Consider the following 131,856-nt stretch of genomic DNA (forward strand, 5'->3'; position numbering starts at 1 on the left):
GAAATTTTCTTTTATTTGTTAAGTAGATAAAATGTAATAATCGTTGGAGTACTATCAAATTTTGCTTTTAAAAAACATGTCTGCATATTAATCTTAATACACAACAAAAATAAATCATCAAAAATTACTAGATAACAAAAGATTTTTGCATACAAAAAAGGTCATGAAGTAAATTGTATTAAAAAACCAAGGGTTAAAAAGGAGCACCCTGTCTGACACAAGCAGTAAAGCAGTAAAATAATGTTTAATCGAACGTTTTGATGTACCTTTTGTAGCATTTGCCTCTATTTTTCAGTACTTTCGGTACTATGTATGTTGTCCAAACTTTGGGGTGTATGCATTTAACATAATAAAATCTTGGCATATCCAGTAATTCACAAAATAAATTTGTTTCATGAAATGTTTATGAATATCCATAGATTATTTCTAACCGGAAATTTTGATAGTATTCCATTAATAACTTTGTGGTATTAGACTTTAAATGAAAAGTTAAAAACAATGATTTTCACAAAGAAGACATCAAATTAGGCTGAAATTTAATTTTAGTGTCACGGAGCGTGATGATTCAAACCTTAAACAAAAGGCATGAATTTGTTTCACAAATTGAAAATAAAAATGTGTTCTATAATAATTAGTGGTAAAAACATTAGCTTCTTATGCAGTTTGATGGGAAATAATGAAATCACCAAAAAAGAATATATACATTGAGGAATGGAAATTAATTCCTCCCACATAATCGGGGATATTATGATTTTGACAAAAATATGTTTCCGTGGGCCGATTTAGCCCTCCTATGCACCACCTCCTTTACTTTGTTATAGTGTTAGTCAGTATCAGATTGTTATGCATGACATGTAAGAGTGATTTATTTATAGGAAGAATGGAATGTATTTGTTATAGTATAAATGGAAGAAACGTTTGTAATGAGGATCATATCTGTAGTAGTAGTATAGAGGAAAAAAGTGTGAAAGAATTGTAATAAGTATTAAAGGATATCAGAGTGTGTGAGAAGACATTTTCACTAGTATCCATGACATAGGTAACGGTATCCATGACACAGTTAACGGTATCCATGGCATAGGTAACGGTATCCATGACATAGGTAACGGTATCCATGGCATAGGTAACGGTATCCATGGCATAGGTAACGGTATCCCTGTCATAGGTAACGGTATCCATGGCATAGGTAACGGTATCCATGGCATAGGTAACGGTATCCATGACATAGGCAACGGTATCCATGGCATAGGTAACGGTATCCATGGCATTGGTGACGGTATCCATGTCTTTGGTTACGGTATCCATGACTTTAGTAACGGTATCCATGGCATAGGTAACGGTATCTATGCCTTTGGTAACGGTATCCATGGCATAGGTAACGGTATCCATGGCATAGGTAACGGTATCCATGGCATCGGTAACGGTATCCATGCCTTTGGTAACGGTATCCATGGCATAGGTAACGGTATCCATGGCATAGGTAACAGTATCAATGACAGGAAACGGTATCCCTGACTTTGGTAACGGTCCATGGCTTTGGTAACGGTATCAATGGCAGGCAAAGTTACCCATGGCATAAGTGCCATATCAAACACAATCAATAAATTTTTCATTTTAATAAAACGTGTTTTGTTTTCTTTCTTTACCCGTTTTAGAATCTACTATTTGGTCCTTGCTGAACTGGCGACCGGATATCTGATGTTGTATACACGAGTCGGGGACAGTATATTGTACCTGTGACCAGACATCTGATGTTGTATACACGAGTCGGGGACAGTATATTGTACCTGTGACCAGACATCTGATGTTGTATACACGAGTCGGGGACAGTATATTGTACCTGTGACCAGACATCTGATGTTGTATACACGAGTCAGGGACAGTATATTGTACCTACGACACATCAACAATACCAAATAATATGTCAGACCTAACATAACATTGTTTAAAAGTCTGATAGACTTGATTGATCACTTAAGGATTGAATCTTGATTTGGTCGATTTCATGGGGTCATGAATTGAGTTGCTCTTGAGACAAATTTAATGAACTGCGAAGCAGTTCATGTTGAATTTGTCTCAAGAGCAACTCAATTCATGACCCCATGATATCGACCAAATTAAGATTCAATCCTTATATTTCAATTGGTTTTTTTTTTCGAATAAAAAAAGTCGGTCTAGATATTAATGTCTCGAAGCTTGTGCAAGTCCAAATGGGGAAAAGCCCGAGGAGTTCCGGATTGTGCATGTCGAGTCGGGCGAGTAAAATAGTCCGTCATTTGAGGATTAAAAAACAGCATTATTTTGTCAAAATAGAAGTATTTAGCACATCTGGTCTTTCATAAAAAAGTCGGTCTAGATATTAATGTCTCGAAGCTTGTGCAAGTCCAAATGGGGAAAAGCCCGAGGAGTTCCGGATTGTGCATGTCGAGTCGGGCGAGTAAAATAGTCCGTCATTTGAGGATTAAAAAACAGCATTATTTTGTCAAAATAGAAGTATTTAGCACATCTGGTCTTTCATAAAATACAAGAATACATTATGAATTTGTGAAAAAAAAAGTGAAATCGTTCCGCGGAAGGATTTTGTCTAGGTATTCATACGCACTTATCAGTGTTAATCTGGTCAAATTCATGGGCAAATGAAACAGATTAAGTTTGGTAGTTTCATTGAGTCCAACTTGAGTAGAAATTAAAATATTAGAAATTAAAACTTGTAACTTTACAAAACCGGTAATTATAACCCAATAGAAGTTTTCAGACATTTATTATGTATGTACATCATGTTTAATCATAAATGAAAGTATCATGTGACTCATATGATATATAGAGGTTACACAACGAGTGGTTGTTGGATATATATGGTATTTATTTCAAACCAGTAAGTTGTTTCTTAAAAGTTACAAAAGACACGAGCTTTAGCTCGTGTCTTTTGCAACTTTTAAAAAATAACTTACGAATGTGAGATAAATTCCATATCCAACAAGAGATCCCAGAGGGATCTTGGCGCCCACCATTGAATGATCTTCATAGGTTCCATGTCAGATTGATCTTTTCTCTACTTTTCCCTTCATTTTACTAATCTGTGCAAATTGAGACATCCCTCCAGTACTTTTCAAACAAGGGAATCCTAGCTATATAAGAAATTTGAGATTTAACGATAATGGCTGTTTGTTTGCCAGGTTGTTTTCAGGACAGACTGGTCCAAAAATGCAATACAAGGGACCAAGGGGAACCTACTTATGAAATTTGAGAAAGATCCATTCAGTACTTTGAGAAATAGAGATAACAAACTTCAATTGTCAAAATCCAAGATGGCGGTCTGTCGGCCATATTGTTTTCCAATTGATCTCAAAATGCAATAAGCATAACGAGGCACCAAGGGGAACCTCCATATGAAATTTGAGAAAGATCCCTTCAGTACTTTCTCAGAAATAGTGATAACAAACTTCAATTGTTAAAATCCAAGATGGCTGCCTGTCGGCCATGTTGTTTTCAGATTGGTCTCAAAATGCAATATGCATAACTAGGCACCAAGGGAAACTTACATATGAAATTTGAGAAAGATCCCTTAAATACTTTCTCAGAAATAGTGATAACAAACTTCAATTGTCAAAATCCAAGATGGCTGCCTGTCGGCCATGTTGTTTTCAGATTGGTCTCAAAATGCAATATGCATAACTAGGCACCAAGGGAAACTTACATATGAAATTTGAGAAAGATCCCTTAAATACTTTCTCAGAAATAGCGATAACAAACTTCAATTGTCAAAATCCAAGATGGCTTCCTGTCGGCCATGTTGTTTTCCGATCAGTCTCAAAAAGCAATATGCATAACTAGGCACCAAGGGAAACCTACATATGAAATTTCAGAAAGATCCATTCAGTACATTCTCAGAAATAGCGATAACAAACTTCAATTGTCAAAATCCAAGATGGCCGCCTGTCGGCCATGTTGTTTTCGGATTGGTCTCAAAAAGCAATATGCATAACTAGGCACCAAGGAAAACCTACATCTGCAATTTCAGAAAGATCCATTCAGTACTTTCTCAGAAATAGTGATAACAAACTTCAATTGTCAAAATCCAAGATGGCTGCCTGTCGGCCATGTTGTTTTCCGATTGGTCTCAAATCGCAATATGCATAACTAGGCACCAAGGGGAACCTACATGTGAAATTTGAGAAAGATCCCTTCAGTACTTTCTCAGAAATAGCGATAACAAACTTCAATTGTCAAAATCCAAGATGGCTGCCTGTCGGCCATGTTGTTTTCGGATTAGTCTCAAAACGCAATATGCATAACTAGGCACCAAGGGGAACCTTCATATGAAATTTCAGAAAGATTCCTTCAGTACTTTCTCAGAAATAGCGATAACAAACTTCAATTGTCAAAATCCAAGATGGCTGCCTGTCGGCCATGTTGTTTTCCGATTGGTCTCAAATCGCAATATGCATAACTAGGCACCAAGGGGAACCTACATGTGAAATTTGAGAAAGATCCCTTCAGTACTTTCTCAGAAATAGCGATAACAAACTTCAATTGTCAAAATCCAAGATGGCTGCCTGTCGGCCATGTTGTTTTCGGATTAGTCTCAAAACGCAATATGCATAACTAGGCACCAAGGGGAACCTTCATATGAAATTTCAGAAAGATTCCTTCAGTACTTTCTCAGAAATAGCGATAACAAACTTCAATTGTCAAAATCCAAGATGGCTTCCTGTCGGCCATCTTGTTTTCCGATTGGTCTCAAAACGCAATATGCATAACTAGGCACCAAGGGGAACCTTCATATGAAATTTGAGAAAGATCCCTTCAGCACTTTCTCAGAAATAGCGATAACAAACTTCAATTGTCAAAATCCAAGATGGCTGCCTGTCGGCCATGTTGTTTTCCGATTGGTCTCAAAATGCAATATGCATAACTAGGCACCAAGGGGAACCTACATCTGAAATTCAGAAAGATCCATTCAGTACTTTCTGAGAAATAGCGATAACAAGAATTGTTTACGGACGGACGGACGGAGGGACGGACGGACGACGGACCACGGACGCAGGGCGATTTGAATAGCCCACCATCTGATGATGATGGGGTCATGAATTGAGTTGCTCTTGAGACAAATTTAATGAACTGCGAAGCAGTTCATGTTGAATTTGTCTCAAGAGCAACTCAATTCATGATCCCATGAAATCGACCAAATCAAGATTCAATCCTTATATTTCAATTGTTTTTTTTTTTAATAAAAAAAGTCGGTGTAGATATTAATGTCTCGAAGCTTGTGCAAGTCCAAATGGGGAAAAGCCCGAGGAGTTCCGGATTGTGCATGTCGAGTCGGTCGAGTAAAATAGTCCGCCATTTTAGGATTAAAAAACAGCATTATTTTGTCAAAATAGAAGTATTTAGCACATCTGGTCTTTCATAAAATACAAGAATACATTATGAATTTGATAATTTTAATAAGTATTCCATGTTTATAATAACAACATATAGAAAAAGTGAAATCGTTCCGCGGATGGGTATTCATAAGTACTTATCAGTGTTAATCTGGTCAAATTCATGAGCAAATGAAACAGATTAAGTTTGGTAGTTTCATTGAGTCCAACTTGAGTAGAAATTGAAATATTAGAAATTAAAACTTGTAACTTTACAAAACCGGTAATTATAACCCAATAGAAGTTTTCAGACATTTATTACTGTATAAATGTACATCAGGTTTAATCATAAATGAAAGTATCACGTGACTCATATGATATATAGAGGTTATACAACAGTGGTTGTTGGATATATATGGTATTTATTTCAAACGAGTAAGTTATTTCTTAAAAGTTACAAAAGACACGAGCTTTAGCGAGCGTCTTTTGCAACTTTTAAAAAAATAACTTAGGAATGTTAAATAAACTCCATATCCAAAAATCATGAGTCGTGTGACCTGTTTCCACCACAATAACATCGGCTTGAATCAAAGGGAAACATGGCCAAGCCTAATTTCGCGTATGCAAATAAGGTGTACAGGTGACGGCCGGGACCTGGTGATGTGACGTCATTTGATTATTGATGACGTCAATAACAATTTCAGCTCAGGTCAAAGTTAGAATTCTTGACCAATCAAAAGACCGGAAGGTCATATACCACTAGTCGGCACATTTATACCAAGGCTTGAGAGTCGAATAACACAGCGTATTGTGGTAGAAACATGTATTCTGTATTTTGTCAAGAACATAAAAATGTTTTAATGGTATCACAGTGTCCTTTGTTAAAATCACAACTACACTACCAGATATATAGTAATAACAACAATCAGTAAAATAACAAATTTATCAGAGAATTATTTATTTAGAGATTCAATACTGAGGAAAATGTAATAAAACATGAATGGGATAATATTTCACAAATGATAAAAAATTAATTAAAATCGCATTTGATATCCTTTCATCAAAATCATCAAAACTAAAATGAAACCGAAATAAAATGTTTCTCATTACCTTACGTAAGAAAACCAGTCCTAAACAAGTATCTTTATAAAATCTGTTGATTTTTTGTTTCTGGTAACAAATTTTAAAACCTTAAATGGGATAAGATAGGGAAATTTTCCCAAATGATTGATAAAACATCATATAAGCAAATATAATAATGCATCTTAATCAATGGTATAAGACGAAAACAAAATTCAATAATGAAGCATTCATTGAATGTGGTAAAAAATGGTTACCTCCCCCTTAACAAAATTGTATAACCACTGTATATTACCATAAACACGTTGTATGGAGTAGTAACTGTAAAAAGCATCACTGATCATGTCTACATGTTGATACTTACATAGTAAGTTCAACGTGAATAATCACATCCATTAGATTATCTTAGTCGTATCGTTTTTGTCAGAGATATCTGGAATATCCGTATACGTAACTCACAGCTGGAAACAGTACACTATTAATTTGGCTATTTCCTTACGCATAATTAAATAGTACTAAAATTTCCCCAAATATCATTCTTGAAACATACACACAGGAACAATTCATAGACTTTATGGTTGACCTGTATATCCCTGTATCGGCTAATATTTAATTAAGTCATTACTGTTACACCTGAACAACTAAAATTTACAAATTACAGGTAGTAACGTGATTTGGCAGGCAGTGGCTATTGGATCAACTAACATGTTTCGTGTCTATCACAAAAAAAAATAAAATTATATTCAATTCCACAATATATACAGCTACATTTTAATGTTGTATATATATGTATAGTTTGTCTATATATATATCAAGCTTTTATCAGTAATACATCAACTATATACAGCTACATTAATATATAGTTTGTCTATATATCGAGCTTTTATCAGTAATACATCAACTATATACAGCTACATTAATATATAGTTTGTCTATATATCTAGCTTTTATCAGTAAAACATCAACTATATACAGCTACATTAATATATAGTTTGTCTATATATGTAGCTTTTATCAGTGATATATCAACAATATAAGCTACATTAATATTTTATCAATGATATATCAACTAATTTGAATCCTTAACGTTATGTAGTACAATCATCACACTAATTCTTCAATGATTTGTTTTGTAAGTGACATATTTTTGCCTAGAAATTATGGCTTATATATGGCACTCAAGAGACAGTTTTGAAAGTGTTTTGTTGTACACCAAGGTCACTTTCCAGTACCCCATTTCTAGACACATAACTTTTCAGAAATGTTTCTCTGTACACACATATCTATAAGGTCATTTTTCAGAACTGCATTTCCACATACACACAAGGTCACTTTCTATTTCTAGATAAGCAACAAACACCAGGTACATTTTTAGAATGGAATTCCTAGACACATAAGGTCACTTTCCAGAACTCTGTTAGCCAGAGTGCAGACAGGGTTGTTTTCCAAAACTGCATTTCCCAGTACACACCAGGTCACTTTCTAGAACTGTGTTTCCAAGTAGACACCAGGTCACTTTCAAGAGCTGCGTTTACCAGTAGACACCAGGTCACTTTCAAGAGCTGTGTTTACCAGTAGACACCAGGTCACTTTCAAGAGCTGCGTTTACCAGTAGACACCAGGTCACTTTCAAGAGCTGTGTTTACCAGTAGACACCAGGTCACTTTCAAGAGCTGCGTTTACCAGTAGACACCAGGTCACTTTCCAGAACTGTGTTTCCGAGAAGACACCAGGTCACTTTCAAGAGCTGCGTTTACCAGTAGACACCAAGTCACTTTCCAGAACTGCGTTTACCAGTAGACACCAGGTCACTTTCCAGAACTGCGTTTACCAGTAGACACCAGGTCACTTTCAAGAGCTGCGTTTACCAGTAGACACCAGGTCACTTTCCAGAACAGCGTTTACCAGAAGACACCAGGTCACTTTCCAGAACTGCATTTCCCAGTACACACCAGATCACTTTCTAGAACTGCGTTTACCAGTAGACACCAGGTCACTTTCCAGAACTGTGTTTCCGAGTAGACACCAGGTCACTTTCAAGAGCTGCGTTTACCAGTAGACACCAAGTCACTTTCCAGAACTGCGTTTACCAGTAGACACCAGGTCACTTTCAAGAGCTGCGTTTACCAGTAGACACCAAGTCACTTTCCAGAACTGCGTTTACCAGTAGACACCAGGTCACTTTCCAGAACTGCGTTTACCAGTAGACACCAGGTCACTTTCCAGAACTGTGTTTACCAGTAGACACCAGGTCATTTTCAAGAGCTGCGTTTACCAGTAGACACCAGGTCACTTTCCAGAACTGTGTTTCCGAGTAGACACCAGGTCACTTTCCAGAACAGCGTTTACCAGTAGACACCAGGTCACTTTCCAGAACTACGTTTACCAGTAGACACCAGGTCACTTTCCAGAACAGCGTTTCCAGATGCACACAAGATTATTGTCTGTACCACACACCATGTAGTCTGTACTGTGGTTCACAGCTATGGAGTTTATAACAACCCCCTATAAAACAAATTATAATGAGTTAACAAAAATTATGATCACCTGCAATTCTATTTTTTTTGTATGAATTGAGGATTTTTTCTAAGATATACAAAAGGAAATCCTTTGAAAACCATTCCATGTTCCCTGCCCTCATTTCATTGGCTGTTTTACTAAATAGCGTCACACAATCATCACTATCAATTATGTTCATGGCCAAGCCCAAATATACCCACTATACATTTACTTAAATATTATGGATATTCATTTTCAATGATACCACAGGAATTGACAAATGATGGTTACTGTTCCATGACATAAATGAACATGACCTGGATTTGAGGGTGGGGTGGTTACCTAGCGTAACATTTGAGGGTGGGGTGGTTACCTAGCGTAACATTTGGAGAGTTTCTGTTACAAGATCAATGGGGGTCAGAGCTTCACTTATAACTTCATAATGACTTCATTAATTCAAGGTAACTTACACCTTTTTAGTAAATGGTATAAGTTCTGACAGTCAGGTATAACCAGAACTGTGTTGGGTAAGACCACTGACTAAAGTCTGTCGTAGATGACAGTTGTACAACTTTTTGTTTAATATTTTAGTAAGAACTTTACCTTGTCAGTAAGTAGGTCTGTCATGCTGTCTTTGTGTCTGCCAAGTGTGACTTCTGGCCAGGCCAACACCTAAATATCAAGTATAACATGTTAAATAGATCAAAAACTGAAGTTTTGTTTTTTTTTCATAAAATAATATTCAAAGAAATAACAAATATTTATAACAACATGATTTACCCTCGACTGCTGCAGTATTGTGTCACAAGATTTTATCTTTCGTTCCACAAGTTGATCCAGGCTATACAAGTGAATGGAACCTTGGTCATCTCCTGCAGCAACCAGGCCTGAAACAAGGGTACATACTTACTACATAGGACACATATACTATAACTCAAATATACCACTACATCACATGACACATATATATCTGTAACTCAAATATACCACTACATCACATGACACATATACTGTAACTCAAATATACCACTACATCACATGACACATTTACTGTAACTCAAATATACCACTACATCACATGACACATATACTGTAACCCAAATATAGCTCTACATCACATGACACATATACTGTAACTCAAATATACCTCTACATCACATGACACATTTACTGTAACTCAAATATACCACTACATCACATGACACATATACTGTAACCCAAATATACCACTACATCACATGACACATATACACAACCTCTACATCACATGACACATATACTGTAACTCAAATATACCTCTACACCACATGACACATATACTGTAACTCAAATATACCACTACATCACATGACACATATACTGTAACTCAAATATACCACTACATCACATGACACATATACTGTAACTCAAATATACCACTACATCACATGACACATATACTGTAACTCAAATATACCACTACATCACATGACACATATACTGTAACTCAAATATACCACTACATCACATGACACATATACTGTAACTCAAATATAACACTACATCACATGACACATATACTGTAACTCAAATATACCACTACATCACATGACACATATACTGTAACTCAAATATAACACTACATCACATGACACATATACTGTAACTCAAATATACCACTACATCACATGACACATATACTGTAACTCAAATATAACACTACATCACATGACACATATACTGTAACTCAAATATACCTCTACACCACATGACACATATACTGTAACTCAAATATAACACTACATCACATGACACATTTACTGTAACTCAAATATACCTCTACATCACATGACACATATACTGTAACCCAAATAGACCACTACATCACATGACACATATACTGTAACTCAAATATACCACTACATCACATGACACATATACTGTAACTCAAATATACCACTACATAACATGACACATATACTGTAACTAAAATATACCTCTACATCACATGACATATTTACTGTAACTCAAATAGACCACTACATCACATGACACATATACTGTAACCCAAATATAGCTCTACATCACATGACACATATACTGTAACTCAAATATACTTCTACATCACATGACACATATACTGTAACTCAAATAGACCACTACATCACATGACACATATACTGTCACTCAAATATAACACTACATCACATGACACATATACTGTAACTCAAATATACCTCTACATCACATGACACATATACTGTAACTCAAATATACCACTACATCACATGACACATATACTGTAACTCAAATATACCACTACATCACATGACACATATACTGTAACTCAAATATACCACTACATCACATGACACATATACTGTAACTCAAATATACCACTACATAACATGACACATATACTGTAACTAAAATATACCTCTACATCACATGACACATTTACTGTAACTCAAATAGACCACTACATCACATGACACATATACTGTAACTCAAATAGACCACTACATCACATGACACATATACTGTCACTCAAATATAACACTACATCACATGACACATATACTGTAACTCAAATATACCTCTACATCACATGACACATATACTGTAACTCAACACATTTACTGTAACTCAAATATACCACAACATCACATGACACATATACTGTAACTCAAATATACCTCTACATCACATGACACATTTACTGTAACTCAAATATACCTCTACATCACATGACACATTTACTGTAACTCAAATATACCACTACATCACATGACACATATACTGTAACTCAAATATACCACTACATCACATAACAAATATACTGTAACTCAAATATACCACTACATCACATGACACATATACTGTAACTCAAATATACCACTACATAACATGACACATATACTGTAACTAAAATATACCTCTACATCACATGACATATTTACTGTAACTCAAATAGACCACTACATCACATGACACATATACTGTAACTCAAATATACCTCTACATCACATGACACATTTACTGTAACTCAAATATACCTCTACATCACATGACACATTTACTGTAACTCAAATATACCACTACATCACATGACACAAATTAACTCAAATATACCACTACATCACATGACACATTTACTGTAACTCAAATATACCACTACATCACATGACACAAATTAACTCAAATATACCACTACATCACATGACACATATACTGTAACTCAAATATAGCTCTACATCACATGACACATTTACTGTAACTCAAATATACCACTACATCACATGACACATTTACTGTAACCCAAATATACCACTACATCACATGACACATATACTGTAACCCAAATATACCTCTACATCACATGACACATATACTGTAACCCAAATATACCTCTACATCACATGACACATATACTGTAACTCAAATATACCTCTACATCACATGACACATAAACTGTAACTCAAATATACCACTACATCACATGACACATATACTGTAACTCAAATATACCACTACATCACATGACACATATACTGTAACTCAAATATACCTCTACACCATAGGACACATTTACCTGTACACCATAGGACACATTTACCTCTACACCATAGGACACATTTACCTGTACATCATAGGACACATTTACCTCTACACCATAGGACACATTTACATCTACACCATAGGACACATTTACCTGTACATCATAGGACACATTTACCTGTACATCATAGGACACATTTACCTCTACACCATAGGACACATTTACATCTACATCATAGGACACATTTACATCTACACCATAGGACACATTTACCTGTACATCATAGGACACATTTACCTCTACACCATAGGACACATTTACCTGTACATCATAGGACACATTTACATCTACACCATAGGACACATTTACCTGTACATCATAGGACACATTTACCTGTACATCATAGGACACATTTACCTCTACACCATAGGACACATTTACCTGTACATCATAGGACACATTTACCTGTACATCATAGGACACATTTACCTCTACACCATAGGACACATTTACCTCTACACCATAGGACACATTTACATCTACACCATAGGACACATTTACCTCTACACCATAGGACACATTTACATCTACATCATAGGAGACATATATACCTCTATATCCCACCAAGTCAGTACAATGTTTTTATATTTTGAGGCGAGATCTCCTTGTAGTAGTTGGTGACTGCCTCACTGAACAACATACAGGAGGCCTGTTGAATGCCATCCAGAGACTTAGGACTAAGTGTCTTGCTTAAGCACACAACCACGACAGCACAGACCGGCCCGTTTCTCAAGACAGGAAGGGAATGTCAAACCTGAGATTACATGGCTGACCATCTTACTGACCAAGTGATTGCCGACCCTAAAGTACAATGACCAATCTCAAGTGATCAGTATTAACATGAAGCCTTCTACCTGGGGATTTCAGTTTCAATGACTTAGATCTCTTACCCTCAGCCACCCGTTGTTCATTTATAAAAGCTGTAACAGACTTTTAGTGTTTGAATTCTTGGTAATGCTTTCAAATATTGCCTCGAGAAAAAGTCAACGAAGCTCATTGGGATCTATGAAGTATCACATACTGACATGAGAGATTTGTTGTGGAATATCACATCAGGTTTTGCACTGCGTATCTGTTCCGAATTTCCTGATGTAACTGTATAACATGACTTTGAAGTAAAACACAACAAAATGTGTATGCATTGATAGTTACCTTGAGAAGCAGCCAGGTAGATGTAGTCTACTGTGGTACGAATGTAATTAAGCAGTGCTATCGGAGTGACTTTGACACTACGTGTCCGTCTGCCCTGCCATTTCTTGGGAATACAGGACCGGAGGTCAAACATGGTCAAGCTGCTGTTACCCACACATTTAGTCACTGTTGGAGAAATAGACATAAAGTTCAATGTTAAGAAAATCACAGTTCCCCCAATCCCTCATCCATATAATAAATCTGTCCAGGTGTTCACTATCCCCAATCCCTCATCCATATAATAAATCTGTCCAGGAGTTCACTATCCCCAATCCCTCATCTATAAAATAAATCTGTCCAGGAGTTCACTATCCCCAATCCCTCATCTATATAATAAATCTGTCCAGGTGTTCACTATCCCCAATCCCTCATCTATATAATAAATCTGTCAAGGTGTTCACTATCCCCAATCCCTCATCTATAAAATAAATCTGTCCAGGAGTTCACTATCCCCAAGCCCTCATCTATATAATAAATCTGTCCAGGTGTTCACTATCCCCAATCCCTCATCCATAAAATAAAGCTGTCCAGGAGTTCACTATCCCCAATCCCTTATCCATAAAATAAAGCTGTCCAGGAGTTCACTATCCCCAATCCCTTATCTATAAAATAAATCTGTCCAGGTGTTCACTATCCCCAATCCCTCATCCATAAAATAAAGCTGTCCAGGAGTTCACTATCCCCAATCCCTTATCCATAAAATAAATCTGTCCAGGTGTTCACTATCCCCAATCCCTCATCTATATAATAAATCTGTCCAGGAGTTCACTATCCCCAATCCCTCATCCATAAAATAAATCTGTCCAGAGGCCCAGTTCCCCCAACCATCCATGAAATAAATATGTCTAGTGGTTCATGACATATCTTGTACACCAGCTTTTCATGAACGGATACACTCATGGCCACACAATCAAGTGATTTATAAGTCTATATAGCATATACCCACATTAAATAAGCTGTGGTTGGGGGGCATAATTATATATTGCCTAGGAAAAGGGAAAAAAATATTTATTACTGAAATAAATGGTAGACAAATGATATAAATGAGAATCGTAACAGTCAGAAATATGTAGGGGAAGTAACTCAAATGTAACTTCTCTATTAATGGAAATGCTGACAATTTGTTTACAGAATATGTCTTTTGATATCAATTCAAAAGCTATGGTGATATTCCTTTAAATATTTCTAATGAATTGGATTGATATTGAGAAAGAAATTGACCAAATGTTTTCAAAACACATGGTAAACAACATTGCACAATATCAGTTCTGTCTATTAAAATGGATGCAAAGAAGTTAATTATGACCAACATACCAACATAGTTGTCAGAGAGCAGGACCAGACCGTCAAAAATGTCGCCGCCCTTACTGTCATCACTGGAGGTATCACTGTTATCATCAGTTATTGGCAAACACAGCTCCAGATCAGGTTCCCTGAGGAAACAGAAACAAAGATTTAATACTATTTCTAATCAATGTCTATTACATAGTATTTTAACAAGAGACTTTTTATATCTTTGGCATCAGAAAAAACTTGAAGGGACCCCCTCTCTGAAAATAAAGGGGGAAAGATTTAAATGTATTTTAGCATGATAAACTTACTTGCTGAGATTGTTCATATCCTTCAGCTTCCACAGGTAGCAGGTACTCTCACATCCGGCCAACAGACTGTTATTGCTGAGACTGATGGCAAGGTTTAAAGGGTCTGTTCCTGGAGTTACCAGGCATTTCAGCTTCCTACACAAAACCATAAGTTATATTAGGCCATTTTCCTACAGCAACATTACCACAGATTTGTTTTTTTACTTTTGACATTTTTATTCGGATTTTCCACAAAAAGTAATTACATGATACAGAAAGAAACAAAGACAACTTTCACACACACTTGCATACACAGACTGTACATATGTATATATATATATATATAACTTGAATACAGAGTATGTAGCTTAGCTATAACTAATAGGTGAATAATACATGAGATAAAAAACTTTCATAGAAGGCAGCATATCGTATAAAATAATATGACAGAAGTGATGGCAAAATGCATGAATCAATTCTTTCTGTCTATTGATCAAAAAGATTACGAAAAAGCCTCCATTAACATTACCACAGATTTAGTACCCCTGGAACTAATTACAGTTTATATCAGTTATATCAGGGTGTTTTCCTACATTACCACAGATTTTGTACCCCTGGAACTAATTACAGTTTATATCAGTTATATCAGGGTGTTTTCCTACATTACCACAGATTTAGTACCCCTGGAACTATTACAGTTTTACATCAGTTATATCAGGGTGTTTTCCTACATTACCACAGATTTAGTACCCCTGGAACTAATTACAGTTTATATCAGTTATATCAGGGTGTTTTCCTACATTACCACAGATTTTGTACCCCTGGAACTATTACAGTTTTACATCAGTTATATCAGGGTGTTTTCCTACATTACCACAGGTTTTGTACCCCTGGAACTATTACAGTTTTACATCAGTTATATCAGGGTGTTTTCCTACATTACCACAGATTTAGTACCCCTGGAACTAATTACAGTTTATATCAGTTATATCAGGGTGTTTTCCTACATTACCACAGATTTTGTACCCCTGGAACTATTACAGTTTTACATCAGTTATATCAGGGTGTTTTCCTACATTACCACAGGTTTTGTACCCCTGGAACTATTACAGTTTTACATCAGTTATATCAGGGTGTTTTCCTACATTACCACAGGTTTTGTACCCCTGGAACTATTACAGTTTTACATCAGTTATATCAGGGTGTTTTCCTACATTACCACAGATTTAGTACCCCTGGAACTAATTACAGTTTATATCAGTTATATCAGGGTGTTTTCCTACATTACCACAGGTTTTGTACCCCTGGAACTATTACAGTTTTACATCAGTTATATCAGGGTGTTTTCCTACATTACCACAGATTTAGTACCCCTGGAACTAATTACAGTTTATATCAGTTATATCAGGGTGTTTTCCTACATTACCACAGATTTTGTACCCCTGGAACTATTACAGTTTTACATCAGTTATATCAGGGTGTTTTCCTACATTACCACAGGTTTTGTACCCCTGGAACTATTACAGTTTTACATCAGTTATATCTCGGTGTTTTCCTACATAACCACAGGTTTTGTACCCCTGGAACTATTACAGTTTTACATCAGTTATATCAGGGTGTTTTACTACATTACCACAGGTTTTGTACCCCTGGAACTATTACAGTTTTACATCAGTTATATCAGGGTGTTTTCCTACATTACCACAGGTTTTGTACCCCTGGAACTAATTACAGTTTATATCAGTTATATCAGGGTGTTTTCCTACATCACCACAGATTTAGTACCCCTGGAACTAATTACAGTTTATATCAGTTATATCAGGGTGTTTTCCTACATCACCACAGATTTAGTACCCCTGGAACTAATTACAGTTTTACATCAGTTATATCAGGGTGTTTTCCTACATTACCACATATTTAGTACCCCTGGAACTATTACAGTTTTACATCAGTTATATCAGGGTGTTTTCCTACATTACCACAGGTTTTGTACCCCTGGAACTATTACAGTTATATCAGGGTGTTTTCCTACATTACCACAGGTTTTGTACCCCTGGAACTATTACAGTTTTACATCAGTTATATCAGGGTGTTTTCCTACATTACCAGATTTATAATCCCTAGGACTAGATATCATAGTTTAATGTTGGATGTTGATTGGATAATAACAGTTGTATCTGTTGTATATTTAACATTTGAAATAAGATATTATTGCCATCAACAACTTATATTACTTTGTTCCCAGCACAATCACATAATTTATTAATTGAAAAGAGAAGAAATAAACTAGAGAACCCAGAGAAATGCTTTTACAGCCAACGTTTTATAAGCCATGGAGATGTTTGAAATGCTTTTACAGCCAATGTTTTGTAAGCCATGGAGATGTTTGAAATGCTTTCAAGACGGTCTTACTATTTATTCTGTTGGTAGCATCCAGTGGAATCAGGTGTGACAAGATGTACACGTTATGCTAAGACTATAAGAAAGGGTTTCAAAGTCATAATTGATCTGTAACTGTAAGCTGATACTTTGAAAATAACAACAAAATAACATTTATACAAAGGAGGTGAATTAATATCTTATAACTCCTTGTAATGGTACCAAACTTATATTTTGTTTTATTCCTATTTTAGAGGGTTTTATAGGAAAACGTTTCTCTCTTACCATCTATATCAATCATAAGATGTTAAAACACCAATGTGCCTCACCTGTTTTTAGAAACAAAAATAACAAAAATTTCATTGGTTTAATAAATTCGGTGGTTGAATACCCCCTGGATACTGACCTGAAGTTAGTGGAGTAGTCCGACAAGTCTGGTATCCCGATGTCCCACATAATGATTCTGTTGTCCTTACCACCACCTGGTGATAGTCACAAGGGACACATTTAGAGTACATTGTCAGTGCATAGATTAAATCAATTACAAAATATTATCTAACTTTAAACTTAAGTGTCTTGTGCCATAATAATCAGGTGGTTTGTTTGAGATTATTTTCTGAGAAAACTCTGGACTCCATCCTCTCTACGTATACTGGTCTAATTATACAGACTCCATTTTCTCTACGTATACTGGTCTAATTATACAGACTCCATCCTCTCTACGTATACTGGTCTAATTATACAGACTCCATCCTCTCTACGTATACTGGTCTAATTTTACAGACTCCATCCTCTCTACGTATACTGGTCTAATTATACAAAGCGATCTATGAAGTTATTATATAACCTTGACCTTTACAGTACAGTATAACTTTTTTTTTTGTAATATGATATTTCATTTCTTCAACAAAATACACATCTCAATAACATTCCCCCTTTTCATATATGGATCATCTTACAACCAAACATCAATTTAGGTCAACTATGTAGAAGGGACTGAAATAAAGCCTTAATGCGTTATGACTTGACCACATTGTCTTAATAATCACATGATTTATTCTGAGATGATGAGGTTCATTAAGAACATAGAAGTCACATTTTGTCTGATCTGTTCTATACAGAAGAGGATGTTTCACTGGGGTATAGTAACAGATGTTTTACTGGGGTATAGTAACAGACTTACTGAAAAGGACAGTTGAGTAGGTCGGATGGAACGCGAGACAGCTGATGTAGCGACGGTGACCCTCCAGTGTAGCGTACACAACAAGTTGTGATGGGTGGATTAACTTGACGTCACATGCATCCCCAGCCACAGCAAGAATGTTGGTAGTCTCTGAAGAGTTGTCTTCATCAACTGGGATTGTGGTCCAAGCCAAGGTGTAGAATGACTATGAGAGATATAAGATGAGGGCTGTTATTCTATAATGACTTATACTATCATGAACATGATATTCTGAAAATTGGAAAGGGTAAATACTATGAAATGAAAGAAACATTTTCTATAGCTGTAACAAACAGTTCTCGATCTCTGTTTAGGATGAACATCTCTTTATGAACATGTCTTTACAATGATATAACATAATACAGTTCATGCTCTGTTTGTGTTTAGGACGACTATGTATGATATTACATAATACAGTTCATGCTCTGTGTGTGTTTAGGATGACTACGTATGATATTACATAATACAGCTCATGCTCTGTTTGTGTTTAGGACAACTATGTATATTACATAATACAGCTCAAGTTCTGTTTGTGTTTAGGACTATGTATGATATTACATAATACAGCTCAAGTTCTGTGTGTGTTTAGGAAGACTACGTATGATATTACATAATACAGTTCAAGTTCTGTGTGTGTTTAGGACAACTATGTATATTACATAATACAGTTCAAGTTCTGTGTGTGTTTAGGACGACTATGTATGATATTACATAATACAGTTCAAGTTCTGTTTGTGTTTAGGACTATGTATGATATTACATAATACAGTTCATGCTGTTTGTGTTTAGGACGACTATGTATGATATTACATAATACAGCTCAAGTTCTGTTTCTCACCTCTTTCTTGTCTGTATCCTTAAATCTCCTCATGACCTTGCCAGTTTTACAGTCAACCAAGCACACAATCTTCCCACCAACAGTAGCTACTATATTAGTGTGCTCACCTACAACACATACAAAAGTGGCTATATTCTGTTCTCGGTCTTTATTCATAAAGTGATATTTCAACACTCATTTTTCATTAGGCAGAATATCAAAGTGGACAGTTTAGGGAAATGCTGTGAAAATGAAGCTTTGCTCAGCCTCTAGAGGTTTATGAAGCTGATCAAGTCAGAAATCCAAAAATCTTTTACCCAGGTTAATGTATAGAGATGACAGATTTACCAAAAAGGGTAAGCTAGAAGCAGTTCTCACACATCAGAATGTTGGCAAAAATAAATACATAAAATACCAATCTTTTTTATGGAAAAGTTCAAATTTTTAAAAATATTATGAAATATATAACCAGAAATGAAAGCAAAGTTATTTTTCCAAAGCACGTTCTGTTGTCACAACATGAACTAACCTGGACTGTTAGGTTTAGGTTCAAACGCACATCTCCACACCTTGGTGTTATCGTCTGACGGCCCATCCTCGTCAGAATGGCAGCGCACAAAGAATGTTGGATCGTAGTCTGACACGGGTGGCTGTAATTAGACAGGTAGTTATAAGTAATAGTTGTGACTATTCAATTTTAAAAAAATCAACTTAGAAACAGAATACAGAACAATCACAGTACAAATAGTCTAAACAACCAATCAATAAACAGATGACCAAACAACCAATCGCCCTTACAGACTGTATACAGAACAGCCAATCTCCTCATAGACTGTATAGAGAACAGCCAATCACCTTATAGACAGTATAAAGAACAGCCCATCATCTTATAGACCATATATAGAACAGCCAATCACCTTATAGGCAGTATACAGAACATCCAATCACCTTAGAGACTGTATACAGAACAGCCAATCACCTTAGAGACCGTATAAAGAACAGCCAATCACCTTATAGACTGTATAATAACAGCCAATCACCTTATAGACTGTATACAGAACAGCCAATCACCTTAGAGACTGTATACATAAGTTAACAGCCAATCACCTTAGAGACTGTATACATAAGTTAACAGTCAATCATCACCTTATAGACAGTTTAAAGAACAGTCAATCACCTTATAGACTGTATACAGAACAGCCAATCACCTTATAGACCATATACAGAACAGCCAATCACCTTATAAACAGTAAACAGAACAGCCAATCACTTTATAGACTGTATAAATAACAGCCAATCACCTTAAAGATTGACTGTATACAGAACAGCCAATCACCTTATAGACCATATACAAAACAGCCAATCACCTTTTAGACAGTATAAAGAATAGCCGATTACCTTACAGACAGAAACAGAACACCTTACCACTTCACAAATGGTTTTAAGAACAGCCAACAGCTTAGAAAGTACTGTATACCTGGTAATTTTCGCCTCCGTTTAATTTTCGCCATTTTTGCCCTTTGATGATAGGGCGAATTTAAGATGACGGCGAAAATTTCAAGCTCAATTGCAGGATTTACAAGTTATCGTACATAGGCTAATTGTAGTCTGATCCAAAACATACCCTCGTACGTTTCAAGTTTGTTTTATCCTATACAATTACAAGCAACACTTGTTATATATTTACACTAGATTTATAAAATAATTTATTGTTTTATTCCAATCTATGCATGTGAATTAAAATCTAGATCTAAATCTAGGCCTAGTAAATTTACAATATCACGTGGAGTTAAATCGAGAATATGGGCATATGAGAATATAAGACAGCGTACTAGGTTTAATATATTTGATTTTTAAAAAAGCTATAAATACTAAGTAACTTTAAAAATCCAATCATTTTTTAAATGATGCACACAAAATAGCATCAAATTCTTGCCATTGTGAAAATTGATTTTATGAGTTCACCGTCGCTTGCGGCTTCCATCGATGACAAATGAACAAAAGAAAACACTTTAGACTTCTAAATTAGTCACGGCACGGTGAACTTACCACTCATCGTGTTTGCTTAAAATCGACCATGTATACCTGATACTATTTGAATCAATATAGGCTAAAAGTAAATCTGAACACAGGTAAACGTTGTATATATATCACACCTGATTACATTTCACACCTCAGCGGGATATGCAAAGAAACGAAAATGGGGGAACTCGATAAATTCCGAGTGTTCCGAGTGCAATTGTATTGAGAATTCCGAACGGGGTTTTCCGATTTTGAGCAAGGAAAAGACATTTCTTAAAGGTAGTTTAGGGCGAAATTAAAACGGGGCGAATATCTTTTATAAATACCAGGTATACAGTATACAGAACAGCTTATTGCCTTATAGACAATTTACAAACAGCTCATCACAATCTGTATCAGTATTTTGGTGTTTTTTGATAACATAATTGAATGTACTGATAAAAACAACTACATATAGTACCTACCAGTTGATCTTTATGCGAGTCCTTGAGGGATGTGTATTTAGGAGAGGACAGCTGACCACTCACAGTTCGGTAACATTTGGCCTTCGGTTTACATTCTGATCCTGGCGAAGAAGATCGTCTACGTTTCTTGCCACGATTTGCTGTACCTGGTGATTTCGGACTAAACTTTGGTGATGACATTTGTCCAGTTTCTGTTCTATAAGATTTGGAGTTTGGTTTCGATGCAGACCCTGGGCTGGAGTCCCTTCGTCGTTTCTTGCCCTTTCCCTCTGCTTTAGGTGTCTTCTCTGGAGTTTTTGAGTTAGGTGTTGTTGGCACTCCATTGCTAGGTGTCGGTGGTTTGCATGTGGGTGTGTCAATGAGTCGTTTGTTGGGTACAGGGGTGCGCGAACTGTGACGGACAGGTGTGGTCTCAGGAGATTGAATTTCATTGAGACGAGCACTGCGGGGTGTCCCTGGTAAGGAATGTGTTGATTTGTAGATAGACAGGTTCTTTGCAGACTCTACCATTTCCTTGGCTAACTTTTCCAGCTGGAAGCCACAACATTTGATTGTTTAAATCATTTTTTCACTTAATAAAAGCAATTGCAAAATCATCTCAAAGATAATATACAATTCTACAATTACAGTATTTTCTAATAACAAACTTGTGAGACTATATCCAAGTTCTTGCAAATAAAAGGAGATATTGTGCATAAATGAGATGTAAATCTAGATTTGCCCAACCACATAACAATGTATTATTGAATTCTCACTCTATATGTCTTGACAAAGAGTTGAGTAATATTATCTGAACTGATAAAACTAAGGATGCAGAAGATCTTTTAAATAAAGTCATTAAGGTCTTTTGTTACAATTTCTTACCATATACTTTTCAAATCTGGAATCTGCATTTTTGAGGAGATTATCTTTTCTCAGGGTAACAAGGAACTTGTCAATCACCTGGTCAACCTCATCATCAGGGATACCAGTGGCGTATGGGGCAGCAAATAAAACCTCCCACTTGGCCTTCACCTGTAATTTCAAGGACAGTAGTGTATTTTATTAGCCTAAAATGTCAACCTTGGTCCACCTCCTAAGTCAAGGTCAGGATCAGTTCTCTATTTCATTAGCCAGAAATGTTAACCTTACTTCACCTATAAAGTCAAGGTCAGCAGTGTATTTTAGCTGATATTGGAGATGATTGTTTGTTGTGTATAACAATACCTGTGATACACAGTGCATGTAAATGTATTATTTAAGGGGGTATGCTATACCTGTGATACAGAGTGCATGTAAATGTATCATTTAAGGGGGTATGCTATACCTGTGATACAGAGTGCATGTAAATGTATCATTTAAGGGGGTATGCTATACCTGTGATACAGAGTGCATGTAAATGTATTATTTAAGGGGGTATGCTATACCTGTGATACAGAGTGCATGTAAATGTATTATTTAAGGGGGTATGCTATATTAATTTGTCTTTAATGAATGGAACCTTTACTGATCAGGTTTCAAAGTCAAGAATTGAGGTGTCCTAGACCAAACAGATTCTTCCAACCTATATTATTAGTAAATTTGATGTTTTGTTACTTCCTGTTTTATCAACACTGATACAAAGTATTTCATGAATAAGAAAATGAAGATTTTACCCATCTATAAGTATTTCGGCTATCACATACATGCCAAATGGAAGTGACAATGCTTGATATATTTTTATCTATTTAATAATCACCCGGTTTCAATTTGTACAGTCAAACAAGGGGTTAACAAGAGATCCCAGAGGGATCTTGGCGCCCACCATTGAACGATCTTTATAGGTTCCATGTCAGATTGATCTTTTCTCTATTTTTCCCTTCCTTTTACTAATCTGTAAATTGAACTGTCAAAATCCAAGATGGCTGCCTGTCGGCCATGTTGTTTTCAAATTGGTCTCAAAATGCAATATGCATAACTAGGCACCAAGGGGAACCTACATATGAAATTTGAGAAAGATCCCTTCAGTACTTTCTCAGAAATAGCGATAACAAACTTCAATTGTCAAAATCCAAGATGGCTGCCTGTCGGCCATGTTGTTTTCCGATTGGTCTCATAATGCAATATGCATAACTAGGCACCAAGGGGAACCTACATAAGAAATTTGAGAAAGATCCCTTCAGTACTTTCTCAGAAATAGCGATAACAAACTTCAATTGTCAAAATCCAAGATGGCTGCCTGTCGGCCATGTTGTTTTCCGATTGGTCTCATAATGCAATATGCATAACTAAGCACCAAGGGGAACCTACATATGAAATTTGAGAAAGATCCCTTCAGTGCTTTCTGAGAAATAGCGATAATAAACTTCAATTGTCAAAATCCAAGATGGCTGCCTGTCGGCCATGTTGTTTTCCAATTGGTCTCAAAATACAATATGCATAACTAGGCACCAAGGGGAACCTACATATGAAATTTGAGAAAAATCCCTTCAGTACTTTCTGAGGATTAGCGATAACAAGAATTGTTTACGGACGGATGGACGGAGTGACGGACCACGGACGCAGGGCGATTTGAATAGCCCACCATCTGATGATGGTGGGCTAAAAATGAAGAACTTACCTGTATCTCAAACTTGCTGCGAATCTGTCTGACAACCTGGAGAAGGGAGCTTACTCTCTGGTCATCAATCTGGATCAGATTAGAGTTCTCATATATGGCCATCAGACGGTCAGATTTCTACAAGAAACAAAATGTAAATGTGAGACAAGCTGAGATGTCTGCTTCCACCACAACGGAGTTCAATCATAACAAAAAATATTGGCAGAAGTTATTTTCATTCCTTTCTCTCTCTCTCATTTTTAAGAAGTTTTGTTTTTGAAAAATGACACTTCACCATTACGGAACAAAGTGACAAATCTGTTGTCAGGGTTTGTGTGGGATAATGGAGGACACAGTGAGATATCTGTTGTCAGGGTTTGTGTGGGATAATGGAGGACACAGTGAGATATCTGTTGTCAGGGTTTGTGTTGGGTAATGGAGGACACAGTGAGATATCTGTTGTCAGGGTTTGTGTGGGATAATGGAGGACACAGTGAGATATCTGTTGTCAGGGTTTGTGTGGGATAATGGAGGACACAGTGAGATATCTGTTGTCAGGGTTTGTGTTGGGTAATGGAGGACACAGTGAGATATCTGTTGTCGGGGTTTGTGTGGGAATATTTCTAAATGATTATTTACCCCTAGATCATTGTTGCCGGCGATGTACAGAGAGGACAGATTGGGAAAGTTCTCTCCAAAAGATACAGAGCTTATTTCGTTGTCCGAGATATCCAGTGTGGTCAGTTTAGGAAGCCTGATGTTGTCAGGAATACTGCTAATGTTGTTGTTCGACAGGTCAAGGGTTGTCAAGGCCACCAGCTGGTTCATGACATTGGGATCCAACATGGTGAGATTCTTATCTGAAAGACTGAAAATACAGGCAGAGGATATCAGTTTAAATGCCTGGTGACAATACATTTAAATATGACAAACTAACAGGGAACAGACTTCATCCATAATATTTACACATGCTGCATTTAAACATGGCAGACTTACAAAGACAGATATCATATGTAAGTAACATTCTGAAATTTTCATTTTACTTCAGCATACTATATAATACATTGTTTACTTCAAACAAAAATATTCTGCAAATATTGTGAATATATATTCTCTAGGGGCAGATAACTGTCCAACATCACACACATTCATACTTCAAAATCACAATCTGTACTTACTTTAGACTTAATCTTAGACACTGACAGTCAATCAAGTTACAATCTGTACTTACTTTAGAGTTTTAATCTTAAGACATTGACAGTCACTCAAGTCAGAACCTGTACTTACTTTAGACTTTCAATCTTAGACATAGGCAGTCCATCCCCAGCCTTTCTTATCAAAGCTTCTGAAGGCATCACATTTGCCATGGTGACCTGTTTGGAGAACAACATTATGCTAAAATACAATATGTCCTATCATGTGTGATTAGGTTAATATGAGCCTCTAAGCAGAAAGTCTGAATTATTCTAATGCATTATATCCAAACATTTTTTTTAAGAGACTGACGTCAAATGACCTTCGTTTTTGACTCCCAATTCTGAAAAGATAGATATAAGATGAATTCAGTTAGAAACTTAATGAAATTTGGTTTGGCTGCCAAAGGGAAATTCCAAAGTGGAGCCTATGCAACTCAAAATATCTATTGATGATTCTTTCTCTGTGATGTTTATGACTCAAGTCAAAAATGTCAGATATTACATAAAATACAATAACACATAACTATGTTCTCATTGTATAATGGTGTACCAGCTATATCAGATCATATCTCCATGGTTTGGGGGTACCAAGTGTTTTATATTACATGATACCTAGTAGACTATTAACATGTTTTTATGATGTAAGTTTTACCTGGGGCTAAACCTGACAGTTTTCTACTCAATCAATAACCCAAAGTAAACATACATCAGAGAAAATAGAAAACAAGGAAAGTGTGAGCCATGTAAAATTGTTTGTTTGATGTGTCCATTGTTCTATTATCTGGGGCACACTTACAACATTATCATTGATCTTATCACTACATTCTCTACTTAGAAATTAAATGTGACCAGAATGACCTTGTGAAATACAGATCTAGTGTTTATATTCTGTGATGCACAAGAAAGAGGTTTATTGAAAATGAAATTATTTGTACAGTTGCCATTACACTGTAGTTGGTCCCCATTAAATTTATTTGTATAACTGACATTACACTGTAGTTGGTCCCCAGTGAATTTATTAGTTGTATAACTGACATTACACTGTAGTTGGTCCCCAGTGAATTTATTAGTTGTATAACTGACATTACACTGTAGTTGGTCCCCATTGAATTTGAATTTGTATAGCTGATATTACACTGGAGTTGGCCCCATGAATTTGTTATTTGTATAGATGACATACATTACACTGTAGTTGGCCCCCATTGAATTTGTTATTTGTATAACTGACATTACACTGGAGTTGGCCCCAGTGAATTTGTTATTTGTATAGATGACATTACACTGTAGTTGGTCCCCAATGAATTTGTTATTTGTATAACTGACATTACACTGGAGTTGGCCCCAGTGAATTTGTTATTTGTATAGATGAAATTAAATATTCCTCGTCAGATCTAAATTTGCAATAATTATATATTACAAAATGAAAATTAATCTTCTTTTTGGCTGCACCTGACAACATCATGGTTTATTTACTCTTGCCAGTTCTACAAAAATAATTCATCTGTTCTACACATTGTACAGATCTCACTTAAAGTACATGGACTTAAAATGTGCATATAAATATCGGACGATAATTTAAAAAATAAATGGACAGTGGTCAGGGTTAGAATAGCCCTACCACAGACTAGATATTGATAGTCTCCATGTAAAATTTACACTCAGTCATGACCCTGTCTAGGTTTGGTCGAAATCACTTACCTCTGTACATGTATGTACAGTATATCAGATCAAATGAAAATATTTATGTATACAAAGAAACCAGCATATTTGATGAATGATCTTAATAGGCCCTACACTTTAAATTTAAAACTGAAGTCTATAGATAACATTACATTTTATGTTTCAGTTAAAATCTTTATGCAGATTACCTAGCTATAGGAAAAATAAGAGATGATATAAAATATCGCTAAGGTAAGTTGTTTTTTTTAATTAAGACTTAAGTATTCAGGGAAATGTAACATAATTTTATAAGTCCATCAGGAAAAAATCCATTTCCAAACTGTACAGTGATGAAATATTAGTTTGACATCAAAATATATTACTGCACACTTATTTATTTGAGGCTTTAAATTAACCTGAATATATTATTATTGTTTCTTGAATAGAATTTTAAAGGTTGACAATAACATATCTATATTTCAGTTACATAAAATAAATTCCTATGTATAAAACCATCTCTGTTGTTAAAGATTAAGATACACAAACATCAAACTAACAGATATTTGCCACATAATTTCCTTCTTTCCCCTACATTTTGTTTTAAATTTTATTAGTTATTAAAGCATCCCCCCCCCTGGTTACATATGTGTTAAATAAAAAACAATACAAAACAATTGTAGAGGTAAATACTTAATAGTAACTTTTATGTATCATAATTTAAACAAAAATGAAAACCTAATGTATCTACTTACAGCTTTCTGTGACTTGTCACCTGGATCTCCTGCTGTACTAATGACCGACTCCTGTACTGTCACCCAGAACTTCGTTAGGTATATATGGAGCTACAAAATGACACTTCTGTTAGGTATACACATGTACAATCAACTGTTGGTCAGTACAAAATGACCTTTGTGGCAGCAGGGCTAGAATCACAAGCTAAACATCAAAGGTAAAAAACAGGTCAAGCCTGACTGCCCATGATCATTCACCTGTGGCAAAATGGCAAACTGCAATATCAGGCTTTAGGGGACAAGTAAAGTGCCCTGGGGGGACAGGGTACCCTGTGTTGGTTTTACACCTGAGACAAAGATCATAACAACAACATGTTTGACTAAGTAAACTTACAAGCCCTGAAAAGTGAGAAATTGCTTTTATCTCAAAATCTAACATCCAATCTATTTGTTTTCAATTTATCAAAGCCAAACAAACATCATTTATAAATGTCATAGGGAATAAATCCAGAGTCGTTAATTCATTTTAAGATTATTTTGTCAAGAAAAAAAATGCATGAATAAGTATTATATTATTTATCAAATACACAAGTATTTTGATTTATTTTCACCTTCAGTAGTTTTCATCTTTAAGGTAAAAAAAATCCCACAATTTCTAAAACTGAAATATTGTGCATTACAGATAACTTAACTGGCAAAAGTTCTATAAAAAAAGGAAAAAAAGATACTTTTCAATGCAATTAATTGATATTTTTTGTTGCAGTTGTATGTAACTTAATTAGTTTGAACCTATCTATTAAGTAATTCAAATAATAAATCATACAAGTTCAAGTTCTTTATTACCTCGAGTCAAACGACTCATCGTTTTAAAACAGCATATACATACATGTACAAAACATATACAACATGAATACACACTCGGCATTCAATCCTCAGTAGACAACATATCTACATATCATCTCAAGTAATTTCTCTTTTCTTCATTGCTAGATATATATTTCCCTAGGTTTGCTATTTCTCTTTTATTGCCCGTTGTTAGTAGTTGTACTAGCTTAATTACACTCGCATTCCTCGATAATATGGTTTTATAAGAGATGTGCGCAATGGGTCGAAACGTGAGCATTTATTATAATTAATTATAAGAATAAAATGGAATTCGTCTTCTATATCTTCTAGGTCACACAAGATGCATAATCTATTTCTGCGATCAATATTTTGATATCTACATATATGTACCTGTTTCTAAATTAAGTTTATGAGATGACAGTTTAATTATGGTGATCTCCACCAAATACTGATTATCAACGGCTTTCTTTAGATAGCTTTGTAAACAAACATTTCAGAATTTATTTTTTATTGGAAATTTTAAAGTTAACCATATAACATATATATAAACAGGAAAAAGTCTGATCTTATTCAGCTTTTACATCCTTAAGCCTGATACTTATATTACAGCAGCAGTTAAGTTAGTATCTAAATATGGATAACTATATAGTGTACTGTATGGTATATGATTTTCCAGACAGAAATTACATGTAGCCAGGTATTTTTTTTTATAATTCTTTTATTTTTAGAACATTTTCACATATTAAAACAATATACATGGATGACAGAAATAAAAACGAGACAAAGAAAAAAAAAGAAAAAAAACAACAACACATACACACACTCTTACACATACATGTTGTGATGATGATCATCATCATCATATCATCATCATGCATCATATTTCATCATCATGCATCATATACATCATCATCAGCATATGTCATCATCACACATCATCATGCATTGTATACATCGTCATGCATCACACATCATCGTACACATCATCATCATCAACATCAACACGCATCATCATTATAACGCATCACCATATATCATCATCATATATCATCATCATGCATCACCATATATCATCATCATCTTCATCATCTTTATCATCACCATGCAACATATATCATCATCATCATCTACACCATACAACATATATCATCATCATCATCATGCATCATCATTTGCAATATATATCATCATCATGCATCATACATTATCATCATCATACATCATATATCATCATCATGCATCACTATCATCATCATGCATCACTATCATCATCATGCATCACTATCATCATCATGCATCATTATCATCATATATTATCATTATCATCATTATCAAGCAGCATCATCATTATAGTCGAACACACATGTCATCATAATCTTAATCATTATCACGCATCATCATTATCATTGCATGTATATATCATCATCATCATTTATCATCATCATCGCGCATCATTATCATTATATATCAACATCATCATGCATCACTATCATCATCTTCATGCATCATAATCATCATATATCATCATTATAGTCAAACACACACTGTCATCATAATCTTAATCATCATCATGCAATGTCATGCATCATCATCATCACATCATCCTTATCAGTATATATTATCATCATGCATCATATATTATCATCATGCATCATTATCATCATATGCATCATCATCATCCTTCTCATTAACATGCGTCTTCTACTACACATTCACACCCATTCTTGCACACATATAGCAGACTCATTTCACAACAAACACACACACAGATACAAAAACATATCCTCACACACAAGGACAAACACATGAACAAAACAAATTACACATATAATCATTACACATCCTATCAAAGAGAGAGAGAGAGAGAGAGAGAGAGAGAGAGATTGTTGGGATGATACAGGATAAAACTTCTAAGTTAATGTATATGAAAAATATTATATCGGCAGAAACTGTGACAATCATTTCATAATATTACAATAAACACTGATACAAGAAAAACTAGAGATTGGATATTTTTTCCCATTTTTTCCACTCTTTCTCGAATTTTTCCCGTACCCTTTCACCCTGACTGTAGGCAATATATTTTTGCAAGTTATAGTAATCTTTTATAGTGCTGATAAGACTATTGATATTGAGGGACTTGTGGAGGCATCTCATACTGTATATATATTGTTTGATAAGAAGAAGTATTTCGTTGTCAGCTTTGTAGGAAATAGAGTTTGGAGATAACAATCCAAAAATAAAGGATTGTTTATTAAAAGCAAATGGAATGAGTAAAGCATCAAGTAAGATTGTGAAACCAACAAGTAAGGTTTGTACTTCTTGGCATTCCCACAAAGCATGTATTATTGTTTCCGTTTCTGCGTTGCATAAAATACAGCGAGGAGTAATGGCAAGACGCGCCTTGAAAAGGAAAGAGTTTGTTGTTAAAATGTGGTGGTTAATCCTATACTGGATCCATTGTAGTTTGGTATTTTTAGTGACAACGAAAGGAGTTTTGTATATTTGAGCCCAAGTTGCATCATTCAGTTCAAACTCTTTATTCCACTTAACTTTCCCAGTAGGTATAATATTATTTTGTATTAAAATGTTATAGAAATCTCTGGATCCTTTTCTTTTCCTCAAAAATACTTCTATGTTCAAAGGTACCAAAGGATATTGAAGCTTTGATTTAGGAATTTCAACTGAGGATAAAAATTGTTTTACTGCTGATAAGATACTATGGTAATGAAGAAAATTAGTAGTACCCGGGGTAATATTGTATGTCTGAAGAAACTCATGAAAAGTGTAGAAATCCCCCAAACTATGATCTTTTATTAAGTCATTAACTGTAAGAACATTTTTCTCAAAAAGAGATTTAGTAAACACTGACTTCCTTCCAATAGTTATATTCCTGTTAAACCAAATGGGTGATTTCAGAATGGAATCTTCTCTAAAAGTATATTTTTCATTCATAAATATTAGCCTATTCCAAGCTTTAAAAACATCAATCCAGAACTTATTTTTCATTTTTTTCTGACAAATCTGTACATAATCTTCACCACAATTGGCTAGCACATCTATGTTTATAAAGCTTTTAAGAATGACCTGCCATTTGGCTGTGGTCTGATAAAGTCTTCGTATCCAACATAATTTTAAAGAATCTACATATGCTTTCAAATTAATCATTTTCAGGCCACCACTTAAAAAATTTTGAACAACTACTTCTCTTTTGATTTTGTCTGTTTTGCTATTCCACAAAAATTCAAATAGAATGGTGTTGAGTTTCATAAGAAAGGATTCATCTGGATTAGGTAGAGAGATAAATAGATGGTTAAGTTGTGATATCAGAAGTGATTTAATAATGTGTATTCGTCCAATAGGTGTTAAGGATCTCCTTTTCCAAATTTGTAATAAAGTTTTCAATTTTGTCAATTTTTTATCAAAATTCATTTTCGGCATCTCATGCAAATTAACGTGAAACTCAATACCTAAAAGTGTAAATCTCTGTCTACCCCACTGTAAGTTTAGCTCTGGGAGATAAGTGTCCTCAGAAAATTTCTTATTTCCAATCCAAATTACCTGTGTTTTAGAAATATTCATTTTCAAGCCAGACATGCGTGCAAAAGAATTTAATACAGAGATAGATTCTTTAAGTGATTTCTCAGTGCCGTCTAAAGCCAACGAAGAATCGTCGGCATACTGTGAGAGTAGGATGGGACATTTGTCTATTTCAATACCTTTTATGTTCTTGTTATTTCTTAATTTCAGAGCTAAAATTTCAGCACACATGATAAAAATGTACGGTGCGACCGGGTCCCCCTGTCGGCAGCCTCTTTGTACCTCGAAGAAGGATGAAAAATTCCCCCCTTGATTAATTGTTGCACTGACATTAGTGTGAAATACCTTAATCCATTTTATTATACCTGCTCCAAAACCAAAAAAATGAAAAACCTTCTCAACAAAACCCCAAGAAACTGAGTCGAAAGCCTTCTCAAAATCAATCATCAAAAGCATCCCCGAAATATTATTTTCTTCAGAGTATTGCATCAAGTCATACACTAACCTTGTATTTTCTCCAATAAAACGCCCCGCTAAAAACCCTGTTTGATCGTTATCTATAATTTTGTCTAATACAGTTTTAAGTCTACGTGTTATAGTACCAGAAGCTATTTTATATATTACAGTTAGCAAAGTAATTGGTCTCCAATTTTTTATGAAATGTCTTGATTTATCACCCTTAGGTATGCAAGTGATGATCCCACGTCTTTGAGAAATAGAAAGTTCACCGTCTTTGAAACCAGCGTTTATAGATCTGACAATAAAATTACCTAGATATTTCCAAAAGCATTTAAAGAATTCAACTGTGAACCCATCTATACCAGGACTTTTGTTATTTTTCATATTCTTTAGTGTAATCCCTGCTTCCTCTAAAGTTATCAAACCATCTAATTTTTCTGATTCTTGTCTATCAAGTTTGTGTACATCAAAATCATTAAATATTTCAAATAAATCAACATCATCTATATCCCTATCAGAACTGTAAAGATTTGCATAAAAGTTGTAAACCTCATGTAAAATTTCCTCTTGCTTACAAATAAACCTACCATCATCTAATTGTAGTTTTGGTATTATCTTAGACGTGAAGTTTCTGTTTTCTAAATTAAAGAAATAGTTTGTTGGCTTTTCACCTTCCTCAATCCATTTAGCTCTAGATCTTATTAAGCTCCCTTTAATTTTCTGGTGTCTAATCTTTTCTAAATCTTTCTTTTTGGATTCTAGCTGAACTATATTTACATCATCTTGCTTCTCAAGTGTCTGTATATCTTTTTTAAGGTTATCTTCTTTTAAGTTTTTCTGTTTTTTTAAATAGGAAGAGTATGAGATTGTTTTACCCCTTATATGTGCAAGCAAGGTTTCAAGAAAAGAAGGGTCACTACAAGAAAATTGGAGCTCCTTATCAGATATGTTAGATATATCATCAACGTTATATACTGGAAGACAGAAAATTTTCTTATATTCTATTACACATTCTTTGACTAAGTTATGATAATTGACATCCTGTAAGAGACTATTATTAAATTTCCAAAAACCTCTCCCTGCTTTAAATTCTGTAAGTTTTATAGTTATTGAAGGAAATGAATGGTCTGACCTATAACCAGGTTCAATGTTTGATTTTGCAATACTAGAAAGAAAACTTTCAGAAATGAGAAAGAAATCAAGACGTGCCTGTTTTAGCGGATTACTTTTTCTCCAAGTGTATCTTTTTAAATTTTCATGATGTTCCCTAAAAATATCAATAAGTGTAAAGTTTTCCATAATTTCTAACACTTTCCCTCTGGCCTTAGGATTATTAACATGCCTATAGCTATTGTCATAATCTATTTCAGGGTCAATAACTAAATTAAAGTCGCCACAAATAATTACAAACTTATTACCAAAATCCTCGACAATTTCAGAAACAGTATTGTAAAATTCTGGATTGTCTTCATTAGGACCATACAAGTTAATGAGAGTGATTTTATGAGTATCTATTTGAATTTCAATGGCTAAAAAATTACCGCCGGGCTTTCCATCCTTCCTCTCTCTAAGTACCTTAAATTCAAAATTGTTCCTAAATAGAATTGCTACACCTCTGGAATTGGATCTGAATGAATTGAAATAACATTGAAAGCCCCACTCATTTCTGATAACATTCTCATTTTCTTCAGTAAAATGTGTATCTTGTAAACATATAATATTAGTTTTCAATTCCCTGAAATATGAAAAAAGGTCTCTACGTTTAGATATATCCCCTAAACCACGACAGTTTGCCGATATAACTGAGATGCCGTTATCTACGTCAGAACCTTAGCATAACTGATCCAAATGTAAACATACAGGTACCATCCCAAGGAGATAAAGAAAAGGCAAAGAGAATAGATAGATAAAAAGAAGAAAATAACGTTAAAAGACATAAATAAGGTCAAAATGCTAAAGAACACTGTTAACCGATAATGTAGCCAGGTATGTCTAATTTAATTATTAACTAGTGGGCCACCTGAAGAAAATTACTTTTATATGTATGAACTGCTTTGATCAGTTTGGTAAATCAGTTATATTAGCCATTAATATATAATAATAATAAAGGGTAATTTCATAATTTAACTCTGTCACTGGAGTGGAAAACTGTCAATTGAAGGTTTTATCCCCGATAAAGGCTCACATCTCACTTTCTTGTAATTTAGAATGTGTACATATTTCATATTCAAATAATAAACATTACAAACACTCCAACCTAGAGTTACATTACATTAATATGTGAACAAAGCAGTTTTGTCAATTTTCAACTGTACCCAAATCACACGCGTTTGAAATTCTAACAATAATTGTTTATCATATAGGAATAAAATAAGGGTATGCCGCTAGCAATACTCTCTCTTCCTTCAAAGAGTAGTTAAACACGTTCGCCGGCCTCCATAATTCACAACAACTATGCATCCTCTAAATCTTTTAAATTGTACATGTTGACTTTTTTATACACAAGAACTCCCCCCCCCCCCCCCCCCCCAAAAAAAAGTGTTAAGCCTTTTCTGCACATGCGCCCAGAAGGGATGTTACACAGTCAGTTTTCTAAGAGTCTATTCCCTAAACTGAAGTAGAAGAAGTGTGCCCCAATCACATAATAAACGCCTAACGGGGTTGGCACCGGGGTACCCTAAATTACGACGAGAGGATTTTGTTGCTGTCTTTTGGCCAAGTTAAGATTGACGTGTGTTTAAAATGGAGGACGGACGTTTGTTTTATCATCGTCAATTATTAGTGGGCTTGATGTCCACTATTACGGCCTTTCAACAGTCTTTATAATTACCTTGTTTACCTTTCAGCCTTTTCCCGCGAAATTACCATGCTGTCGGATGTTTTGTATGGTATTGTAAATTAAAAACAGGATGCCATTCCGTATTTTTTAAGGATTTAAATTATTAATACAACAAGAGTATCTTACTAAATCCATTGGAGTATTATCCGCGTATCAACATAAATGAAAAAATAAAATCAGTTAAAACAAAAAATGAAAGACATTTGACGTATTTTTTTATGATGGAAAGATTTTACGGATATGATCCGACTTGATTTTTATTTTATTCTAACCGGAAGTTGCATGCAATATTAACAACATGGAGATCTGTGGATGTAAAGGAATACGTACATGTGTTATTTGTGAAGGAAAGGGAAAGCTGCCAGTAGGATCCGGACAGAAGGTTAAGAAATAATCATAATTGATAATTTTCCTACCTACTGAACTATCTACAGTTATCAAATTTGAGTGTAGATTGTTGTGTACCTCACCGTAGTACCTGGCTCTAGCTGTCTAGGTCTAGATATTACCACAGACAACCTGTCACAGGCGTCCGGCGGTCTGCATCTTTTAAGTATTTTGATAAAATCAGCGAGAAATACCTATTTTGACGAATGTCATTATCCACATATTAGATTGGACTCGCCCAGTTGGCCGTGTATCATTTTGGGACGAATCGCTATATATTATAGAAACAACTCAACTTTAATATCAGTAAACCATGTATTAGTACTTTAACAGGAGAGGAGAAAATGTTGTGGTCAGACCGGGGTTCGAACCCGGGACCTCCGAACACTAGCCGGATGCTCTACCAATTGAGCTACCTGGTCACCGATTATTGACCCAGTCCAGTCCCGCTACACACCCCCTCCTTTTTTCCAAGTCTTCGCCCTCGAAGCACACGAAACCCTTATACCACCACTGTGGGTATTTTAGTTGGGCGCCAATTTTGTAACAGGAGAGGAGAAAATGTAGCGGCCAGACCGGGGTTGGAACCCGGGACCTCCGAACACTAGCCGGATGCTCTAGATCTACCAATTGAGCTACCTGGTCACCGATTATCGACCCAGTCCAGTCCCGCTACAGTACAATGTGATCAGCAAGGGGCAATGGGATAAGACATGAGCTTTAATGAAACAGAATGTCAAAGACACATCCACTCATCACAATGATCAAGCTGCCTAAACAAAGGCGGACAATTTACCAAGAAAGCTCTTTAGATGACTTAACGTACCAATATTATGCACATTACAGCTTGTCATCACACAATTACACATGTTACAAAACCATTACCTTAAAGAATACAAGAAACCTCGACAACATTGATTGATATTGTAACAAGACATTTCAATCCACACACGCGCTAACAATGAAACAGGTACCAGAACCGATTGTCCAGGTACCGGTGTGACGGCTAAATATAGATCACCCCACCTAGAGCGCGGCACACACATGTACATGACACTAAATAAAGCCACTCAATATCTCGTTCACTCAAAGTAAAATGTATCTATACAGACATACACATGCTAATAATTACATGTACATGTAATACAAACATAACTAAAAGTGAACTATGTGACACTATGTATTATTTCCGGCTGATTTTATCAATATAAGACTAGAAAAATCCCTGTGTTTCAATATGCTTTCACTACATTTTTCTCTATAGTTTTTGGGTGGCAGATATTGCCTGATAACCTGAATCTGATAGCTGACTTCAGGAAATCCAATAACATTAACAGTTGACTTCCTTTAGATTTCTGTTTATGTTTGAATATTGAACATTAGAAACGCAAATCAAATACAAAGATAACATTTTATATATGTGTGTGTGTAAATAAACAATAATTAAAGTTTATACAGATGCTATTTATTTTATCATAAGGAGAATATGTTAAACCCCATGGCAGTCAGTTTAGAATGTTGTTTAATATTTGTAGGATGTATGTACTTACTATTGTGAATACTGTGGAAAGGCATGGCCAGGCAACAGATCACCATGGAAACACCATCCTGATCATCATGGCAACCCCATAGATTTCCCTGGAATTAAAATCATCCAGAATTTTGTCTCGGAAGAAGAGGAAAGAAACATATGCAAGGATATATACAGTGTACCTTTTGCCGTGTCGCAGTCAGGGAGAAGGAAACAGGTTTGTATGACTTTTAAAGAAAAGGTGTTTGCATTGCAAGTTGCTATATTTAAAATCACTTGGAGACTATAAGGATTCCAAACAAGGACAAACTTAACACTTCTTTGACTCTTTTTAAAAGTCACCTATGATATAGTACAGAACTGTGTAATAAAAATTCAAATAAGACCATCAGTTTTTTGTCTGGGAGGAAAATCATTTGCCCTCTGAACAACATATGCTGGCACTACTACATTACTACTTGGTAGCATTGATACTGAATTATTAAAGTCACTTATCATTTTTAACTCTTAATCAATGAAAACTAGTAAAATTATGTCGGCAAATACTAATAGTCTTTTAAAGAGGCTTACCCGCAGACGGACCGGTAAACGGCACATCTCCGATCACTAAATAAACTTCAGTACACGTTTCTATGTGACAAAATTAGAGGCTTTCCGACTTTATTTCTTGAAAACAATAACAGAATATGTATTTAAAAGACGTTTTAAAACTCAACCTGAGAGGGAAATGTATGGAATATTACGGCGAATCTTCTTTGTAAATCGCCGCTGCCTATGAAGTTATTACTGTGTGGCACTGTGCACGTGCTTGTTTCTTTGATGTGTCAATCAAATTAGACTCCACTTTATAGCGGGGACTTATTGCGGGTTGCGATTAAATAAATAATATTAAAAATGAGGTTTTAATATCACTTTTCAGCGTTTTATAAGAAACAAACACGTGCACAGTGCCACACAGTGATAACTTCAAAGGCAGCGGCGATTTACAAAGAAGATTTGCCGTTATATTCAATATATTTTCCTCTCAGGTTGAGTTTTAAAACGTCTTTTAAATACATATTCTGTAATTGTTTTCAAGAAATAAAGTCAGAAAGCCTCTAATTTTGTCACATAGAAACGTGTACTGAAGTTTATTTAGTGATCGGAGATGTGCCGTTTACCGGTCAGTCTGCGGGTAAGCCTCTTTAAATATTTCTCTATGTATTTTTAATAAAATGTATAAACAGATCATATTTTTGTTTTCTTTTGTTTAGGATTATGGTCCAAAAGTAAATTTCAAGAAGAAGAAGTTAAAATGTGATGTTTTTACTGGACTACCAAACTTCAGTGAACCTCTCTACCGTCGGATGAAAGAGGTGACCCAACTAGCAGATTTTACACCTGTAGAACTTTGCAACCTAGAGTACTCCCCCCTTAGAGGCTCTGCCATTGATCCACACTTTGATGATTTCTGGTTGTGGGGTGAGAGACTAGTGACCTTGAATTTGTTGTCGGACACTTATCTATACTTTGTTAAGGATGATGAGGATGTAGAGGTCAAAGTTCCACTCTATCAGAGGTCATTGATTGTGGTATATGGACCAGCGAGAAACATCTGGAAGCATGGCATTCACAGGGAGGATATCACTGCTGATCGAATCGCAATTACACTAAGAGAGTTGTCTGACGAGTTTCAAACAGATGATACATTAATAGATATAGGTAAAAAACTTGAAGATATAGCATTGACTTTTCAAGGACAAATAGTTGGTTCACACATTGACCAATGATATGTATAAAGGATATGAGAACTGCTTTCTGAATAAATTATTGGAACTACCTTTGCTAGTTTTTCTTACATATTGCTTTATGTACCGACATTGAAAATGCACCAATCAAAATTTAATCAGGGTTTTAAAATCTGTGTCGGTTTTAAATCCTCTCTATGTTTTGTTTATGAATAAAAAACTTTATCATGTTAATCAAGTTAAACTAAACTTCATAATCCCCTATGAGTTTATCTTCATTTACTTTCCATCCAACCTGCTCAGCTATGTCAACAATTCACAATTAAAGTATGTAATAAACATTTAAAAACAGAGAGTGAACCAGCCTTGAGTCCAATGATTTACAGCCTCTGATGATAAACAAAGAAGTATGGGTTTTTGTATCAAATGCCAAGAAGTTTCATTGCCGATTCATGGTGGCTTTTCACATTTAACACATCTTTAGTTTTGACAACAAGCTCACTTTGACTCTGTAAATTGTAGATGATGTTGTGATTTTACCCAATAACCTTTCTTTGCCTTTGTGACAGCAACCAGTGCCTCTGATTGACTTCAGGCTTCTGATACATGGCTTTGATTGCCAGGCCGCAATTCTTCAAAACAAACCAGTTTGTGTATGTGTGAATGACATATTTTCCATGGCTCATTTACATATAGAGAGTGTAGCACCGGATAAGAGATTCCCTGTAATCAGTGGGTAGTTTACTCAGTTTTAATTGCAATTATGAAAACCTATGGTATTGATTCTCACATGATATCATCTTTAGGGTATATATTCTCTCATTTAACAGACATTGATTATATAATTATAATTTTGTCATGATATATATATGTTACAAGAACATAGAGAAGCTTTAAACTCTGCTTGTGAAACTTTGTGAAATGAAAAAAAATGGATGGACATATATCAACCAAATCAGCATCTCAATGCAATAAATCAAGTGATATTTACACAAGAGTAGTGTACCATTGTAATACATAGTAACAACAGTACAGTACCATTATAATATATAGTAACACATTAGTACAGTACCATTGTAATATATAGTAACAACAGTACTGTATTATTGTAATATATAGTAACAACAGTAAAGTACTATTGTAATATATAGTAACACAACAGTACTGTACTATTGTAATATATAGTAAGACATTAGTACAGTACCATTGTAATATATAGTAACAACAGTCCAGTATTATTGTAATATATAGTAACAACAGTAAAGTACTATTTTAATATATAGTAACAACAGTACAGTACCATTGTAATATATAGTAAGACATTAGTACAGTACCATTGTAATATATAGTTACACAACTGTACAGTATTATTGTAATATATAGTAACAACAGTAAAGTACTATTTTAATATATAGTAACAACAGTACAGTACCATTGTAATACATAGTAACAACAGTACTGTACCATTGTAATATATAGTAACAACAGTACAGTACTATTGTAATATATAGTAACAACAGTACAGTACCATTGTAATATATAGTAACAACAGTACAGTACCATTGTAATATATAGTAACAACAGTACAGTACCATTGTAATATATAGTAACAACAGTACAGTACCACGGTAATATATAGTGACAACAGTACAGTACTATTGTAATATATAGTAACAACAGTACAGTACCATTGTAATATATAGTAACAACAGTACAGTACCATTGTAATATATAGTAACAACAGTACAGTATCATTGTAATATATAGTAACACAACAGTACAATACTATTGTAATATATAGTAACAACAGTACAGTACTATTGTAATATATAGTAACACAACAGTACTGTACTATTGTAATATATAGTAACAACAGTACAGTACTATTGTAATATATAGTAACACAACAGTACAGTACTATTGTAATATATAGTAACACAACAGTACAATACTATTGTAATATATAGTAACACAGTACAATACTATTGTAATATATAGTAACAACAGTACTGTACTATTGTAATATATAGTAACACAACAGTACTGTACTATTGTAATATATAGTAACACAACAGTACTATACAATTGTATACAGTTATTGTATGGGTGTGAGGGAAATAACACTTTTATTGTTCCCCATCATCACAACTAGATATCAAGCTTTGTTTGTCCACCCTACCTTTGTTATCACTAGTGTTATATAACTAGATATCAAGCTTTGTTTGTCCGCCCTACCTTTGTTATCACTAGTGTTATATAACTAACTAGATATCAAGCTTTGTTTGTCCGTCCTACCTTTGTTATCTCTAGTGTTATATAACTAGATATCAAGCTTTGTTTGTCTGTCCTACCTTTCTTATCACTAGTGTTATATAACTAGATATCAAGCTTTGTTTGTCCGTCCTACCTTTGTTATCATTAGTGTTATATAACTAGATATCAAGCTTTGTTTGTCGGCCCTACCTTTGTTATCACTAGTGTTATATAACTAGATATCAAGCTTTGTTTGTCCGCCCTACCTTTGTTATCACTAGTGTTATATAACTAGATATCAAGCTTTGTTTGTCCGCCCTACCTTTGTTATCATTAGTGTTATATAACTAGATATCAAGCTTTGTTTGTCCGCCCTACCTTTGTTATCACTAGTGTTATATAACTAGATATCAAGCTTTGTTTGTCCCTCCTACCTTTGTAATCACTAGTGTTATATAACTAGATATCAAGCTTTGTTTGTCCGTCCTACCTTTGTTATAACTAGTGTTATATAACTAGATATCAGGCTTTGTTTGTCCATTGTACCTTTGTTATCATTAGTGTTATATAACTAGATATCAAGCTTTGTTTGTCCCTCCTACCTTTGTAATCACTAGTGTTATATAACTAGATATCAAGCTTTGTTTGTCCGTCCTACCTTTGTTATCACTAGTGTTATATAACTAGATATCAAGCTTTGTTTGTCGGCCCTACCTTTGTTATCACTAGTGTTATATAACTAGATATCAAGCTTTGTTTGTCGGCCCTACCTTTGTTATCACTAGTGTTATATAGCTAGATATCAAGCCTTGTTTGTCCACCCTAGCTTTGTTATCACTAGTGTTATATAACTAGATATCAAGCTTTGTTTGTCCGCCCTACCTTTGTTATCATTAGTGTTATATAACTAGATATCAAGCTTTGTTTGTCCGTCCTACCTTTGTTATCACTAGTGTTATATAACTAGATATCAAGCTTTGTTTGTCGGCCCTACCTTTGTTATCACTAGTGTTATATAACTAGATATCAAGCTTTGTTTGTCGGCCCTACCTTTGTTATCACTAGTGTTATATAACTAGATATCAAGCTTTGTTTGTCGGCCCTACCTTTGTTATCACTAGTGTTATATAGCTAGATATCAAGCCTTGTTTGTCCACCCTACCTTTGTTATCACTAGTGTTATATAACTAGATATCAAGCTTTGTTTGTCCGCCCTACCTTTGTTATCATTAGTGTTATATAACTAGATATCAAGCTTTGTTTGTCCGCCCTACCTTTGTTATCACTAGTGTTATATAACTAGATATCAAGCTTTGTTTGTCCGCCCTACCTTTGTTATCACTAGTGTTATATAACTAGATATCAAGCTTTGTCCGCCCTACCTTTGTTATCACTAGTGTTATATAACTAGATATTAAGATTTGTTTGCTGGCCCTACCATTGTGATCACTAGTGTTATATAACTAGATATCAAGCTTTGTTTGTCCGCCCTCCCTTTGTTATCATTAGTGTTATATAACTAGATATCAAGCTTTGTTCGTCCCTACTACCTTTGTTATCACTAGTGTTATATAACTAGATATCAAGCTTTGTTTGTCCATCCTACCTTTGTTATCACTAGTGTTATATAACTAGATATCAAGCTTTGTTTGTCCATCCTACCTTTGTTATCACTAGTGTTATATAACTAGATATCAAGCTTTGTTTGTCGGCCCTACCTTTGTTATCACTAGTGTTATATAACTAGATATCAAGCTTTGTTTGTCCACCCTACCTTTGTTATCACTAGTGTTATATAACTAGATATCAAGCTTTGTTTGTCCGCCCTACCTTTGTTATCACTAGTGTTATATAACTAGATATCAAGCTTTGTTTGTCCGCCCTACCTTTGTTATCACTAGTGTTATATAACTAGATATCAAGCTTTGTTTGTCGGCCCTACCTTTGTTATCACTAGTGTTATATAACTAGATATCAAGCCTTGTTTGTCCACCCTACCTTTGTTATCACTAGTGTTATATAACTAGATATCAAGCTTTGTTTGTCCGCCCTACCTTTGTTATCATTAGTGTTATATAACTAGATATCAAGCTTTGTTTGTCGGCCCTACCTTTGTTATCACTAGTGTTATATAACTAGATATCAAGCTTTGTTTGTCCGCCCTACCTTTGTTATCACTAGTGTTATATAACTAGATATCAAGCTTTGTCCGCCCTACCTTTGTTATCACTAGTGTTATATAACTAGATATCAAGCTTTGTTTGTCCCTTCTACCTTTGTTATCACTAGTGTTATATAACTAGATATCAAGCTTTGTTTGTCCGCCCTACCTTTGTTATCACTAGTGTTATATAACTAGATATCAAGCTTTGTTGTCCATCCTACCTTTGTTATCACTAGTGTTATATAACTAGATATCAAGCTTTGTTTGTCCATCCTACCTTTGTTATCACTAGTGTTATATAACTAGATATCAAGCTTTGTTTGTCCTCCCTACCTTTGTTATCACTAGTGTTATATAACTAGATATCAAGCTTTGTTTGTCCGCCCTACCTTTGTTATCACTAGTGTTATATAACTAGATATCAAGCTTTGTTTGTCCACCCTACCTTTGTTATCACTAGTGTTATATAACTAGATATCAAGCTTTGTTTGTCCGGCCCTACCTTTGTTATCACTAGTGTTATATAACTAGATATCAAGCTTTGTTTGTCGGCCCTACCTTTGTTATCACTAGTGTTATATAACTAGATATCAAGCTTTGTTTGTCGGCCCTACCTTTGTTATCACTAGTGTTATATAACTAGATATCAAGCTTTGTTTGTCCATCCTACCTTTGTTATCACTAGTGTTATATAACTAGATATCAAGCTTTGTTTGTCGGCCCTACCTTTGTTATCACTAGTGTTATATAACTAGATATCAAGCTTTGTTTGTCGGCCCTACCTTTGTTATCACTAGTGTTATATAACTAGATATCAAGCTTTGTTTGTCCGCCCTACCTTTGTTATCACTAGTGTTATATAACTAGATATCAAGCTTTGTTTGTCCGCCCTACCTTTGTTATCACTAGTGTTATATAACTAGATATCAAGCTTTGTTTGTCCGCCCTACCTTTGTTATCACTAGTGTTATATAACTAGATATCAAGCTTTGTTTGTCCGCCCTACCTTTGTTATCACTAGTGTTATATAACTAGATATCAAGCTTTGTTTGTCCGCCCTACCTTTGTTATCACTTGTGGTATATAACTAGATATCAAGCTTTGTCCACCCTACCTTTGTTATCCCTAACTAAACTTTTCGTTACGCTGGGTTCCGATGAAATGTGCTACATAAATAAACGATATGATTGAAACAGATGCCGCCATGAACGACGTTATAGAATAAGCAGCATTCCATGATGTCTTTGGGGTCGTTTGAATTACGACAAAGGAGAGACTCATGAATTCATTGTTGTCGCCTCGTTGTCGATATATAGTCGCTATAAAAATAAACATTGTAATCCGGGCTATTTTAGTATTTTCCTGGTCAAGCTGGACACTAGACTGTCAAATAAATTCAGATAGGGTAGGAATGGACAGCTGCAGGCCAAAATCATTAATGTGTGAAATCTGTTAGTTTTCCGTATTGTATTCCATGAATGGCTACATTTAACGGGACAGCCTACACAAGTTCACGACGGGATACCTACGTCACACTGATGGACAGTCGTCACAAGTTCACGACGGGGTACCTACGTCACACTGGTGGACATCCGTCACAAGTTCACGATGGGAAACCTACGTTGCACTGATAACAGGAACAGGACCACATTTAACGAGAAAGCCGTCACAGATTCATAATGTTGTATATACGTCACACTGATTGACAGTCTTCACAAGTTCACGACGAGATACCTACGTCACATTGATGGACTGCCGTCACAAGTTCACGACGAGATACCTACGTCACATTGATAGACTGCGTCACAAGTTCACGGTGAAGAACCCACGTCACCCTGATTGACAGCCGTCACACGTTCACGGTGATGGACAGCCGCCACAAGTTTACGATGGGAAACCTACATAACACTGATGGACAGTCGTCACAAGTTCATGGTGGGAAACCTACATCACATTGATGGACAGTCGTCACAAGTTCACAATGAAGAACCCATGTCACCCTGATGGACAGTCGTCACAAGTTGACGGTGACAATCCCCGTCACACTGATGGACTGCCGTCACAAGTTCACGGTGAGAAACCTACGTCACATTAATGGACAGTCGTCACAAGTTCACGGTAGGAAACCTACATCACATTAATGGACAGTCGTTACAAGTTCACGGTGGGAAACTTACGTCACACTGATGGACAGCCGTCACAAGTTCACGATGATAAACCAACGTCACATTAATGGACAGTCGTCACAAGTTCACGGTAGGAAACCTACGTCATATTGATGGACAGCCGTCACAAGTTCACGATGGGAAACCTACGTCACATTAATGGACATCCGTCACAAGTTCACGGTAGGAAACCTACGTCACATTAATGGACATCCGTCACAAGTTCACGATGGGAAACCTACGTCACACTGATAACAGGACCACAATTAACGAGAAAGCCGTCACAGATTCACAAAGGTGTATATACGTCACATTGATTGACAGCCGTCACAAGTTCACGACGGGAAACCTACGTCACACTGATGGACATCTGTCACAAGTTCATGGTGGGAAACCTACGTCACATTGACCGCAGCCGTCTCAAGTTCACGGCGGGAAACCTACGTCACATTGATGGACTGCCGTCACAACATACGGAAATTGTCAGTTGTGTGACGTAGGTTCCCCGCCCTGACATTAATGGCTAAAAATGTCTTATTCTAATATTCTTATATATCATACCAATGAGATAACGTCAGTACATATTCTAATGAGTTGATGTCAAATTTTCACCATGGAATGATAAGTGTCACATCTAGACTGGCAAACATCGCATCCTAATGTCGCTATCAGGTTATATCTATATATAGTGCCGTGTGTCTAAGCACGGATTAACCGATTCAATCCATCCGTTGTCAGGGTAACGAATTAAAAGGTACAGGTACAAAAACAACCGATATTGATTCTAAGTGACGAGAAAAGATTGTCTGTCATACATATGTAGATACTGTATATACAGATACGAGTACGCCCGTCCACTCACTCACTTGCGAGCTGGAATAATTCACAAAATATGAAATACTTGGCCAGACGATGTTGTCAATCGTTGTAATATATCCCCAAAGCTCTATAAATATAAGATATAGTTTCATTGCGTCCAGGTCACGTGTCTGGTCAATTTCACTGATAGTCGCCGCTCTGTCTGTCCATGCGTCCGAGATGCTTGCTATAATTTCACCTTGTTGAAGGTAGAGCGATGGAATTCCATGGACACAAACCAGGATGGCAGGGTTGTGTATCGCGAGCCATTGTCGGGTCTTTTAAACTACCTTAGCCAAAGGTTTCATTGAAGTCAAACTTCATTCTTAACGTTTGACTCGCTGAAGATAGAAAATTACGTGTACAGGGACGTTACATTTACAGGGACGCTACGTTTACAGGGACGTTACATTTACAGGGACGTTACGTTTACAGGGACGTTACGTTTACAGGGACGCTACATTTACAGAGACGTTACGTTTACAGGGACGTTACGTTTAAAGGGACGTTACGTTTACAGGAACGTTACGTTTACATGGACGCTACGTTTACAGGGACGTTACGTTTACAGGGACGCTACGTTTACAGGGACGTTACGTTCACAGGGACGCTACGTTTACAGGGACGTTACATTTACAGGGACGTTACGTTTACAGGGACGTTACGTTTACAGGGACGCTACATTTACAGAGACGTTACGTTTACAGGGACGTTACGTTTAAAGGGACGTTACGTTTACAGGAACGTTACGTTTACATGGACGCTACGTTTACAGGGACGTTACGTTTACAGGGACGCTACGTTTACAGGGACGTTACGTTCACAGGGACGCTACGTTTACAGGGACGTTACGTTTACAGGGACGCTACGTTTACAGGGACGTTACATTTACAGGAACGTTACGTTTACAGAGACGTTACGTTTACAGGGACGTTACGTTTACAGGGACGCTACGTTTACAGGGACGCTACGTTTACAGGGACGTTACGTTTACAGGGACGCTACGTTTACAGGGACGCTACGTTTACAGGGACGCTACGTTTATAGGGACGTTACATTTAAAGGGACGTTACGTTTACAGGGACGCTACGTTTACAGGGACGTTACGTTTACAGGGACGCTACGTTTACAAGGACGTTACATTTACAGGAACGTTACGTTTACAGAGACGTTACGTTTACAGGGACGTTACGTTTACAGGGACGCTACGTTTACAGGGACGCTACGTTTACAGGGACGTTACGTTTACAGGGACGCTACGTTTACAGGGACGCTACGTTTATAGGGACGTTACATTTAAAGGGACGTTACGTTTACAGGGACGCTACGTTTACAGGGACGCTACGTTTACAGGGACGTTACGTTTACAGAGACGTTACGTTTACAGGGACGTTACGTTTACAGGAACGTTACGTTTACAGGAACGTTACGTTTACAGGGACGCTACGTTTACAGGGACGTTACGTTTACAGGGACGCTACGTTTACAGGGACGCTACGTTTACAGGAACGTTAGTTGAGTGTCGTGTAAAGTGATAACGACTGTTAAACATTCATATTTCCCGGTCTGTAACTCCTTATTGAAGAAAGATGAATGGATTTGATAAGCCCATACCGACCACTGAACACAATGATTAATTAACAATTAATTTCCGTTTGAAAACATTTACCATGGACCCCAGTACAATAACTGGTATATATTTATCCCAGTGATGTGATTACTTACATAGCTCTCCATACCCCTATACAAGGTGTGGTCTGTCAGTAATCACTGAAAGGCTGTTAGAGTAGAAGTGAATACTGACCCCGTTAAAGTAAAAATAAAAGGACGTCCCCATTCAGTCTACATCCATCCATCAAGTTGACCATCGGTCAGTCTACAACAATCAATCAAGTGGATCACCAGTCAGTCTACAACTATCCATCAAGTGGATCACCAGTCAGTCTACAACCATCAATCAAGTAGATCACCGGTCAGTCTACAACCATCCATCAAGTGGATCACCGGTCAGTCTACAACCATCCATCAAGTGGATCACCGGTCAGTCTACAACCATCAATCAAGTGGATCACCGGTCAGTCTACAACCATCCACCAGTCGGATCACCGGTCAGTCTACAACCATCCACCAGTCGGATCACCGGTCAGTCTACATCCATCCATCAAGTGGATCACCGGTCAGTCTACATCCATCCACCAGTCGGATCACCGGTCAGTCTACATCCATCCACCAGTCGGATCACCAGCCAGTCTACAACCATCCATCAAGTGGATCACCAGTCAGTCTACAACCAGTGGATCACCGGTCAGTCTACATCCATCAATCAAGTGGATCACCGGTCAGTCTACAACCATCCATCAAGTGGATCACCGGTCAGTCTACATCCATCAAGTGGATCACCGGTCAGTCTACAACCATCAATCAAGTGGATAACCGGTCAGTCTACAACCATCCATCAAGTGGATCACCGGTCAGTCTACAACCATCAATCAAGTGGATCACCGGTCAGTCTACAACCATCCACCAGTCGGATCACCGGTCAGTCTACAACCATCCACCAGTCGGATCACCGGTCAGTCTACATCCATACATCAAGTGGATCACCGGTCAGTCTACATCCATCCACCAGTCGGATCACCGGTCAGTCTACAACCATCCACCAGTCGAATCACCGGTCAGTCTACAACCATCAATCAAGTGGATCACCGGTCAGTCTACAACCATCCATCAAGTGGATCACCGGTCAGTCTACAACCATCCATCAAGTGGATCACCGGTCAGTCTACAACCATCAATCAAGTGGATCACCGATCAGTCTACAACCATCAAGTGAATCACCGGTCAGTCTACATCCATCAAGTGGATCACCGGTCAGTCTACAACCATCAAGTGGATCACCGGTCAGTCTACAACCATCAAGTGGATCACCGGTCAGTCTACATCCATCAAGTGGATCACCAGTCAGTCTACAACCATCCACCAGTCGGATCACCGGTCAGTCTACAACCATCAATCAAGTGGATTCACCGGTCAGTCTACATCCATCAATCAAGTGGATCACCAGTCAGTCTACAACCATCCATCAAGTGGATCACCGGTCAGTCTACAACAATCAATCAAGTGGATCAAGTGGATCACCAGTCAGTCTACAACCATCAAGTGGATCACCAGTCAGTCTACAACCATCAAGTGGATCATCGGTCAGTCTACAACCATCAATCAAGTGGATCACCAGTCAGTCTACATCCATCCACCAGTCGGATCACCGGTCAGTCTACAACCATCCACCAGTCGGATCACCGGTCAGTCTACAACCATCAATCAAGTGGATCACCGGTCAGTCTACAACCATCCACCAGTCGGATCACCGGTCAGTCTACAACCATTCCACCAGTCGGATCACCGGTCAGTCTACAACAATCCACCAGTCGGATCACCAGTCAGTCTACAACAATCAATCAAGTGGATCACCGGTCAGTCTACAACCATCAATCAAGTGGATCACCGGTCAGTCTACAACCATCCACCAGTCGGATCACCGGTCAGTCTACATCCATCAATCAAGTGGATCACCGGTCAGTCTACAACCATCAATCAAGTGGATTACCGGTCAGTCTACATCCATCAATCAGTCGGATCACCGGTCAGTCTACAACCATCCACCAGTCGGATCACCGGTCAGTCTACATCCATCAATCAAGTGGATCACCGGTCAGTCTACAACCATCAATCAAGTGGATTACCGGTCAGTCTACATCCATCAATCAGTCGGATCACCGGTCAGTCTACAACCATCAAGCAGTCGGATCACCGGTCAGTCTACAACCATCAGGTGGATCACCGGTCAGTTTACAACAATCAATCAAGTGGATCACCGGTCAGTTTACAACAATCAATCAAGTGGATCACCGGTCAGTCTACAACCATCCACCAGTCGGATCACCGGTCAGTCTACAACCATCCACCAGTCGGATCACCAGTCAGTCTACAACCATCCATCAAGTGGATCACCGGTCAGTCTACAACCATCAAGTGGATCACCGGTCAGTCTACAACCATCCACCAGTCGGATCACCGGTCAGTCTACAACCATCCACCAGTCGGATCACCGGTCAGTCTACAACCATCCACCAGTCGGATCACCAGTCAGTCTACAACCATCCACCAGTCGGATCACCGGTCAGTCTACAACCATCCATCAAGTGGATCACCAGTCAGTCTACAACCATTTTTCCGGACCACACTTGAAGATAGGCTGAATGTGGTTCGTTGTCGACCATTTTTTGGACCACGCCCGAAGGACACGCCTGAAGGACCACGCCTGAAGGTAGACTATGGTTTTGCGTTGTGTATTATTTTCTTGACAATGCCTGGGGCTAGGCTGTACCATTTTCCGGACCACATGAAATGGTCTGTACCATTTTCTGGACCACGCCTGAAGATGTTGTGTACCAGCTTTGGGTCATATGTAAATTCGACAGACTCTTGTCTCTTGGTGTGATTTTAATCTATTTGTTATTTTGTGAACATTTTCCTGTGATGTCATGTAGGATATGACGATGTATAACCAGTGTTTCACCTTACTTTGGAAATATGTCGCAGTTGCGTATATTGGGGCTTCACACAGGGACTTGGTACTGATTTCAAACCAACGAATCTTATAAATATGCATGTACATATATATCATATATTAACCATGGGTTGTAAAATCGTGTCAAGTCCCTGTGGGGTCTATAGCGTATTTTTTTGGTACCTGGCCAATTTTAAGTGTGTTAGTTATTCCCTTTGTCGTACTTATTAGATATATGATCTAGTTCAGGCGATCACAGGTATACGTAACGTAATAAATAGTTTGCAAAGCGAAATCAATAATATGCCTATGACCCTTAATAAAACTTAATGTTGTACCACGGTCAACGTTCTGTGTCTCTGTGACCAAACCGCCAGTGCCAGAAGTCGAAATCACACAATTGGGCAGGATAGATCTGGTCGATGTTATGGTGGTTGATATGTGCTATTTCGTTATTTCGTTATTTCGTTACGCTAAATACCGTATTTTCGCAGCGACCGATCCACAAGGACTTGGCACAAATTTCGAACCCGCGGTCCATATATATTTATTATTTATGAACCATGGGTTTGGAAATCGTGCCGAGTCCCCATGGACCGAACGGAATACCAAAAATACCTTAGCGAAATAACGAAAACGTAAAGTAGCAATTTGTGACTGATCGGCCCGCTTATCATCGTTAGACATCCCGCGACCCACAAGGGATTCAGAACAAAGGTAATAATATCGTAATATTGCCCCGTGGGGTGACAGAACCAAGATTATTAAGGATTTACTGGAAGAAATATCGGATTGGTAAATAGCGACTTATTTCGTTTTGTCGCTGCTTAGAGACCCCGATAAGCGAGACAAATAGCGACAATTATTATGCCGTAAAAGAGGGACAGGCTACATATCATCCACCATACAGTACAAAGACTTAAAATAATGACAAGAGGACAATTTCTTTAATATTAAAATACAAAATATAAGTGCAAAATTGTTAAAAGGACAATAAGTTATTTATTTCCACTCACCGTTAGATGTAGTGGCAGAAGTAATAGTGGAAGCGCCCCCTGTTGTTTTACATATCCATCAAGGAGGCGATTACTGTACACCTAACGACGTAACATTAACTTGCATAGAGTGTGAAATAACTAGTTTGGCTAGGAGTAAAATGTAAAAGTAAACCACTTCAACATTGTGAGTATTGTGCTGGACACATGCCAATAAGATATATATTTTAATGTATTTTAAATAAAATGGACGCAAAAATTGTTTGCCAAAAAGATTTTGAAAACGTTGATAAAAATGTACACTACTCTAATATAAGTCCAAGATGGTATCTACTAAAAATCTAGCTAAAACATTTAAAAATGTTCTAAAACAGTTTCTAGTATAATAAAATTCATCTTCAGTTATAAAAAAAATGAACATTTGCCCGTTGGCTTTCGTGTGATAAAATCAAAAGGCACCGTAATACCGAATCAAACGTCTGGCTGATTTTGATTCTCGACACATGATATTGTTCTTTAATTGTACGAAAGTTAACATCCTCACAATTGCACAGTCGGGACACCTCGGGTATTCACCTGGCAGAAAAACCCCGGGGTGATTTCCTTGAAAATGGTTCAAAAAATGTTGCCGGAGTTAACTCCCTTTAGTGATATTTTCCTCCGTTAAGGTGACGTTAGCACAGCCAGAAACATATCATTATGAACTCCTAATAGATCTACGAGAAAAAAACATCTGTACAAACCCATTCTCATGTGCTATGTGTACACAAACAACATACAGATCTAATAAAATCTAGTATCCTCAATTACCAAATATCAGATTGTCTTTGAAGATATTTAGTTATTAATTTTACTAATTACCTTGTATGTGTAATGATAATGTGGAGATATCCTTCTAGTCAGCCATACTGTTCAGGCTTTTAAATGATATTCCAAACTATGTTTCTCTTGTTTGCTATCCTCAGCTGTGCAACTAACGGGGTCATGTATCGTTTTACACGTGAAGGCACGCAAAATGCGATATCCTTCCGTCCATGGCTAGTACTTAGACGTTTTGGCGAGGACAAATTCGGGACGCTCAATTTTTCCTCATGGATGTTGTTATTTTCAGTGTACGTATTATACAGGAGCGATAGACAGAAATTAATCCTTCACGTTATAAACGATACTGGCCCCTGTGTCACCATTCTCTATATGCATGTGCATGAAAAGGGCAAGTCCCTATGCCATTATACTATACACAGGGACGTGACAACCAATTACTATATACTAAGAAAGACCCATTCTGATAAGCAAGAATAACAAGCTTTTGGGTGTTAGATAAGGTTACCAAATAATGAAATCATTCCAATGACATTTTAATGAATCTACGACTAAATATTTGTAAACACATATTATAGCCGATTATCAGGGCCCTGTGCACCTGCACACACTACAACATAACTTACGGTAGACGCTCACTGGAATCTGCTCTGGGTTGGTACAGCTGTACTTGTACATGTTAAATAGGAATAAACTGATCTATATATAAACATAGAGATGCCTATAAAACTAGACACCAACAATAATCGCACACAGTACAGCTAGTATCACTCCAAATTATAATTCCCCACGAGTAATTATCGTATTAGTTTAATACTTTTGATTTTACTTGTACGTTCCATGTGAGATTAAAGCAATATTGATGAGGTTGTATACATGTGAATGACTATAGAATAACTATAAAATGAATGCCATTCGGTACAACGGTGAGGATTCACCCACAAATCGCAAATACGATTGTCTTTTTTCGTTACTTGAATATGTTTGTCACTATTCATTTTTTTTTAAATATATCTTTTTTTCTTCGCAGAAAAAATAAAGAAATCCTTGAACAAACTGTTAGTGATGGATAAAAAACAGAGACTTATTAGTTATTAATAACAAGGTGTGTCGCATAATCTACATAAAAACAATAATCACAGTTTTAGTACAAAGTTTGAAATTAATAATCACATGACACACTATCACCATGGACGACGCCAGAGAGAGGAACCGTACACTGAAATAATCAGTCGTTTTTTTTAAATGGTCTTTACATGTTACAAGTTCTAAAAGTTTCTTATGACGATAAATAAATCAGATAATTGTATACCTCCTTATTTTGTCTGAGTTACTTCCATAGGCGTGCGGAGATAACTCCTGGCGAATTCTCTCTCTTTGCATATAGGCGTAGTGTCGTAGATAGGCAACGAGGAACTTACATGGAATGGCTTAACGAAGATACTAGGTAACATAGGGAAAAAGGTCTTACCCAAAGTCATTATAATTAAAAATGTTATTGTGACATTTTAACAAAAGGCAAATAACCCACATTCAACATAATAGACTGTAAAACTTAATATTCGCTATCAACCTCTACCCAGAGTTGTCGTTCTTAATGTGCGTAAGGAACGACAACTCTGGGTCGAGATTAGTTCCCGTTGTCCTTGTCATAGTTTGTTAAAGTTACCGTCCGTGGACTTTGAACTCGCTAGTTCAGACACTCCTCTTTCCAATGGCGGAGTTTTTTCAGTCGTACTTCGGTCTCGTTTGCTTTTACGAAACTGTCGTTGGTCTGTTTTGGGATTCTCTGTGTTTTCTGAGTATTCTACACTACACTCCTCGTCGTCGGAGTTAAAATCCAGGAGTTTCGATTTCTCACGTTCATGTCGTACAATCCCATATTGCACATGCGTATAGTACAATACGAAGTTACTGACGATGATAGGGACGGTGAATGCGATCATGAGCAAACCGGAAATGGCACACAGGGACCCTATTATATAGCCAAACGCCGTGGTAGGGTGCATATCTCCATATCCCACTGTTGTCATGGTAACAACACTCCACCAAAATCCTATAGGAATGTTATCGAATCCCTTTTTACCTTCTGCAAAATGAATCAACGAGGCAAACACAACCATCCCTATTAACAGAAACACAAACATGAGCAATAATTCGTTGAAGCTGGCTTTAAGAGTGTACAATAGAATCCACAATCCAGGGACATGGCGAATCAATCTGAAGATCCGGCATAACCTGAGCATGCGCAAAATGACAATAAAATCCATAAAAGGCAATTCAGATCCTGAAGGATGGAATGCGTGGATGATAAACTCGATATAATCCGGGACAATTGCTACGAAGTCTATAATGTTTTGTAAGGCCGTGATAAACTGGACCTTCCTTGGACAGAACACAAATCTCGTGACGAACTCGAGCGTAAAGAACGTGACGCAGATAAGGTCGATAATGAGGAGGGCCGGGTGTGGAACGGTGTTGAGGCCCTCCTCCTCCTCCTCCCCTAGCAGTGTGTTGTTTTCTACGCTCAGAGTGGCATTTGAAATGTCCCCGCCTCCGGACGATTCCGTCACGTCAATCATAAGCTTGTCCTTGAGAGCGAAGAGATTGTACAGATCCTCGTAGCCCTGGGTAGTAGATGGATGGACCTGGAAGTCGGGATGGGTCTCCGCACAGAACGAAAATATTGACATGAACACAAACACAATAGAGATCCAGGCGTATATCTGAAACACAAGAGGAACATACTATCATACTCGTGAAAACATTAGAACAATACGCAATCAAACTGATACGTGTATATTTGTAGAAATAGTTAATGATTTGATGCAAGACTGATCTCATCAAGAATCCAATACTTCATTTCGATACCCATTGTTTTACTATTGTTTATAAAATCAACAAAATAAGAAAATGTAACAATCATAGCATCAATAAACCTAGGATAACAACAAGCCTATTTTGTTGGGGTGACGCGTTTACATCCAAAGGATCACGTCATATTAACCCGTCTGCTCCCGGAGACATGTTCGATGGTCAGTAATGAAGACAAGCATGTGCTCTGGACATTAACACTCATATTCATCCGCACGTGCGCTCGTTCCGTATCTTGAAAAGCTAGACCGATATGGGCCGACGTCACAACACGCTATGACTTAGTCGATATCTAAGTAGTACGTGTAATTGCTTTACATTCTATATGTAAAACACATTCTCTAAATACCATCCTTCTTTGAAGGTACAGGATATGATACTAAAAGTAGTTTTGGGTGATTTTTAACACTAATATTATAAAACAAACGTATGACGGACAGACATATTCAACCAAGATATGACAACTATGTTTACAAGGTACGCAGAATACCGAGACCTAGTATATGTATATGTTTGCAAGGACGACATTGTGTCTGTACGCCGAATACACCGAGACCTAATATATGTTTACAAGGACAACATTGTGTCTGTACGCCGAATACCGAGACCTAGTATATGTATATGTTTACAAGGACAACATTGTGTCTGTACGCCGAATACACCGAGACCTAATATATGTTTACAAGGACAACATTGTGTTTGTACGCAGAATACCGAGACCGAGTATATGTTTACAAGGACAACATTGTGTCTGTACGCCGAATACCGAGACCTAGTATGTACGCCGAATACACCGAGACCTAATATATGTTTACAAGGACAACATTGTGTCTGTACGCCGAATACACCGAGACCTTATATATGTTTACAAGGACAACATTGTGTCTGTACGCCGAATACCGAGACCGAGTATATGTTTACAAGGACAACATTGTGTCAGTACGCCGAATACTGGGCCGAGTATATGTTTACAAGGACGACATTGTGTCTGTACGCCGAATACACCGAGACCTAATATATGTTTACAAGGACAACATTGTGTTTGTACGCCGAATACCGAGACCGAGTATGTACGCCAATACCGAGACCTAGTATATGTTTACAAGGACGACATTGTGTCTGTACGCCGAATACCGAGACCGAGTATATGTTAATAAGGACAACATTGTGTCTGTACGCCGAATACCGAGACCTAATATATGTTTACAAGGACGACATTGTGTTTGTACGCCGAATACCGAGACCTAGTATATGTTTACAAGGACGACATTGTGTCTGTACGCCGAATACACCGAGACCTAGTATATGTTTACAAGGACGACATTGTGTCTGTACGCCGAATACCGAGACCTAGTATATGTTTACAAGGACAACATTGTGACTGTACGCCGAATACCGAGACCTAGTATATGCTTACAAGGACAACATTGTGTCTGTACGCCGAATACCGAGACCTAGTATATGTTTACAAGGACAACATTGTGTCCGTACGCCGAATACCGAGACCTAGTATATGTTTACAAGGACAACGTTGTGTCTGTACGCCGAATACCGAGACCGAGTATATGTTTACAGGGACAACGTTGTGTCTGTACGCCGAATACCGAGACCTAGTATATGTTTACAAGGACAACATTGTGTTTGTACGCCAATACCGAGACCTAGTATAGTTTTACAAGGACAACATTGTGTCTGTACGCCGAATACACCGAGACCTAGTATATGTTTACAAGGACGACATTGTGTCTGTACGCCGAATACCGAGACCTAGTATATGTTTACAAGGACAACATTGTGACTGTACGCCGGATACCGAGACCTAGTATATGTTTACAAGGATAACATTATGTTTGTACGCCAATACCGAGACCGAGTATATGTTTACAAAGACGACATTGTGTCTGTACGCCGAATACCGAGACTTAATATATGTTTACAAGGACAACATTGTGTTTGTACGCCGAATACCGAGACCGAGTATATGTTTACAAGGACGACATTGTGTCTGTACGCCGAATACCGAGACCTAGTATATGTTTACAAGGACAACATTGTGTCTGTACGCCGAATACCGAGACCTAGTATATGTTTACAAGGACAACATTGTGTCTGTACGCCGAATACCGAGACCTAGTATATGTTTACAAGGACAACATTGTGTCTGTACGCCGAATACCGAGACCGAGTATATGTTTACAAGGACAACATTGTGTCTGTACGCCGAATACCGAGACCGAGTATATGTTTACAAGGACGACATTGTGTCTGTACGCCGAATACCGAGACCGAGTTTATGTTTACAAGGACGACATTGTGTCTGTACGCCGGATACCTGTACGCCGAATACCGAGACTTGGCTGTTCTAACTCTATGTTGCACTAGGATATCACGTCTGAGTATTGAGTTGATGTACTAAGTGTTTTGAGTCAACATAATTCTACATAATTCCATGTTGCAATATATCATGTCTGGATCTTGAGCAGATTTACGCTATTTTTTATTCAACATGATTATTCCTAAATCCAAGTTGCACTAGGAGATCATGTCTGGGTCTTGAGTCAATTTACTCTATGGTTTGAGTCAACATCATGACTGTTCCCGATTCCGTACATATGATATTGTGTCATGGTGTTTTGTTTGGCAGTCGGTAAACCCGGATGACAGGCGATGTTGCAGAATTTCGCCTGAGGAAATGATACACAGATGTTCCTTGTATTAAGTTTTGTGCCAAAGTTTCAGTGGGTGGTAATGGACAATTCTTAGCTATAATCTAAGTGTTTGGAAACATTTTAATAACCAAACAGGTTATCAATATAAATGTACTGTAGTTGCCATGTCTGTGTAGAACACGGCTCTGATCCATAATCCTGTCGTATCCCACCGTCATATAACAGTACCTATAGTGTTAACATGATTGCCACTTCATAACTAACATTTAATAATAAATAGGACAGCTCACTAGCGTTACGTTTTAAGCAGATGTTGGGGTAATCAATCCGTCGATGTATATGTAAACCCCGCATCACTCTGTACACATCATAAAACACAGAACGCACCTCTTTTGTTGTCGTAAACATTCTGTATAGCCCGTTACCATGCAAACAGCTTTACCAGACGATACACAGTACTTATCGGGTTTTTATAGTGTATTTCGCTACAAAAAGCTGAATTCTGCTCTACCATATTACTAGACTTAATTTAATATAGCCTAAACCATGAAATGATCCGTGCCTTTGACTTAACTCCACTATACCGCATCATTGAAACAACTAAACTAACCCGCGTCATTGAATTAACTCGACTAAACCGTGTCACTAAATTAACAACTAACCCGCGTCATTGAATTAAATCAACTAAATCGTGTCACTGAATTAACTCAACTAAACCGCATCATTGAATTAACTCAACTAAACCGTGTCACTGAATTAACTTAACTAAACCGCATCATTGAATTAACTCAACTAAATCGTGTCATTGAATTAACTGAACTAAACCGTGTCACTGAATTAACTTAACTAAACCGCATCACTGAATTAACTCGACTAAACCGTGTCACTGAATTAACTCAAATAAACCGTGTCATTGAATTAACTCAACTAAACCGCATCATTGAATTAACTCAACTAAACTCTGTCCCTGAATCAACTCGATTGAACCGCGTCATTGACTTAACTTAAGTAAACCGCGTCAATAAACAATTAGACATGACTGATTCATTTCAATCTAACACTATTGTGACTCAACACGGAATTATTACACTATCTATCTCACACTATTTGGAGTCTTTACGGAATTACTAGACTATCTCACACTATTGCGAGTCCATGCGGAATCATTACCCACCTTTGCGCAGCAGGAGGAGTTAGGGTCCTGCAGGAAGTTCCAAACTTTTGCACGGCTTCTCTTCCAGCAGCTGGAGCTCTTCCGATCTTCCTCGAGTTCCTTCAGTGTCGTTGATCGCTTTCTGTCATATTCTAACTTTTCTAATGACTGATTTTGCGTTTTCCATGTGTTGTACGGTTGCCAACAACAGCGTTCAATGTCCATTTCCTGTACACCCCAATACTCAAACTCTCGTTGGAGAGCGGGACCACACAAATACGTCGGTAAGTGGAGCTCTCCTGTCCGGAGGTAATTAAGTATTACACTAAAAGCCTGAGGATCTCTATCGAAGAAGAAGTCCCCTTTATTTTCCCTGTAATGCTTCATCATTTCACTATCTCGAGCTAACTTGCATGTTTTCAACCTTTTCAGGGTGGTTTTATGCGTCTCGAACACTTGACCCCCGACATTTAATATCACAGTTTCGCGGTTTTTGTATTTACGACTTCCAATACTAGGACATCTACATACTTCCTGTAATTCTACATTGTCTAGATTAACTCGACTTCGGTTTTTCAGAATTCCACCACCACCACCACCTCCACCGACTACTATCGCAGCACTGAACGCCATTTTGTCATCTGGCCTACTCTCCAATGGCACGCAGTTCCCATTGACACGCTCCTCGCTGTCGCTAATTGCTACCTTCCGTCGGTTACATTTCACACACACGTCATTACTATTGGAATCGTCCTCGTCAGAGTCCGTCATTGTTGCTAACGATCTCAACTGACCAATTGACGAAGACTTCCGGCCTTTGTCCGGATCACGTGGCAGCTGGGGTAGCGAGGTTCGTCTTGCCTGGTAGGAAGATACAGTGGAAACATAAGCCATACTATATATAAACAGTTACACAGGTTCACCTGTATGTAGGGGATGTGTTATGAATGGGTGGGGTTAAATCCAGATATATGTAACACCAGATTTTACTCCCGGTAAGAGACAGCAGCCATGAGACGACTGGCTGCCGTGATGTACAGAAGAGATCTGGACAGTTCTAGACCTATGATACACTTGTTTTGGCCAGGGTTTGTAGGGTGCATACCGGTGGATCTGGTACATATTATGACCTCGACATACTTGTGCTATAGAACAATAATAAACGTCATACACAATCATACAGCATGCAGTAGAATAAACAGCCTCATCAGCCAACACCTTATCGTCATACACATATATTTCTGTTAACCTCCTGACAATTTCAGAGACATTTTCTTAGATATAAGAATGCTGTTTCACCTTTAACACTAACACCTTTATGAACACTTATAGAACTCAGAGATTGCATCAAAATGTGGCAAAAAGGGGAAAATTTTTTGTCGTCGATAGAAAGTGAAAAAGCTCACAACGAACTCCTTAGATAGGCCCTTGGTACCTATAATGCTTGGCCTTGGGTAAAAGGGTTTGGCACACCTTCGCGTACTACTTGATTTATAAGTACAATGCTCTCATGCTAATGTTTGTGCACGTTTGAGGGAGATGGTTGACACGCCAGGTTTTTGTCGACTGGCGGTTCGCTAATGAGTCGTTATGTAACGACAACAACAATGCTTCTGATACCTCTACACGGGATCTATTGTTTAAACCAAGGCGAAGCAATGCTTAAAAAATGTCTAAAGTTTGATATTAAGCAATACCACCCTTTTATCGACGTTATAAACGCATTAATCAGGCCAAGCATGACACAATTAAGCATTGAACTGCTTTCAGTTGGAAGTTATGGTCTGATGAATGCCAACTGGACAAAGGCAAATTTAATGAAGCGCGCTAGCGCTTCATGTTGAATTTGCCTTTGTCCAGTTGGCATTCATCAGCCCATAACTTCCAACTGAAAGCAGTTCAATGCTTATATTTACATTTTACAACAATTTTTAAAGACTATATCCAGGAATTTTGCTCCGACGATAATTGAAAAAAGTATTATCGTCAAAGACGGAACAGCCTTTTCAACAGCCATCTTTCGTTATCGCCGACGTGACAATTATGACGTCACTATATTAATGACGTCATAATAAAGATTTGGAAGTTATGGACTCATAACTTCCAAGTGAGCTTGGTAAAGTTATATAGTGGGGCTGCAGTGTAAATGTAAATATTTATTGATAACGTGCATCAAACGGAAGTGATCACTGTTATCCTGACGTATCCTAGCAATCGAGAGGAAAATTGTAAAGTTTTCCCTCGCCCTCGCGTCAATATATGACAGCAAACCTTCGAAGTATGTACTAGTAAATACCAAACGATACCAAAGTACACATAAAAAGAATGGTTCACATATTGTGTTTAAGGGTATCAAGTTCGAGAACGAGGTCATTTTCAATATTTATAGAAAATCTCCAAAGATCCAGTGATTTCATATCTAAGCTTATCACCTTCATCTAATTGTCAAGTATGAGAGCTACATGGTACACGTATCCGTGTTTCAGGGTGCCAAGGTCAAGGACAAGGTCACTGTTACTATTTAAAAAAAAAAGTCATCCCAGTGTGAAAATGACATTAGGTGAGTTGGCCAAAGGCTTATAGCGAGATATTTCGACGGGTGTACTTAGCAAGCGAGCGTATTTGTATCGCTTGTACTGTCCTGTTTATCATGATTGTGCACGATGAACATTTGTAATGATTTTATTTGTAGTGTCTTGAGACGATGAACATTTGTAATGATATTATTTGTAGTGTCTGTGGAGACGATGAACATTTGTAATGATTTTATTTGTAGTGTATGTTTAGCACAGGGGCACATGTATTAAGTATGACGTACATTTGTATGTACATACCGCTTATATTATATGTGACGTAGATAATATGAACCATATACATGTAGTACCCATTCATACCGTGTCAAGTGTGACGTAGAACACACACATGTCACGTGACGGACTTCTATATACCTAAGGTGTCATACGTCCGTAGCAGAGAACAAGGAAGTACATTCAAGAGACTAAAAAAGAAAACAATAAACGGTGTTTTATTGTTGATGCCTTCAATAAACGGCAGGTTCTGCTTGTAAGATGGCAGCAAACCAGGAGTTTGGGCACAAGAGACAGTCCCAGAAATCCATGATAAGCTGTGATGCATGTGGTTTCCGTCATGATGAGGAGCGATGTCCAGCATGGGGAAAAGTATGTGCAGCTTGCGGGAAATTGAATCACTTCGCAAAAAAATGTAGGTCAAAACCTCGCCAAGGGTATGGGAATCAGAATAGGAGGAACAGACCAAAGGTATATCAGCTGGAGGAAGTGAATGAAAGCTCAGATGAAGAGTTTATATTTACGGTGCATAAGAAGGATGTAAACTCAATAAAACACGTTGGTCAGCCTAATAAGATTCACACTATCATTGACATAAATGGGGTGTTGGTAGAATGCCAGCTGGACAGTGGATCAACCGTCAATGTGTTGCCTAAATCAAAGTATTTACAAGTGTTTGATGACCCTCAATTGGAAAAGTTGTCAGAGACGGACATGACCCTAGTGATGTTCAATCAATCAGAGATGACACCAGTTGGAGTCAGACGAGTGCAGGTCCGTAACCCGAAAAACCGGAAAAAATATTCAGTGGAATTTGTAGTTGTCGACCAAACAGTAAAGCCTATCCTAGGAGCACGTGTGATACAGGCCATGAATCTGATTACTGTGAATAAACATAACTTATATCCGAAAGCTGAGGCTCCGAAGGAGGAAGTCCTACAGGCATCAACAACCGACAACACCATGTTTGAAGGACTTGGGAAGTTAGCAGGCAAACTCCACCTCGAGGTAGACCCCACTGTGCCACCTACCAAAATACCAGTGAGACGAATACCAGTGTCATTGAAAGATAGGGTCCAGGACGAACTGATGCGACTAACAAACCTTGGTGTGATAACACCAGTTACCACCCCAACAGACTGGATTTCATCGATTGTGGTGGTTAAGAAGCACAATGGGAACTTGAGACTCTGTATTGATCCCAAACCGTTAAACAAAGCACTCAAGAGGAATAATTATGCGATGCCGACAATTGAGGACATTCTTCCAGAGCTAAACAAAGCACGACTGTTCTCAGTAGTGGATGCCAAGGACGGGTTCTGGCATATTGAGTTGGATGAGGAAAGCAGTTATTTGACGACATTTGGCACGCCATGGGGCCGTTATCGGTGGATAAGAATGCCTTTTGGTATCTCCCCAGCGCCAGAAGAGTTTCAACGTAGGCTGGATGAAGCACTGGAGGGTCTAGAGGGAACCAAGGCAATACATGATGACATCGTTGTGTTTGGATGCGGTGACACTGACGCAGAGGCAAGGCAAGATCATGACCGGAAACTCCATGCTTTGTTCGACAGATGCCGCGAGAAGAATATCAAACTGAACAAGGAAAAATTAAAGCTTTGTCTAAGTTCTGTCACATACTTGGGCCACGTAATCTCAGAAAGAGGTTTAGAAATGGATCCGGCGAAGGTCAAGGCCATCACTGAGATGCCCACTCCCAAGGACAAGGCAGGCATACAACGTCTACTGGGAATGATCAATTTTGTGCAAAAATTCGCACCACGGCTGTCTGAGCTGACTTCTCCTTTACGCGACCTTTTGAAAAAGGACTCTGAGTTTATTTGGGATGAGGCTGTACATGGCCAAGCATTTAGTGAGATAAAGGCAACACTATCCGACACTCCGGTGTTGAGGTATTTTGACCCAAAGAAACAGACAATATTACAGTGTGATGCATCGGAGTACGGGCTAGGAGCCTGCCTCCTCCAAGAAGGACACCCAGTGGGGTATGCGTCAAGAGCGCTTACGGCTACCGAGTGCAACTACGCCCAGATCGAGAAGGAGCTGCTAGCTGTGGTTTTTGGAATGACAAAGTTTGAGCAGTACACATATGGAAACAAAGTGATTGTCGAGTCTGATCACAAACCTTTGGAGATTATCCACAAGAAGAACTTGTTCAGCACTCCAAAGCGATTACAACGGATGCTACTCAATCTACAGCGGTTTGACTATACAATTATCTACAAAAAAGGCACACACATGTACATGGCTGATACATTGAGCAGGGCATTTTTGCCGTCAACTGATGAAGAAAGGCGAAATATTAGTCACAACATAGAAGTGGAACAGGTAAATGGTGTAAAGCATCTGGCAGTATCACCCGAGACTTTGTGTAGGTTACAACGAGCCACCAAAACTGATACCAATCTTGCAGAGCTAATGTGTGTCATTCGCAGGGGCTGGCCGGACAGCATGGAACAACTTTCTCTAGAAGTAAAAAAATACTTCCCATTTCGAGAGGAGCTAACGATCCAGAACGGGTTGGTCTTCAAGAACGACCGTGTCATAGTTCCATTCTCGGAGCGCCAAAACATGATAGAAAGGGCGCATTCCAGTCATATCGGCCTTCAGGGATGCTTGCGAAGAGCGAAGGAGTCGTTATATTGGCCAAACCTGTATTCAGATTTTGAAAAACATATTCAGGCATGCAAGACTTGCAATACTTACTCAGCTGAAAATAGCCGAGAGCCCATGATACCACACGAAACCCCGAATCGGCCATGGGAGAAAGTAGGTGTGGATTTGTTCCATACAGCTGGAAAAGATTACCTTCTCACTGTGGACTACTATTCTGATTTTGTTGAGATTGACCGCCTCCATGACAAGAAGGGCAACGAGGTCATCAGAAAGTTAAAGTCTCATTTCTCGCGGTATGGGTTACCATGCATAGTAATGTCTGACAATGGTCCACCATTCAACGGAAAACAATTCTCAGATTTTTCGAAAGAATATGAATTCCAACACATCACTAGTTCACCAAGATATCCACAGTCCAATGGTAAGGTGGAAAATGCGGTGAGAACTGTAAAGCGAATTCTGGAAAAATCAAGGAAGGATCGACGGGACCCTTATCTTGCTATTTTGGATTGGCGGAACACGCCAGGAGAGATAGTGAAGTCATCCCCAGTGCAAAGACTGTACGGTAGAAGGACTAGGACTTTGCTTCCATTAACAACGCCATTATTGGAGCCAAGCACAATTCCTACGTCGGAGACAAGGAAAGACATAAACCAAAGAAAAGGAAAAGAACAACATTACTACAATCGCGGCACTAAGGCGTTAGCTGAACTAATGCCTGGAGAAACGGTCAGAATGAAACCGACAGAACCAGGGAAGGAATGGACTAAAGCCCGTGTAAAGGGAAAAGTCAACATTCGATCATACAAGGTTCAAACTGAAGAGGGTTCGACTTATCGGAGAAACAGGCGTCATCTCCATAAGACTCCTGAAGTTTTCACAGAGGATGATGGTCAGTTAAATGCGACACCAGAAGGAGATGTTCCAGACACACCGAATGTCAACGAGGACCAGGCACCTCCCACTACTGACCATGAGGAGCCACATGCAGAGGTCACGCTCAGGAGGTCCAATCGTGAAGTGAACAGACCGAATTACCTGAATGACTACGTGTGCATCTTGAATCGCGACCGAAAACAACAGTGAAGTGCCAAAATACACGTGTTTATCTAGATGTCTAGTCAGTAGTGTGTTTGTTAATTTAAAGATACTCTACGTAATCTTTATGTGAATCTCTGAATCATACAGAACACTTATCTAGTCATATTGTAGGTTGTTCAGACATTGTTCCAAGGACTTTCCAAATCACCTAGTAGTTAGTTTGTTAAACGTTTATAGTTAGTTGTTGTGTTAATAAGTCGGTTAGGACAGTGTAGGTCAAATGGCACAACCGCGTTTGTAGTGACTGTAAGTAAGGGAAACTCTGAACTAAATTAAAGTGCTAAACGAGGGGGATGTGACGATAGTTATCGTATAAACTTTAACATAAATAATGGTCACCCCCATTCTGTATAATGAGTGCTCCCTTGTTGTGTACATGATAACTACGTCATCAGTTTGTGTGAAGACCATGCCTGTTTTACAATGTGAAGAATACACCGGCACCTGCCGACTGAAGTTATTAGCATCAAATCTGGTTGTCTATTCAAGCTTGAACGACGCTACAGTTTTGATAAAAATCACCGCGGCCTTTCTATTTTTCTCTTCATCGTACCTTCACATATCTCCTATCGATCTCGCATGGGGGCACTTGCACTAAAAAGTACTCGTATTCCTCTGAATTATTCATGAACTAAATCAATCAAATAATCTGATTGGTTCCGCTCAAAATGGTGACGGAGAGTCTGACCAATCAGAAACGTCGTTTACATGTTTTTCAGTTTTGCAGCCATCTTTGTATATGGTTTCTATTTTCCATGCGAAGAAGAGCTCCATTGATGAGAAACGCTTTGATTTGTCGATAAAAATGTGAATATTCATGTCAATTCGAAGATTTTGAAACCAGTTCTCCCACCGGTTAAAGGGGTGAAACGTATAGATGTTCCTGAACGTAAGCGATATGTATGTTTGCAAACTTATTCAGATGAAATAGAATCATTGGAATTATGTAGCTGTCAGCTATGGTAGATATACTGGCTATAAATGTCATATCAATGCATGTAAACATTTGCTAGTGCGCAATAGTGTTGCTTTTAGGCCAAGCTCAGGAACTGATAACTACTATAAATATCATAATGACACTGTCCAATATCTATATTACCTACACCCTTTGCTGTCTTATACAGATCATTATTTTATTTGAACTAAAACGAGTTAGAATGAACAAATACTTTTGACGTTTAATTATGACCACCTTCATGGCTACATTATGTCCAAACGGACACACAGGGAATGCCATTTACTGCCCTCAACCTCAAATCTCTATCCTGAAAGTATCTAGGATTTAACATGCAGAGGTAAATAAATTAAAATGAACTAACAATGTTTTTATATTAACGATAAATAAAACACAAAGAATGCGTGCCTTTGGTAGGTGTATCAAAGGGATGCGTTTTCTGACGTTTCGGCTTCAGATGCCAGGGGTAGACAAACAGTATGTCGGATAACACAACAATTATCAGCTTTGTGACGTCAGCATCTGATCGATCAGCGTATTACACAATCATTCCTAAACACCTCGGAAATGTGGTGAATGCGCGTGAACGTTGTCGGGAATCTAGGATCCATACTGCCTTCGTCAGAAGGGTTTAGGTACAAATATATGATAATGGAAAAACAGCTGACTGACTGAAGCTGGTTAGTAATGTAACACTGTACTGGAGACAAGAGATGTATATGTTTACATATATTACACAGCCTGGTGGCGATCAACAAAAGTAAACATCGGGGATGTAAATAACAAGAGGTCCATGGGCCTTAACGGTCATCCTAGTCTTTAACATGTAACAAACTATATGAATCTACGATGTTTTTCTGAACAGTTCCTATATAGATAATAGTAAAAGGCTAGCCCCTCCACAGGATGAAACGTGAAACCTAGAGGCTATGGAATTTTGATAAAACACCTTAAGACCCTTCCATCCATAAAGAGTATTTTATTTTACCATATCTGCATGGGTCTTGAGAAATTTCAATCAATTTGACCCTTTTGGCCCCGCTACTTAGGCCCTTGGGGTCTGCCAGGGTCATTATATATACATCATCAACCCACTATCATATACTTATAAATCATTATGCTAAAAATGGTTTTCCTATATAAACTATTGTAAAGTTTAACCCCTCACCATATATAAAAAAAGTGAAATGGCCGATGGTGGCCAAAGAACGTGAAAATCCACAAACCGGTAACAGTGGTTACACAAACAACACGGAATCATTCTGACCATACTCGCTAACAAAATACTTAACGAGACGGACGGAGGAACGGACGATTTGGTGTTAGGTCACAAAAAGTATACTCACACGAAAGCCTATTTAGTTAAGTTGAGTCCTTCGTTATTTCGAAAGACCAACTAGGTGCCTTTTGACTGTATACACCGATTACTCCATTTGGTAATACATTTACGTTTTCACACGATCTGTTATATGGTACACGAGTATCATAGATGGACAGAACATATTTATCACGCGGTAAGTAACTAATTAAATGGGCGATATATCAATGATTATTTCAATCACTTGGACATTGAGATGGTTATAAACCTCCTCAGTGAACCCTGTTAAACTCACGATAAGTCCAGTACTCTCTGCGCCTTTTTCTGTATCCATGAGTTCCAGACCCTCATCACAGCAGCACTTGTACAGGGCCTTGAACGGATCATTCCTTTTAAGGAAAGATGTACGTGGCATTTTGTTGGACATCATATTGACGGTCCAGCAAAGGCTGCTGTCTGATCGCCGCTCGCCTTTATATACATAGTAGAAACGGTGTCGGGGAGGTCGAAATGGGCATTACGTCCAGGTGCCAAATTAAATTACGGACAGGTGAGAGTATATTTCAGACAGATGAGTAATGTATAATATCTAATTAAGAACCATGACAGTACGGTAACCAGTCCTATTTATAGAGGCACAAAAACAAGCATATCATGTCAGATAGCGGTCACTATCCAGGCTCGGGACACGACTTATACTTTATTACACCCTGAATTAACAAAACACTCTGCGATCCCTTTTATTTAATTTAGTCAAATAGTTCTGAAAACAAAAGTTAGATTTGAATGATAAATACTTTGGCCCTCTACTTCTCTTCTCGATATCCGCAAACCACTTTTGAATAAACTGATCATTTAGCTTCTGTTTTACTATATGCTTCAGTTTTTGTCGATCTAGATTAGTAATTTTTGAAATGACCATATATAATAATAATAATTATGTTAAACCGAAGTCAACGAATGTTTTTTTTTTACAAACTGTAGCCATTTTGAATGAAATACATGCATTTCGTGCATTGCATATATATTGTTATATAATTTACTAGATAAGCTGTCATCTTCTATAACTGATTTGTGCCAAAATAAAATCATTCTACTTTTAATTATATTTCCAAATGGGAAGCGTCCTGGTCCACCATATACCATATAATTAGGGGTACCTTTTCTAAATTATATTTCCCAATGGAAAGCGTCCTGGTCCACCATATACCATATAATTAGGGGTACCTTTTCTAAATTATATTTCCCAATGGGAAGCGTCCTGGTCCACCATATACCATATAATTAGGGGTACCTTTTCTAAATTATATTTCCCAATGGAAAGCGTCCTGGTCCACCATATACCATATAATTAGGGAGACCTTTTCTAAATATATTTCCCAATGGGAAGCGCCCTGATCCACCGTATATGTAATTAGGGGTACCTTTTCGTAAATCAAGAACTTTTTTTTATAATCTTAGATATATTGTCTCTTTGCTGGTAATATTATTGAAACCCCAAATCTCTTATGTATATAACAATATAGGCACAATCAGTGTATCAAATAGTTTAAACAGTAGATCAACAGGTAAGTTGATATTTCTGATTTTCCTATGTACTGAAAATAACGCATTTTGAGCTTGGCCCGTTAATTTCTTTTTTCGCCTTACTAAAGTTTTCAGTGTTATGTAATAATCCAAGGTATGGATATGAATCTACAATTTCAATTTCTTATCTAGACATAAATCTACCTCCCAACTTGAGAGTACGGGCCGCTTACATTAACCGACACGAACATTAACACTCTATTTCGGGGTCATGCAACAAAGTCCGTAATTAAATATGTGTTAATAGTCTGTCTCCCTCACACTCGTAACGTATTGTAGTACATTGCACGCCGCCCTACTTCGGTAAACAAGAGGCCAATAGGCCTTAAGGTTCATATAAATGGGAAATCCAGTGATATTTTGCAAGCATATAAATCACTATTCCGGTGAAATGGATCAGAAGTAACTTGACCAATTGTGGATATGTATCATGGTCATCCATTCTTGTTTTTGACATTTTATTTGTCAAGCTACCTGTTAATTTCAGGAGAACAGACAACTCATGTGGATCAGACACATTGCACAAAATAACCATGCCGTTATGCTCATAACTGTCTATAGCAGGTAGTGCGAGCGTTTGGTTGACCTGATTTGATTTGATTTAAACAGAAACATCGATTCTTTTTCGGCATAGCCGTATAATATTCTTTTGGTCCCAGATATGACGCGCCAGGTGGCGTTACTGGTCAAGATGAAGTATGTGATTGGTCATTGTAGAGGTAAATGCAAAATGCAGATATGCAGTTAAAAACGAAACAAAGTTAAGAATGCAAGCTGAATAGGTTGATGTATCTTTTCAAATGACACATTAATAGAATTATATTCCTGATTCAAATGCAGTCTTATTACCACCAAAAATGATTCAAACTGTACTAATTTTGTTATCCGTGCTGAAACGCATTAGTTCGTTGATTTATTTCACCAGCAGGTTTACATTATAACCACCAGCATTGAAACTATGCCGTTTATCTTTTTTAAAGATATTTCTTGTTTATCTTGAAATGAATCTATAGCTCTACAGCTCTGAGACCCTAGTACCTTTTCAAGTTCGGGCAGTCGAACTGCGGTCGCCTTGTTAAAAGGCGGGTAGTGTGATCTCCATGCACCACCGACAGCCACCAGGGCCCAGTTGTTCAAAAGGTGATTAGTGAAAATTTCATTTTCTTCAAAACCTGTGTGTGTGAATCCTTCCTTAACTTAGGAAAGTAGGCAGAGACCGAAGAATGCTTATCAGCCTTTGAATAACTGGGGCCTTGTCAAAAACTTTACCGCATCCCTGTTATAATTTGCGGCGTATCTACATTGTACATAGCTCGCTCTCCCCATCACTGCAACCCGTGCCTGTCCGATGTGGCCAACTAACACGTATTACACGTGCACTCCATTATTTTAGAAGCTTATCTCCATATAAAACATCCCTCCCCCGCCAAAGTACCGTGGATAACCAGAAGCCTGAAAAGAAGGCCAAGGTCGGAGAACCGAGGTGAGTGTAGACTTCATTGGATACGAAATATCCGAAATCATACAAAAAAAGTAGTAACTTCGCCAGCCTGAAGATTTCATTTGACTGGTCATCAATTCCATTCAGAAAATCTCTATTGGTACAATGTTTAATGACCAGGTATGAATAATACGACCAGTTAAAGAGAGAAAGAATGTAATACAGATAGCGTTTGGTCCTGGGGCTGGAGAGGGCTAGAGGTCTTCTGTAGGAGTGGGTAAAGGGTGCACAGCTATAGGACCGGGCTTATGGTCCTCTATAGAGGTGGGTAAAGGGTGCACCGCCATAGGACCTGGCTTATGGTCCTCTATAGAGGTGGGTAAAGGGTGCCCCGCCATAGGACCGGGCTTATGGTCCTCTATAGAGGTGGGTAAAGGGTGCCCCGCCATAGGACCGGGGTTATGGTCCTCTATAGAGGTGGGTAAAGGGTTCCCCGCCATAGGACCGGGCTTATGGTCATCTATAGAGGTGGGTAAAGGGTGCCCCGCCATAGGACCGGGCTTATGGTCCTCTATAGAGGTGGGTAAAGGGTGCACCGCCATAGGACCGGGGTTATGGTCCTCTATAGAGGTGGGTAAAGGGTTCCCCGCCATAGGACCGGGCTTATGGTCATCTATAGAGGTGGGTAAAGGGTGCCCCGCCATAGGACCGGGCTTATGGTCCTCTATAGAGGTGGGTGAAGGGTGCACCGCCATAGGACCGAGGTTATGGTCCTCTATAGAGGTGGGTAAAGGGTGCACCGCTATAGGACCGGGCTTATGGTCCTCTATAGAGGTGGGTAAAGGGTGCCCCGCCATAGGACCGAGGTTATGGTCCTCTATAGAGGTGGGTAAAGGGTGCACCGCTATAGGGCCGGGGTTATGGTCCTCTATAGAGGTGGGTAAAGAATGCCCCGCCATAGGACCGGGCTTATGGTCCTCTATAGAGGTGGGTAAAGGGTGCACCGCTATAGGACCGGGGCTTATGGTCCTCTATAGAGGTGGGTAAAGGGTGCACCGCCATAGGACCTGGGTTATGGTCCTCTATAGAGGTGGGTAAAGGGTGCACCGCCATAGGACCTGGCTTATGGTCCTCTATAGAGGTGGGTAAAGGGTGCACCGCCATAGGACCGGGGCTTATGGTCCTCTATAGAGGTGGGTAAAGGGTTCCCCGCCATAGGACCTGGGTTATGGTCCTCTATAGAGGTGGGTAAAGGGTGCACCGCCATAGGGACCGGGGTTATGGTCCTCTATAGAGGTGGGTAAAGGGTGCCCCGCCATAGGACCGGGGTTATGGTCCTCTATAGAGGTGGGTAAAGGGTGCCCCGCTATAGGACCGGGGTTATGGTCCTCTATAGAGGTGGGTAAAGGGTGCACCGCCATAGGACCGGGGTTATGGTCCTCTATAGAGGTGGGTAAAGGGTGCACAGCCATAGGACCGGGGCTTATGGTCCTCTATAGAGGTGGGTAAAAGGTGCCCCGCCATAGGACCGGGGTTATGGTCCTCTATAGAGGTGGGAAAAGGGTGCCCCGCTATAGGGCCGGGGTTATGGTCCTCTATAGAGGTGGGTAAAGGGTTCCCCGCCATAGGACCGGGCTTATGGTCCTCTATAGAGGTGGGTAAAGGGTGCCCCGCCATAGGACCGGGGTTATGGTCCTCTATAGAGGAGGGTAAAGGGTGCCCCGCCATAGGACCGGGCTTATGGTCCTCTATAGAGGTGGGTAAAGGGTGCACCGCTATAGGACCGGGGTTATGGTCCTCTATAGAGGTGGGTAAAGGGTGCCCCGCCATAGGACCGGGGTTATGGTCCTCTATAGAGGTGGGTAAAGGGTGCCCCGCCATAGGACCGGGCTTATGGTCCTCTATAGAGGTGGGTAAAGGGTGCACCGCTATAGGACCGGGGTTATGGTCCTCTATAGAGGTGGGTAAAGAATGCCCCGCCATAGGACCGGGGTTATGGTCCTCTATAGAGGTGGGTAAAGGGTGCACCGCTATAGGGCCGGGGTTATGGTCCTCTATAGAGGTGGGTAAAGGGTTCCCCGCCATAGGACCGGGGTTATGGTCCTCTATAGAGGTGGGTAAAGGGTGCACCGCTATAGGACCGGGGTTATGGTCCTCTATAGAGGTGGGTAAAGGGTTCCCCGCTATAGGACCGGGGTTATGGTCCTCTATAGAGGTGGGTAAAGGGTGCCCCGCCATAGGACCGGGGTTATGGTCCTCTATAGAGGTGGGTAAAGGGTGCACCGCTATAGGACCTGGGTTATGGTCCTCTATAGAGGTGGGTAAAGGGTGCCCCGCCATAGGACCGGGGTTATGGTCCTCTATAGAGGTGGGTAAAGGGTGCACCGCTATAGGACCGGGCTTCTGGTCCTCTATAGAGGTGGGTGAAGTCCCCCCGACCAGGTTTGTGCCTGTAGACCTTGGTACACCAGTACCAGACTAATCCAATTGTTTATCATTACATCTTTATTGACTAGTCACGATTAAATAACCATGACGTCATGTGCAGACAGAAATGGGTAAGAGATTACTCAACGTGATGATGATAACCAGAAAAATGGATTACCATAGTACGTAACAATGTCGGACACCCAGCCGGACCTGTTCCATTTTACCGACAGGTGAGAACGACGGCTATAGAGTCCGACACTGGCATACGAACACTCCCGAATCATTAGTTATATTTTCCATCATCTCCTGCACATGTATATCATAAAATATCCGTTCGATAACATTATACACCAATTTAACATAGCTTGTCGTATTACATACCAAGTTTTCTAGTTACATAGAAGTGTAGTCATCCTAACTCATAATAAACCAAATTCTTATTAACATTTTACTTAACAACCACGATATTTTATTACAAAAGTTGGTATGAACCTTTTCAACATCGGGCACCTTGTTTGTTTGTTTGTTTGTTTGTTTTTGCTTAACGTCCTATTAACAGCCAGGGTCATTTAAGGGCACCTTGTGAAAACCCCAGATTTCCGAACTCTAACTACGTACACCTCTAACATAAGTAACAAAGACAGAACCTTGAGTTTAATATCATATTTACAAATGTCCATCTTAAGTACTTTGCTAAGAAAATAGGATGTTCTTCTCTGATCCTCGACATGCTTATATGTATGTAACAAGTACCATTATTATGAAAAAAAAAATCTTTGATAATTTAATAGAACTATAATATCTAATTGACTCCGATTAAAAACAGCTCTCTTGAAGGTGAAGATTTCCACTACTTCTGAAGACTATTTTTTGTTTCCTTATTTTGACAGACAGTTCCCATTTACTAGTATAAAAGTGGAGGAAGCTGAACATTGATTGTAAACCCTCGTGTGTTGTTTTTAGGAACACAGTATCGTCTGTATACATTATGAACAAAAAATTACCATCTGGGCGCCTATAGATAGACAATGCTCTCTAAAACAATGCATTTCAAAATAATCAACAGTAGGAGACTTGGAGACAATATTTCCTCTTGTAATAAACTGGTAATGTAATATTCAATTACCCCCTCTCCCATTATACAAGATTTAACATTTTCAAACGTGGATTTAATTATTATAGTTCACATTAACCACGAATGTTATGTTTTATCATTTTAGTTTACAAACGTTAGCTCTGTCAATCAAATCAAAAGCTTTGGCGTATTCGACTAAACAACAATATAATCTTCTCTTACTTTTAAAACATCTTTTAATTAGATTATACAACACCAAAAAAAATCCCGTTTGTGGTCCCTAATCCAGATTTAAATTAAAATTTGGCATAAGTTGCAATGTTATAGATTTTGTCCCATTGTAATAATTAACAGCTCTACATTTGCCCCATTGTTATAATTAACAGATGTACAATTGTCCCATTGTTATGATGAACAGATGTGCATTTGTCCCATTGTTATAATAAACAGATGTACATTTGTCCCATTGTTATAATTAACAGATGTACATTTGTCCCATTGTTATAATAAACAGATGTACATTTGTCCCATTGTTATAGTTAACAACGGTACATTTGTCCCATTGTTATAGTAAACAGCTGTACATCTGTCCCATTGCTATAGTTACAGCTGTATACCGGTCTTCGTATTACATATATTCTGAAATTCTTTACATGGAGATCCGGCGGTGCCACTTTGGACGCGCCGTTACCATGGATGACGTCACGTTTTATTGACAAATCAAAATTCTCTTTCTCCTGACGTTGGGAACATGTAAACTAGAGAGCATTGACCTCTGCCACCGCTTCACTGATTGAGAAGCGCCTTTCTTACGTTTTTGTTACAACTTCCGTCGGAACTTCAATACCATATTAAAAATGATCGATTCGATTTGATATGGTCAACATCCAAATAATTTTCTAACTACAGTAACAATGACCTTGACTGCTGACCTCCAGGACTGAAAGGCTATTCAAAACAAAAACTTTCTTCAATGAGCCACTAGATGATAAATGCGTGGCAGCGAAGCCCTGGTGAGCCATGGTGTCACGGATGATAGGAAGGTGTGTTAATCATTTAATCTCGGACTAAAAATTAACTTGGTATTTCCGCGTCTTCAGCATTTTTTGACCGATCACAAGGTTATTGTCGATTATCAGACTGTAACCATTGTAAACAAAATGGTTGACGAAACTATACTGCCCGGCATGGCAAGAAACGTCTTGACTGTATTTCGGATACCGATCTACAAATGAAATAGTTAGCTTAGATTTAGACAATAACTTTGCAAACAAACATGGAAACAACACCAAAATCGGCAGGGAGACAAAGGTGAAGATATTTCGAGATTATTTAGCGGAAAATGGTGATGACGTTAACTCTGAAATCTCAACTGTTAGGACTAAATGTCTTTGAGTGAAGCTGCGAAATATGATTACTGTACTATTACAGCGGCCATGTCTGTAATGGTAAACAAAAAGCTTCAATTTAATGACAAGAACTCGATACCATTCTCGCGTTTGTTATTTTTTATCAGATGTATATTTTCTAATAAATATCAATATTGTTAATCTTAATTACTCCTCGTGTTTAATTCAGAACTAATATTGCAAAAACTGTACTTCATGTATAAGGTATTGATTCATATAATAAAACAGTTATTGACTTTGTTTTAAGTTAATACAAGGAATCGTTAACATTCGAAAGGTTAATAATTCCGTGTATCAACCTAAATAAAGTCAATATTTGAATAATGTTTCAGATTCTGAAACGAACATGTTTTAACAATCCACATGCCTTATTCATTTGCAACACGAAGAAGCATACACTAATCAAAAGTCAGACTTTGTCAAGTATCCTGCACCAAATTTGTCAACAGTATACTGAATGAAATAAATAATTTTCAAATAAATCATTAATAATTCAAAAATATCAGTACGGATGTACATGTATATACTATTTTTAGACACTGGGTCGGCGATAACACGTGTAACTGTTGTTGGTAAAGTGTATTTTAGACAGTGTAAATGGGACTGACATTAGTGTTCAGGATTCCTGTGCGCAATACCTGTTTATCCCGCAGACTATACATACATACGCTTTATAAAATACGTTATATTCGTTGATGTTAACAAATAAAGGTCATTGGCAATCTTCGCTCGGTATTCGCTTGAGAGTTCCGAATTCTACTGCCTGAAACAAGATTTAATTGGTAGATGAAGAACTCATCTCTCCACGTAACGTATAATGTAGAAGAGAAATGCGCGAGAGGTTTTATTTTTATCTAAATCATATGCACGGAAACATTTATTCATTTGTTTACATTTAACTTCGTGTACGAAACGATCTCTATAGGGATTAGTGCCTACTGTAGGTCTGTCTGGAAAACAATTTTGAAAAACAACGCATGCATGCACGTGCGTTCTAAACCACCACGTATTCGCAGGAAACTTGCAGATTAACATAAGCACAACAACAAATAGACGATATAATGTACCAACATAACATGCCGTTTTGGGTTAAGGTATTATAGATATATGAATACGTGGTATAATTATTGCGTTCGAGCGTTTGATTTTTTATTTAAAACTTTCGAACATATCTATTATTGAATAAAAGCGTGTTTTTAGAATATTTTAATATTTTTACAATGCGACAAGAAAATCTATTTTGTGACAGTCTGACTCTAGAGACTTACCGGGTAAGCTGTCTGGTCAGATACAAGGTCTGGTGACACTCGCATTACTCTTCTATTGGCTTACTAAGTCATGTGACCAGTATAACCACACCTGTACTAAGTCATGTGACCAGTATAACCACACCTGTCTACAATGACCACTCGGACTTACCCTCTCTGTATTCTTACGTAGGATACTCTCAACGTTTCCAAACAGTAGCATTTCAGCACAGTATGACGTTACACCAGGAGGCTTGCTCTTATACTAGAAAATATTCCACAAAGTGCCAAGTAACAGCGAGATTGATATCAGTCGGATGGTAAAAATGTCGTTACCGGGGAGATGTTTAGCAGCGATTACGGGACAGTGTGGTCTTAGTCACGCGAGCGGACTCTCCGACCTCAAAGCTCTACCAAAAGACCCCTGGACTACCTGCCAGGACATAGACAAAATGCTTATAGGGAGTTTTTAAACAAAGGTATGCGATTGTAACACCACAAAGGGAACCCCAATGACCACTGGGTGTGTTCATTGAGGAATTGATTTCAGAAAAGACATTCCCTGACCTCCCTGTGGTGTCTGTTCCAATGGACGGAGACAATAACGCTAATCACACCTGCTCGTACGTACATGTAGTATACCTGTACGCTTGAGGAAAATCCACGGGGTTAGCAGGTCATCAACACCGTCTCACACCTCACGTCGGGCTAATTCGGACCATTTTCCCCGTAATATATACAATTTAGTATGATTGTCGGGCTAATTCGGACCATTTTCTCTGTTATATATAGTATGATTGTCGGGCTAATTCGGACCATTTTCTCTGTTATATATAGTATGATTGTCGGGCTAATTCGGACCATTTTCCCTGTTATATATAGTATGATTGTCGGGCTAATTCGGACCATTTTCCCCGTTATATATAGTATGATTGTCGGGCTAATTCGGACAATTTCCCCTGTTATAAATCGGTAACTCACTGACTGTAGTGCATGTGTCCGTTGAGTCCAGTGAGTTATAGAGCTTATGGACACAGTTTGTTATAATTATGTGATAATGCATCTCATTCTCCTTTAGTTTACACTTGTAGTTGTGAATGACTTCAGATCTATATATTCGCCGATGTTCAAATGAGTGCCCTAGCACCAGGCATAGTCCTCCTAGGCCTTCCACCAGGCTTAGTCCTACCACCAAGTTTAGTTCTACCAAATGCTAGGCCATACGACCAGGCTTATTCCTAAGACCGGGCTTAGTCCTACGACCAGGCTTATTCCTACGACCGGGCTTATTCCTACGACCGGGCTTATTCCTACGACCTGGCTTATTCCTACGACCGGGCTAGGCCATACGACCAGGCTTATTCCTACGACCAGACTTATTCCTATGACCAGGCTTATTCCTACGACCAGGCTTATTCCTACGACCAGACTTATTCCTATGACCAGACTTAGTCATATGACAAGGCTAAGCCCTACAACCTTGGTTAGTGTTATGACCAGGTTGGGCCCTCCAATCAGACTAGCACAGACGTCTGCATCAGGTTAGTATTATAGAAAACAAAAAACCGATGCACTTTGAATCCAAGTTCAATCCAACTTAAATATCAAATACACGTAAACTTCAGTAACGTACCTTGGTTTAGAATTCTTAAATATCAATGCATGTTATTCTTAACACGAAGGGGATACTACGTCACAAACGTTACTAGGAGAACAACAAGATGGCGGATACATTACTTTTTACTCTCATCCCGCGACTTCCCATTTATCGATATGCCGTCGAAAGTACATCTGATGCCTTTGACTGGTAACGGATTTTTCACAGAAAACCGTGGGAAATGGACCAAAAGCGGTCGTGATAGCTGAGGATGCAAAGGCTGTGGAACGGAAGTAGGCTACATTTTTAGAGCTGTTTTGCAACGGGATATCTGATTGGTCGACAGCTCTGTAAACAATTCTAAGTATACTTGTCGACTAATCAGACCGTTCGTTTAAAAGCAGCTTTAAGGTAGATAGCCTTCTTCCGTTCCATAGTCGATGAATCGTGCGATCTTCAAGCTTTACACTTTGTTGGTATAGTAGGAATAAGGACGATTTTTTCTATAAATACTAACGAGGCGCCAGCGCATGGAGATATTGGTGGTCCCGTTGTTACCATAGAAATGATTTGTCGTAATGTATATTGCTATTTGTTACCACTTGACCTTAAATAAAATCCATTTGTTTGAGTTAACTGACTTTATTGCATAGGCACATATATAATTATATAAAATTGTATATAGAAATTGCATAAACTGTTTAAGATAACATGAAAAGTTGTTATGAAATCTCCATATCCGGTTTACAACAACGATACCATTACAAGGGTAAAGTATTGTACACACGGTAGCTCCATTACAAGGGTAAAGTATTGTACACACGGTAGCTTCATTACAAGGGTAAAGTATTGTACACACGGTAGCTCCATTACAAGGGTAAAGTATTGTACACACGGTAGCTTCATTACAAGGGTAAAGTATTGTACACACGGTAGCTCCATTACAAGGGTAAAGTATTGTACACACGGTAGCTTCATTACAAGGGTAAAGTATTGTACACACGGTAGCTTCATTACAAGGGTAAAGTATTGTACACACGGTAGCTCCATTACAAGGGTAAAGTATTGTACACACGGTAGCTTCATTACAAGGGTAAAGTATTGTACACACGGTAGCTCCATTACAAGGGTAAAGTATTGTACACACGGTAGCTTCATTACAAGGGTAAAGTATTGTACACACGGTAGCTTCATTACAAGGGTAAAGTATTGTACACACGGTAGCTTCATTACAAGGGTAAAGTATTGTACACACGGTAGCTCCATTACAAGGGTAAAGTATTGTACACACGGTAGCTTCATTACAAGGGTAAAGTATTGTACACACGGTAGCTTCATTACAAGGCATATGGAAACGATTTGGTTTATGAATTCAGATGTTCACTTTACTGATGCAAATCTGATAAAGATTAACATAATTACACAGAAAAGATGCATGACATAAAGTATTCTTAATTACAAAATCAGTTTTGTGTTTGTCACTCGGAATCTCTGGCAAGGCGTTCAGACTGCGCGTTTTCTGGTGAAAACCCCCACAAACGACATCCTTCATAACACTTTTGTTTCTCGCCATCTAAGACGCTATGACTCTAACCAATATGACGCTTATACTTTAAAAGTGTATGTTGTTGACAACTCGAAATGATAACTGTGTTTGCTAGAACAATCATCTCCTCTGTTCGATGATGGATGTCCGCGTACTGTGTATCTCTCACGATTTACAAGTCACAGAGTATAATAACCCTGGTGCGGATTTGTCAGAGAATTGTAAAATACACAGTTAAATGTACCAGACAGATAAATAACATGTGTGATTAATTAGTTGTAATTGATTCAGTTATATAGCATTAATCACCGGCAATCGTGCTGTCATCAATTCAGTACAAAACGAGGAGATTCGATCACCGTTTATGTCCTACTCGTACGAGTATTACACCAATTGTACGATAATCGCGTCTCGGTTACGACGCCTAAAATAACCGCGATAAGAACGAACATGCTGCACGTGATAAAATGATGTGTTTATGTCGCACCTATTACGGTTTTTTGCACATTTTGCCTGCCAATCATTTCAGAGTATAGATGCCTCTCTCTTACAGATTTTATTGCATACAGGTAAATGTATACAGGGAACGGCTGTGGACACTAAACACCTGTCAATTACACCTTGCTCGACACAAGACAATATTACTGATTGATACTTCAGTACTAAACAACAAACCTTCATCTCCAAGAGGTCATTTTAACCACATACAAAGAGAGAAAACATCCCGATGGATGTATCAATCTCGCTTTTGGCATTGAGCCAGTGTGAGGAAGGATTTGGGGTGTATGAACTTACAGGTATCGTTTGAGGACAGACAGGGTTAAGTGACGAACCCCGTTTCGATAGTTAGTATTAAATCGGTGCGGTAGGGAGGATTAGTAGTCATAATAGCAGGTACCACACTATCGGTGTGCAGGTCATGACATTTCAGTGGGACGGCGCTATATAATGACACTAGCAGCTTTTAAAATAGGGCGAAATATAGGACAGCGGCGTCACCCACCAAAGTTACCGCAATATAAGGGTTGCTGTGTGGGATTTCTCCAGGAAGGGCGATTGGATCATTTTGTGTTTACAGAAGCATATCTAATAAGCTTTCCACCAATGTCCCCTAAACTGAATACATAGAGAACCTTGAAACATTAGTCGCATTTAACATAGAAAGTTCGATTGCTAATTATATCTTAATTCGGTTCCATTGCTATATCTAAAATTGATTATCACAGTGGTTACTCATTATAACTCGACTGCCACAGACATTACTCGTTATAACTCGACAGCCACATATATTGCTCGTTATAACTCGACTACAACAGAAATGACTCATTATAACTTAAATATCAAAGGGGTAACTCGCTAAAACTCCACAACTGCAAGTATCAATTGTTATAACATGACTACTTCAGATATTACTTGTTAAAACTCAACTAACACAGTGATAACTCGTTATAACTCATCTGCCACAGTGATAACTCGTTATAACTCTACTAACACAGTGATAACTGCTAAAACACTACTAACACAGTGATAATTGGTTCTATCTCGACTGTCACAGTGATAACTCGTTATAACTCATCTGTCACAGTGATAACTCGTTATAACTCATCTGTCACAGTGATAACTCGTTAAAACTCATCTGTCACAGTGATAACTCGTTATAACTCTACTAGCACAGTGATAACTCGTTCTATCTCGACTGTCACAGTGATAACTCGTTATAACTCAACTACCACAGTGATAACTCGTTATAACTCATCTGTCACAGTCATAACTCGTTATAACTCATCTGTCACAGTGATAACTTGTTAAAACTCTACTAACACAGTGATAACTCGTTATAACTCATCTGTCACAGTGATAATTCGTTATAACTCATCTGTCACAGTGATAACTCGTTAAAACTCGACTGTCACAGTGATAACTCGTTATAACTCATCTGTCACAGTCATAACTCGTTATAACTCATCTGTCACAGTCATAACTCGTTATAACTCATCTGTCACAGTCATAACTCGTTATAACTCATCTGTCACAGTGATAACTCGTTATAACTCAACTAACACAGTGATAACTCGTTATAACTCATCTGTCACAGTGATAACTCGTCATAACTCATCTGTCACAGTGATAACTCGTTATAACTCAACTAACACAGTGATAACTCGTTATAACTCATCTGTCACAGTGATAACTCGTTATAACTCATCTGTCACAGTGGTAACTCGTTATAACTCATCTGTCACAGTGATAACTCGTTATAACTCAACTAACACAGTGATAACTCGTTATAAATCATATGTCACAGTGATAACTCGTTATAACTCATCTGTCACAGTCATAACTCGTTATAACTCATCTGTCACAGTGATAACTCGTTATAACTCAACTAACACAGCGATAACTCGTTATAACTCATCTGTCACAGTGATAACTCGTTATAACTCATCTGTCACAGTGGTAACTCGTTATAACTCATCTGTCACAGTGATAACTCGTTATAACTCATCTGTCACAGTGATAACTCGTTAAAACTCTACTAACACAGTGATAACTGCTAAAACTCTACTAACACAGTGATACTTCGTTCTATCTCGACTGTCACAGTGATAACTCGTTATAACTCATCTGTCACAGTGATAACTCGTTATAACTCATCTGTCACAGTGATAATTCGTTCTATCTCGACTGTCACAGTGATAACTCGTTATAACTCAACTAACACAGGGATAACTCGTTAAAACTCTACTAACACAGTGATAACTCGTTATAACTCATCTGTCACAGTGATAACTCGTTATAACTCAACTAACACAGGGATAACTCGTTAAAACTCTACTAACACAGTGATAACTCGTTATAACTCATCTGTCACAGTGATAACTTGTTAAAACTCTACTAACACAGTGATAACTCGTTTAAACTCAACTAACACAGTGATAACTCGTTATAACTCATCTGTCACAGTGATAACTCGTTAAAACTCATCTGTCACAGTGATAACTTGTTAAAACTCTACTAACACAGTGATAACTCGTTATAACTCATCTGTCACAGTGATAACTCGTTATAACTCATCTGTCAAAGTGATACCTCGTTATAACTCATCTGTCACAGTGATAACTCGTTAAAACTCATCTGTCACCGTGATAACTCGTTATAACTCATCTGTCACAGTGATAACTTGTTAAAACTCTACTAACACAGTGATAACTCGTTATAACTCATCTGTCACAGTGATAACTTGTTAAAACTCTACTAACACAGTGATAACTCGTTTAAACTCATCTGTCACAGTGATAACTCGTTATAACTCATCTGTCACAGTGATAACTCGTTAAAACTCATGTCACAGTGATAACTTGTTAAAACTCTACTAACACAGTGATAACTCGTTATAACTCATCTGTCACAGTGATAACTCGTTATAACTCATCTGTCAAAGTGATACCTCGTTATAACTCATCTGTCACAGTGATAACTCGTTAAAACTCATCTGTCACAGTGATAACTTGTTAAACCTCTACTAACACAGTGATAACTCGTTTAAACTCAACTAACACAGTGATAACTCGTTATAACTCATCTGTCACAGTGATAACTCGTTAAAACTCATCTGTCACAGTGATAACTTGTTAAAACTCTACTAACACAGTGATAACTCGTTATAACTCATCTGTCACAGTGATAACTCGTTATAACTCATCTGTCACAGTGATAACTCGTTATAACTCATCTGTCAAAGTGATACCTCGTTATAACTCATCTGTCACAGTGATAACTCGTTAAAACTCATCTGTCACAGTGATAACTCGTTATAACTCATCTGTCGCAGTGATAACTCGTTATAACTCATCTGTCACAGTGATAACTCGTTATAACTCATCTGTCACAGTGATAACTTGTTAAAACTCTACTAACACAGTGATAACTCGTTATAACTCATCTGTCACAGTGATAACTTGTTAAAACTCTACTAACACAGTGATAACTCGTTATAACTCATCTGTCACAGTGATAACTTGTTAAAACTCTACTAACACAGTGATAACTCGTTTAAACTCAACTAACACAGTGATAACTCGTTATAACTCATCTGTCACAGTGATAACTCGTTAAAACTCATCTGTCACAGTGATAACTTGTTAAAACTCTACTAACACAGTGATAACTCGTTATAACTCATCTGTCACAGTGATAACTCGTTATAACTCATCTGTCAAAGTGATACCTCGTTATAACTCATCTGTCACAGTGATAACTCGTTAAAACTCATCTGTCACAGTGATAACTTGTTAAAACTCTACTAACACAGTGATAACTCGTTTAAACTCAACTAACACAGTGATAACTCGTTATAACTCATCTGTCACAGTGATAACTCGTTATAACTCTACTAACACAGTGATAACTCGTTATAACTCATCTGTCACAGTGGTAACTCGTTAAAACTCTACTAACACAGTGATAATTGGTTATAACTCATCTGTCACAGTGGTAACTCGTTATAACTCATCTGTCACAGTGATAACTCGTTATAACTCATCTGTCACAGTGATAACTCGTTATAACTCATCTGTCACTGTGATAACTCGTTATAACTCATCTGTCACAGTGATAACTGGTTATAACTCATCTGTCACAGTGATAACTCGTTATAACTCATCTGTCACAGTGATAACTCGTTATAACTCTACTAGCACAGTGATAACTCGTTATAACTCATCTGTCACAGTGATAACTCGTTATAACTCATCTGTCACAGTGATAACTCGTTATAACTCATCTGTCACAGTGATAACTCGTTATAACTCATCTGTCACAGTGATAACTCGTTAAAACTCTACTAACACAGTGATAACTCGTTAAAACTCTACTAACACAGTGATACTTCGTTCTATCTCGACTGTCACAGTGATAACTCGTTATAACTCATCTGTCACAGTGATAACTCGTTATAACTCATCTGTCACAGTGATAATTCGTTCTATCTCGACTGTCACAGTGATAACTCGTTATAACTCAACTAACACAGGGATAACTCGTTAAAACTCTACTAACACAGTGATAACTCGTTATAACTCATCTGTCACAGTGATAACTCGTTATAACTCAACTAACACAGGGATAACTCGTTAAAACTCTACTAACACAGTGATAACTCGTTATAACTCATCTGTCACAGTGATAACTTGTTAAAACTCTACTAACACAGTGATAACTCGTTTAAACTCAACTAACACAGTGATAACTCGTTATAACTCATCTGTCACAGTGATAACTCGTTAAAACTCATCTGTCACAGTGATAACTCGTTAAAACTCTACTAACACAGTGATAACTCGTTTAAACTCAACTAACACAGTGATAACTCGTTATAACTCATCTGTCACAGTGATAACTCGTTATAACTCTACTAACACAGTGATAACTCGTTATAACTCATCTGTCACAGTGGTAACTCGTTAAAACTCTACTAACACAGTGATAACTGGTTATAACTCATCTGTCACAGTGGTAACTCGTTATAACTCATCTGTCACAGTGATAACTCGTTATAACTCATCTGTCACAGTGATAACTCGTTATAACTCATCTGTCACAGTGGTAACTCGTTAAAACTCTACTAACACAGTGATAACTGGTTATAACTCATCTGTCACAGTGGTAACTCGTTATAACTCATCTGTCACAGTGATAACTCGTTATAACTCTACTAGCACAGTGATAACTCGTTATAACTCATCTGTCACAGTGATAACTCGTTATAACTCATCTGTCACAGTGATACCTCGTTATAACTCATCTGTCACAGTGATAACTCGTTAAAACTCATCTGTCACAGTGATAACTTGTTAAAACTCTACTAACACAGTGATAACTCGTTATAACTCATCTGTCACAGTGATAACTCGTTATAACTCATCTGTCAAAGTGATACCTCGTTATAACTCATCTGTCACAGTGATAACTCGTTAAAACTCATCTGTCAGAGTGATAACTCGTTATAACTCATCTGTCACAGTGATAACTTGTTAAAACTCTACTAACACAGTGATAACTCGTTATAACTCATCTGTCACAGTGATAACTTGTTAAAACTCTACTAACACAGTGATAACTCGTTAAAACTCAACTAACACAGTGATAACTCGTTATAACTCATCTGTCACAGTGATAACTCGTTATAACTCATCTGTCAAAGTGATACCTCGTTATAACTCATCTGTCACAGTGATAACTCGTTAAAACTCATCTGTCACAGTGATAACTCGTTATAACTCATCTGTCACAGTGATAACTCGTTATAACTCATCTGTCACAGTGATAACTCGTTAAAACTCATCTGTCACAGTGATAACTCGTTAAAACTCTACTAACACAGTGATAACTCGTTATAACTCATCTGTCACAGTGATAACTCGTTATAACTCATCTGTCAAAGTGATTATTCGTTATAACTCATCTGTCACAGTGATAACTCGTTAAAACTCATCTGTCACAGTGATAACTCGTTATAACTCATCTGTCACAGTGATAACTCGTTATAACTCTACTACCACAGTGATAACTCGTTATAACTCATCTGTCAAAGTGATACCTCGTTATAACTCATCTGTCACAGTGATAACTCGTTAAAACTCATCTGTCACAGTGATAACTCGTTATAACTCATCTGTCACAGTGATAACTTGTTAAAACTCTACTAACACAGTGATAACTCGTTATAACTCATCTGTCACAGTGATAACTTGTTAAAACTCTACTAACACAGTGATAACTCGTTTAAACTCAACTAACACAGTGATAACTCGTTATAACTCATCTGTCACAGTGATAACTCGTTATAACTCATCTGTCAAAGTGATACCTCGTTATAACTCATCTGTCACAGTGATAACTCGTTAAAACTCATCTGTCACAGTGATAACTCGTTATAACTCATCTGTCAAAGTGATACCTCGTTATAACTCATCTGTCACAGTGATAACTCGTTATAACTCATCTGTCACAGTGATAACTCGTTAAAACTCAACTACCACAGGGATAACTCGTTATAACTCATCTGTCACAGTGATAACTCGTTAAAACTCTACTAACACAGTGATAACTCGTTATAACTCATCTGTCACAGTGATAACTCGTTAAAACTCAACTACCACAGGGAGAACTCGTTATAACTCATCTGTCACAGTGACAACTCGTTAAAACTCTACTAACACAGTGATAACTCGTTATAACTCATCTGTCACAGTGATAACTCGTTAAAACTCATCTGTCACAGTGGTAACTCGTTAAAATTCTACTAACACAGTGATAACTCGTTATAACTCATCTGTCACAGTGATAACTCGTTATAAGCTCATCTGTCCACAGTGATAACTCGTTATAACTCATCTGTCACAGTGACAACTCGTTAAAATTCTACTAACACAGTGATAACTCGTTATAACTCATCTGTCACAGTGATAACTCGTTATAACTCATCTGTCACAGTGATAACTCGTTATAACTCATCTGTCACAGTGATAACTCGTTATAACTCATCTGTCACAGTGATAACTCGTTATAACTCATCTGTCACAGTGATAACTCGTTATAACTCATCTGTCACAGTGATAACTCGTTATAACTCATCTGTCACAGTGATAACTCGTTATAACTCATATGTCACAGTGATAACTCGTTATAACTCATATGTCACAGTGATAACTCGCTAAAACTCTATCTGTACACAGTGATAACTCGTTATAACTCATCTGTCACAGTGATAACTCGTTAAAATTCTACTAACACAGTGATAACTCGTTATAACTCATCTGTCACAGTGATAACTCGTTATAACTCATCTGTCACAGTGATAGCTCGTTATAACTCAACTACCACAGTGATAACTCGTTATAACTCATCTGTCACAGTGGTAACTCGTTAAAATTCTACTAACACAGTGATAACTCGTTATAACTCATCTGTCACAGTGGTAACTCGCTAAAACTCTACTAACACAGTGATAACTCGTTAAAACTCTACTAACACAGTGATAACTCGTTAAAACTCTACTAACACAGTGATAACTCGTTCTATCTCGACTGTCACAGTGATAACTCGTTATAACTCGACAACCACGGTTATTACTCTTTATAACTTGACAACAAGGGTTATTACTCGCTATAACTCGACAACCAAGGTTATTACTCTTTATAACTCGACAACCACGGTTATGACACGTTATAACTCGACAACCACGGTTATGACACGTTATAACTCGACAACCACGGTTATTACACGTTATAACTCGACAACCACTGTTATTACAAATTATAACTCGACAACCACGGTTATTACAAATTATAACTCGACAACCACTGTTATTACTCTTTATAACTCGACAACCACTGTTATTACTCTTTATAACTCGACAACCACGGTTATTACACGTTATAACTCGACAACCACGGTTATTACAATTATAACTCGACAACCACGGTTATTACAAATTATAACTCGACAACCACTGTTATTACTCTTTATAACTCGACAACCACTGTTATTACTCGTTATAACTCGACAACCACTGTTATTACTCTTTATAACTCGACAACCACGATAATTACAAGTTATAACTCGACAACCACGGTTATTACTCTTTATAACTCGACAACCGCTTCCATTATCAGCCCACGTGTACTCTTAAATATGAAGTATTTGGTTTATGAATTCCAGATGTTCACTTTACTGATGCAAATCTGATAAAGATTAACATAATTACACAGAAAGATGCATGACATAAAGTATTCTTAATTACAAAATCAGTTTTGTGTTTGTCACTCGGAATCTCTGGCAAGGCGTTCAGACTGCGCGTTTTCTGGTGAAAACCCCCACAAACGACATCCTTCATAACACCTTTTTGTTTCTCGCCATCTAAGACGCTATGACTCTAACCAATATACGCTTATACTTTAAAAGTGTATGTTGTTGACAACTCGAAATGATAACTGTGTTTGCTAGAACAATCATCTCCTCTGTTCGATGATGGATGTCCGCGTACTGTGTATCTCTCACGATTTACAAGTCACAGAGTATAATAACCCTGGTGCGGATTTGTCAGAGAATTGTAAAATACACAGTTAAATGTACCAGACAGATAAATAACATGTGTGATTAATTAGTTGTAATTGATTCAGTTATATAGCATTAATCACCGGCAATCGTGCTGTCATCAATTCAGTACAAAACGAGGACCGTTTATGTCCTACTCGTACGAGTATTACACCAATTGTACGATAATCGCGTCTCGGTTACGACGCCTAAAATAACCGCGATAAAGAACGAACATGCTGCACGTGATAAAATGATGTGTTTATGTCCGCACCTATTACGGTTTTTTTGCACATTTTTGCCTGCCAATCATTTCAGAGTATAGATGCCTCTCTCTTACAGATTTTATTGCATACAGGTAAATGTATACAGGGAACGGCTGCGGACACTAAACACCTGTCAATTACACCTTGCCTCGACACAAGACAATATTACTGATTGATACTTCAGTACTAAACAACAAACCTTCATCTCCAAGAGGTCATTTTAACCACATACAAAGAGAGAAAACATCCCGATGGATGTATCAATCTCGCTTTTGGCATTGAGCCAGTGTGAGGAAGGATTTGGGGTGTATGAACTTACAGGTATCGTTTGAGGACAGACAGGGTTAAGTGACGAACCCCGTTTCGATAGTTAGTATTAAATCGGTGCGGTAGGGAGGATTAGTAGTCATAATAGCAGGTACCACACTATCGGTGTGCAGGTCATGACATTTCAGTGGGACGGCGCTATATAATGACACTAGCAGCTTTTAAAATAGGGCGAAATATAGGACAGCGGCGTCACCCACCAAAGTTACCGCAATATAAGGGTTGCTGTGTGGATTTCTCCAGGAAGGGCGATTGGATCATTTTGTGTTTACAGAAGCATATCTAATAAGCTTTCCACCAATGTCCCCTCAACTGAATACATAGAGAACCTTGAAACATTAGTCGCATTTAACATAGAAAGTTCGATTGCTAATTATATCTTAATTCGGTTCCATTGCTATATCTAAAATTGATTATCACAGTGGTTACTCATTATAACTCGACTGCCACAGACATTACTCGTTATAACTCGACAGCCACATATATTGCTCGTTATAACTCGACTACAACAGAAATGACTCATTATAACTTAAATATCAAAGGGGTAACTCGCTAAAACTCCACAACTGCAAGTATCAATTGTTATAACATGACTACTTCAGATATTACTTGTTAAAACTCAACTAACACAGTGATAACTCGTTATAACTCATCTGTCACAGTGATAACTCGTTATAACTCTACTACACAGTGATAACTCGTTATAAACTCATCTGTACACAGTGATAACTTGTTATAATCTCGACTGTCACAGTGATAACTCGTTATAACTCATCTGTCACAGTGATAACTCGTTATAACTCATCTGTCACAGTGATAACTCGTTATAACTCATCTGTCACAGTGATAACTCGTTATAACTCATCTGTCACAGTGATAACTCGTTATAACTCTACTACCACAGTGATAACTGGTTATAACTCATCTGTCACAGTGATAACTCGTTATAACTCATCTGTCACAGTGATAACTCGTTATAACTCTACTACCACAGTGATAACTGGTTATAACTCATCTGTCACAGTGATAACTCGTTATAACTCATCTGTCACAGTGATAATTCGTTCTATCTCGACTGTCACAGTGATAACTCGTTATAACTCATCTGTCACAGTGATAACTCGTTATAACTCATCTGTCACAGTGATAACTCGTTATAACTCATCTGTCACAGTGATAACTCGTTATAACTCATCTGTCACAGTGATAACTCGTTATAACTCTACTACCACAGTGATAACTCGTTATAACTCATCTGTCACAGTGATAACTCGTTATAACTCATCTGTCACAGTGATAACTCGTTATAACTCTACTATCACAGTGATAACTCGTTATAACTCATCTGTCACAGTGATAACTCGTTATAACTCATCTGTCACAGTGGTAACTCGTTATAACTCATCTGTCACAGTGATAACTCGTTATAACTCTACTACCACAGTGATAACTCGTTATAACTCATCTGTCACAGTGATAACTCGTTATAACTCATCTGTCACAGTGATAACTCGTTATAACTCATCTGTCACAGTGATAACTCGTTATAACTCAACTAACACAGTGATAACTCGTTATAACTCATCTGTCACAGTGATAACTCGTTATAACTCATCTGTCACAGTGGTAACTCGTTATAACTCATCTGTCACAGTGATAACTCGTTATAACTCATCTGTCACAGTGATAACTCGTTAAAACTCTACTAACACAGTGATAACTGCTAAAACTCTACTAACACAGTGATACTTCGTTCTATCTCGACTGTCACAGTGATAACTCGTTATAACTCATCTGTCACAGTGATAACTCGTTATAACTCATCTGTCACAGTGATAATTCGTTCTATCTCGACTGTCACAGTGATAACTCGTTATAACTCAACTAACACAGGGATAACTCGTTAAAACTCTACTAACACAGTGATAACTCGTTATAACTCATCTGTCACAGTGATAACTCGTTATAACTCAACTAACACAGGGATAACTCGTTAAAACTCTACTAACACAGTGATAACTCGTTATAACTCATCTGTCACAGTGATAACTTGTTAAAACTCTACTAACACAGTGATAACTCGTTTAAACTCAACTAACACAGTGATAACTCGTTATAACTCATCTGTCACAGTGATAACTCGTTAAAACTCATCTGTCACAGTGATAACTTGTTAAAACTCTACTAACACAGTGATAACTCGTTATAACTCATCTGTCACAGTGATAACTCGTTATAACTCATCTGTCAAAGTGATACCTCGTTATAACTCATCTGTCACAGTGATAACTCGTTATAACTCATCTGTCACAGTGATAACTCGTTATAACTCATCTGTCACAGTGATAACTTGTTAAAACTCTACTAACACAGTGATAATTCGTTATAACTCATCTGTCACAGTGATAACTTGTTAAAACTCTACTAACACAGTGATAACTCGTTTAAACTCAACTAACACAGTGATAACTCGTTATAACTCATCTGTCACAGTGATAACTCGTTAAAACTCATGTCACAGTGATAACTTGTTAAAACTCTACTAACACAGTGATAACTCGTTATAACTCATCTGTCACAGTGATAACTCGTCATAACTCATCTGTCAAAGTGATACCTCGTTATAACTCATCTGTCACAGTGATAACTCGTTAAAACTCATCTGTCACAGTGATAACTTGTTAAAACTCTACTAACACAGTGATAACTCGTTTAAACTCAACTAACACAGTGATAACTCGTTATAACTCATCTGTCACAGTGATAACTCGTTAAAACTCATCTGTCACAGTGATAACTTGTTAAAACTCTACTAACACAGTGATAACTCGTTATAACTCATCTGTCACAGTGCTAACTCGTTATAACTCATCTGTCAAAGTGATACCTCGTTATAACTCATCTGTCACAGTGATAACTCGTTAAAACTCATCTGTCACAGTGATAACTCGTTATAACTCATCTGTCACAGTGATAACTCGTTATAACTCATCTGTCACAGTGATAACTCGTTATAACTCATCTGTCACAGTGATAACTTGTTAAAACTCTACTAACACAGTGATAACTCGTTATAACTCATCTGTCACAGTGATAACTTGTTAAAACTCTACTAACACAGTGATAACTCGTTATAACTCATCTGTCACAGTGATAACTTGTTAAAACTCTACTAACACAGTGATAACTCGTTATAACTCATCTGTCACAGTGATAACTTGTTAAAACTCTACTAACACAGTGATAACTCGTTTAAACTCAACTAACACAGTGATAACTCGTTATAACTCATCTGTCACAGTGATAACTCGTTATAACTCATCTGTCACAGTGATAACTCGTTATAACTCATCTGTCAAAGTGATACCTCGTTATAACTCATCTGTCACAGTGATAACTCGTTAAAACTCATCTGTCACAGTGATAACTTGTTAAAACTCTACTAACACAGTGATAACTCGTTTAAACTCAACTAACACAGTGATAACTCGTTATAACTCATCTGTCACAGTGATAACTCGTTATAACTCTACTAACACAGTGATAACTCGTTATAACTCATCTGTCACAGTGGTAACTCGTTAAAACTCTACTAACACAGTGATAATTGGTTATAACTCATCTGTCACAGTGGTAACTCGTTATAACTCATCTGTCACAGTGATAACTCGTTATAACTCATCTGTCACAGTGATAACTCGTTATAACTCATCTGTCACAGTGATAACTCGTTATAACTCATCTGTCACAGTGATAACTCGTTATAACTCATCTGTCACAGTGATAACTCGTTATAACTCATCTGTCACAGTGATAACTCGTTATAACTCTACACAGCGATAACTCGTTATAACTCATCTGTCACAGTGATAACTCGTTATAACTCATCTGTCACAGTGGTAACTCGTTATAACTCGTCTGTCACAGTGATAACTCGTTATAACTCATCTGTCACAGTGATAACTCGTTAAAACTCTACTAACACAGTGATAACTGCTAAAACTCTACTGTACACAGTGATACTTCGTTCTATACTCGACTGTCACAGTGATAACTCGTTATAACTCATCTGTCACAGTGATAACTCGTTATAACTCATCTGTCACAGTGATAATTCGTTCTATCTCGACTGTCACAGTGATAACTCGTTATAACTCAACTAACACAGGGATAACTCGTTAAAACTCTACTAACACAGTGATAACTCGTTATAACTCATCTGTCACAGTGATAACTCGTTATAACTCAACTAACACAGGGATAACTCGTTAAAACTCTACTAACACAGTGATAACTCGTTATAACTCATCTGTCACAGTGATAACTTGTTAAAACTCTACTAACACAGTGATAACTCGTTTAAACTCAACTAACACAGTGATAACTCGTTATAACTCATCTGTCACAGTGATAACTCGTTAAAACTCATCTGTCACAGTGATAACTCGTTAAAACTCTACTAACACAGTGATAACTCGTTAAAACTCTACTAACACAGTGATAACTCGTTATAACTCATCTGTCACAGTGATAACTCGTTATAACTCTACTAACACAGTGATAACTCGTTATAACTCATCTGTCACAGTGGTAACTCGTTAAAACTCTACTAACACAGTGATAACTGGTTATAACTCATCTGTCACAGTGGTAACTCGTTATAACTCATCTGTCACAGTGATAACTCGTTATAACTCATCTGTCACAGTGATAACTCGTTATAACTCATCTGTCACAGTGATAACTCGTTAAAACTCTACTAACACAGTGATAACTGGTTATAACTCATCTGTCACAGTGGTAACTCGTTATAACTCATCTGTCACAGTGATAACTCGTTATAACTCTACTAGCACAGTGATAACTCGTTATAACTCATCTGTCACAGTGATAACTCGTTATAACTCATCTGTCAAAGTGATAACTCGTTATAACTCATCTGTCACAGTGATAACTCGTTAAAACTCATCTGTCACAGTGATAACTTGTTAAAACTCTACTAACACAGTGATAACTCGTTATAACTCATCTGTCACAGTGATAACTCGTTATAACTCATCTGTCAAAGTGATACCTCGTTATAACTCATCTGTCACAGTGATAACTCGTTAAAACTCATCTGTCACAGTGATAACTCGTTATAACTCATCTGTCACAGTGATAACTTGTTAAAACTCTACTAACACAGTGATAACTCGTTATAACTCATCTGTCACAGTGATAACTTGTTAAAACTCTACTAACACAGTGATAACTCGTTTAAACTCAACTAACACAGTGATAACTCGTTATAACTCATCTGTCACAGTGATAACTCGTTATAACTCATCTGTCAAAGTGATACCTCGTTATAACTCATCTGTCACAGTGATAACTCGTTAAAACTCATCTGTCACAGTGATAACTCGTTATAACTCATCTGTCAAAGTGATACCTCGTTATAACTCATCTGTCACAGTGATAACTCGCTATAACTCATCTGTCACAGTGATAACTTGTTAAAACTCTACTAACACAGTGATAACTCGTTATAACTCATCTGTCACAGTGATAACTCGTTATAACTCATCTGTCAAAGTGATACCTCGTTATAACTCATCTGTCACAGTGATAACTCGTTAAAACTCATCTGTCACAGTGATAACTCGTTATAACTCATCTGTCACAGTGATAACTTGTTAAAACTCTACTAACACAGTGATAACTCGTTATAACTCATCTGTCAAAGTGATACCTCGTTATAACTCATCTGTCACAGTGATAACTCGTTAAAACTCATCTGTCACAGTGATAACTCGTTATAACTCATCTGTCACAGTGATAACTTGTTAAAACTCTACTAACACAGTGATAACTCGTTATAACTCATCTGTCACAGTGATAACTTGTTAAAACTCTACTAACACAGTGATAACTCGTTTAAACTCAACTAACACAGTGATAACTCGTTATAACTCATCTGTCACAGTGATAACTCGTTATAACTCATCTGTCACAGTGATAACTCGTTATAACTCATCTGTCACAGTGATAACTCGTTAAAACTCATCTGTCACAGTGATAACTCGTTATAACTCATCTGTCAAAGTGATACCTCGTTATAACTCATCTGTCACAGTGATAACTCGCTATAACTCATCTGTCACAGTGATAACTCGTTAAAACTCAACTACCACAGGGATAACTCGTTATAACTCATCTGTCACAGTGATAACTCGTTAAAACTCTACTAACACAGTGATAACTCGTTATAACTCATCTGTCACAGTGATAACTCGTTAAAACTCAACTACCACAGGGATAACTCGTTATAACTCATCTGTCACAGTGATAACTCGTTAAAACTCTACTAACACAGTGATAACTCGTTATAACTCATCTGTCACAGTGATAACTCGTTAAAACTCATCTCTCACAGTGGTAACTCGTTAAAATTCTACTAACACAGTGATAACTCGTTATAACTCATCTGTCACAGTGATAACTCGTTAAAGCTCAACTACCACAGTGATAACTCGTTATAACTCATCTGTCGCAGTGATAACTCGTTAAAATTCTACTAACACAGTGATAACTCGTTATAACTTATCTGTCACAGTGATAACTCGTTATAACTCATCTGTCACAGTGATAACTCGTTATAACTCATCTGTCACAGTGATAACTCGTTATAACTCATCTGTCACAGTGATAACTCGTTATAACTCATCTGTCACAGTGATAACTCGTTATAACTCATCTGTCACGGTGATAACTCGTTATAACTCATCTGTCACAGTGATAACTCGTTATAACTCATATGTCACAGTGATAACTCGTTATAACTCATATGTCACAGTGGTAACTCGCTAAAACTCTACTAACACAGTGATAACTCGTTATAACTCATCTGTCACAGTGATAACTCGTTAAAATTCTACTAACACAGTGATAACTCGTTATAACTCATCTGTCACAGTGATAACTCGTTATAACTCATCTGTCACAGTGATTACTCGTTATAACTCAACTACCACAGTGATAACTCGTTATAACTCATCTGTCACAGTGGTAACTCGTTAAAATTCTACTAACACAGTGATAACTCGTTATAACTCATCTGTCACAGTGGTAACTCGCTAAAACTCTACTAACACAGTGATAACTCGTTAAAACTCTACTAACACAGTGATAACTCGTTAAAACTCTACTAACACAGTGATAACTCGTTCTATCTCGACTGTCACAGTGATAACTCGTTATACTCGACTAACCACGGTTATTACTCTTTATAACTTGACAACAAGGGTTATTACTCGCTATAACTCGACAACCAAGGTTATTACTCTTTATAACTCGACAACCACGGTTATGACACGTTATAACTCGACAACCACGGTTATGACACGTTATAACTCGACAACCACGGTTATTACACGTTATAACTCGACAACCACTGTTATTACAAATTATAACTCGACAACCACGGTTATTACAAATTATAACTCGACAACCACTGTTATTACTCTTTATAACTCGACAACCACTGTTATTACTCTTTATAACTCGACAACCACGGTTATTACACGTTATAACTCGACAACCACGGTTATTACAAATTATAACTCGACAACCACGGTTATTACAAATTATAACTCGACAACCACTGTTATTACTCTTTATAACTCGACAACCACTGTTATTACTCGTTATAACTCGACAACCACTGTTATTACTCTTTATAACTCGACAACCACGATAATTACAAGTTATAACTCGACAACCACGGTTATTACTCTTTATAACTCGACAACCACGATAATTACAAGTTATAACTCGACAACCAGGGTTATTACTCGCTATAACTCGACAACCAAGGTTATTACTCTTTATAACTCGACAACCACGGTTATTACTCTTTATAACTCGACAACCACGGTTATGACACGTTATAACTCGACAACCACGGTTATTACAAGTTATAACAAGGATATATAGGGAGTACTCGTTATAACAGGATATATAGGGAGTACTCGTTATAACAAGGATACATAGGGAGTACTCGTTATAACAGGTTACATAGGGAGTACTCGTTATAACAAGGATATATAGGGAGTACTCGTTATAACAAGGACACATAGGGAGTACTCGTTATAACAAGGATATACAGGGAGTACTCGTTATAACAAGGATATATAGGGAGTACTCGTTATAACAAGGATATATAGGGAGTACTCGTTATAACAAGGATATATAGGGAGTACTCGTTTTAACCAGGATACATAGGGAGTACTTGTTACAACAAGGGTATATAGGGAGTACTCGTTATAACCAGGACACATAGGGAGTACTCGTTATAACAAGGATACTTAGGGAGTACTCGTTATAACAGGATATATAGGGAGTACTCGTTATAACAAGGATATATAGGGAGTATTCGTTATAACAAGGATATATAGGGAGTACTCGTTATAACAGGATATATAGGGAGTACTCGTTATAACAAGGATACTTAGGGAGTACTCGTTATAACAAGGATATATAGGGAGTACTCGTTATAACAAGGATATATAGTGGGTATTCGTTTTAACCAGGATACATAGGGAGTACTCATTATAACAAGGATACATGGGGATTATGCGTTATAACCAGGATACATAGAGAGTTCTCCGTAGAAATAGGATTTCCCTATATTTCGTATAGTTAGACTGTCAGATATGACTCGGATTACCTGTTAGACACATGCATTATTTATAACACGACCTATTTTGAATTAGCCGATATCGGCACAACTTCATAAAGTGATAATAGCCACGGACAGTAACACAACCATGATACCATAATACAGTGCTAATGTTCATATTAAGTTACACGCTGACTAATATAGCGTTCATATCTTTTGATAAACAACATCATTAAAACAAAGCTCAATATTGATGCACAAGCCGAACCAACATACAAATGTACATCACTCATTATATACATCCTACCGGAACTGTGTAAACTCACCATACACATCCTACCGGAACTTTGTAAACTCACCATACACATCCTACCGGAACTGTGTAAACTCACCATACACTTCCTACCGGAACTTTGTAAACTCACCATACACATCCTACCGGAACTTTGTAAACTCACCATACACTTCCTACCGGAACTTTGTAAACTAACCATACACATCCTACCGGAACTTTGTAAACTAACCATACACATCCTACCGGAACTGTGTAAACTCGCCATACACATCCTACCGGAACTTTGTAAACTAACCATACACATCCTACCGGAACTGTGTAAACTCGCCATACACATCCTACCCGAACTTTGTAAACTCACCATACACATCCTACCGGAACTTTGTAAACTAACCATACACTTCCTACCCGAACTTTGTAAACTCACAATACACTTTGTAAACTCACCATACACGTCCTACCGGAACTGTGTAAACTCACCATACACGTCCTACCGGAACTTTGTAAACTCGCCATACACATCCTACCGGAACTTTGTAAACTCACAATACACTTCCTACCGAAACTTTGTAAACTCACCATACACTTCCTACCGGAACTTTGTAAACTCACCATACACTTCCTACCGGAACTTTGTAGGCTCACCATACACTTCCTACCGGAACTTTGTAAACTCACCATACACTTCCTACCGGAACTTTGTAGGCTCACCATACACATCCTACCGGAACTTTGTAAACTCACCATACACTTCCTACTGGAACTTTGTAAACTCACAATACACTTCCTACCGGAACTTTGTAAACTCACCATACACATCCTACCGGAACTTTGTAAACTCACCATGCACATCCTACCGGAACTTTGTAAACTCACCATACACATCCTACAGGAACTTTGTAGGCTCACCATACACATCCTACCGGAACTTTGTAAACTCACCATACACATCCTACAGGAACTCTGTAAACTCACCATACACTTCCTACCGGAACTTTGTAAACTCACCATACACATCCTACAGGAACTTTGTAAACTCACCATACACTTCCTACCGGAACTTTGTAAACTCACCATACACATCCTACCGGAACTGTGTAAACTCACCATACACTTCCTACCGGAACTTTGTAGGCTCACCATACACATCCTACCGGAACTTTGTAGGCTCACCATACACTTCCTACCGGAACTTGGTAAACCCACCATACACTTCCTACCGGGACTGTGTAAACTCGCCATACACTTCCTACCGGAACTTGGTAAACCCACCATACACATCCTACCGGAACTTTGTAAACTCACAATACACTTCCTACCGGAACTTTGTAAACTCACCATACACATCCTACAGGAACTTTTTAGGCTCACCATACACATCCTACCGGAACTTTGTAAACTCACCATACACTTCCTACCGGAACTTGGTTAACTCAGCATACACATCCTACCGGAACTTTGTAAACTCACCAAACACTTCCTGCCGGAACTTTGTAAACTCACCATACACATCCTACCGGAACTTTGTAAACTCGCCATACACTTCCTACCGGAACTTTGTAAAATCATCATACACTTCCTACGGGAACTTTGTAAATTCATCATACACTTCCTACAGGAAGAAGTTTTTTTCTCTCTAGTGGTAGCTGTAATCATTTCAAAATAAACATTTGATGCACCAACCGGAAGTAGATGCAATTGTCTTAAAACATATACTTACCGGAAATCCTAAGTGATACATGTTGCAGCAGCAGTGCATTAAACAGTCCCCACAAACTGACCTACACATCCCTACCTATAACCTCCGTGTTCAGGCCTCTCTCTGGCCATAGGGCAAGGCGAGGCGACATGCCTCCCGTAACAGGCATATATGTAACTGTCAAATACAATTAATAGTAAACAGAGAAGAACTGACACATGCTACTGGATACTTCGTTCTGCATATGTAATGTACGTGCATGCGTGTTGATAATGTTATATGAAATTAGTCGTCTGAGCGTTTGCAGGTATGTATACACATAGTGCTGTAAGCATCTCTGTGGCAGTGGTAGAAGGGGCCGTGAGGCTATGGGTGCCGAGAAAGTCACTGGGTTGGAGGATAACATTAAAGTGACATAAAGTACGATATCTCTCTGTCGGTCTGTGATGTGGCAGTCTAAAGCGAGGACTCGGTAATCAAAACCACTCTAACATAATATTGTCGTGATGATGTACTGGTTTACTTACAGAAACTCTTTGTTTAGTATACTGTAAATCTATTGATGTTAGGTCTTATTTACTTATCAATATCAGGTAAATGCTTTGTTTACTTTATAACTATAAGGTTAAGGCTGTGTTTACTTTATTACTGTAAGGTTAAGGCTTTGTTTACTTTATAACTATAAGGTTTAGGATTTGTTTACTTTATAACTATAAGGTTAATGCTTTGTTTACTTTATAATTGTAAGGTTAATGTTTTGTTTACTTTATAACTAAAAGATTAAGGCTTTGTTTACTTTATAACTATAAGGTTAAGGCTTTGTTTACTTTATAACTGTAAGGTTAATGCTTTGTTTACTTTATAACTATAAGGTTAATGCTTTGTTTACTTTATAACTATAAGGTTAAGGCTTTGTTTACTTTATAACTGTAAGGTTTAGGTTTTGTTTACTTTATAACTATAAGGTTAATGCTTTGTTTACTTTATAACTATAAGGTTTAGGATTTGTTTACTTTATAACTGTAAGGTTTAGGTTTTGTTTACTTTATAACTGTAAGGTTAATGCTTTGTTTACTTTATAACTATAAGGTTAAGGCTTTGCTTACTTTATAACTATAAAGTTAAGGCTTTGCTTACTTTATAACTATAAGGTTAATGCTTTGTTTACTTTATAACTGTAAGGTTAATGCTTTGTTTACTTTATAACTATAAGGTTTAGGATTTATTTACTTTATAACTATAAGGTTAATGCTTTGTTTACTTTATAATTGTAAGGTTAATGTTTTGTTTACTTTATAACTAAAAGATTAAGGGTTTGTTTACTTTATAACTGTAAGGTTTAGGCTTTGTTTACTTTATAACTGTAAGGTTTAGGCTTTGTTTACTTTATAACTATAAGGTTAATGGTTTGTTTAGTTTACTTTATAATTATAAGGTTAAGGCTTTGTTTACTTTATAACTATAAGGTTTAGGATTTGTTTACTTTATAACTATAAGGTTAAGGCTTTGTTTACTTTACAACTATAAGGTTAAGGCTTTTTTTACTTTATAACTATAAGGTTAAGGCTTTGTTTACTTTATAATTGTAAGGTTAATGTTTTGTTTACTTTATAACTATAAGGTTAAGGCTTTGCTTACTTTATAACTTTAAGGTTAATGTTTTGTTTACTTTATAACTATAAGGTTAAGGCTTTGCTTACTTTATAACTTTAAGGTTAATGTTTTGTTTACTTTATAACTATAAGGTTAAGGCTTTGTTTACTTTATAACTATAAGGTAAAGGCTTTGTTTACTTTATAACTGTAAGGTTAAGGCTTTGTTTACTTTATAACTATACGGTTAATGTTTTGTTTACTTTATAACTATAAGGTTAATGTTTTGTTTACTTTATAACTATAAGGTAAATGCTTTGTTTACTTTATAACTGTAAGGTTAAGGCTTTGTTAACTTTATAACTGTAAGGTTAAGGCTTTGTTTACTTTATAACTATAAGGTTAATGCTTTGTTTACTTTATAACTATACGGTTAATGTTTTGTTTACTTTATAACTATAAGGTTAATGTTTTGTTTACTTTATAACTATAAGGTAAATGCTTTGTTTACTTTATAACTGTAAGGTTAAGGCTTTGTTTACTTTATAACTATAGGGTTAATGTTTCGTTTACTTTATAACTGTAAGGTTAATGTTTTGTTTACTTTATAACTATAAGGTTAATGTTTTGTTTACTTTATAACTGTAAGGTTAAGGCTTTGTTTACTTTATAATTGTAAGGTTAATGTTTTGTTTACTTTATAACTATAAGGTTAAGGCTTTGTTTACTTTATAACTGTAAGGTTAAGGCTTTGTTTACTTTATAACTATAAGGTTAAGGCTTTGTTTACTTTATAACTGTAAGGTTAAGGCTTTGTTTACTTTATAACTATAGGGTTAATGTTTTGTTTACTTTATAACTATAAGGTTTAGGGTTTGTATACTTTATAACTGTAAGGTTAAGGCTTTGTTTACTTTATAACTATAGGGTTAATGTTTTGTTTACTTTATAACTATAAGGTTTAGGGTTTGTATACTTTATAACTGTAAGGTTTAGGGTTTGTTTACTTTATAACTTGAAGGTTCAGGCTTATTTCATAGTGCCAACATACTGAAATGTCACACCTGGACACGGCAGATTGACCCCCAATACAACAGCTAACGTGTACGGAAAGGTTAACATCATATAAATATGTCTGTTAAGGTGCGGGTAAGTTACCTTATTGGTGAGGTGGGAAATGTACATGTAACTCAACTATCTTGTTCTACCTTGTTTATACGGTTGACCGCTCTAAGGTCCCTGTCAATGCCGACACAAATCATCCACGTACGACGTCCGGTCTACTACCCTATATCACGTCCCTGACAGTACGACGTCCGGTCTACTACCCTATATCACGTCCCTGACAGTACGACGTCCGGTCTACTACCCTATATCACGTCCCTGACAGTACGACGTCCGGTCTACTACCCTATATCACGTCCCTGACAGTACGACGTCCGGTCTACTACCCTATATCACGTCCCTGACAGTACGACGTCCGGTCTACTACCCTATATCACGCTCCTGACAGTACGACGTCCGGTCTACTACCCTATATCACGTCCCTGACAGTACGACGTCCGGTCTACTACCCTATATCACGTCCCTGACAGTACGACGTCCGGTCTACTACCCTATATCACGTCCCTGACAGTACGACGTCCGGTCTACTACCCTATATCACGTCCCTGACAGTACGACGTCCGGTCTACCACCCTATATCACGTCCCTGACAGTACGACGTCCGGTCTACTACCCTATATCACGTCCCTGACAGTACGACGTCCGGTCTACTACCCTATATCACACTCCTGACAGTACGACGTCCTGTCTACTACCCTATATCACGTCCCTGACAGTATGACGTCCGGTCTACTACCCTATATCACGTCCCTGACAGTACGACGTCCGGTCTACTACCCTATATCACACTCCTGACAGTACGACGTCCTGTCTACTACCCTATATCACACTCCTGACAGTACGACGTCCGGCCTACTACCCTATATCACGTCCCTGACAGTACGACGTCCGGTCTACTACACTATATCACGTCCCTGACAGTACGACATCCGGTCTACTACCCTATATCACATGCCTGACAGTACGACATCCGGTCTACTACCCTATATCACACTCCTGACAGTACGACGTCCGGTCTACTACCCTATATCACACTCCTGACAGTACGACGTCCGGTCTACTACCCTATATCATGTCCCTGACAGTACGACGTCCGGTCTACTACCCTATATCACGTCCCTGACAGTACGACGTCGGGTCTACTACCCTATATCACGTCCCTGACAGTACGACGTCCGGTCTACTACCCTATATCACGTCCCTGACAGTACGACGTCCGGTCTACTACCCTATATCACGTCCCTGACAGTACGACGTCCGGTCTACTACCCTATATCACATCCCTGACAGTACGACGTCCGGTCTACTACCCTATATCACACTCCTGACAGTACGACGTCCTGTCTACTACCCTATATCACACTCCTGACAGTACGACGTCCGGCCTACTACCCTATATCACGTCCCTGACAGTACGACGTCCGGTCTACTACACTATATCACGTCCCTGACAGTACGACATCCGGTCTACTACCCTATATCACATGCCTGACAGTACGACATCCGGTCTACTACCCTATATCACACTCCTGACAGTACGACGTCCGGTCTACTACCCTATATCACACTCCTGACAGTACGACGTCCGGTCTACTACCCTATATCACACTCCTGACAGTACGACGTCCGGTCTACTACCCTATATCACGTCCCTGACAGTACGACGTCCGGTCTACTACCCTTTATCACGTCCCTGACAGTACGACGTCCGGTCTACTACCCTATATCACACTCCTGACAGTACGACGTCCGGTCTACTACGCTATATCACGTCCCTGACAGTACGACGCCCGGTCTACTACGCTATATCTCGTCCCCTGACAGTATGACGTCCGGTCTACTACCCTATATCACGCTCCTGACAGTACGACGTCCGGCCTACTACCCTATATACCATGCTTCTGACAGTGTAACCAGTCGAAAACTTGTTTGTGTACAGTAGTTGACACTAGAAATATGTCCACTGCGCATGGCAGAGACACGAGAGTGGAGGGAGGCCATTACGACACGGAAAACATACATGGATCAGTTGTGCCTCTATCAAAACTAAAACGGCTTAAGATAAAAAACAGTAAGAGAAAGAAGACGTTACCAGAATCATATCACATGGCGTCCCATCGACACTTGGCACCCTCTAGGAACCATAAACATGTAGCGCTGTAACCAGAAATACAAAATGTCTTCCCTCTGTCAGCTGTACGATATAACTGCACGCGCACATTTTACAGCGCGGGGAAATTCTCGGAATGTTGACAAGACTACCCGTTCACTGCATAATGTACAGGCAATAAACACGACCGCCATGTCGCGTGCATGCCTATCATGATCACCCCAACGTGTAGATCAGCTGTTTACATTGATACAAACATAACTGATACAAAACTGTCGGTATGATGTCAGGCATTGGTGGTCGTGGTTCCATGTGGGAAGGTTTGGAGACCTTCCAATACAGTTTGTGTCTACAAACAATAACAAACTGCTATAGTTGATACACGTGTCCTGTTATATCGCCCCGCTGTTACGTACTGCATTCAAAATTCTAAACTTAATGTAGAATACTTTGGGTTTAATACACAGTGTATACCAGCGAGCTTTTGTATTGACCTTGAGCTTTAAGGTCACCAGTCCATTTAAGAACATGGTGTGCCCGGCACTGAATTCGTGACTGCAGTAAGGGAAACACATATCGGGTACAACAGTCTCACCTATAACGTAACATGTTGCTTCCGTCACGAGAGATATGCTACACACACGCTGCCAGTTAATGTCTGAAATCAAGTTACTATAACTGTAAGGAAAATATCTTAAATATTTATTACTCAAAAACAGCGTTATTGTGTATACGGTTTAACCCCTGAGAGTAACCCATATCAAACATATTGCATTTCTTATCCTCATCAAAAAGCAAACATGCGCATTCTACCATTAACTTTGCAACGAGTTCCAGATGTACACACGATAATACCCTCGGTTCTTTAGAGACACCCGGTGCTTACAAGTCGATTCCAGATAATTGTATCACGAGAAACGACAAATGACGCATAAAAGGAGTGTTAAGATACTGTTTGGGGGTATTGGATCACCAACTCACGGTGGACAATGCCTGAACTTAGTTGTTTCCTCAGACAATAGCAGTCGCCGAATCATCCTCAAATTTTCTACCTCAAGTTGTCTAATTGAATGCACGTGTTAGGATGCTAAGCCATTAGTAGCGATATGGGTATCCAGTTTCCCACATGTAGTGTGAGCAGCCCATATAACAAGTTAGACACATCCTTTACCTGATAACACAGAACCTGTACCGGTATCGACTGCTATATCGTCACTACTACAACAGGCTATTTGGAGTGTTATTATTTAATTGTGTATACATCAATTTAATTATCTTAATTAGTCTATATCATACCGCTGACCAGCGTATACACTAGACAGCGTAACCGGGTTAGGAGCAGCAAACCCGGTAAACGGTCCATATTTTCGCAAAGTCATTTAAAAGATTCCGTAGCGATGGAAATTCACATTCACGTTTCACTGTGGAAAACATTATAAACACACATTTGTTTTCAAAGAGACACAATTTCTACCGATAACCCATTAAGTATATTGTGATAGAATGAATAGAAAAGAACTAATTAATAGAAACGAGTATTGTTTCAAAATGTAACGATTTTACTAAATTTTAACATTTGTCTAAAAATAATTAATGAATTTTTGGATGGTAGTGTAGCAGTCCAAAGCTCCTGTCAAAGACAGAAATACAGCTCAGGCCCCTGTGAGACTAGATTCCCAGGTCCCTGTGTTGGCTGTATATAGGTTTGAGTCACCCTGATATTAACCAGTGACAGGTGTACAGTAACCGGTAAGTAACAATGTTAGCCAAATTGTCGTAAGAAAGTTGGCAGATGTTCCTAATGGCGTATTATAAAACATGGTCTGGTCTCGTTGGTCTGGTCCCGAACTTTGGTCTGATCAGGTCTGAACGGGTATAGTCTGGTCTAGTTTGGTCCAAATATTGTGTCTGGTCTGGTTTCAACAAAGTCTTATCCTTCAATGGTAATTTTTTTAACTAGGTATTGATTGACTGTGTAGAACAAAGTAAGGTGAACTTGTTATATTGACTGTAGGACAAAGTAAGGTAACTTGTTATATTGACTGTAGGACAAAGTAAGGTAAACTTGTTATATTGACTGTAGGACAAAGTAAAGTAAACTTGTTATATTGACTGTAGGACAAAGTAAGGTAACTTGTTATATTGACTGTAGGACAAAGTAAGGTAAACTTGTTATATTTGTGTAGGACAAAGTAAGGTAAACTTGTTATATTGACTGTAGGACAAAGTAAGGTAACTTGTTATATTGACTGTAGGACAAAGTAAAGTAAACTTGTTATATTGACTGTAGGACAAAGTAAGGTAAACTTGTTACATTTGACTGTGTAGGACAAAGTAAGGTAAACTTGTTATATTTGTGTAGGACAAAGTCAGGTAAACTTGTTATATTGACTGTAGGACAAAGTAAGGTAAACTTGTTATATTTGTGTAGGACAAAGTAAAGTAAACTTGTTATGTTGACTGTAGGACAAAGTAAGGTAAACTTGTTATATTTGTGTAGGACAAAGTAAAGTAAACTTGTTATGTTGACTGTAGGACAAAGTAAGGTAAACTTGTTATATTGACTGTAGGACAAAGTAAGGTAACTTGTTATATTGACTGTAGGACAAAGTAAGGTAAACTTGTTATTTTTGTGTAGGACAAAGTAAGGTAACTTGTTATATTGACTGTAGGACAAAGTAAGGTTAACTTGTTATATTGACTGTAGGACAAAGTAAGGTAAACTTGTTATATTTGTGTAGGACAAAGTAAGGTAAACTTGGTATATTGACTGTAGGACAAAGTAAGGTAAACTTGTTATATTTGTGTAGGACAAAGTAAGGTAAACTTGTTATATTGACTGTAGGACAAAGTAAGGTAAACTTGTTACATTGACTGTAGGACAAAGTAAGGTAAACTTGTTATATTTGTGTAGGACAAAGTAAGGTAAACTTGTTATATTTGTGTAGGACAAAGTAAGGTAAACTTGGTATATTGACTGTAGGACAAAGTAAGGTAAACTTGTTATATTTGTGTAGGACAAAGTAAGGTTAACTTGTTATATTGACGGTAGGACAAAGTAAGGTAACTTGTTATATTTTACTGTGTAGGATGGGTACAGACCAATAATACTAGACCAACATTTGAGACTAGACCAAAATTTGAGACTAGACCAACATTTGAGACAGACCAAACTTTGAGGCCAGACCAATGAGACCAGACCAAAATTTGAGGCCAGACCAACATTTGAGACTAGACCAACATTTGAGACAGACCAAACTTTGAGACCAGACTAATGAGACTAGACCAACATTTGAGACCAGACCAACATTTGACACTAGACCAACATTTGAGGCCAAACCAATAAGACCAGACCAATGAGACTAGACCAATGAGACTTGACCAATGAGACTAGACCAACATTTGAGGCCAGACCAACATTTGAGGCCAAACCAATAAGACCAGACCAATGAGACCAGACCAATGAGACCAGACCAACATTTGAGACTAGACCGACATTTAAGACTAGACCGACATTTGAGGCCAGACCAACATTTGAGGCCAGAAAAATGAGACCAGATCGGACCAATGAATCGGATCCAGACTAGACCAGATCGTCTTTTATAGAGTGCCGTTCCTGATGTATGCCTCCAACCGGAAGTACACTGGTGTGGAGCAAACGTTACTTCCTATCACATATACCTGGTGCCACCTGTGGTGTAGAGTAAACGACACAGAGAATAATTGAAAGGGGATTCCAAATTTACAGAGGAAGAAAGCACGAAATTGTAGTACTTGACCTTTTGATCACCACGCCTATTTATCTTTAAAGCAATTAATGTCATTTGTATGAGTTTTACTAAATTGTATAAGGTCATTATAGCAATATATAACGTTGTAAAATATCAATATGCCAAACTGTGTATTGTCATTGTAGTAATAAACGCCATTGACATATTTGCATATACATGCTAATAATTACACGATTTTCAAGCTCTTTTCACATCATTAAAGCATTGAGTGTTATTTATATCCACATGATTATAATGATGGGTGTCATTTATATCCACATGATTATAGTAATGGGTGTCATTTATATCCACATGATTATAGTAATGGGTGTCATTTATATCCACATCATTATAATAATGAGTATCATTTATATCCACATCATTATAATAATGAGTATCATTTATATCCACATCATTATAATAATGAGTATCATTTATATCCAAATCATTATGTCAGACTATACACTTCATTATTGTAATGAATGCCATTTGTACATACACTTGAACGTACATGTATATATGCTATACTGTACAAAGAGTTTCATTTATACACGCGTATAATTATGTTAATTGAACGCCAACAGTTTGTGTTTGGTGTATACGTACCATTATCTCAATGGCTAGTTGGTTCATTAGGATCACTAAGCCTCGGCCATCAATTGCCATGGTAACTAGCAATGGCGGTGCCTTCTCTCGGCACCTTTCGGATGACCATGAACCCGATTAGAAGTGACCGGATATGTCAAGGCACAGATACCAACCAGTGACTATTAGTGTGTTTACCGGAATCCCAATGGTCCTTCTTCAATTACCCAGCCACATTTTACTGACCGTCGTGTTATCGAGTCACACAATTCACTGAGGTCATGGTATCGAATCACCCAATTTACAGACGAAATGTTGTCCAACCTCACATTTCACAGACGTCATGTTATCGAATCACATAATTTACTGAAGTATAACAAATTTCACAGACGTCATGGTATCGAATCACACATTTCATAGACATCATGTTATGAATCACATTTTAAGAGTTAATTTGTCAGATTTTCAAGAAAATTATATCCATAGAAATCATATCAATTGTTTTCACAGGTAAATACATTTGGTAAGGAGCTGAATGTGTCATCCCAATGTTATTTATACTTATAGGAGATGCACGCGTTCACTTGCGCGAGACTCTTGGACCAATAACATGTCGATTTGGTGGTTTCCACTTGCTGTCTGGTGCACAAGCGCGTGCCCGTCTCGTGCTGTTTTACCACGGGTCCGAGACGGTGCCTACTGTATCGTGAAATAACACAGGGGGCCTAAGTGTAGGGAGTACCCTGTACCCCCTCCCACTAGTCCTCACCTGACAGCATGCACCTGTCTATAGATTGTGTCGACGAATCTCGACTGCACAGAAAATGGGATAACTTCTTCTGGACTTTTCCACGTGTATGCGTGCTATTATCTCAATAAATGTGTTAACGGGCAAGTGCTTCAGTATGTTTTTCACCATTCAACTAGTTATGGTTGAATATGCCAGCTCGTCTGTAGTGTTTGGTGAGAGGCCTGTGTGTGGGGATACCGATGGAGATATCATCAGTTGCCAAGTCTGATTGTATTTATTAAGACTAGTTTAAGAAGTTCCTTTATGATAAACAAATCGATCGTATTCAAACATTGAGTTAAGTTCCACCGCAGAAAATATCTGTAAATTTAACAGTGACTCATTACTTGAACTGATGTAAGCTGGGTTAAAAAAGATACAGAAATGTGCATAATTGCGATATGAGACATATATCACACTCATAGTCGATTTCAGATGTTAATCAAAAGACTATATCTTATTTGGTTCTGGTTCATCAATTACGAAAAACGCGAATGTTTTTTTTACTTCCGGTGCTACAAGCGTCTTGCCTTCTCACAGCGTTGCTAGGGATACCGATGCTATCTATATAAATAATTATGATTAATTTCAGATTCATTTGTCTGTTTTAAGTGAGACATGCGTTATCAATGTTAAAATAGATATTGTTGACTTTTAAAATGTCACAAGAATAATTTCAAATGACGCTGATATTGCTGGTTCTGCGAGGACGAAAATCTGTTTGTCCTGATGACGTCATCATATGACTCAATAATAGCCGACACTGTTTCTAATAACGAAGCTGCTTTGAAAGTTGAAAGTTGCATAAAAAAAAAATCTGATCTTTTGTCGCCGGAATTATTTTTCCAAAAAAAAAATTAACGACATTTCACGACTTTATGGTGGTTATAAAAGGTATAATATCGTGGCTGTATAGGTAATTATGACGAGACGTATTATATCGTGGCTGTATAGGTAATTATGACGAGACGTATTGTATCGTGGCTGTAATGTCATTATGACGAGACGTATTATATCGTGGCTGTAATGTCATTATGACGAGACGTATTGTATCGTGGCTGTATAGGTAATTATGACGAGACGTATTGTATCGTGGCTGTATAGGTAATTATGACGAGACGTATTGTATCGTGGCTGTAATGTCATTATGACGAGACGTATTGTATCGTGGCTGTAATGTCATTATGACGAGACGTATTGTATCGTGGCTGTAATGTCATTATGACGAGACGTATTGTATCGTGGCTGTAATGTCATTATGACGAGACGTATTGTATCGTGGCTGTAATGTCATTATGACGAGACGTATTATATCGTGGCTGTAATGTCATTATGACGAGACGTATTGTATCGTGGCTGTATAGGTAATTATGACGAGACGTATTGTATCGTGGCTGTATAGGTAATTATGACGAGACGTATTGTATCCTGGCTGTATAGGTAATTATGACGAGACGTATTGTATCGTGGCTGTATACGTCATTTTGACGAGACGTATTGTATCCTGGCTGTATAGGTAATTATGACGAGACGTATTGTATCCTGGCTGTATACGTCATTTTGACGAGACGTATTGTATCGTGGCTGTAATGTCATTATGACGAGACGTATTGTATCGTGGCTGTAATGTCATTATGACGAGACGTATTGTATCGTGGCTGTATAGGTAATTATGACGAGACGTATTATATCGTGGCTGTATAGGTAATTATGACGAGACGTATTGTATCCTGGCTGTATAGGTAATTATGACGAGACGTATTGTATCGTGGCTGTAATGTCATTATGACGAGACGTATTGTATCGTGGCTGTAATGTCATTATGACGAGACGTATTGTATCGTGGCTGTAATGTCATTATGACGAGACGTATTGTATCGTGGCTGTAATGTCATTATGACGAGACGTATTGTATCGTGGCTGTAATGTCATTATGACGAGACGTATTGTATCGTGGCTGTAATGTCATTATGACGAGACGTATTGTATCCTGGCTGTATAGGTAATTATGACGAGACGTATTGTATCGTGGCTGTAATGTCATTATGACGAGACGTATTGTATCGTGGCTGTAATGTCATTATGACGAGACGTATTGTATCGTGGCTGTAATGTCATTATGACGAGACGTATTGTATCGTGGCTGTAATGTCATTATGACGAGACGTATTGTATCGTGGCTGTAATGTCATTATGACGAGACGTATTGTATCCTGGCTGTATAGGTAATTATGACGAGACGTATTGTATCGTGGCTGTATATGTGATTATGACGAGACGTATTGTATCGTGGCTGTATATGTGATTATGACGAGACGTATTGTATCGTGGCTGTAATGTCATTATGACGAGACGTATTGTATCGTGGCTGTATATGTGATTATGACGAGACGTATTGTATCGTGGCTGTAATGTCATTATGACGAGACGTATTGTATCGTGGCTGTAATGTCATTATGACGAGACGTATTGTATCGTGGCTGTATAGGTAATTATGACGAGACGTATTGTATCGTGGCTGTATAGGTAATTATGACGAGACGTATTGTATCGTGGCTGTATAGGTAATTATGACGAGACGTATTGTATCCTGGCTGTATATGTGATTATGACGAGACGTATTGTATCGTGGCTGTAATGTCATTATGACGAGACGTATTGTATCGTGGCTGTATAGGTAATTATGACGAGACGTATTGTATCCTGGCTGTATATGTGATTATGACGCGACGTATTGTATCGTGGCTGTAATGTCATTATGACGAGACGTATTGTATCGTGTCTGTATACGTCATTTTGACGAGACGTATTGTATCGTGGCTGTATACGTCATTTTGACGAGACGTATTGTATCGTGGCTGTATATGTAATTTTGATGAGACCTATCATATCTTGGCTGTATATGTCATGACGAAAATGTCCGAAATATGTCATACAAATATGTTTAAACCGACGACCAGTAACTGACTACCCGGCTATAATTAAAACCCTTATCGTTAATCATGTATCTATTCTGGTGATGTGCTAATTTCCGCCACATCCGTGAGTATTATACACGTGTTTGAGTAATGTTATACCCTCGGGAATACAACTCCTTCCTTCATACAATTGTGTTACTACAATCTCTGATGGACTTTTAGCAAGCTAATATGATTGTTATGTATATATAATTGACTACGTGACTATAAACTCCCATTTGATAGTTCCAGCTTTTCGTGATACCAACTTCATCTGTCATATTCGTACCGGTGCTTTAAGATTTAGAACCCATAACGCAGACCACACTCGGAACACCTCAATCTAGCCATTGCTTCCGAATGCGGATGGGTATTTTTTTACAGCATCGTGAATCGTAAACCACCGGGCATTTGCTATCAAATCACAAAATGGTTTTAACAATTTCACAATAACAATATTTCTCCTTTTTTTTTAATTTGCGTCCAAATAAAAAATCAAGCACAGGTATATATAGCAGTACCGTAGGACAGGTCGGGACAGAAAGGCCAGTATAACATTCATTACTGGTGAAAAATAATACGATTCCGAGCCCGAAGTTATGAAGATTTCAGTCAAGAGAAAACGAAGAGTGTTCTATCGTGAAGGGAGATGTCTCCCTCATCCTACACAATCACCTGAAATATGACATAGCACGGATCATGTACAAATCCCGCGCACTGTGAAGCATCCTAACTACAAGCGGCAGGAAGCTGTGATGTCCATTACCTAAATCACACAATATTACAGAACTCATCGAGGGACTTAACCGTCGGTCCGGTCGGCTAGCTAGGTGGACACGTCGGTCAGCTACTGGGGCGTTTCACCCGATAAAACAAGAAAATCGCGGCATACCATATGCAAGGGGACGCAAGTGCTGCGCCCTCCAAGTCCGTTAACCTTCCCCACGGTGATATGGTCGACGGGTTACAAATCAGGACAACGGCGCAAAATAATTAGGGATAAAGATAACGCGATCTTTATGTATTGAATACATTTGTACGTGTATAATCATGTGCAGCTAATATTGCGCACGTACATGTATATACGTTATATATATATAAAATAAAAAGTAAAATACAGATCTGCTGTCTCTCTAGTACTTTCGCGGCTATATCGTGCCGCTCTTCACGATGTAGCCGCGAAAGTACCAGGGAGACAGCAGATCTGTTTGACTTTTTATTTTATTATTATTTACCGTCACATGGACACTTTAACTTTATTATTATATATATATAACTTAGCAACACAAATGACGAAGGAAGACAACTTTTTCACTCGTGCCCTGATCGGGCCTCGAACTCACGATCTACGGCACCCAATCGCCTAGCCAGAAACACCCGCAGCCGATACCGCTGCGCCACATCGGCGTTCTTAAAAAGAATGTTTCAATGGCGACGTGATGGTCGGCCCGATACCCTGACATGATCATTGTGGAAGTCGTCTATAAGATGATATGAATACCTGGAACTCAATGTATTTACATACATGGATACGAATTGTACATATATTATATATGTTTCTCTCGGTACCACTACGACAGGAAATTCAAATCTATATCTTCCGACCATCACTGCGCCATTGAAACGTTCTTTTTAAGAACGCCGATGTGGCGCAGCGGTATAGGCTGCGGGTATTTCTGGCTAGGCGATTGGGTGCCGTAGATCGTGAGTTCGAGGCCCGGTCAGGGCATGAGTCAAAAAGTTTTCTTCCTTCGTCATTTGTGTTGCTAAGTTATATATTTATTTATTAGCACAATGTATCATATACACTATGTGTTGGTGATCCGAAGATATATATTTGAATTTCCTGTCGTAGTTGTACTGAGAGAAATCTTTATTATATATATATATTACTATATATACTGTTCTATCATACAGGAGAAACAGGATATATAATATTTACATCTAGAATAATTTTGAAATAAATAGTATATATATCCATAATATAAGCATTACAGCGAAATTCTTATAACAAAAAACCGATGTATGAAAAAGACTAAAATTATAGAGTTACATTTCATTAAAGTAATTGTCTGGAGACAGGGGTGCTGTAATCTTACCTTTACCACACATTTGAACCTTGAAATACCTTCTCAATATAACTTTTATTTTTTCGAGGGATATCTAACTTAATGATTGATATAAAAAGATTATATAAAAAAAACCCCAGAAATATAGAAATCCGAGCGACTGTAGATTCTCCAGTTGTTTTTACTACACTACCAAAACACACAGGCTATGTGATTCTTTTATATATAATGAGAAATCGATCCAAGTGCATCATGCCAGGATTAAATATTGAAATTTGATAACCAATATCTTTTATTTTACAATTAGTATCGATAACTTAATAAATCATACACTTTAAAATGTGTAGTCCCTTTGCGGGGCCTCATTGGTATTTGCAATAGGATGCTGATGTTGTAGACGGGGACATTTTGAAAAAAAATATTAATATTGTTTCATTGCTATTAAACGAATTTATAAATACTGTTTTAAACATTGTTGTCAGAAAATGAGAGTTTATACACGGGCTACAAAATATTACGACAAACTCTTCAGTTATGAAGTGTGCGTACTCGAGTTTTCTACGTGATTTACATGCACGTGCATCAGGAATCGAATCTCTCGTGACTATTACATCTGTGTAGATGGTGGAGATAAAGTCCATGTTACGTTGATGAGTTAGCGCGTTTTCTCTCCTTAATCATAAGTCTGGTTACATAACCGAATGGCAATGTTTTCGAGATATAACAACATTGGCGGTGTAACAAGATTCTGGGAGACGTACTTTTTATGTTGTCATAAGGTCATTAACCGGAACCGGAAGTTCTTCGTTAGCCTTCGGAAATACATAACGACGGTGGGCAATCATGCTGTGAATATCTATTATTAAGAAAAATACAAAAACGTTATGAATTATCATTTAATTGAAAACATATTTACATATACGGTCAAAATATCAAATGAAGAAGGAAATGCAAATAGTATAAATCATTACCATACAGGGAATTGTTAGTTTTGATTTCGTCTAATTACGGTCTGTCCATTTGCCTTCTAATGTTACAACTGCACAATATCACGATCGGGTCTTTCACTCCTTCATTTCATAGTACGTGCTTAATTACATTAACCAGAAAGAAAATGTTTGAAATAAACAGTTAATCGGCGATATATAACTTAATGTATTTTGTAATCAGAAAATAAACAGTATATCGGCTGTGCACTGTTAGCTAAGTGTATTTTTGTGCTCTCAATATTTCATCTACTGATCATGAGTATGGTTTCCGGTATAATTTCAGTATAGTAAAGGTATTCAGCGTGAGTTCAGTATAGATATTCAGCGTGGGTTCAGTATAGATATTCAGTGTGGGTTCAGTATATACATGTATATTCAGCGTGGTTTCAGTGTAGATATTCAGTGTGAGTTCAGTGAAGATATTCAGTGTGGGTTCAGTGTAGATATTCAGTGTGGGTTCAGTGTAGATATTCAGTGTGGGTTCAGTGTATATATATATACAGTGTGGGTTCAGTGTAGATATTCAGGGTGGGTTCAGTGTAGATATTCAGTGTGGGTTTAGTGTAGATATTCAGTGTGGGTTCAGTGTAGATATTCAGTGTGGGTTCAGTGTAGATATATACAGTGTGGGTTCAGTGTAGATATTCAGTGTGGGTTCAGTGTAGATATTCAGTGTGGGTTCAGTGTAGATATTCAGTGTGGGCTCAACATAGATATTCAGTGTGGGTTCAGTGTAGATATATACAGTGTGGGTTTAGTGTAGATATTCAGGGTGGGTTCAGTGTAGATATATACAGTGTGGGTTCAGTGTAGATATTCAGTGTGAGTTCAGTACAGCTATTCAGTGTGGGTTCAGTTAAGGTATTCAGTGTGGGTTCAGTGTAGATATTCAGTGTGGGTTCAGTGTATATATATATACAGTGTGGGTTCAGTGTAGATATTCAGGGTGGGTTCAGTGTAGATATTCAGCATGGGTTCAGTGAGCTAATCAGTGTGGGTTCAGTTAAGGTATTCAGTGTGGGTTCAGTGTAGATATTCAGTGTGGGTTCAGTGTAGATATTCAGCGTGGGTTCAGTGAGCTATTCAGTGTGGGTTCAGTTAAGGTATTCAGTGTGGGTTCAGTGTAGATATTCAGTGTGGGTTCAGTGTATCTATATATACAGTGTGGGTTCAGTGTAGATATTCAGTGTGGGTTCAGTGTAGATATTCAGTGTGGGTTTAGTGTAGATATTCAGGGTGGGTTCAGTATATATATTCAGTGTGAGTTCATTGTAGGTATTCAGTGTGGGTTCAGTGTAGATATTCAGTGTGGGTTCAGTTTAAGTATTCAGTGTGGGTTCAGTATAGATATATACAGTGTGGGTTCAGTGTAAATATTCAGTGTGGGTTCAGTTTAGGTATTCAGTGTGGGTTCAGTGTAGATATTCAGTGTGGGTTCAGTGTAAATATTCAGTGTGGGTTCAGTGTAGATATTCAGTGTGTGTTCAGTGTAGATATTCAGTGTGTGTTCAGTGGAGATAATTAGGATTGGTTCAGTGTATATTTTCAGTGTGGGTTCAGTGTAGATGTTCAGTGTGGGTTCAGTGTAGATAGTCAGGGTGGGTTCAGTTTAAGTATTCAATGTGTATTCAGTATAAATATTCAGTGTGTGTTCATTGTAGATATTCAGTGTGGGTTCAGTTAAGGTATTCAGTGTGGCTTCCGTGTAGATATTCAATGTGGGTTTAGTATAGCCTAGGTATTCTGTTTGGGTTCAGTGGAGATATTCAGTGTGAGTTCAGTGTAAATATTCAGTGTGGGTACAGTTAAGGTATTCAGTGTGGGTTCAGTGTAGATATATACAGTGTGTGTTCAGTTTAGGTATTCGGTGTGGGTTCAGTGTAGATATTCAGGGTGGGTACAGTGTAGATATTCAATTTGTGTTCAGTCTAGATATATACAGTGTGGGTTTAGTGTAGATATATACAGTGTGTGTTCAGTGTAGATATTCAGTGTGTGTTTAGTGTAGATATTCAGTGTGTGTTCAGTGTAGATATTCAGTGTGGGTTCAGTGTAGATATATACAGTGTGGGTTCAGTGTAGATATTCAGTGTGGGTTCATTTAAGGTATTCAGTGTGGGTACAGTTAAGGTATTCAGTGTGGGTTCAGTGTAGATATTCAGTGTGGGTTTAGTATAAATATTCAGTGTGGGTTCAGTGTAGATATTCAGTGTGGGTTTAGTATAAATATTCAGTGTGGGTTCAGTGTAAATATTCAGTGTGGGTACAGTTAAGGTATTCAGTGTGGCTTCCGTGTAGATATTCAATGTGGGTTTAGTATAGCCTAGGTATTCTGTTTGGGTTCAGTGGAGATATTCAGTGTGAGTTCAGTGTAAATATTCAGTGTGGGTACAGTTAAGGTATTCAGTGTGGGTTCAGTGTAGATATATACAGTGTGTGTTCAGTTTAGGTATTCGGTAGGCTTTCGGTATCACGGTTTAGCGTCACGGTTCAGTGGAGACTGATATATGTATACCGGTTACGTATCAATCTGATCCGCAATCAAAGCAGATCTCTGACGGCTCATCTGTGTGTCGTATACAGCTATATGTACCGTGTATACAGTGTACTATCCTATTGCAATCCTTTTGTTAGGGTTACAGGTGTTTATTTTCGACATTAGAGTTTGTCGTTGACATTTAATCCTCGCGGATAGTGACTTCAATATACACCATGTAAAACGTCCAGGTTGTCAGGACTCTGGTGACCGAATTAAAACCATCCCCGATTTCCTCGTTTCACATGAGTACTTTCTGTGTAAGCGCCCGTAGCCTCTTTTCCCTTTAATCACATGTATATATATGTTGACTACTCTGAAAACGAACCATTTGGGGCACAGCCGATCTCAATCAATTCCAAACGTACGAGGGGGTGTGTCGGGGTGAGGGGGTCATTGTAAAAATTTTAAAAATTGTTGTTTTTTTTATAAAAAATTGGTGGGTTTTTTTATTTTTTGGCAAAAAAATATGTATTTAAAGGGTTTTCGTGCCTTAAAAAATTTTCCAATTGTTTATGGCAGATGGGAAAGGGGGCAAGGGGGCCTTAAAGGGAAAAGGGAAAAATAAGGCCATGGGGGTTTTTTTTCCCTTTGTTTTTAAAAAAAGGGGGGGCCCCCCCCACCCCATCCCCGGGGCCCCAAACCCCCCCCCCCCCCGCCCCCCTTCCCAACCCCTTATTCACCCATTACACCCTATCCCCCCCCAAAAATCCCCCTTCCCCCCCCAAAAAACCCTATTACCCCCAAATCCCCCAAATCCCCCCCAAAAAAACCCCAAACCCCCCCCCCCCCCTTTTAAAAAAAAAAAACCCCCCCCCACCCCTCTTCCCCATCCCCCCCTTTTAAAACCCCCCCCCTTTTAAAAATTAAAAACCCCAAAAAACCCCTTTTTCCCCCCCCCCAAACCCCCCCCCCTTTTCCCGACCCCCCCCCTTTTAAAACCCCCCCCCTTTTCCCTTTAACCCCTTTAAATTAAACCCCTTTAAAAAAATTCCCCCCCCAAAAAACCCCTTTCCCCCAAAAATTTCCCCCCCAAAACCCATTTCCCCCCCATAATACCCGCCCCCCCCCCAAAACCATACCCCCCCAATAAAATTTTTCCCCCCAATCCCCTACCTCATTAAAAAAGATCCCCCCACAATTTTAAAAAAAAAAAACCCCCCCCAAAAATACCCAAAACCCCCCTTTTCCCCCCCTTTTTTTTAAAAAAAACCCCCAAAAAAATCCCCCCCAAAAAATTACCCGCTTACCCATCCCCCCTTTTCCCCCCCCACAAAAAACCCCAAATCCCCCCCATAATTTTTTAAAAAAAAAACCACCTTCCCCCCCCAAATTAAACCCCTTCCCCACCCCCTACACCAAACCCCCCCACCCCTAATCCCCCCTATCCCCCACCCCCCAAAACCCCTATCCCCCCCCCCTTTAAACACCCCCCCCCCCCCCCACAAAACCCCCCTTATCCCCCCCCCCACCCAAAACCCCCCCACCCCAACAAAAAACCCCCCCCCCCCCCCAAACACCCCCCCCCCCCTTAAAAACCCTACCCCCCCCCCAAAACCAAACCCCCCCCCTAATACACCACCCCCCCAAACCCCAAAAAAAAAACCCCTTCCCCCCCCCAAACCCCATCCCCACCCCCCCCCCCCAACCCCCCAACCCATCCCCACCCCCTAAAAAAACCCCCCCCACCCCCCCCCCAACCCCCAACAACCACCCCCCCCCCCCCAAACCCTCCCCCCCTACCCCCCCCACTAATACCCTTCCCCACCCCCCTAAAAAAACCCAAACCCCCCCCAAAAAATTTCCCCCCCCCCAAACCCCCTACACATCCCCCCCCCAAAAACCCCCAAACCCCCCCCCCCCCAAAACCCTTTCCCCCCCCCCCCCACCCCCAAATACCCCCCCCCCCTTTTAATACCCCTATCCCCCCCCCAAAAAACCCCATCCCCCCCCCAAATCCCCATCCCCACCCCCTAATACACCCTATCCCCCCCCCAAACCCCCCAAAAAACCCCCCCCAAAAACCCAACCTACCCCCAATAAACCGTTTCCCCCCCCCTAAAAAACCCCCCACCCCCACCCCTAATCCCAACCCCCCCCCCAAAAAACCCTTCCCCCCCCACTAAAAACCCCCCCCCCCCCCCCAAAACCCCCAAAAAACCCACCCCCCCCTTTTCCCCACCCCAAAAAAACCCCTTTCCCCCCCAAACCCTTTTCCCCCCCCCCTACCCCCACCCCCTTAAAAAACCCCCCCACCCCCCCCACAAACACCTTTCCCCCCCCCCCCCCCCCCCAACCCCCAACCCGCCCCCCCCCACCCCCAAAACCCCCCCCCCCTTAAACACAAACCCCCCCACCCCCTAATACACCCACCCCCCCCTTAAAAAACCCCTCCCCCCCCTTCCCCACCCCCCCCACCCCCATCCCCCCCCCCCCCCCCCCACAAACCCCCCCCACCCCACTAATAAAAACCCCCCCCCCCCAAAAAACACCCCCCCCCCCAAACACCCCTATCCCCCCCCTTTTCCCCCCCCACCCCCTATCACCCAAAACAATCCCCCCCAAAAAACCCCCCTTTCCCCAACCCAATAAAATTTCCCCCCCCCAAAAACCCCACCCCCCCCCACCCACCACCCCCTTAAAAAAAAACCCCCCCCAACCCCTTAAAACCCCCCCCCCCTTAATAAAACCCCCAAACCCCACCCCCTCTAATAAACCGCTATCCCCACCCCCTAATAAACCAAAAACCCCCCTAACCCCCCCTTTTCCCCCCCCCCCACCCCCCCAAAACCCTCCCCCCACCCCTAATACACCCTACCCCCCCCCCTTTTCCCCCCGGAACCCCCCCCCCCCTTCCCCATCCCCCCAAAACCCTATCCCCCCCTATCCCCCCCCAAAAACCCCCTTCCCCCCACCCCTTTAACCCCCAAAACCCCCCCCCACCCCCCCCCCAAAAAAAACCCCACCCCCCCCCCTTCTACCCCCCCAACCCCCCAAATCACCCCCCCCACCCAAAAAAAAAAACCCCCCCCCCCCCAAAAAAAACCCTACCCCCCCCCACTAATCCCCACAAAAACCCCCCACAAAACCCCCCCCCCCCCAACCCACCCCCCCCCCCCAAAAACCCCTTCCCCCCCCCTAAACACCCCCCCCCCCCCCCCTAATACCCCCCCCCACCCCCTTCACCCCCAAACCGTTTCCCCCCCCCAAAAACCCTTCCCCCCCCCCAAAAACCCCTATCCCCCCCCCCTTAAAAACCACCCCCCCCTCCCCTCCCCCCCACTAAACCCTACCCCCCCCCCTTTAAAAAACCCTTTATCCCCCACCCCAAAAAAAACCCTTCCCCCCCTAAAAAATTTCCCCACCCCTTAATAAAATTTTCCCCCCCTTTAAAACCCCCCCCCCCCCCCCCTATACACCCTATCCCCCCCCTTAACACCCTATCCCCACCCCCCTAAACCACTATCCCCCCCCCAAATAAAACCCTTCCCACCCCCAAATACACCCCCCCCCCACCCCCCCCCCCCCCCCCCCCCCCCCCCCCCCCCCCCCCCCCCACCCCCCCCCCCCCCCCCCCCCCCACCCCCCCCCCCCCCACCCCCCCCCCCCCCCCCCCCCCCCCCCCCCCCCCCCCCCCCCCCCCCCCCCCCCCCCCCATGTTTTTTTTTTTTTATCCTCACCCCCAAAAAGCTATCCCCCCCCCTCTCCCCCTACCCACCCCACATAAACCGCTTATCCCCCCCCCCAAAAATACAACCCTATCCCCCCCCTAAACCATCCCCCCCCTAACACCACTATCCCCCCCCCCAAAAACCCCTTCCCCCCCTAAACCCCTATCCCCCCCCCCAAAAATACACCTACCCCCCCCCAAATACACCCTTTCCCCCCCACAAAAAACCCCCCCCCCCAAAAACCCTTTCCCCCCTCAATACACCACTATCCCCCCCCCTCTAAAAAAAACCGCTATCCCCCCCCCACAAACCCCACCCCACCCCTAAAAAAAACCCAATCCCCCCCCCCAACAACCCTATCCCCCCCCCCTTTTAAAAACCGCATCCCCCCCCAAAACCCACTACCCCCCACCCCTAAAAAAACCCCCACCCCCCCCCTTTACCCCACCCCCCCCCCCCCAAAAACCCCCCTTCCCCACCCCTTAATCCCCGCTACCCTACCCCCCCTAAAAAAAAACCCTTCCCCCCCCCTAATACCCTACCCACCCCCTAAACAAACGTTCCCCCCCCCCCAACCCCCTATCCCCCCACCACCCCAACGGGGGGGGGGGGGGGGGGGGGGGGAATCCCCCCCCCTTTCCCTTAAACCCCCCCACCCCCTAAAAACCCCCCCCCCCCCACCCTCCTTCCCCTTACCCCCCCCCCTCTAATACACCAAACCCACCCCCATAATCCCCCTGTCCCCCACCCCCAAAAAAAAAACCCCCCCCCCACCCCAAAAACCCACCCTTAAACCCCAAAACCCCCCCCACCCCCTAATACACCACTACCCCCCCCCTAATAAAAAACCCCGCTCCCCACCCCACAATCACACCGCTTCCCCCCCCATTAAACAACTTCCCCCCCCCCCCTTAAACCCGCTATCCCCACCCCTTTAAAAACCCTATCCCCCCCCCTCTAAACCCTATCCCCCCCCCCAAAAAACCCCGCTTCCCCACCCCACTAAAAAACCCTTCCCCCCACCCCCAAAAACCCGCACCCCCCCCCCCTTTTAAAAACCCCCCCCCCCCTTTAATACCCCTATCCCCCCCCCCCTCCAATACCCCCTTTCCCCCCCCCAATACCCCCCCCCCCCCAAATACCCCCGCACCCCACCCCACTAATCACCGCTATCCCCCCCCACAAACACCACTATCCCCCCCCAAAAACCCCCTTATTATCACCCCTTCCCCCCCACTAATAACCCTACCCCCACCCCCTAATACAACCGCTTCCCCCCCCCTAAACCCCGCTACCCCCACCCCCCAAAAACAACCCTACCCCCACCCCACTAATAAAAAATTCCCCCCCCCATACCCCCCCACCCCCCAACCCCCCCCCCCTTAAACCCCATCCCCCCCCCTAAACCCCCCCCCCCCCCCAAAAAACCCCCCCCCCCCCCCACTAAAACCCCTTCCCCCCCCCCTATACCAAACCCTATCCCCCCCCCCTTCACCCTATCCCCCCCCCTAAAAAACCCACCCCCCCCCCCAATCCCCCCAAAAAAACCGCATCCCCCCACCCCAAAAAAAAAAACCCTACCCCCCCCCCTTTTAAACCCCTTTTTCCCCCCCTAATACCCCCTACCCCACCCCACAAAACCCCTTCCCCCCCCCTTTAAACACCCTTTCCCCCCACCCCACTAATAACCCATCCCCCCCCCCAAACCACTATCCCCCCCCCTCTAAAAACCCTATCCCCCCCCCCCAAAATACACCGCTATCCCCCCCCACAAATAACCCTATCCCCACCCCCCCAAAACCCATTCCCCCCCACTAAAACCCCTCCCCCCCCAATAAAAAACCCCTCCCCCCCCCAAAAAACCCCCCCCCCAAAAAACCCCCTTCCCACCCCCCTAATCCCCCCTTTCCCCCCCCCAAAACCCCTAATCCCCCCATACCCACACCCACTAAAAAAAAACCCCCCCCCCCAAAAAAAACCCCCATCCCCCCCCCTTAAAACCCTTTCCCCCCCCCACCTCACTAATACACCACTATCCCCACCCCTCTAATAAACCACTATCCCCACCCCACTAATACACCACTATCATCACCCCTCTAATACACCACTATCCCCACCCCTCTAATACACCACTATCCCTTCGGACACCTCTAATACCTCAGTAACTATCAAGACACAATTTTCTTAATTTATCTTTGTTTGCGAATAAAAGGCTTATTGGTTAATATAATTAAAAAGCTGTATTGGTGCAATATTGGACTTGACCAAAAGGTAAGAATTTAAAACTTTCAGTGTTTTTTTCCATGTTCCACTCTAAGTGATGCTTTTTAAGTATACATGTATATTTCCAAAACAGAACATGGAGAATTCTTGAGAGATTATTTTTTGATTATGTCGATAATTTTACATAAGCTAAGATGGTCCCTATTTAATCGAGAACAGAAAATGATTGCCACCTCTACAAAACACGATGGTACTGCGATTCGATATAAGGGAGTGCTAACTCTATTAGTCAATCATTCTTTTGTGGAGTTAATTCCCTTATGATACAGGTGGCTTAGCCGAAGCTTCCCTCTTTAATGACTGAATTCATAGCCAGCACAGTTTAGGTTTATGATTATGTTAGATCATGTAGAATGAGTAATGGTTCCATTTCCTTCCTTCAGATACAGACAGAACATGGCCAACATTTTCAACCAAAAAAAATTAATCAATACATCATATGCTGTTCGTACTATTTACTTTTAGGTCTATATGAGAGAGCAGTTACATCTGTGTCGATCACATTGTTAGCGAAATTCTGTGGAATCTGTTTTGGCAGTGTGCAACTCCGAAAATTACTTTTGTTATTTGCATTCTAACTTTGAGTACATCCGACAAGATTGTACAACGTTAACACTTTCCGTTATACAATTATTATATATCATACGTCTGGAAAGTTTTCGTATATCAACGTTGTGTCCATGGCGTCACTTATGATGATGGGGAAAAGCTTAATTTAAGCGTTGTAGTGATACCAGTATCATCAAATTCATATACTGTTAGCGTATCTGCCCTCCCCCCCCTCCTGCAAAGCCAGTCCTTATAACGGACCATGATTACCATTACAAGACATTTGATATCAAATATCCTTTGTCGTTCTTTATGAAATACAACAATGCTACCCTTCTGACGTGACCCTTAACATCAGTAACGTAAGCTGGTCGCGCTTCCAACTTCCAACTCTCCAGTTAATAATGTTATGTTGCAAATTGTGTTTTGATACATGTCACTGTGAAAGGACTCAGAGCGAATTGATTGATGCTTTATGATATCATATTTACAGTCATTTAAGAACAAGTCTACTTAGTTTAACAGCATCCTTCATTGAGACTAAACATTTGCACTTTCCATTGAACCCTTTAATAAACACGAGCCTGTATATTATAAACCCTTCAGTTGAACGCTTCGTGTTGTCAATTAATCTTGTTTCATGTGAAACAAACAAAACGAATTTGTTTTGATTTTCAAGTTTTGAACGTTTTTTTAGATCGTCTGATTAAAACGAGCATAGAAATCTAGTTACGCCTCATTTCTAGCATATCTATGTCTTAACTCAATGTATTGAAATCGACATCGTGTCCTGTTTGAGTCATATCCTTTCTCTCTACATGTATCATTAAAACATTAGACTGAACCAGCAATCGCTTCTATTCTTCATTGACATTTGTTTTCTCTACTGTTTGATAACATGGTACGTTACGTTATGTCAAAGACACCATAGAGTAGACGTAGTTATTGTATACAACAGATTACTTTGAAACACGATTTGGACTTTATGTTCAACTGATATATGCCAGATATGCTGAATACGACAAAAATTAACATCTGAAACTTATAGATGCGTATCAACATTCAAAACATTCCCAATGAGTTAGAGGCAGGTATCTGTACAGTTAGAGGATCACAGATCAAAATAAATTGATCTTCTCCAAATAGCTTACCCGCATGACATCGGATTGTAACGAACCGTCACAACATCGACAGAACGCTAAAAATATACAATCTGTGACCTTTTTTTCTTCATATACTAACCCTACTCATTGGGTTTGTTTTAACTAAATCAACACTTATACCACAGAGGTCCCTGAGAGAAACAATTTTATTTATTACGTACAATACTGAAGAATTCCATCCCCGTATTCCGTTTTTAATTAGATTAATTGATGCTTGTAACTAAATGCATTAGTAATATATTACAAGCGTCTGGAACTCCGAACATGCGATTCCGCATTTTTTCCCATATCCATATGGCGAGCTAGATTAGCTCCCCTGGGACACAGGAAAACCTGTATATATTGGCATACTACCACAGGGGTTGTTTTCTTTGTTCGACCACTGGTCAGAAGACACTTACATACAATAAAAGTATTACATGGGGTGTCATTGACAGGCGGGGGCGGCCGTTTTATTTTATTAGAGTTATACACAGGACACTTTTGCCAGACCCCATCTGGGAACTGTATCTCATGCAAGTCAAACGTTTTATTTTCGTGGGGGCGATGCTATACAATGTAAATAGTACTGTGTGTTGTTTAAAAAACGGCCTCTGGTCGCCTGTCGGCCATGGTTTGACACAACAAGTTTCGTTTCTATAATACAATGTGTGTTTTAGATATATCACAATTGGTTGGTCGAATAGATCCACATAGCGTTGTTAGGACATAAACATGTGTTTTGTGATTTCCCCCTCGTTTGCTCGTAACTTCGGGGAGAGTTATTCTATCAGAATCTAGTATGTGACAACTAAGATACTGTTTATTAAAATAAAGATATCTATTGGTAAGACTAACGTCATTAATAAACAGTTTGTCGTGTCCACGTATTTTCAACCGAACCTCAAACAACACCGCCCGAGTCCTTAGACGCGTGCGTATGGAGTCTGATTAACGACTAGCTTTCCTTTATTTATCTAGACAAAGCTAATGTCACTCGCATCTGGTCAATAGCTGCCAAACCCGCTGTCGGTGTGTTAGCAGCTTAATTGTAATTTTTTCTCGGGAAAAAAAATCACAAAATAAAACCAAGAAGAAAAATCAATTATCCTGATGATTCTTTAACAAATTCGTAAAGGTTAAATTGATGTATTTGTTCAAAGATTATAACTTTATAACCAGAATTGACTCCTAGTGTCCTCTCAACAGTTAATAAAGATAAACAGACAGTGGTTGCCAGGCTCCATTTTTCACCCCGAGGATGACGTCATAAATTGGCTCCTTCGGTATTAGTTGGGAGTCTGGGTCATGTGGGACCCTAACCAAACGTACTAAACGGATTGCCGAAAGTTAAAAAAATTTGTCGAATCATCAAAGATGACCACATCAAAATATGGAAAAAAGGAAAAAAAAGGGTTTTAAAGGCCATTCATAGGCATTCCTGTACCCATCAAACTAGAAAACATAATATAAAACGTTTCACACATCATTTAATACCCTATTTTTTAATAAAGATTTTAGCAAAACACTTCACGATAACCTCACTTAATGTAAAAAAAAAAAAAAAAAAAAAAAATAATGTTGTTTAATGTTTTACAAGCAATCACTATACAAATTGTTACCGAACCAAACCAATAAAATTGTATGTCACAACAAACAGATCGACCCTTTAAAAATTTTTCCCCTCCTATAACGTATTTGTATTTTTCACAAAAAACATCGTATTCAAAACATAATTAAATTATTGGTTTCAACCCAAATTTTGTGTATGTGGTGTTAAGCCCCGGACTCAGCGAAGAAAGGCGAGAATGTACTTGGGTACACGGATCTGGGTGGAATTCCTTCGATTATATCACGGATGGTGAGCAGGTGGGACTAACAGTAATTAACACACGATAATAGAAACGGATTGCAGAAAGTAAAAAACTTTCGTTTCGACATCAACGATGACCACATCAACATATGAAGACAAGGTTTTTTTAAAGGCCATTCATAGGCATTCATGTACCCAGTTCACTATAATACATATAGATGTCACACAGCATGATAATATAGAGTGCGATGGGGTACACCTCACTAATAATACGTCTTGTCGGGTACAACTAACTTAAATAGTATGTATGTCACCACTCACTATAATACATATTTTTCCCGTATGTCAAACGCACCTGATCGTTGGGAACGAACGGAGGGGAGGGAAAACTCGCAAGAGAGAAGGAGGGCGAGGGCACAACGGGCAGCGTTTACGTTGTGGCGATAATAAGGATGTGGTAGGGGGCAAAACGCACGAGAAGACAGAGTTATGGCACCAGAGAAATGATAAAAGACGTAATGGGAGGGCACACCGCACGGAAGAAGGGAGAGGACGGGCAAATGAGAAAGTAGGAGAAAAGTTCAGGGGTCTTCTCCGGCCCCCTGTTAGGAAAATAGAACGAGGCGCGACGAAATAGACCGTATGGCAAACACACTCACGTAAGAAGTTCTTGTATGTAAAACCTAATCGAGAAGACGTTTAGGTATGTCGCACCCACTTTTTCCACTTTTAAACGTATTGTAGTCAGACCTCACTATAATACATATTGTATGTCACACCTCACTATAATACGTATTGTCTTCAGACTCACTATACTACGTATTGGTGTAAATCTCACTATAATACGTTATCGAAATCACACAACATAATAATTAGGTATTTGTGTGTCACCACCTCACTATAATAGGTATTGTATGTCAATCCACTTAATACGTATGTATTGTCCACATTCACTATCATACGTATCGTATGTTCACACCTCACTCTAATACGCTTATATGTCAACATCACTATATACGTATTGTATGTCACATCTCACTATAATACCGTAGTGTTATGTATACCTCACTATAATACGTATTGTATGTCAGACCTCACTATAATAACGTATTGATGTACATCTAACTATAATAAGTATTGTTGTCACACCTCACTATAATTACGTATTGCATTGTATACCTCACTATAATACGTATTGTATGTCACATCCTCACTTTAAACGTTATTGTATGTCACATGTCACGTATAAATTCGTATGTCAATGCACACCTTCACTAAATACGTATGTATGTCAATGGCACACCTCACTATAATACGTATCGTATGTCAACACCTCATATAATTACGATTGTATTGTCACACATCATTATAATACGTATAGTATGTCACCCATCACTAGAATCCGTATTGTATGTCACACCTACCTATATACGTATTGTATGTCACACCTCACGATAATACATATTGTATGTAACATGTCCATATAATACGTATTTGTATGTCACAGTCACTCTAATACGGATTGTGTGTCACAACCTCACTATAATAGGTTTGTTATGTCACCATCTAACTATATACGTATCGTCTGTCATCACTATAATAAGTATCGTATGTCACATCACTAGAATCCGTATTTAATGTCACAATCACTATAATACGTATGGTAGTCTCACATCTCACTATAAGACGTATTGCTGTAGTCATACCTCATATAATAGTATTGTATGTCAGCCTCCACTATAATACGTATTGGAGTCACATCCACTATAATACGTACTTGTTATGTTCACACCTCACTTCTAATACGTATGCAGTCATACCTCACTATAATAACGTATTGTAGTCAATCTCACTTAATACGTATGTATGTCACACGTCATTACTACGTATTCGTATGCACACCTCACTATAATACGTACGTATTATGTCAATGTCACCACCTCACGATACTTACGTCTCGTATGTCACACCTTCACTATAATACGTAGGGTTGTAGTACACATCATTATAATACGTACCGTTTTTCCAAAAAAACCCAACCCTTTTTAAATTTTTAAATTTAGGGGGTTATTGGGGGCAAAAACCCTCACAATAAACGATTTTTACACTACTTTTTATAAAACATAAAGTCAGGTAAAATAATACTATTGAAAATTTCCCAAAATCTATT

General features: G+C 38.7%; 6 protein-coding genes across 6 annotated transcripts; 2 read left to right on the top strand and 4 right to left on the bottom strand.

Annotated features, from left to right (window-relative positions):
- Positions 1 to 930: 930 nt before the first annotated feature.
- Positions 931 to 1,473, bottom strand: LOC117332309. Its single transcript, XM_033891193.1, has one exon. It carries the CDS (start codon positions 1,471 to 1,473, stop codon positions 931 to 933), a length of 543 nt encoding a protein of 180 aa, XP_033747084.1.
- A 4,190-nt stretch (positions 1,474 to 5,663) lies between these two features.
- Positions 5,664 to 28,608, bottom strand: LOC117333418 (leucine-rich repeat and WD repeat-containing protein 1-like). Its single transcript, XM_033892706.1, has 16 exons — positions 28,380 to 28,608; positions 26,060 to 26,145; positions 25,412 to 25,640; positions 24,794 to 24,910; positions 23,080 to 23,229; positions 22,216 to 22,746; positions 20,259 to 20,379; positions 19,751 to 19,857; positions 18,874 to 19,078; positions 18,097 to 18,172; positions 15,333 to 15,467; positions 15,046 to 15,164; positions 13,693 to 13,857; positions 9,723 to 9,829; positions 9,546 to 9,614; positions 5,664 to 8,948 (listed from the first exon to the last, which is right to left on the bottom strand). Exons 2-16 carry the CDS (start codon positions 26,137 to 26,139, stop codon positions 8,844 to 8,846), a joined length of 2,316 nt encoding a protein of 771 aa, XP_033748597.1. The 5' UTR covers positions 26,140 to 26,145; positions 28,380 to 28,608; the 3' UTR covers positions 5,664 to 8,843.
- Positions 28,609 to 36,305: 7,697 nt separating this feature from the next.
- Positions 36,306 to 39,780, top strand: LOC117333419 (alpha-ketoglutarate-dependent dioxygenase alkB homolog 4-like). Its single transcript, XM_033892707.1, has 3 exons — positions 36,306 to 36,424; positions 37,965 to 38,177; positions 39,214 to 39,780. Exons 1-3 carry the CDS (start codon positions 36,341 to 36,343, stop codon positions 39,727 to 39,729), a joined length of 813 nt encoding a protein of 270 aa, XP_033748598.1. The 5' UTR covers positions 36,306 to 36,340; the 3' UTR covers positions 39,730 to 39,780.
- A 15,383-nt stretch (positions 39,781 to 55,163) lies between these two features.
- Positions 55,164 to 60,981, bottom strand: LOC117332310 (potassium voltage-gated channel protein Shaw-like). The gene is made up of 2 exons (XM_033891194.1): positions 60,232 to 60,981; positions 55,164 to 56,240 (listed from the first exon to the last, which is right to left on the bottom strand). Exons 1-2 carry the CDS (start codon positions 60,979 to 60,981, stop codon positions 55,164 to 55,166), a joined length of 1,827 nt encoding a protein of 608 aa, XP_033747085.1.
- A 2,297-nt stretch (positions 60,982 to 63,278) lies between these two features.
- LOC117332311 (uncharacterized protein K02A2.6-like) lies at positions 63,279 to 66,740 on the top strand. The gene has a single exon (XM_033891196.1). It carries the CDS (start codon positions 63,279 to 63,281, stop codon positions 66,738 to 66,740), a length of 3,462 nt encoding a protein of 1,153 aa, XP_033747087.1.
- A 5,570-nt stretch (positions 66,741 to 72,310) lies between these two features.
- On the bottom strand, positions 72,311 to 73,015 carry LOC117332312 (KH domain-containing protein 3-like). Its single transcript, XM_033891197.1, has one exon. It carries the CDS (start codon positions 73,013 to 73,015, stop codon positions 72,311 to 72,313), a length of 705 nt encoding a protein of 234 aa, XP_033747088.1.
- Positions 73,016 to 131,856: the final 58,841 nt, after the last annotated feature.

The sequence above is a fragment of the Pecten maximus genome, chromosome 8 (assembly GCF_902652985.1).
Source record: "Pecten maximus chromosome 8, xPecMax1.1, whole genome shotgun sequence".
In the NCBI taxonomy this organism is placed as follows: domain Eukaryota; kingdom Metazoa; phylum Mollusca; class Bivalvia; order Pectinida; family Pectinidae; genus Pecten; species Pecten maximus.

Coding starts and splice junctions, on each gene's coding strand:
- LOC117332309 (XM_033891193.1), bottom strand. CDS start 1,473: ATGGATACCGTTACCTATGCCATGGATACCGTTACCAAAGGCATGGAT.
- LOC117333418 (XM_033892706.1), bottom strand. CDS start 26,139: ATGGCAAATGTGATGCCTTCAGAAGCTTTGATAAGAAAGGCTGGGGAT. Junction 23,230..24,793: donor GCAGCAAGTTTGAGATACAG/GTAAGTTCTTCA, acceptor TTGAAATTACAG/GTGAAGGCCAAGTGGGAGGT. Junction 13,858..15,045: donor GCTCTCTGACAACTATGTTG/GTATGTTGGTCA, acceptor TTTCTCCAACAG/TGACTAAATGTGTGGGTAAC.
- LOC117333419 (XM_033892707.1), top strand. CDS start 36,341: ATGGAGATCTGTGGATGTAAAGGAATACGTACATGTGTTATTTGTGAA. Junction 36,425..37,964: donor CAGTAGGATCCGGACAGAAG/GTTAAGAAATAA, acceptor TAATATTTGTAG/GATGTATGTACTTACTATTG. Junction 38,178..39,213: donor AGTCAGGGAGAAGGAAACAG/GTTTGTATGACT, acceptor TCTTTTGTTTAG/GATTATGGTCCAAAAGTAAA.
- LOC117332310 (XM_033891194.1), bottom strand. CDS start 60,981: ATGACGGACTCTGACGAGGACGATTCCAATAGTAATGACGTGTGTGTG. Junction 56,241..60,231: donor ACTCCTCCTGCTGCGCAAAG/GTGGGTAATGAT, acceptor CTTGTGTTTCAG/ATATACGCCTGGATCTCTAT.
- LOC117332311 (XM_033891196.1), top strand. CDS start 63,279: ATGGCAGCAAACCAGGAGTTTGGGCACAAGAGACAGTCCCAGAAATCC.
- LOC117332312 (XM_033891197.1), bottom strand. CDS start 73,015: ATGGCGGGGCATTCTTTACCCACCTCTATAGAGGACCATAACCCCGGC.